At 41.9% G+C, this 128,127-nt stretch overlaps 1 protein-coding gene across 4 annotated transcripts; it reads left to right on the top strand.

Moving 5' to 3' along the window:
* The first annotated feature begins 52,693 nt into the window (after positions 1–52,693).
* Positions 52,694–124,421, top strand: Camsap2 (calmodulin regulated spectrin associated protein family member 2). 4 transcript variants are annotated; one of them, XM_052199827.1, is made up of 18 exons: positions 52,694–52,832; positions 68,531–68,790; positions 77,793–77,843; positions 88,043–88,204; positions 94,649–94,732; positions 98,813–98,954; positions 99,215–99,354; positions 104,439–104,532; positions 106,293–106,386; positions 108,410–108,444; positions 109,377–109,446; positions 109,764–111,990; positions 115,203–115,339; positions 115,785–116,005; positions 117,594–117,666; positions 118,567–118,682; positions 120,999–121,117; positions 121,532–124,421. In XM_052199827.1, the coding sequence occupies exons 1-18, from the start codon at positions 52,694–52,696 to the stop codon at positions 121,835–121,837; spliced, it is 4,470 nt and encodes a 1,489-aa protein (XP_052055787.1). In that variant the 3' UTR covers positions 121,838–124,421. The 4 variants fall into 4 exon arrangements, with proteins under 4 accessions (XP_052055787.1, XP_052055786.1, XP_052055789.1 ...); XM_052199826.1 differs by having other exon boundaries at positions 117,567–117,666; XM_052199829.1 differs by lacking the exon at positions 77,793–77,843.
* Positions 124,422–128,127: the final 3,706 nt, after the last annotated feature.

Below are 128,127 nucleotides of genomic sequence, written 5' to 3'. Positions count from 1 at the left end.
CATTAAACCACTTAAATTACTTACAAGGATTTAACCATCTAGCTATCCATCAACGCAATGATGGATATTTGTTTTTGAGTCAAGGTAGAGCTAAGCCATTTTCCTGCACCACTTTCAGATTCTCTTTAGACAGGAACATAAGATGGGGAGTTCCTGGCCTTCATTACTTTCTCTCCTAAGCAATCTTGTTCCTATGGCCAGTGTTAAATACTTTTACAAAGTTGATACCGCAAGTCTGATTAGCCTGTTTCTCTAGAAGGTTCTACATAGGTGTTCTATTCAGATTACTCCTAAAGCAGTATCCAAGGGACAGGGGAACAATAAGATGGTTTTGGATTTTGATTAGATTTTTACAAATCAAATGAGTATATTTCCCTAAGTCAAAATTTACCCTGAATATGGTTTATATGACATCACTTCATTTGCTTTCTTTAATAGGAGAATGTCAAATTTTCTGTCTATAAATTTCCCTAAGTTTATACCTTTTATGTTGCTACTAAAAACATTCTTTTTTTTTTTTTTTTTTTTTTTTTTTTTTTTTTTTTGGTTTTTGGATTTGGTTTTTTTGAGACAGGGTTTCTCTGTATAGCCCTGGCTGTCCTGGAACTCACTCTGTAGACCAGGCTGGCCTCGAACTCAGAAATCTGTCAGAGTGCTGGGATTACAGGCATGTGCCACCACCGCCCGGCTTACTAAAAACATTCAGTGCTTAGTTTACCTTTCTATTACTGTAAAAATTACCATGGTGGTTGGTAGTAATATATAGTCAAATAGCCTCTGGCCCATCAGCTACGGAATAATGATATAGAGACCTTTTATTAATTATGAAAGTTTGCCAGACTCACAAGTAGCTCATGTAAGCAAACCCTGCCATCTAGCTCTGTCCCTTTTCTTACTTCCCAGCACCTGTTCTTCCTCTGCGATGGCTGGTGAATCTCCTGCCTTCCAGTCTGTGTAGATAATCTCCTGCCTCAGACCATTCCCCAGAGTTCCTAACTCTGCCCGGAAGTCCCGCCTATTCTCTCCTGCCTTGTTATAGGCCATTCAGCTTTTCATTAAACCAATCCGAAAGTGATGGAGAAGATGTTTACAGAATACTGAGACAGGTGATGCTTCATACAAAGGCAACCTTTACACAGTGCGCAGGAGACTATCCCAACAACAGCAAGACAGGCTTCCTCTCTGTCTTTCTATGGAGAAATGGAATGAATGTCATCTGTTATAATGTCGCTTGATGAACAATGACTGGAAAATAGAAGATGGAGAAGGAAGAGGAAGGAGGAGGAAGAAAGAACAAATGTCTATGGTTAACTCAGAAAGATGCTAGAAAACTACCTTTAACAAGAAAAATCCAAGATGCAACTATCTCTCTCATACACGCTTGTACCCCAGGATAACCATTAGAGGATGACCCTTTTCTATTTTGTTCTAGCTAAAAAGTACATCAGGCATGATGGATTTAGAATACCACAGTGCTGCTTGCTCTAATGACATAATGCATGTGAGCGAAGACCATCAAAAGCATCAGGGGAAAAGCTGAGTGAGAACTTGGCAGCTTCCCACTCCACACAGCAGGGCTTGACTCGCCCAGCAGGGCTTGACTCCGCCCATCCATCACGCACAGTGCACAGAAAGAGCCAGGCCGGGTAGCCTATGGCTCCGGATGTAGGCAAAACAGGGAACTTTTGGTTTCTTTTTTCTTTTTTCACATGCTTTAACATGACTGAGAGTTCAGAGAAGCATTATCTCAAGCCAGGTCACGAATCTATTTTGTGTAAAATGTTTCATGGATTTATTATTATAGGTAATCGTGAGTGTGTGTGTGCATGTGTGCGTGAGTGCATCCATTTAACAAAACAACAGTGGTAGCTTCCCCGCTGGGGTCTATGACCTCTTCAGCCACGGACTTTTGACCTCATTTTATGGTACCTAATATGGATTCCCTCCTGCGGAGAAGGACTGGACTCTGATCTGGAAGTGGTCGTTTAAGCTCTCAGCAAAGCTGCCTCTATCACAGCCGCGTACTCTGCTTACCGGACTGAGCAGAGATGTAGCAGAGCCCACAGCTTAGTAAGACTTCTGATGACAGTTCTCCCCCAGCAGCCTGCAGAGCACGCGTTGCATCACAGTGAGGGCTACTGAGTCCCAGCTCGATTTCTTGGTGAGCTTGTGACCAAAGCATGTGATCTCTTCAACAATAATAGGGTCACAGTCCTGGTGGGCAACCAGATGAAATGAGAATTATATAACTAAGGAATTTTTGTACAGCATCTAATTTCTTCATGTACCTAAATGGATTTGATATTATCACATAGCAAGGTGTGATTGCTGCACTGCACTTCTTGATGTAGAAACACTAGTAAGATGACAGGTTTCAAAAGCTAGTTTAAGTATTCATCCTCAGACCCGTGAGATGCTCTGTAGGAAAGGTATGATGACCTGAGAGCACACAGAACCCATGTAGAAGTGGGTGGAGAGGCAGGCTCTACAGAGTTGACCTCTGACCTCCACACACATGCTGTGACAATATGTGCACACACATGTACATATGTATATGTACATATCTACATATATAGTCATGCATACATATATACATATATGTGTAGTATATAGCAGTGTTTGAGATGTGTATATGCATATGAGATATATCTAAATATTCATATATACATATGTGTGTAGAGATGCATGTACATACATGTATATATGTATATGTATATATGTACATATGTGTGTATATATTCCATATGCATGAGATATATCTAAATATTCATATATACATACATGTGTAGAGATGCATGTACATACATGTATATATGTATATATGTACATATGTGTGTGTATATATATATTCCATATGCCTGTATACATCTTATACACTACTACTATCACTACTACTACATTAAATTTGCAAAACAATTTTTATCCTATATATTGCTAAGTAACTATAATCTTAGATTCAAAAGTTAAAATTTCAGTAACTGTTATAGTTTCCTTTCTGCTGCTGTGATAAAATACTCTGACCAAGAGTGACCCAAGGGGCTTTCTTTGACATTCAGGTCGAAATCAGTCTTTGAGGGTCATCAGGGCAGGAGCCTTGAGGCTGGACCACGGAGGCACATTGCTTGCTGGCGTGGTCCCTGGCTCATCCCCAGCTAGCTTTCTACAGCCTAAGCCCACCTGGCCTAACAACTGTGCTATCCACAGCACGCTGGGCCTTCCCCACATCACACACCAGCCAAGGCAGTACTCCACAGACCTGCCCTCGGACCAAGATGATGGAGATGCTTTTTCAATTGAGGTTCTCTCTTGCCAGATGACTCTAGGTTGTATCAAGTTGACAAACATGAAATAAAATAAAATATCCCCAAACTAACCAGCACAGTGACATTAAAAATTCAGTTGAGGGGCTGGAGAGATGGCTCAGTGGTTAAGAGCACTTGCTGCTCTTGCAGAGGGCCTAGGTTCAGATCCCAGCATCTCTATGAGGGTTTATAATCATCTGTAACTCCGTTCCAGGGGATCCAATGCTCTACTCTGTGTCTGGGGCATCATGTTAGTACATGATACACAGACATACATGCAGGCAAACACTAATGCATATAAAATAAAAATAAACAAACCACTAAAACTTTTTAGATAAAGAATTCAATTAAGATGAAGCAGGTTGACAAATAAGTCTAAACAGACATTAGTCTATTTTTCTTTCTATAAACTTTTTAAAGCACAAACTCTCCTTCCACACAGAGCTTAGATTCTCTTCCTGCAGTTCTTCAAGAGCACGATAGCATTTTTTCTTACCACTTAGTGGAATTAAATAATTCAGAGTAACATAATCTCCATTACAACACAGACTGAACCAAACTCCCTCCAGGACCCTTTAGAAATAGCTTCAAAAATAAAACAACAACAATAAAGAAATAGCTTCAAAAGAATACACTCAGGGGCAACTTTGTTTCTTGCTTGCCTGGAGATAACTTCTCCCTCTGTAGGCCAGACTGAGCAGAGTTTCACTATGTAGCCCAGGTTAGCCTTGCAGACACAGTATTCTTCCTGCCCCACTTTCCAACTTCCAGGATTATCAAAATATCAAAATAATAATAATAAAAATATCTGTAGTCAATGCTTTCTCTTTGGAAGAGTTTCTTGGGGGGGGGGGAGGGAGGTAATGGCACAGTGGCCCTCATGTTCCACAATTCCCACAGCTCCACATTGTGTAAGAAGTGGAGTTCTCTGGCACCTGTTTCCTCAGGGGTGGTGGCACCAGAACGTCCTAGAAACAAGGACTTTCTCTTTGAAGACTGGCAGGAAAGAAAAAAGAATTCAATTTCCCTGTAGGAGTGAATTTTAGTAAAAACCAATCCCATACGAAATTATCAAATGTGTTTCCTTTCATCAGCCTTTGCCCTGAAACACCTCCGTGTTCAGTGGAAATGACAGTGGTCAGCGACGACATCTGTCTGACTGCCCCTCACCGGCTCTGTGGCCTGAGGTGTCCTTCCTCGCCTTTGAACACAGCCTGCAGTCACATTTTACTTGGTTCTTTGTTTCCACATTTTTTTTTTTCTGTTTCATTTGAAATAAAACCATACACGTCCTGCTGTGTATCCCAGGTTGCCCTCGTCCTGCTGCTATGGCCTCCAAAGGGCTGCAGTGACCTCACAGCGCCACACCTGGTTGATTGCCAGATTGTGCTGTTTCTTAAGTCTGAATGAATGTACATTTCCTTCCATCCATCGGCACACAAGGTTATGATTACTTTCAATTCAGCTCATCCTCCTCCTTTTCTTCCCCTGTCCATCGTGGAGGGCACAGCACTTTGTTTGTAGACAAATGCAAGAATAGTCATTGGACATGGATGATACAATGAGTTTATGTAGCGTGCTAAGGCTACTTGGAGCTATTAAAATTAAAATGTTAATAACTCATTTCTATTTTATCATGGTATATAAATAGTCTTGCAATAAAACAGTTTGGGCTGGCGAGCTGGCTCAGCAGGTAAAGGTACTTCCTGTCAAGCCTGATGACCTCAGCTTGATCCACATAACCTACAGAGAAGGAGAGGCCTGATTCCAGCAAGTTGTCCTCTGACCTCCACACATGTGCTATAACATATGCACACACATGCACAAACATGTACACATATGCACACACACACTATATATATATATATGTATATATATAATTTTCTTTATGATACATATTTTAATTCTTTTAACACAATAGCTATCGACTAGAGACAATTTTACTCCCAAGAGATCAAGTGCCATTTGGCAATATCTACAGTATTCTTTCATTCACTCATTCACTTATCTTGAGTAAGAGATTCAGTATGTGGCCCAGGATGGGTTGGTCTTGAACTCAACAGTCCCCCTGCCTCAACAATCTAAGAGCTGGGCTTATAGGCATGAGCTACCAGGCTTGGTTTTTAGTTATTTTGAGTTATTACAGCTAGGGAGGAACTAGTACCAGGTTTCCTTTCCAGACTATAATAAGCATTTGAATTTTCTTTCAACCACCTTCAAATTTACATTATCTCATTTAGATTTGCAGCTATGAATTGCATGGGCCTGACCATTCCTGAGCATTTGCTGTTCTTCCGGGCTGTATACTTACTAAGGAGTAATAAAAAATGGCGGTCCTACAGGAAGGTTAAAGCCATGGAACTCAGTGTGCAGTCGGATGCACGCATTCTGAGTGCTACACATATGTCACCATCAGCACGTCCAGGACTGAGAGCAAAGCACAGGAGCTGAGGCCTGGGGTGGGAAGGAAGATCTGTCTGAGTTGGAGCCACACAAAGTCACTGTGACTGGGAGGGGAGTTCCCAAGGCTCTGAGAATGCTCAAACCACCACCATGGCCCACCAAAGGAAAGATGCTGAGGAAGGCTTCTTAGGCCCAGTTTGTTACACTTTGGCCTCAGGACATATACTTAAGATGACTTTGATGCTTTCTTAAATTTCTTTTCAATGTTTGTTTACTTTTAATTCCCGTTTGTCAGTAATACAGAGAGGTGACAACTCTTAAAGGCAAAGGCTTGTGATGCAAAAATCAGCAGCAGACCCAATCACAGGAATCATTGTGGGTGGGCTGGCGGGGGGGTCTAAAGAAAAACTGGACGGGGCAGAGTCAGGAAGGGGAACAATCTAGAAAAATCCCCGAGATGTATGTACAAAGGGAAATTGGGGTTCAGAATGGGTTAATGCTTGGGCTGGAAAGTGCTGGGGGGGGGGGTCTCAGGGTCGATGGTGAGCGCTGTGCTACACAGAGCCCTAGTCATGGGAGAATTTAATGCATGGTTTCCTGATTTTTGATTAGCATTTTGCTTCTAACTACTGCTCTTAAATTCAAATTATAGCTTTTGGAGGATACAAAAAGAAAAAAAGAAAGAGAAGAAGAAATATGCTGACGTTCGCATGAGATCAAATAACCATTCCTTTCTAAACCCGTAGATCCTGCCATGGGTGGGTTTCTGTGCCAGGTCTGACATTTTCCATGCTTGGTATCTGCATATAAACAATCACATCGGAGCATTTGAGCAAACCCCTTCGGTTGGTTTGAGCTCTGTAAGGGATATGCAAAATGTTCCATGAAATTCTCTTTCCCAGCATGTCTTATATTCACATGGCTCATAAAGTCTTATTTTGCACATTACCCATTAGAACAAAAAAGGATCTGGATGGATGTAGAAATGATGGATATTAAAATAATATTAAATATTATTATATAATATACTATTTATATATTAAATAATATTAAAAATACAGATGCTTAGTTCAACTTTATGCAAGGGGAAGACGGCAATTTAATGACTCATATTTCATCAGTTTCCACCCCTACCCCCAACTCCATCTGCAGGGCCATTCAGTAGACCTGAAGGGTAAGAATGGCAGACATGAACTGATGGCTCATACCATGGACTGAAGCAAGGGCAGGAGAGTCCCAGTGTAAAGACAGAAGAGATGGTGGCTGCTGGTAGTTTGACTTCCTAAGGAACAATGATAGCTAACCTGCCCAAGGTCTATCTGAGACCTGTATGCGCGTGCATGTGCTCCCTGACCCCCAGCTCTTGGCAAAGAAGCAACTGAGGCCCCAGGACTCCCCTCTTTTTTCCCACTCTCTCCCCTCTTCCTGCTTCAGATCTATCTGCTGTCACAAAGACCAGACTTCACTGTCCTTTCCACTGGTCGAGACCACTGCTGACCTATGCTGCTCTGGTTTGAAAGTGTTCAAACCAGAGGGAGCATGATGGTCAAACAATACAAGCCCTTTAGGTTAGCATTGCTGGACGAGACAGGCAACACATTTATAGCAAGAGATACCCAGAAAGAATGCTTAAGAGCCCAGAGCAGTGGGCTCCGGAGAGAGACATTAGTAAGAACACTAAAAAGCCTGGAGCACTGCTTAAGAGACTCTAGAGAGACAATCAGTCGACACACTGTATCACTCTGCTGATTTGAAGCTGGATACTAAATACAACCCACACTTGGAAGACAAGAGTTAGATTCTACTTCTGAAGGAGATGTTTGTAAATAAAGTTTAAGATATTTGTAGATATATTTTAAGATCATCACCTAAAGTAAAAACTAATAGAAATGCAAGAGAACCCTAATACCATTTTGATTACGTTGATAAACTTCAGTATTGCTTTTCAGAGTTGGACAAATAAATGTAAAAGAAAGAATGGCTGGAAATACAACTCAGTGACATAATCTGTGCTTAGCATAAATGAATCCCTAAACTCGTTTACAATACTTACTACATAAATACAAAATCTTACAACTCCCCAAAGACATCCATTTTTAAAAAAAAATCTTTTATTGATTCTTTGTGAATTTCATATCATGCACCCCAATCCTACTCATCTCCCCATTCCCTTCATATCTGTCCTCTGCCCTTGCAACCCCCCATCCCCCTGCAAGAGAATAAAAAAATAAAACCAACAATAAACATCTCATTCTGGAAACTGCAGTGTGTCGCAGTGTGTCACACAGTATACGCCTTTGTCCACACATCTCTACTGCAAATGTTCGTTGCAATGAGTCATTGGTCTCGTTCGAGGCCTCTGGCTTCTGATACACCCTCAATACTGGATCCTTACCGGGACTCCTTTCAGATAGCCTGTTGTTGCCCTGTGTCATGGAGATCCTACAGCTTTGGATCTCTAAGACTGGTTCTTTCATGACTCCAACAGTTCATAGATAGGGTAAATATTGGGTTGGGTCAACTCAAAGCCTTGGATCTCAGCCTGGGTGGCAGCTGAGTTGGTTAGCCCGCCAGTTCTACTACAATCACACCACCAGTACTGCCCCTGCTAGTTCACCCAACGCCAATGGCATCCAGGGGAGGGCCAGCTCTCCCACTCTCATGCCCTTGGCAACTCACCCTTCCTCACACACCAGGGCCAGATCTATTGTGCTACCCAGGCAAGCGCCAGGTCCCGCTCTTCTGAGTGCTGTAGTCAGAGAGGGGATGGGGCCAGCTCTGCACAGCCCTTTGGACAGCCCAGGCAACAGCCCAGACCAGAACATACGCATGGCCTTTGAAAGTAATACGGGCCATGGGCCCCTGCTGCTGCGGGGCCGTGCACCCAGACATGGCCCTCAACACCAGCACTGGCTGAGACTTCACCATGGCCTCAGGTGGCATCCCAGGCTATTCACACCAGGATGTTCCTTTCCACCCGCACATCTCCAGTTAGGAGTGGTTCCTACTGGGGGGCCCACCCCCATCCCGATCTTGACATACATTCTTATATCATAACCCCCCAAAAATAATAAAAAAATAGATATCTAAAATAAAAATCTTCAGTGATGGGTTTGCCACCATTATGCATCTTTAGTTTATCTGGATATCGGGTGCTGTTCTGAGTACTTTATACATACCAGTTTGTTAACTTACTACCCAGACTCGTGGACTGGGAATACATAACTACTTGGAAATCCAAACATTCAGGTTGGAGAGATGATGGCTTGGTGATTAATAATACTTGTTGCTTTTGCAGAGGACTCAGGTTTGTTTCTCTGCACCTCATGGCGGGTCACAGTTATCCATAACTCCACTTCCAGGGCACCAGGCGTGCACATGGTGCACATACATGCATACATACATACATACATACATACATGCAGGCATGACTCAGGCGAAAGAATACATTCTTATTCTTTAAGACTGCAAACCAGGCAAGGTTGTCTCCTCTTAACTGGTAGAGTTCAGTATAATATTTGAAATCACAGTCAATGCAATAGGGTAGGAGGAACTTAAAAGCATAGAATGGAAAAGAGGAAATATAATCATTCCTATTTATAGATGATAAAAATTCCACATTAAAAAAAAAAAAAAAAAACCTCAGCAACAGCCAGGTGATGGTGGTGTATGCCTTAATTCCAGCACTTGGGAGGCAGAGAGGCAGGCAGTTTTCTGTGAGTTTGAGGTGAGCCTGGTCTACAGATTAGCCAAGGTGAAACCTTGTCTGGAAAAACAAAACACAAACAAACAAAATCCCAGCAACTCTACCCTTAAACAAACTTCCTAGAACTAATAAATGACTTTAAAGGTAATTTCATGTTGCAAAGTCAATACCCAAATTGACTGCACACATATATACGCACCAATAATGAACAAACAAGGGCTGGAGAGATGATTCAGCAGTTAAGAGCACTGGCTGCTCTTCCAGAGGATCCAGCATCTGCATGACAGCTCACAACTGTTTCAGGGGATATGACACCCTCACACAGACACACATACAGGCAAAACACCAATGCACATTAAATAAATAAATCTTTAAAAAAGTAATGAACAGCTGGGCAGTGGTGGCGCACGCCTGTAATCCCAGCACTCTGGGAGGCAGAGGCAGGCAAATTTCTGAGTTCGAGACCAGCCTGGTCTACAGAGTGAGTTCCAGGACAGCCAGGGCTATACAGAGAAACCCTGTCTCAAAAAAACCAAATCCAAAAAAACCAAAAAACCAAAAAAACAAAAACCAAAAGGTAATGAACAGACAAACCAACAAGTTAAAAACAAGGATTGTTCACAATCACTCCAAAAATGAAGCGAGGCAGTGCTTAACAAACTCATGCATCATCTTTGCACTAAGGCCAATCAGCGAGATAAAGGAAATGGGGAGACGGACTGTGTTCCTTGACTGGGAGACCAAACAATGTAAGAATGTCGTTTCTCCCGAACAATCTGCAGATTTAGTTCAATTCCTATCAGAATGGTAAAATATTTTTGAGGCATAGTTTAATAAAACATTGAAATGAATACATCATAGAACAATTTAAAAAATCTTCAGAAAGAAAAATACAACAGAGGGGATCACAGTGGGTGGCAGAGGGTCTCGTACTGTACTTTGTGACAAGGGTATGGTGTTTGCTGGAGGAGAGACAGAATGGAGAACCCACGAATGGAGCCATGCAAATCCACACCAGGCCAATGGGAAGGCAGTGCTGTGGAGGAAGCTAACCATTTGTGGTGGTGCAGGAGCAAGTGGACACGAGGAAAAGAGGCAAAAAATGGACTTAAATCTTACACTTTAGGCAAAAAATCATATCAATGGGTTGGAGATTTAACTGTAAAATATAAAACTTTTTGAAAAATGAGTGAGACGTCTTTAGGATATAGGATTAGACAGTTATTACATTTAATATTGAACAATTGGATCACAAAAAAATTTATGGGAAAGGAAAAAACCTAATTAATTGGATCTCATAAAAATTAAAATTTTATTCTGCCAAAGACCATATGAAGAACATAGAAAAGTCAAAGTCAGACTGGGAACAAAGATTTCCAAATTCCTAATCTGGCAAAGAATTAACATGTAGAATATAGAAAATTTTCCTTTACATCCAACAGTAAAAATCCAGGTAGAAAATAAGCAAAGACACATGTGTTCTTTCAGTTAAACAGACTGTGGACAGTAAATAAGTAGTGGAAAAGTCAGGGAGGCGGCTCACACCAGCACAGCTGGCACTCCAAGGCTGAGGCTTGAGGATTCCCGTGAGACTGAGGCCAGCCTGTGCTGCGCCTATGTAATAAGTTTCAGCCTGGGTTACAGACTGAGACCCTATGTAAAACAAATATAATTCAGTACACTGGCAATAGTGCAAAAAGAAAAAATAAGAAAAGGAAGGAAGGAAGGAAAGAAGGAAGGAAGGAAAGAAGGAAGGAAGGAAGGAAGGAAAAAGAAAGAATTTATTGCTGGTTTGAATGCAAAACAGTATAGCCACCCAGGAATGAATTTTCTTTCTTTCCCCCTTTATTTCCTTTCTTTTGCTTATAAAACTAAACTTGCAATTACCATACACCAGTCAATTATACTTTTGAACCTTTATTCTAGTGACTTGAAAAATGTACATGTTCACTCAGAAACCTGTAAGTGAATGTTTATGCCAGCTTTGTTCCTAATGAACAAAACAACCTGAGCCTGGGTGCAGCTAAGACAGCCTTCAACAGCTGACTAATGAAATAATTCATGCCATCACTATGACATACCCAGCTATAAAAATGAAGAACAAATGTTAACAACCACCTGCATCGATTATCAGGGAGTTCTGCAGAGGGAAAAAACCCAGTCCCCAAAGCTACATGTAACTCCATAATGACACATAAATGATACAATGTTAGAAGCAGAGAACAGATCACTGGGTGCTAGGGGCTAGGGCTGGGGTGTCCAGAAGGAGAGTCACCAGAGAAGAGCATCGTGGGGGAATCTCGGGAATCCCGTGGTGGCAGAAACTCTTGCCATCTTGATCATGGTAAACACATGGTCCCACAGATGCAGCATCCGAGAAGCCAGATGGATGGGCACAAATGAATGCAAGTAAACGCAGAGATACAAAGTCAACATTCTCATGCTGCTGTTGTATACAGTGTTACTACTGGGACAAACTGTGCAATGTTATTATTGGGACAAATGGGTCAAGCATGAGTGATCTCTCCAATTCTGTATCTTTTTAAGAAGGGATCTCATATAGCCTCCCTATTTGGCTGAGGATGGCCTTGAACTTCTGATCCTACTACCCCCACCTCCTAAATACTAGAATATAGGTATGTACTGCCACCACACTTAGCTTATGAAGTGCTGGGGATGGAAGCCAGGACTTTGTGAATAGTAGGTGCATAGGAGGCAAGCACTCGATCAACTGAGCTCCTCTCTCATCCTCTCTGTACTGTTTCGTGTGTGTGTGTGTGTGTGTGTGTGCGCGCGCGCGCGTGTATCTGCCTGCCTGCCTGCCTGTCTGTCTGTCTTGTCTTCACTCAAAGCCTGTAACTCTGTGTTCGTCTCTGTGTGTGGTATGTTGTGTGTGCATGTGTGTGCTCTTGAATTGAGTGTGTGTGTTAAGAGAGAGTCCAGGTAGGTGTATGCTACTGAGGATATATGGAGATCAGCTGAGAAGTTTGGGTGCTGGTCCCTTTGAGACAGGCTCTCTTGCTTACAGCTGTGTTGCCTACATGCTTCTGGACTCTTTTGTTTCTGCCTTCTATCCTTCCATAGAACCATGGAGATTACAGATGCACGAGACTGTGTTCAGCTTTGCATGGATTCTGGAGATTTGAACTCGGGTCTTCATGCTTGTACAGAGAGAGCTTTACCTACTGAACTGTAGGTCTCCCCAGCCTTCTGCCCTCTGTGCTTAACTTCAGAGAAATCAGTCATTAACTCAATTAAAATTTTAATAAAAAACAAGAGCCTCTCATTTTTTCAATATTTCAAGGACAACACCACCAAATACTATCTCTTATCTCTTAGGAAAGATGCTCATCACCCTCGCACCCCCAAATTTTTGTTGTCTGGCATGTCTAGCTTTCATCTGAAAAAATATATAAGGAGAACCTGTGGGAATCACAAAACAATAGCACCCGCCAAGACACAGGGTGGGGCATGTGCTGGAGAAACAGCTCAAATGGTTAGAGCACTTGTTGCTCTTTTCTGTTTGGTTGGTTTGGAGGGTAGGGGAATTGAAACAGGATCTCGTTGTGTAATCTTGGCTGGCCCTTTGCAGATCAGCCTGGCCTGGAACTCACAGAGCTATGCCTGGTTCTGCCTCCCAAGTGCTGACATGAAAGATGTGCACCACAATACCCAGCTACATTTGTTGCTCTTACAGAGGACTGGGGTTTAATTCCCAGAACCCACACAGTGGCTCACCAGCACCCAGAACTCTAGTTCCAGGGGCTCTGACCTGTTTGATTTCAACCAGGCACACCTGTTTTACACAGTAGTGCATGCAGGCAAAATACTGATACAAAAAGATGAATAAATCTAAAAAAAAAAAAAACTCTCTCAAAACATTAGAGTGCAAGATATGAACTCAAAGCAGAAGACTTCATCTGAGATAGAAAACCTAGACATTCACTTTTCTTTTTAAAGTCATATTTGACAATATAAAGATGTAAAACTTTAAAGTAGCAAAAAAAAAAAAATGCAAACAAATGCTTCCAAAAAATTCAGCAAAGAAAACAGCAGGAAATATTCTGAGTGATTACAACAGGAGAGCCTAGTGTCTGCACATGGAAACCCCAACTTCAAGGAAACTAAGAGCAGAGAGTCAGTGGAGCAAGCAGACACCCCCAACACTTACAGGAAGGACTAGCATCTACACACATAAAGAACGCCAGCCACGGGAAAGGAGCCCATACCAAATGGTCAAACAATGAATCAGGCAAATGTTTACAACGCGTGATAGCATAGGTATATTGTCTACCATACGCATAGATCTCTAATAGAAAAGGAGCCTGTGTACATCCTAAACTGTTCTGAGACCATTCCATCCACAGAAGAGTCATAAATGCCAAGGACCACAGGGAGATGTGGCCAGACTTGCTGGTATTAGGAAAATACACCTTAAAACAATGAACTGCACTATTTTGTCCCTTAGACTGTAAAGACAACAGTGGCCATGTTGTTATCTTTCTTGAGTTCTTTGAATAGGGATCCATTACTATCTATTTAAAGCCACATACATGGCTGCAATGAACATGGTAATCTTTCTGAAAATCTGTTGCCTAGAAAGAAAAGTTCCAGGAAATATGTGTAATGCTATTTGGGACACTTTAGGCCCCAAAGAGACTCAGTAAACAAGGTGGTTGGCTTCTGAGGAACAACAAGGAAGGTTGGCCTCTGACCTTCATGTGAACCCACAAACACACACACACACACACACACACACACACACACACGTGTGTACCCACAAACACAATGCAACACATAAACAAATATATCCTAACTTGTGCACACATGCACACACACATACACATGAATATCAGGTAAAATATAATCCAGTTTTTATAAATTAGCAATAATTTTTAATCTACATATTTGTTCATGGTTATGAATCTGGAGAAAACAAAGCTATATTACATTGTATATACAAATTCTCTGCACAAGAAAGGGGTGGGGTAAATGAGGGGAGCAGAAGAACAGGGAAGGAAAAGCAAATGATAGAGAAAGATAGATTGACGATAGAGATGATAGCAGATAGACAATAGATAAACAGACAAAGTGAGCCTGCTCTAGGATACACGGTGTTCACTCTTGTGAAATACTGTGTGTATATCTGTATGCGTGTGTGCCTATGTATGAGAGAAACAAAGAAATGGAGAAAACATAAAAAGTTATTAGAACCAGGCATGCTGGCTCATGTCTGACATTCCAACATTGGGGAGGTTGAGATAGAAGACTCGTAATGAGTTCAAAGCTTGCCTGGGCTATCAGTAAGACCCGCCCTTAAACAACAACCAAAACACACAAAGAGGAAGTTAAAAACATTGTAGATCCACATTTACTATTTTCAGAGGTATTTATGACGCTCTGGAAATAGTGGAAAACTAAGTTGGGCTGTACAGATTTGAACAGGGACACTTGTTAGAGCGTTGGAATTGGCACGGAGCACCCCAGCACCCCAGCACACAGCAGGCTGAGGCAGGAGCATTACAAGTTTCATGCTGGGCAACAAGAGAGACCCTGTCAAGAAAAGAAGGAAGGGGAAAGGTAGGGAGAGAGGAAAGGGAGAGTATTAAAAAGTATTAGAAAAAGAAGAAATATTGTGACATCGTATAGAATCTTCAGAAGCCTGAATTATATATGAAGTATAATTATATATGTCTATAATGACCAACAAACACATCTCCAATGCATCTGAATGTGTATTTGAATATTTCTTAGGAGCTAAAATGGAAAGACACTGAGGCAGTCTTGGCCTTGTCTCTTCCATATACTTGTGCCGTGTTATTGCAGTGGTTAATGGAAGCCTGGACTACTGCCATAGCGTCTTTAAAAGTCAAATGTGGAGCATTTGAGAGAAAGTCAGCCCACCCCTTTCCACACTGTGGTACAGATGTGCATCCTAGCTGCACGGAGAGCACACGCCACACACACATTCCGAGGACAGCACGTAGGCATGATGGCCTTAAAAGAATGGGCATTAGAAAAGAATGTAGCAGTATCCAAATTTGGGTGAACAAATGTACATCTAAACTTCTTGGCAAGATATCATATAGCAAGTGATAGAAAAGAAAGCATGCCAATGATCCCTAACGCAGAGTTCAGAGAAAGGCTGACTCAGTACGACTGGAAAGATGCTGTTCACAACAGAGGCAAAACCACAGCCCTTCAGGCCTGAGACCAAGACTCAACTCATTTTAGGCAGCTAAGAACCAGGCAGCAAGCCAAAGCTTCATTCAAGATGCTCTGCAAAGGACTATGGGAAAGTATCAGGGCCCCAGACCCACTGCAGAGATCGGCCAGCTCCCCGGACTCTCTTCCTTCTCTTCTACAGATGCCTGTAGCCTCGTCGCAGGAGTTGAATAGGAGTTATTTTTTTCCCTCAAAACCTGAGCTTAAGCCTTAGAGCTGTGGGCAGTAGGTAACAAATGCCCCTATGCTCAAAAGAAAGACCTAGAAATGGCCGTGGTGGCACCCTGAGAGCGATCTGCGCTATCACTGTTTCCAGCTTCCGGAAGAAGAGATTCCGCACTAAGATTCTTGGTAGCCAGAGAATTGTTGTGAGCAGGAAGCCTTATGTTTTCTATCACACCAAATCAAAGGCAGCCTCTTTTGGAAGGGGACCAAGTGACCCGAATTAGATGTTGGCTCTAACTCCAAGAAGGGAGGGCTGCTATCGTATTTTCCAGCTAGAAGCTGGATGCCCACTACCGCAATGGGCCACATAAGCATTTGGGGCGGAAAACGTTTTCAGGAAACTGGATCCTATGGGATGAGAGTAGAGGCTTAGAGCCTCCCTCCTTCAGAGCAGGGATATTAGCTAACCATGGAGGAAGAGGGTTCAGTGGTAGCAGCTAGCCTTGCCATCCAGGAGCAGAGTGGCCCGGATGAACCCCACAGACACGATGGTGAGCCACGACAGGCGACTGCCTTGAAATGCTGCACCCCAAGAACCGTTTGCATGGGTGAGGAGAGTCCCTCAGCCGTGGGTGATACATCTGAGGTCGTAGTGGGGAAGGCCAGGGCCAGTATTCTGTCGAACACAGAAGGTGTTAGCAAGTCTTTACTTACATGCGTGCGTGTGTGCGGTGTGAGGCAGAAGCACCAAATGCCTGCCAAGCACTGACTACCAAAGAGAACTACAGCCACGACCTTTGCCTCTGTCTCTGTCCACCACTGTTCCCAACCCTAAGGAGGCAATGACAAGTGGCATGGGTTGGGGGTGGGGGTGGAGCAGACCTCTTACCCAGTGCCGGTTCCAAGCCCATGGGTCTCGCCTTCGAGAGCAGTTTAAATTGGAAGAAGGATCCTCAGATTTAATTTGGAGCTAGGAGAACACCCTAACATTGTTCTGAGAACTATGGATCTCGTTCAAGACAGTAAATGAAGGAGCAGAGAAGAGTAATCTTATTTAGAGCATGCTTGCTAGGAAGCAAGCGGTCAATAATTGCTTCCTAACTCGGCAGGTGCCAGCCCCTCCAACAGCGGAGTTCGAGCTACAGTGTCTTTTGCCTTGGCTAGCAGGAACTGTCCTTGAGCACTGGGACCTGAGATACTCTTCAACTTTATTTACTGTCTTCCCTTCCATTCCAACCAAACATTATATGTGACTCCCAATATTGGTGACATTTCCTCCCTTTGGAAAGAAAGCACTTCTGGACGCCTTCCTGACCCTGCTCTGTCTAAGCCCTGCCTCCATCTCAAAGCTTGACTAGGATTCATAAAAACAAAACAAAACAAAACAAAACAGACCAAAAAAAAAAAAAAAAGAATTGCTTTCTTTGCATTTCATATTGCGGACTAACTACCCCATAACTACCTTTCAACCACAATCCAATATTCATTTGAAAACTGTATTCGCTGCGCCTCGCCTTTGTACGCTGGGTTGATATTCACCTTCGTGCCTTGGCCTGTAACTCACCGCCGGCTCCCTAAGGGCGTCAGGGTTGCCAGTTTCTCACCGCTCTCTCCTCATCCTGTTTCCAGTGGTGGATTCTGGGTAAATGCTTGTTGTGGGTGTTTATATAGCTGATGATTCTGGCTTTGCTCTCTTCTCCGTATCAATACCTCACTTCTTGGGGCCTCTCTCAGGACTGATTGCCCATCTGTTCCTCCTGGATAAACTGGGAGTGAACCGTGAGCTTGCCGCTGTGCCGCTGTTCTGTGGACAAGGTTTCTAAAAGGGGTCTGCGCCACTTTTCTCTATTTAAAAAACAAAACAAAACAAAACGGGAGCAACAGTATGTTTTCCTCTGCACAATCACTAATTATATTAGCAGAACCAAACGAGATGACATTAATTATATTTCTCTGTAAATCTGATTATGTATCATTAGCGCTCCGCAGGATCATTTCTGGGGAGATCCGGAAATAACTCATCTAAGAGGATACTGGCTTCTCAAAGGACTTTCACTTTTATCCTCTTTTCAATTTAGAAATGAAGATTTCAGTCCTGTAGGAATAGAATAGCTGGGCCACAAATTGATTGTAAGTCGTTTCGAGGATTTGGACAGTGTAAGGAAAACCTTACCTCATCATCACTCACTCTCCAAAGGTTAAAAAAAAATGATGACAACCTATTTTCCATTTCCTGACTCTCGGCTAGTCCCAAGGGCAAGTCCACTGGGCCCTCTGTCAGCCTTAGGTAGTTGAAGTAACAAGACTGACGTCTGTTCTCAAGGAAAGACAAGTGTCCGCTTTCATCCGGAGACGAATATGTGCAGAGAGACTGAGGGGAGATGAGATCATCTGCTGGGTTCTACTCACCACGCTAATTCTCTAAATAACCCAGCAAAGCCAACCCAGCACTTACTTCAGTTACCTAACTCACCTGCCCACATCTGACCGGGTTTGCTGATTCTGCAGACTCATCAACCAGGCCCCACTTTTCCTCGGTTGCTTAAAAGTAGAGCAAGGTAGCCAGAGTCTACCTGTTCCCCCACAAGTGGGGGAGGAGATACTATTTTAAGAGACTAAGGGCTGGGGGTGTAGCTCAGCGATCGGCTATGCTTGCCTGGCTGTGGGAAACGCTAGGTTTCAGAGACAAGGTTAAACAGGCAACAAGAGTGTGGGATTGTCAGAGAGACTGCAAACGTAGACAGTGTTTGCCTAGAATGTGCAAGGACGCAGATTTGGCCACCAGCACTGCAAACACAATGATAGCAGCAAGAAGAAACAAGAAACAAGACTGAGAGGGATGGTGGAAAAGAGGCTGATTAAACATTTGAACTATGGGACTGGTGAGAGGGCTCAGACGGCAAAAGAGTTTGATCCCTGGAACCCCCAGAAAAACAAAAAGAGAGACTACACCCCACAAAGTTGTCCTCTGATCCCCACATATGCATGAGTGTCCAGTCACACACATCACAAACCCACACACACACAATAATAATAAATTTCACTTTTTTTTAAACAGGGTTTTTCTGCATAGCCCTGGCTGTGCTAGAATTCACCCTGTAGACTACGCTAGCCTTAAACTCAGAAATCCATCTGCTCCTAAGATTAAAGGCATGTGCCACCCCACTAGGCAAACTTATTTATTTTTAAGTTGAATCATTTTTAATTATGTATGTGTGTGTGTGTGTGTGTGTCTGTGTGTATCTGTGTGCAGGTTTTTGAACCCTGCAGAAGTTAGAGATGTCTGATCCCCTGGTGCTGGAGTTACAGGTGGTTTTGAGCTGCCCTATGGAGGTGCTGAAAATCAAACTGGATCCTCTGCAAACACAGTACGTGTCCCTAACCACTGGGCTGTCTCTCTAGCTTCTAAATCAATAAAAAATTAAAAAATACCTTGTTGTATTATGGAAGGAAATTGATATTATTAGTACAAGTGGTGAGAAAATTTGAATCTGTTGTTTTTCCATGAGCAATGCATTTGGATTCTGTACTGGATAACGCTTCTTCTTTCTTGCTTTTAATATGATATTTATTGCATTCATTGGGGACAGATACACCCAAGTGTTCAGAGGACAGGCTTTGACATTATCATATCAGGAACCCAATGGGATAAGAGGTCCTGGATTTTCTTGCACAATGTCACTCCCGTACTCTTCTATTATGTTAACCTGTTAGGTTTATGACTAAATAGTATTTACTGTTTGTACCTTTGCAAATTCTTTTGCTTGGTAAATTAATTCTTGAATGAGGAGAAAAGTTTGCCTTAGCAAGTATTCTGATTTGGGATTTTTGAGAATATAGTCGGAATATTCAGTGAAAAGAAAAATGAGTGTATTTCATCTCTTTTGAACTTTCCTGCCTTGAGTTTGGTCCCCCCTTAAGATCCTGGTATGTTGTACGGAATATCAGAATGCACATGATGTAGTCAGGAGAGGCAGCAAGCTCTAACCAAGTGCATGGTTCTGAGCAGTCAGCAATATCTGCCAAGCTGGGCCTCGGTGGTTTGTTTACCCATGTGAGGACAACTGGTGGGGGTCTGCTATAGAGATCGGTAGAAATCTAAGTGGGAGGGTGTCTCAGTTAGGGTTTCATTGCTGGGAAGAGACACCATGACCAAAGCGACTCGTATAAAGGTAAACATTTCATTATGGCTGCTTTACAGCTTCAGAGGTTCGCCCATTGTCATCAGGGCAGAAAGCATGACAGCGTGAAGGCAGATGAGGTAATGGAAGAGCCGAGAGTTCTTCATCTTGATCCAAAGGCAGCCAGGAGGAATCTCGGCTCTGCACTGGGAGGAGCTTGAGCATAGGATCTCAAAGACCACCCCCACAGTGACGCACTTCCTCCAACAGGACCTCAAAACCCACCCCCACAGTGACGCACTTCCTCCAACAGGACCTCAAAGCCCACCCCCACAGTGATGCACCTTCAACAAGGCCTCATCACTCCAACAAGGCTGTACCTCATACTAGTCGGACTTCCCACAACCAAACCTATGCAAACCACCACAGAAGGCAATCTCCAGATGAATTAAACATATTTCTAAATATTTTTAATCTATACTTGATTACTTACTTTTATATAAAAAACCCCTCCTGCTCATTTTTTTTTACTATCATATTTGCTGACACCTAGGTGTATTTTTCATACAGGCATTGCATCCCCAAAGTATCCCAGATTTAAAGAACCCACATTAATGACAGAGGGACTGGGCCGGGAATAGAGTGGTTCGTGTATCTCATCCTAGTTTTATTCCTCCTTGGGTCTACTAGATCTGCTTTAGTAGCTAACTGCAGGACCCGAGACAGTGGAAACACCACACAGCAACTCGAAGGTGAGGGCTCCTTTAGTTCCTTCTCCATTGCTGTGGCAGAACACTTGAGAAAACAACTTAAGGAGGGAAGAGTCCATGGTTTCTGTGAGGTTGCCTAGCTCACTGCTGTGGCCCTGTAGCCAGGTAAAGGCAGATCGATGGGTGGAGCTGATGGGCAGAGAGAAGTAGAGCATGGAGTCTAGAGAAGACATAGTCCCTAAGAATGCATCTTCAGTAACCCACTTCCCCAAGTCAGGCCCCCTGCTGCAGCTCCATCCACACCCCTAACAGTACATTCTATTTATCACCCAATCTGTGGATTAGTCCATCGATTAAGTCATTGCCTCTTAATGATTAATTAACAAGTCCATACCTTTAACACATGAGGCTTTGGGGGATAGTTTCTACCCCAAACAGGACAAGACTTCCATGTTGAAAAGAGACCATTACAAAAGCAGCTGTAGACCTCTGCCATGGCATGAACCGAGCAGGGAGTCCTGTCAGTTCTGGAATGCCAGAGCCAGGATAAAGCTGAAGTGTCTCATCTAAAGCTTGCTGCTATAGAATTAGCATTGGCCCGGACGACTGTGCTTAGCGGGCACTGTCCCAGACAGCTAGGTGTGCTGAGTGAGTTCAAGCCCCAGGTGGTGGTGCTGGGTGGGGGGAGTGGGGGGTTGTGGGAGGGGGAATGTCCTTTTTGTTTGAAGATAGTGATGACTCAGTTTCTGATGCAGTGAACACTGGTGAAGATGTGGATGAATCCTATCGATATCATTGTGACAAGGAGCTGTCAGTCTGCAGAGCTGATGTCTTCCCTTTTTGTGAGCATGAGAATAAAATCTTTGTTGTTTTGTGGCTGATTCTCCTGTTTTTGTATACAGTGGTACATAAGAGTTTTTGTTTGTTTGTTTGTTTGTTTTTAAACTGACTCAATTTGTCCTTTTGTTATTAAAATCTAATGGTTGGGTTACCCGAAAGCGCCACCACAGCATAGAATCTTTCTAGATGCTTGGCTTCCGAATTCTATGTCACCGCCTTTTTTTTCTTTTCTATTTTTTTTTTTTTAAGCTGAGCTGTTGGTTTACATTTACCGGAGCCTGCAAAGCAGGGTTCATTGTTTTTAGGCCCCACAAACAGACCTGTGGCAGTCTCAGAAAAATGAACCCCGTGCACTTGCTTGGATTTCATTCGCATCCACAAGAAGACTTAGGGCCCAGCTGTGGAATTGGGTGGCTGCAGTGATTGGCTGGCAGTGCTGGGGAGGGCGTGTCTGGCCATGTGCTTCTGAAAGCAAAGGCTCTTGGTCCCGGGCCTCCGGGGTGGCTCAGCAAACGAAAACCCTGGCTGTCCAATGTTGCGCAAGCCTGACAACCCTGAACCTACTTAAAGGAGAAAGGGAAGACACAACTCCACAAAGCTCTCCTCGGACCCCCACCACGCATATAGCCTGCCCGCCCCTCCCTCTCCCATATCGCGTACACATACAATAATAATTCATTCATTCATTCAATTTAAAATAAAACTCTTTTAAAAGTAGAAAAGAAGTTGGTTTATTGTGAACGGGAGAAAAATATGAAGTCAACACGAGGCCATATATATGGTCCCTTTCCTTTCCTTTTTCCTGCCCTCTCCCTCCCCCTTTTCTTCTTCATTCTTTTCTGACAAGGTCTCATCTAGTCCAGGCTAGCTTCAAACTTACTGTGTTGTCCAGGATGGCCTTGAACATGTTCCTTCAGGAACATGCCACTATGTCTAGTTTTACGGGGGTGCTAAGGATGGAACCCAGGGCTTTGTACATGCTAACTACGCTCAGTAAACACCCTACCAACCCTATCAATTTAACTGAGATATATAGCCAGGCAGTGGTGGTGCAGGCCTGTAATCCCAGCACTCTGGGAGGCAGAGGCAGGCAGATTTCTGAGTTCGAGGCCAGCCTGGTCTACAGAGTGAGATCCAGGAGAGCCAGGGCTATACAGAGAAACCCTGTCTCGAAAAATAAAACAAACCAAAAACAAAAACAAACAAACAAACAAAAACAAAAACCAACTGAGATATATCCCCAACACACACACACACACACACACACACAAACACACACACACTCTGGGGCCTCACTAAGTAGTCCAGCCTGGCTCAGAACTTGTGTAGTCCAGGATAGCCTAAACTTGAAATCTCCCTGCATTAGCCTCAGGGGTGAAAATATCACAGACAAAACCCGGGATTACGAGTGTGTGCTACATTTTCCAATCAGGTGTCTACCTTAAGTTCCTATTTCCAGACCTTTATGCTGCTTTATTATCAGATGTTCTTTATAATAATTCTAATTACAATACTTACAATGAACCCTCTATAATACATTTTTTTTCAAGATAGATTGAGGAGGATCTTATTACTTAAACATTAAAACAGAGACCCGGGGAAATGGCTCAGTGCGTAAAGGCATTTGCCTGAGAGTTCCAACTCAGGGATCCACATGATGGGAAGAGAGGACCAACTCCTACAGGCTGTCCTCTGACTCTCATTAGCGTGCTTGGGCATGTGTACCTGCCTTACTGCCCATATTGAAAAATAAATAAATAAATGAATAAATAAGTGTAATAATTAAAAAATAGTAATCAACAGGCTGGAGAGAAGGCATTCTTTTTTTTTTTTTTTTTTTTTTTTTTTGGTTTTTCAAGACAGGGTTTCTCTGTGTAGCCTTGGCTGTCCTGGAACTCACTCTGTAGACCAGGCTGGCCTTGAACTCAGAAATCTGCCTGCCTCTGCCTCCCAAGTGCTGGGATTAAAGGAGTGCACCATCACTGCCCAGTAGAGAGAAGGCATTCTTAAGACGAATCTCCTTATCTCCCTTTCTTTGTGTTGTGGAAACTCAAAATGAGACCCTTCTCCTAGTTAGCACAGTAATTACTGACTTGTTAAATCGTCTTGCCAGGGCTGGGGTATACACAACTCAAGGACAGAGCTCTTGTTAGCACACATAGAGCCCAGGGTTCTAGTCCCAGAATAACAAACAAAACCCAAAAGCAGATTTCCAGGCTACAACTATTAGGAGAGATATTTCCTATCGTTTCTGATAAATGCTCTGAGTTTGATTATAAAAATACTCTTGCTTCACTTACTTAAATTTTCAATGTTTACGTTGAAGGGCTTTGTTTTTCTTCCCTGCCCTTTGTAGAAGAACTCACTCAGCATCAAATGAGTCTGACATAACATTTTGTGGAATCTTCGGGCCCCTTCCACAGCTTTTTACCGATCGCTGCCTGTCAGTGCTGTCTGCCCACGCGGCTGATGCCACCCTCCGAAGCTGCTGCTTCAAGATGCTGCCCACGTTTCGAACTGTTCTTTGCTCAAATAAACTCTGCTCAACTTAATTTCACTCAAGTTTTTTGACCAACACCCAAGACTGTGCATTCTTTGAACTGTCTCCATGCTTTGCTTCTTGAGAAGCTGTAAGGACATTGTAGGGAGTGCGGGCTGTGGAAACAATAATCGTACCCAGCTCAGTACAGGGTAGGATTAATGCATACAAAACACCTAAAATAGTATTGGCTGGTATTCAGTGGCTGTGTTTGCAGTTATCAGTCTATTAAATGTCTGGCTCCTTTCTAAACCTTAGCTTCAGACTTAGCTCTCTCTGCAGGCTCCTCTTGCCCCCAGTTCCTCGACCTTTAGTCTTAACAGTTCTCCTAATGACTTCTTACTTTCCATTCTCTCCCTGAGCAACTTTATCAACTTAGTCTCTGGATTGAATGACAGTTTCCCTGTTGATCGCTCCTTAAGTTCAGCCACCGTCCTGAGCTTTCCACACAAGCTTGAGAGTCACGGTTTTAGCTGATTAGTAAATGTCCACATTTAAAAGTGTCACAGGTATGAACAAGCTCAATACATAAAAAAAAGCAAAGTAATTTCTCTCTTGCCTCCATCTACCCAAAGCTTTCATGTGTCCATAGCCACTGAGGAACCATTAACATTTATAGGTAAAAACAGTGGTCCTTTGTAAACTGTCTTTAAGGCTTTTGGAACCAGATAGTAAGTTTTGAGAAAAGGATGATTTTGTGTGTGTGTGTGTGTGTGTGTGTGTGTGTGTGTGTGATATATGTATGTGTACATGTATGCATTCATCAGTCCAGAGAGTGGGCAATTTAACCCTTCTATCTTCCCAATCATGACAGCTAAAGCTCACTTTGCCTTCTGTAAACAACAAAATCCAGAGAAGGACTTGGACAGGAGTAGAGGAGGGCAAGACTATGCAGCTTACCGAACACAGGGAAGGACCTCTCTTCTCCTCCTCCTCCTCCTCCTCCTCCTCCTCCTCCTCCTGCTTCTCCTTGTCTTCCTCCTTCTGCTTCTCCTTCTTCCTCCTCCTCTTCCTCCTCCTCTTCCTCCTTCTCCTTCCTCCTCCTCCTTCCTCTTCTTTTTCTTTTTCTTTTCCTCCTCCTCTTCCCCCCCCCTCCTCCTCCTTTCTTCAAGAAGTGGAGAGTCTGAAAATTGGAGGAGGAAGGATCAGGAGGAGGAAGAATTGTATGACCCTATTTCTGTGGAGCTGTGAACAAGCATCTACTCACTCAAGACAGGAAACAGATGACAGACCAAAATAAGGATACCACCAAAGTCCAACTTGGGGACCAGTTAGTTTTATTGGAGTTTCTTACAGGAATACAGCTGAGGGGTTATGTACAGGACCCAGTGACAGTTGCATTACCAGAGCCCACCCATCATGGGTGACAGCTCATGAAAATTGGAAAATTCATGAGTCTTTCATGGCCTGAAGGCAGCCCAACAGGCTGGAGTGTGTCCTTTTTAGGTTGGTCTGAGTGTTCTTCCAGACAGCTCAACTGTTCTCTCTTCCAGGTCACTCTTTCTTCCAGACGACTTGATCTGAGTCTTTTCCAGGAAGATCAACTTGTCTCTGCGGTTCTTACACTTTACAAATGCTCAGGGAAGGAGGGGCTTAGTGAGTCTGTTTAGTTTCAGGGACTTCCTGAAGCTGATTTGCATTATTTATGTCTTGAGTTTAAGGAAATTCCTTGCAGGATAGAGGGTTCTACCTCCCTTTAGAAGATCCTTTTGTTTCACCTTCTTCTGAATATTCCATCTCAAAATGTTTCATCTCCCTGTAAACATTCTATGTTTTAAGGATTTTTTCCCTCCAAAAATGGAAGGTTTTAATCCAGGAGGAAACTGCTGCCTAACAGGAGGGGAGGTTAAAAGGGAGCAAATATGTGAAAAGAGAACAGATCTGCCTCAAGAAATGTGCTAATATACCTGGCAGACCCAAAGAGTGGCATCTCAAGCCCTGGCTGCCTATTAGAGGATAAGCCAACCTATGTAGTGACCACACCCACTTTCCTACTTTCCAACTCCATGTGGCCTATCTAGATTTATCACTGGAGGCTTCGTATGGAGACCCTGGTAAACATTCTTTAGACTTCAATTTTAATTCAGTTTTAATTTAAAACAGTCAGTTATTCAGACACACTCTGGATAGGTGAGGGAACCATCACCCTTCACTCCAAGTCACCAGCATCAGTGTGTGCTTGCCAACATGCCATTAAGGTGGCAGCAGGGTTGCCAACACAAAGGAGCTTTCCCGCAGCCTTTGGAGAAACAGCGCCTACACTGGCAAGTCTATATGAAGTTACTTTCCCCAAACTCTTCGCTCCTACAGACTTAATAGAAGTTTCAAGCTGTGTAAGAGTGAACTTTGGTATCCCCTCTCCTCGGCTGTTTTTGAAAACATTTCTTCCATGATTACAATTATGGTGAGGTAAAAATGTTTCTTATAGAGAAGCAATAATGTTAACCCCTTAAAAGATTCCTTCTTGAGAGGAGTGTTTGATACATACCTTCTTTGGAATCAAACCAAACCAAACCAAGGACAAATCTATCTCCTATAAGAGATACGGGTTAAAGTACTACCTATCTCTCTTAAGGATGATTTTTTTTGCCCCACCCCCATCTAATGGTCCATGAAGTCTTAGCATTCTCCCCTAGAAATGTGCTCCCTCTTCCTCCACAACAGTAAGAGCCAGTAAGAAGCTTCTATAAGATCCTCAGTTTCCCCCATTTCTCTATATTGGCCTAATAAGAACCTTCTTACTTTCAGAGGTAATACCTCACTATGCCATTTTCTCCCATGACCTCTGTTTCTAACACAGTCTTGTGAGAAGACATGTCCATGCTATGCTATCCCATTGCTTCAACATCCCAGTGCCTTCCATCACTCTCACAAAGCTGTTCCTTAACTCATACCAGGAGTTCCCAGGACAGGTGCACACAGAGGACAACAGCTGGTCCCTAGTATGGATTATTCCACTTCATTGTCAAATTAGTGTGTGTGACATTAAGTCCACGCTTCAAAACCATAACTTCACGGTATTGCCACCTACAATAAAACTAAGGCAGGCAGCAGGGCGGTAAGCTGCTTACACTGAAAGAGAAAAGGAATGTCTCACTGTTTCTCATACAGAAGCATTTGTGGCCACTCCTGAGAGACAGTCATGGCAGCTTATGGTAAGTACAAAATTCCATTGTTCAAACTGTCTATAACACTGAAAGGCAATAATGCCTGAGAACGACTATAACCTAATAATGAAAGTCGTTAATCCTTGAACTTGGGTGCAACTAGGAATCCTAAGAATGTTTTCTTTTTAAATCACCATTTAGGCACATGGTAGTAAAACTATGATTCTCATAGTCAAGAAAAGACATTCAGTGCAGAGGGGAGCTGGTGCATCAGCAGGCCATGCACAGAAGGCTGTTAACTCCAGGGGTAGAGGTGGGTGCCTACGAAAGTCTGAGACTGGAACTGCACACACAGCCCTAAGTGTGTGTGTGTGTGTGTGTGTGTGTGTGTGTGTGTGTGTGGTGTGCCTTGAAGAAGGGAGATGAGCAGGTCTCCTAAAGGAATTGACCAAAGGCAGAAAGAGATTATCCACACAGGTAACCATGCTTAAAAAAAAACAAAAACAAGAAACATCAAAGATGAAAAGACGCCAAGGGTCATAGATATCTGTCATCTTAACACTTGGAAAGTGGAGGCAGGAAAGGAAAAGGTTATGATATGAGTTCAGGGTCCATTATATATTACACTAAAAGCCGAGACTCAGTGTTGTGAGTAAAAGAAAACAGAGATGGGGAAGAAAGAGTACAAATATATATGTATATGCGTATGCGTGTGCGTATGTGTATGTGTTGTGTGTATGTAAAAATTAGCAACAGAGCATAGAGGGGAAATAAAACAAACAAACAAAAACAACGCCAGTAAGGGGAGAGTGGGAACACTCGGTGAAGTGCTTGCTATAAACACAGGAGGAACTGAGCTTGGACCATATAGCCAGGAGACTGTGACTCAACATTATGTCTGTAACACAGGAACTGGAGAGTGTGGCTGGCATAGGCAGATCATAGGTAGATCATTAAAATTCATTTGCCAGACAGGTTTAGTGACAGACCTTATTCTATGTATAAAAAAAAAAAAAGAAAAGAAAAGAAAAAAAAGGATGCAGAGATTGGAGAAAGACACCCAAATTGACCTCCAGTCACCACATGACGTTATGCTCTCACACCTGCACATACATGTGCACAAAACCACTAACAAGTGCACACACAACACCAATAGACACATAGATACACACAACATATAATAACAAATACATACACGCACACAATAAAAAGAAAAAATAAAAAGCAATAAAGCAAACAGTATAAAACTAAAAGAAATAGGAAAGGGAGTGAATACAAGAAAAGAAAATTGACAACAGTAACAAAAAGAAGGCAGAAATCAAAAAAGAGAGTTTAAAAAATATCAATAAGACACATACACTTCCAGCACCACCCATCAGTAAAGATGCTAAGAAGTAACAGTGGAGATGGGGAAATAAACATAAATACAGATAAAACAAGAATAAGGTTGGGCTGGAGAGATAGATCAGCAATCAAGAACACACACTGCTATTGCAGGTCAGGTGACTCAAGTTCATCACAACTGCCTGTCACGCCAGCACCAGGGCATTCAGGCAACTGTGGCCCTGTGAGCACCTGCATTTCTGTGTGAATACACCCCACAACCACACAACTAAAGCCAAGATAATTCTTTTTTTTTTAAAGATTTATTTATTTATTATATGTGATTACACTGTAGCTGTCTTCAGACACACCAGAGTGTCAGATCTCATTACGGATGGTTGTGAGCCACCATGTGGTTGCTGGGATTTGAACTCAGGACTTTCGCAAGGCAGCTAGTGCTCTTTAACCGCTGAGCCCAAGCCAAGATAATTCTTAAAAAATGACAAGGAAATAATAAGAACAGGCATATTTATCTAATTAAAATACAGATAAAAAGGACTTTTTTTCCTAGAAAACTGCAACCATTATAAACTGAGCCAAGAGAAATAAAAGGCCTGATTAGACTTTCAGCCGTTAATAAATTGATTTAAATGTCAAAATTCTTCTTACAAAACCACCAGGCCAGGATAGTTTCACAGGAAACTTCTGCCAAAACTTCAGCAAGAAGATAATCCTATTTCATCCAATTCGTTCCAGAGAGAAGAAGATAGAATGCCTTCCAACATAATTAGTGAAGCTAGTACAATATCCAGGCCATAGTGAGACAGAGGAGCACATACAGGAAGTTCACAGTTAACCTAGGTACAAACACACCGGAAAACACGTTAATGCATTAGCATTCCGCACCCAAGCTGATAACTCATAGTCAAAAGAAAACAAAAGGAACATTTTTAGAATAGAAAGAAACTCCTTTAATCTGGAGATGTCATCTTCCCAAGCCCTCCACAGGCAAGATACTAGTGATCAATTGTTAGTATTTCTTTCTGTCAAGAGAAACCCATGGAAACTCATTGTTTCGGCTTACAGTCATTCATTGGACAGAAAATTCAAGCCACACAGGGAAGATGAAGGAAAAAAGGGAAGGCAGGAATGTGGGAGGCAGGAACGAAAGGAAGACAGACAGGGCTAGATTTGGGCTAGAGAGATGGATCCATGGTTAAGAACACTGGATGCTCTTCCAGAGGACCTGGGTTCGATTCCTAGCACCCACAGGTGACTCACAAGCATTCATAACTCCAGCCCCAGGGGATCTGCAGGCCTCTCCTGGCCTCTGTCAGGACTTCTTACCAGTGGTACGAAGACCTACCTGTAGGCAAAACACCCACATACAGAAAATAAAATAGAATAAAATAAAATAAAATAAAATAAAATAAAATAAAATAAAATAAAATAAAATAAAATATATTTTAAAAGAAAAATAGGCTGGAAAGAAAGAAATTAAGCTATCAGCTCACAGATGACCATTTTCTCACAGAAAATCTATAAATCAATAAATTATTTAAAAACTGAGCTGTAGATCTGTATTAATCAGGAGTATCAAAATCCTTAAAACTTTTAGGAGTAGATCTTGCAGGAGAGGCCAAAGAACTTTTAGAAGAAAATATGGAAACACATGCACACTAAATATGTTTAATTAAAACTTAGAAAAAACTCCGTATGCGTGGTGACAAACATGTGCAATTCCACTCCTTAGGAGGAGAAGGGAAGAGGACCAACATGGGTAACAAGAACCTTGTCTCAAAAAAAAAAAAAATTCTGCAGAGTTGGCTCAGTGGCTAAAAGCATTCGTTCTTGCAAAAGACCCAAGTTCGAATTCCAGCACTCACATATAGATCTGCCACTTCCTCAGCACTGGGTAAACATGAGGTGGACAGCCATACATGCAGGCAAAACACTTGCACCCACAAAATAAAATAAATCACATATATATTTTTCTTTTTTTCTGTTTTTTTGGATTTGGTTTTTTCGAGACAGGGTTTCTCTGTATAGCCCTGGCTGTCCTGGAACTCACTCTGTAGACCAGGCTGGCCTCAAACTCAGAAATCTGCCTGCCTCTGCCTCCCAGAGTGCTGGGACTACAGGCGTGTGCCACCACCGCCCGGCTTTTTTTTTTTTTTTTCAAAAAAAAAAAAAAGAAGAGTAATGGGAAAAATAAAAGCCTAGAGAAATACAGCTTGCTAATTTGAAAAGCCAGTAATACCCTGAGATTCCACCTCACACCAATCAGAATGGCTAAGATCAAATACTCAGGGAACAGCAGGTGCAGGAGAGGATGTGGAGAAAGAACACTCCTCCATTGCTGGTGGGATTGCAAGCTGGTAAAACCACTCTAGAAATGAGTTTGGTGGTTCCTCAGAAAACTGGGCATGATACTACCGGAGGACCCTGTTATACCACTCCTGGGCATATACCCAGAAGAGGCTTCAACATGTAATAAGGACACATGCTGCACTATGTTCATAGCAGCCTTATTTATAATAGCCAGAAGCTGGAAAGAACCCAGATGTCTCTCAACAGAAGAATGGATACAGAAAATGTGGTACATTTATGAAATGGAGTACTACTCAGCTATGAAAAACAAGGAATTCAAGAAATCCTTAGGCAAATGGATGGAACTAGAAAATATCTTCCTGAGCGAGGTAACCCAGTCACAAAAGAACACGCACTGTATGCACTCGCTGATAAGTGGATATTAGCCCAAAAGCTTGGAATACCCAAAATACAACTCACAGACCACATGAAGCTAAAAACGAAGGAAGATCAAAATGTGAATACTTTGATCCTTCTTAGAAGGTGCATCAAAATACCCATGGTTCACAGCCAACCAATGGACTGAGCACAGGGTCCCCAATGGAGGAGCTAGAGAAAGGACCCAAGGAGCTGAAGAGGTTTGCAGCCCCATAGGAGAAACAATAATATGTACTAATCAGTACCCCCCAGAACTCCCAGGGACTAAACCACCAACCAAAGAGTACACATGGAGGGACCCATGGCTCCAGCTTCATATGTAGCAGAGGATGGCCTTTTCAGACACCAATGGGAGGAGAGGCCATTAGTCCATCTGTGGGCATTGGTCCTGTGAAGGCTTGATGCCCCAGTGTAGGGGAATGCCAGGTCAGGAAAGTGGGAGTGGGTTGGTAAGATGGGGGAGGGGGGATGGGATAGGAGGTTTTCAGAGGGGTAATGCAGAAAGGGGATACCATTTGAAATGTAAATAAAGCAAATATCTAATAAAAAAACAAAACAAAACAAAACAAAACAAAAAAGAAAAGTCGGTATTTTTAAGTTGTAATTATCTTCCAAATTAATCTCTAAATTTTGAATATGGCTAGTGAGTTCTAAAATTTGCATGAGAAGATGCTTTTGATGAAAATTAAATGGTAAAGGAGGCGTGATAGCCTGTCCCTGTAGCCCTGGAATTTGGGTAGGTGAGGCATTAGAACCGGGAGCTTGAGGCTGGTCTGGACTACACGCACAGGCCATATCTTAAAAATAATAAATCAAAGAAATTTTCTTGGTGGGAAAACTTACTAGGAAGTTTTAACAGTTACAACTAGCAATGACGTGGGGACAGAAAATCAGATCAATAGTACCACATAAAGTATTGTAAAATAGGACAGAGGGATCGGTACACCTGCCATTGAATTCAGCAGGAAAGGAGGAACATTTGGTGGCAGAAGCCTTTCTGGTAGAATGGAGCTGACCCAGAAGGCGAACAGCAAGAGGCATGGGCAGGAGACTCACCAGTATGACACTCAACACAAATACACCTGTGATGAGAGAACTGTCAGTCACACACAGTCACCCTGTGATGATGCCAAGTCCCAGGGTCGGGGTGGACCAAGAGAAACTCCTACGCTAACTGCTGGGACCTTGAATGAGACCAGTTAAGCTTGAGAGCAGTTTAGCAACATGCAATTAGCTTGAAAACATGAATGTTCTTACCAACTCTTACACGTCTGAATAGATAGGACATTACTTTTGACACTGTTTACAACAGGGAAAACTTGGAAACCATCTAAGTTTATACAACTAGTAAAGTATCCAAATGAGGGTGGCAAGGCCTGTTGGGCAGCTTTTCCCTCAGAACTGACACATTCTTTCCTTTGAATGGACACAGTCCCGCCCGGAAGGAGGTGGAGGCCCCTCAGACTCGGGAGTTTAAGAGGTATAGGCAGCTCAGAAAGTTGCCAAGTCACACAAGATTCCGCCCCAAGGTTAGGAAGGCAGTGAACTGCTCTCGGAGAGAGGCCACTTCAGAGAACTGCTTTCAATCTGGGGAGAGGGGCGTACCCCAGAAATTCAACTCTCCTAAGTTGTCAGTCAGCCCGGGATGGGCTTTTCATGATGCAACTGCCTTAGAGCCAAGCACATTCCTATAAACAGCCGCTCGCCATGCGCCTGTACGCATGGTGGTAAATTTATAGGCTCATCAGGGCAGTTTAAGTAGAGCGGTTCCTTTGCCCTGTCCGGAGTGACAGTGTGTGTCACACAACTTATGTAAAAGAATTCTACATAACACCAAGATGAATGCAGTTGAGCCAAATGTGTGAGCACAGGCAAATCACAACACAGATTGCAAGTGTTAGGGTATTATCAATGTGAAATTGGAAAACACAGGTCAGCAGGTTTTATTATAGTTGCGTGTCCTAAAACTATTAAGTGATGAAAAGAAAAAGACTCCTGATATAAAACGGTGTTAGGTGGAGGATGAACACAGTTAGTAGGAAGATATGAGTATTCGTAACTCCTGAGTAACTCCCACACTCGTGTCTACAGAAATAGGGTGGTGAGAGTGTACGCAGCTCTGTGGGAGAGCACGGACACTTAAGGCCCTCTTCTCACTCCTGAGGAGTGTGTGTGTGTGTGTGTGTGTGTGTTAAGGTTAGAGCCTAGGGCTCCCATCATGGAGGGTAAGAAGCCAGTGAAGGAGCTCAAACAGAAAGGCAGAGATAAGAAGTGAAGCGGAGTGTAGGGGAATGCTAGGGTGGGGGTGGGGAGGGGGGAGTGTGGGGGGAGCACCCTCATAGAAGCAGGGGTGAGAGGGGATGGGATAGGGGGTTTTCGTAGGGGAAACCATGAAGGGACATAACATTTGAAATGTAAATACATAAATAATTGATTAAAAAAAGAAGAAGAAGAACTGAAGCAGAGACCACAGAGGAATGCTGGATACTGGCTGGCTTCCCTAGCTGGCCCTGTTAGCTTTCCTAAGCAATCCACCTGCTCAGGGTGAGACAGCCCACAGTGGACTGGCCCCTTCTCCATCAATTAGCAATTTAGGAAAAGAGACTATTAAGGTCTCAGGGTTTCTATTGCTGGGACAAAACACCAGGACTAAACAGGAAGTTGAGGAGGAGAGGGTTTATTTGCTTACACTTCCACATTGTAGTCTATCACTGAAGGAAGCCAGGACAGGAACTCAAACACAGCAGGAAGCTGGAAGCAGGAGCTGATGCAGAGGCCATGGTGAGTGTTGCTTATTGGTTCCTTCAGACTGCTTTCTTATAGAACTCAGGACCACCAGGAAACTGGAACTCGCAGAAGCCACACAATGCTTACGTGACCATAGAAATAAAACTACAAGGCAGACTCCAGAGCAGGGTGTGACGTAACTCACTGAGGCCAGAGAAGTTTACAGCGTCCATTGTCTTCTACATTCTTACTTCAGAAGGAGGAAATTGAGTCTGAGTTACATACATTTACCCTTGGTGAAGTGTAGACAGAAAGTCAAATTCACATCCTCAGGGCACCTCAAGCAAGTCCTTCTTCTACTCCACAGCATCCGCTCTGATCTCCTGAATCTCCACATGCTAAGAGAGAATCATAAGACACCCAGCTAGGACAGAAAACTAAACTTTTCCTTTTCCTTTTTGTGGTTTGTGTTTGTGTATGAGATGTGTGCTTGTGTATGAGATGTGTGTGTGTGTGTGTGTATGTGTGTGTGTGTGTGTGTGTGTGTGCGCGCGCGCAGGCGCGCGCGCGCCTGTCTAAGTGTGCATGGTATAGGTATAGATCCCCACACATCACGCTATGTGTCTGAAGATCAAGAACAGCTTCAGAGATGGTTCTCATCTTCCATCTTCTTTGATCCAAGGTCTCTCTTGTTCACCTTCGCACAGTTCAAGTGAGCTTTCAGCAATTTCCCCACCGCTGCCTCTCATAGGGGCACGCTGGGACTTCAGCTGTCATGTGGGCTTGGGGATCTGAGCTCAGGTCCTTGTGCAGCAAGCTTTTTCCACCCTGAGCCACCTCCTCAGTCCTCTTCAAGGTTTTGAAGAAAAGGGGCTTGTGTGGCATGATTCTTTTAGAATCATGATTCTCTTAGAAGTCATTTAGTAGACTTGGTATTGGCAACTAACGTGGAGAGCTGGGAAGAAAAATGTGAGACTTGTATATTAATCTACTTTTCAAACTCAGTTTGCTGCTGGGCCTTATGAGCCCTAGGTTCAGTTTTCTAGTGAGCTCCGAATACAGCCAACCACGCATACTAATCCACTGTTGAGATGTTCTGATTTGTTTTTAACAGTCCTGTTAACCATCACGTGATTGCCTTTGTCTCCCTTTCAGCAGAGGGAATGCTAGCACATTCTAACAGTAATGGTTTTTAACGTTGGTTTCTCTACTTCAGAGATGGTATATGCCTGAAGGGGAAAAAAAACCCTACAAAGTTAAAGAAAACAAAACCCAAATTGGTTGTACGATACTGGGAGCTTGAAATTTTTTAGTTTTATTAGACTGTAAATACAAATGCTTCCTGATTAATTGTGCTGGCTAGACCAAAGTTTGATTCCTAGGCAGTCCGGGCATTGGGAGACACCAGGTATCATTGACTCTGAGTTCTGACAATGTTCACTCACAGCTCCCCGGCAGTTTCTTTGGTGACAGCCTGGAGCATGAAGTGGCCTAGTAGACCCATGAATGCGTCTTTGTTTGGGTAGAGTCCTGCCACAGCGAGGGCAGGGACCAGCCCAATACTTGCCATTTAAACCTCCTTCTGCAGAGCTCTGTAACTTGGCTGGAACGCTTGATTTACCACGCGGCTTAGCGGCGAAGGATTACCTTTTACACGCTGAAAACAGTCACACCGAGGAAGACAAATCAGACATTTGAGCTTCATTTTCTTTCTTGTTTGTTTTCCCATTGGGGGGGGGCACTTAAAAAGTGCTTTTAATGAGACATTTGATTCAAAACCATATCCTGGGCCAGGCTGCATTACATAACATAGTTCTGCTCCTATTTGGAATCTAGTAAGAGCTAACATTTGCTTGGAAAAAGTGAGGCAACTTGGTTTTCGACAAGTTTTTCAAGAAGTACCTGGGATCCTATTAACATGGTATACAAAACATCTTGTGGTTTAAAAAAAAATCACTTAATGTTCTAAGTATATATATATATATATATATATATATATATCATAGCACAGACCCCATAAAACCATAACTAACTACTGAAGTGCTGAAGGTCTCAAGCTGAACAGCCTTGGAGGTCACTTGGCTCACCCTGCCACTTGGCTCGCCCGTCCGTGGGCAGAACTGTCCCTGGCACTGTTGGCTTGAGCCTTTCTCCAGGCCCATCGAAAGTCTGGAGAACACGATTCAATGCTATGAATTATGGTTGTTTTTTGCAGCAATTTATCAGCTGGAGCAACACAGAGTTCAAATGATTTTTTTTCCTAAATTGAACGCTACTTTTAAGTTTCCTCAAGAGCTTTTTAAATGAAGACATGGTGGGTGCACGTGTGTGTGTATGTGGTACATGCATGTGAGTGTGTGGACACATGTACTCGTGCACAGAAATTTGAAGGCCAAAAGAAGACGTGAGTTGTCTTCTATTGCTCTCTGCCATATCGCCTTGAGACTGGATCCCTCGCTGAATGGAAGCGTCTTGTTATAGCGAGGCTAGCTGGCCAGGGAGATGCCAGGACCCTCCTGCCTGCCTCTCCACAGCACTGGGGATATAACCACACACAGCATACATAGCTTTTTATGTGGATGCTGGGAATTTAAAACCAGGCCATGGCGTTTGCACAGCAAGTACTCTTCCTCTCTGAGTCGTCTCCCCAGCCTCGGCACTCTTCTTTATACCTGGGTGTTATGTGTATGTGTGTGTGTGTGTGTGTGTGTGTGTACAGGGGACAGAATCCAGGGTCTTGAGCTTGAACAAGGGCACTATAGCTGAACTGAATCTTTATCCCCTTGACACTCCTTTAAAAAAAATGGAATGTGTAATTCATGTCAGTACTCCAATTAAAGACTAAGCATTGGGTTACAGTTAGTTCTTTTTTAATTTTAGTACTGGGGATTGAACCCAGAATTTCACACCTACTAGATCTGTGGTTCTTAACCTTTCTAACGTTATACCCTTTAATATAGTTCTTCATGTTGTGGTGACCCTCCCCAACCATAAAATTATTTTCATTACTACTTTATAACTGTAATTTTGCTACTGTTATGAATCACGGTGTAAATATTTTTAGAGATAGAGGTTTGCCAGAGGGGTTCATGACCCACAGATTAAGAACCGCTGCGCTAGACAAATGTTTTACCACTGAGCTATATCTTCAGCCTAGGATTAGTTTTTGTGTTTTAGAAGAGATAGCCATATGGAGAGTCAATAAAGTCCAACTAAAACGCACTCTACCTGGAGAGTTTATGGCTTTATCCTGTGTAATTATGCCATAAAATGATATGCAAGCCATTAGAAATAAATTGGAAGTGTCAAGTGAGAAATAATTTATTGACTGAAATGAATTGCCCTGAGATAGGACACAAACTGTAGCTGGTGAACCTTCGTGGATGATTGCAGAGATATGTACCCCACCCCCAAAAGAGTAAAAAGTGATTAAAACCCTTTATATGTGGAGCCACATAAATGTTAGGTCAAAGATAATACGTATACTACCAAGATCCTTTTCTTTTGTAGATACCTGACTGGCAGGTAGAATGGACAATTCTGTAAGAAACTTTGCTGTGCTGATGTAAATGCTTGGAAAAGCAATACAAATACTCTCTATTTGAGTCTTTTTAGCAGTGGTCTCATCTCTGTCAGCAAGTTTTCTTCTTGGCAAAAGACAATGAGGCCTTGACTATCCATTCTTATTGTTTGGTTCATTAATAAAAACAACAACCTATAATTGGACTCCTCATAGTTGTTTCATTTTGTAGTTGATTTTAAGTGTTCCCTAAACCTCAACTCTGCAACTGATATTTGCAGAATATTAATAATATGTTAATATTTTAATAATTATTATATTGATAAGCAATAAAATTGTATTAACCAGTAATATTTGATTAATATATTTCCAGTGTGATGTCCATCCACAGTGGGCACAAAAAGGAGTGAACTAGTCATCTGGGCACTGGACGTCCTCCAGGTCTGTGTGTTCAAGGCTTAGTCTTGAGATTTTGCTGTTGGGAAGAGGTAAAGCTTTTAGAAGGGGCCTCCTCATGGGAGGTTGCTGAGAGACGCCCTTGTGGGATGGTGGCAACGGGCACCTCTCTTCTGCTTTCTTGCTTACGGTGATTTTGCTCCACCATATGCTCCTCTATATTTCCTGTCTTGCCACTGGGCTCAGAATCAATAAGGTCATCGAATCATGGAGAAAAGCATCTAGGGCTATGGGACAACCTCTTTTCCCTTTAAAAGTGTATTGAACACGAGAAGATTGGGAGTGGGTGGAGAACATCTGTCATATAAACGCATCCTAGAATTGTGCTCAGAAGAGCATGATTAATAATATAATCATGAAAACTGTTTCCTTTGGACCAAATAATCCAGAATATTTTCTACAGTCTTTTCTTTTTCCTGAAGTGAGGGTGTGAAGGTTATGTGTGTAGGGGGCAAGGGTGTGTGGAAATGCTAAGCAAATGCTCTACCCCCGAGTTACACTCTCAAGCCTTTCCCATTCAACTCTACATTGATACTAGATTAAGCAAGGGAAGCAAAAGGTTGGAGGTAGAGAGAGTGACACAGACGCAGAGAGACAGGGTAAGGGCGGGGAAGGAGAGGAAGGAAATCAGAAAGAGGTGCTGAGTAAGCAGAATAGTAATGAAAAGGGGGCACTCATGTTTTCATTGATGGGAGAGCTCCCATCTCCAGAAAGTCTTTTCTAACCCTGTCTTCTGGCTGACCGCTGTAGCCTCTTTCTTAGTCATCTATTGCTGCATAACAGATTAACCTCATTGATCACTCACAGTTTTTGTGGGTCCAGGAGCAGATTAGCTAAATCACAAGTTAGCTAAACTGCTGCCCTTTGAAGACCTAACAAAGACAGATTTGCTCGTCAGGTGACTGTTAGCGGGCAGCCATAGTTCTTCACCAAGTGTGCCCAATAGACTGCTGTGTATCCTTCCAATACAACAGCAGGGATCCCCTAAGTGAGACTGATTGAAGAGACCCAGGAGGAAGGTGAGACGCCGTTTACAGTCTGTCTCCAGTGGCTAGGCCATGAGCACCGTCCTTAGGCGTCCTTCCGGTTCTTTGAGACCACATCTTTTGGTCCAGCCTACACTCAAGGAAGAGACTCAGCTTCTACCCTTTTAAGGGAGTATCAGAGTCCTTGTGGTCTTAATTTGACCTGTCACATCACGAACTCACCCTGGGCTTGCCAAAATACTCAACTTTCTGCTCTCTTGTGCGATAAAGTAGCAAATTAAAGTTATTGCACCAGCTTTTATCCTAGCTATCTTCTATACAATTCATAATGAAAACTGCTGGGAAATTTTTCTTTTTTGCATAAAAGCAAAGAAGTAAGCATGGCTTAAGCAGCACACAGCGAACACTGTAAAAGATGAGTCATTTTGTTCTAGAGAATCACTCTTAAAAAAATAGGAAGAGCTATAAAAATGTAACTCAAGAAAACTGAACTTATTTAAAAAAAAAATAAGGGCCACAAAGAAAAATGTATAATAACAGAAGCTTTTGTGAAGATTTGATGCAAACAACACCACTGTGTAATAGAAATCAAGGTCCGAAGTAGCTAAAAGGGGCTGCAAGCCCAGGAAGAACAATATCGGCCAGCCAGACCCAGCAGAGCTCCCAGGGACTAAACCACCGACCAAAGAGCACACATGGAGGGAGGGACCCATGGCTCCAGCTGCATATGTAGCAGAGGATGGCCTTATCAGTGGGAGGGGAGACCCTTGGTCCTGTGGAGCTTGATGTCCCAGCATAAGGGGATGCTAGAGTGACGAGTGAGTGGGTGAGTGGGCGGAGGAGCACCCTCATAGAGGCAAATGGGAGGAGGGAAGGGATGGGTGTTTGTTGAGGGGAAACTGGGAAGGGGGATATCATTTGAAATGTAAATGAATAAAATGATTTTTTAAAAAAAGAAATGAAGAAGAAGGAGGAGGAGGCGGAGGAAGAGAAGAAGAAGAAGAAGAAGAAGAAGAAGAAGAAGAAGAAGAAGAAGAAGAAGAAGAAGAAGAAGAAGAAGAAGAAGAAGAAACAACCAAGGTCAGAGGGCTGGGTCACTGCTTGAGAGCACTTCCTGCTCTTGCACAGGACCCAGCTTCAGTTCCCAGCACCCACATCTATCAGCTCACAACTTCCTGTAATCCCAGTTCAGGGGGATCTGACATGGCCACTTGTGAGCAAACACCCTCATCCAGACAAAAGCATAATTAAAAATAACAACCATTTAAAAAAATTAAATCTCTCCTGTAAAATTACCTGGAAAAGAATCAATGCATATATATATATATATATATATATATATATATACAGAGAAGGGTGAGAGAGAGACTTAGTAAATCAGCAAAAGAAATAGCAAAAATAACGGGGCAGTGGTGGCACACGCCTGTAATCCCAGCACCTGGGAGGCAGAGGCAGGCGGATTTCTGAGTTCAAGGCCAGCCTGGTCTACAGAGTGAGTTCCAGAACAGCCAGGGCTACACAGAGAAACCCTGACTCAAAAAACAAAACAAAACAAAACAATAGCAAAAATAGGAGTTTAATTGCAGAATATAAAAAAAATCTATCAGTTTAACAATACCTTGAAAACATCATCTCTACAATCAACTCTCTTAGGACAGTTTTGATTAAAATCTTGTATCAGTGACCTGGAGCAAAACTGCTTAAGATTAGAACCCAGGTATCTAAGTGCCGGTGGAAACAAAACATTTGCAAAAGTACTCTTGTTCATTCACCATGCATATATTAATAACCTTTAGGGTAGAAGGGTTCTGGGGCAATGTTTTCTAAGGATGATATTAGAGCAGAAGCTGTTGAGGAGCAGATTGACATGGAGGCCAGGCATGTGGCTCAGGGGCCAAAGCTTGCCTCCCACACTTGGGCCCCCAAGTTATGCCCCCCAGCATCAACAAAAAGATAAACTGGGTTTTCACTTGACTATTAAAGGTTAAGTACAATCCAAAACGATATAACCAGTGTATTTAAAATAGGAATGAAACTGGATGTGGTCATGCATATATGTAAACCCTGCACTTAGCAGGAGAGTTGCCAATAGTATGAAGTCAGCCTGGGCTATTGTGAGTCCAGGGTAGCCTGGGCTGTAGTGTGAGCTCTTTTCTCAGGGAGAAAAAGCAAAAGCAAAAACAGAACAGACCAAACAAACAAACAAAGGCTGGAGAGATGGCTCAAAGTTAGGAGTGCTTACTACTCTTCTTGCAGGACTGGTTTCTAGCGGCTTGCAACACCTGTCACTATAGTTCCGGGGAATCAGATGCTCTCCTCTGGTTCTGTGGCCTCTGTGGGCTCCGTATGATGCACATCAACTCATGCAGACTCACACATACACATTAAAAAAAAAAACTCCTTAAAAACCAAGACAGAAAGAAAGAAAAAAGAAAAGGAAGGAAAATGATATATGGAAAAAAACTTTGGGAAGTAATATTTGGTTGACAGAGAGCCGATACTTATGTGTAATATATAAACAAGCATACAATGAAATAAATAATTACATAAATTAAGTTGATAATTGTAATTTCCTTCGCAAATCAATATGAAAAGATGAAGATCCTAACTGAAAAATTAATGAATATTCTAATTGAAAAATAAGAAACTGACTTCATATGAGGAAAAAGCAAATAAAATAATGAAAAAAATCTTTAATACACACTAGGTAGCAGTTCAAAAATGAAACTATGGACTCTTGCCAATTATTGTAGTATATAAAACTGGTGTGACCAATGTTTTTCTTTTGTTTTTGTTTTTGAGACAGGGTTTCTTTGGTACCCTGGTTGTCCTTATAGTTGTTCTATAGACCAGGCTGTCCGGCCTCAGACTCGAGGAGTCAACTGCCTCCGCCCCCAGTGCTGGAATGAGGGGCGTGCACCATCATGCCCAGCTCTTTCTATAAAGCTGAAGACAGGGATGAGTCAGTGATTTCTATTCACAAATTTATCCACATCTGAGACTAATAAGCAAAGTAGGCACACATGTAACAGATGAATGTGTAAGGGTGTTCCTCATAGCACACACTCACAAAAACGAAACTAGAGAAATATTGAAATATATGTTAACTACAACTTGGTTATAGTAAAAAAAAATGATACATTTACAACATCAAATCCTATTATGTATTAAACTGATGTTTCAGACAGATGTTTTCTCGTACCAAAGGATATCGCTGTCCCTTCTTATGTGAAATGGAGTGTTGGTACGATAGCATCTCAATGCAAAAGGAAATGGAACAACAAACAAAGAATACCCCTGGGCGATGAAGCCACAGGCCTTTGGTCCATCCACTTTCCTGTAGCTTCTGTACCAAGTAATTCAGTATGGATTGTTTTCATCATGAGAATACAAGTTAAATCGTAAATATAAACCTTCTCCACTGCAAACAGAAGGCCTTTTCTTTTTGGGGCCTTCATACAGAAGTCTTTTAAGTTGTTTACATGGTTTTCCCTCTTCCTGATTGAAAAATAAAATAAGTACTTGCTGGGCAATATTTGAATACAGGTCGTAGTGCTTGTTTATCCACATCTCTGCTCCCATTCTGGTTCCTCTCTCCTCCTACAAAGTTAACTGAAACATCTGTGTGGCTCATATAAAGTAAACAGTTATGCAACACATACCCCATATGTGACAATAAGATATTCACACATAGGCCCTAACTGTGACACTCACACACAGGCCCTGTATGTGACACTGAGGTATTCGCGCACTGGCTTATTGGACAAGCGTGGTGATGCTGCCTTTTGCAGACATCCAGGCTATTCTTAGACTTTTAACTTTTATTTATGAATGAATAAAATGTCACCACTTTTATTTACAAGTGGCATTTATTATCCTGAATGTACTCATTTAATTTAATCTTGCAAATGTTCCACAGTGCCAGAAGAAATCTGCTTAAGCTGATTTAAAATGGATTAACAAAAGCACTCAGGGATTTTTCTCCTATTTTAAAGGAACCTCATTAGTTGGAGAATGGAAAGGGCTACCTCTGCGCACCTTTAACCCCCTAGGCATTTTGTTGCTTCTCTTTTCTTGCTAATTCCAGCTTGTATTTTGAATAACATAAAAGCAAAGTATTTCTCAAAGTTATCTAATTTCTCTGAGTGGTCTAAATTCTGTAAAGGGTATCATTTCAGATGCCAGGAGCTTTTGTCTTGTTAAATTTCCTCTTCTGGTTTTCCCCAAGGCCTCTAAATGGACAACAGAAGACATTAAACAGGAAGTTACATTCCTCTGATCTAGAAAATTAGGTGGAAGAGAACCGATGGCAAACGGAAGTTAGGAGACAGAAGGCTAATGTTTTTGTTTCTGTTAGTTCAGAATCCTGGCAGCCTAGTTTAAAGGTCAAACACCACAAGGAAGTGTAGTGGGTTGGAAGGGACGAAATGAGCATTTCCTATGATCCACTGATGCTTCAGATTCTATTTTAAAAGAGGTCCACACATATTTATGCATAACCCTTCAGTCTTGCTTTTAAAAAAGATTTGTATTTTGAGACACCAAAAACAGAAAAACCTTGGCTCCTGTGTTATGTTATGTGTTGGCCCAGTAGCAACATGTTGGGAATCATAACAACAGCAATTTCCATAGCAAATACGAAGCACACATAATTGATTTTTGCTTTGCATTTCTGGAGGCATCAGGGATATTTTTGTTTACAATTAATAAGAAGTAAGCCATCTGGTTCATTTGCCAGAGTAATGGCCTCTGGATTCTGAGACCTCACAAAGCAATCAAGTTTGGGAAAGAACGAACCAACTGGAGAGGAAGGATGCTTGTCAATCCTTTTGTTTTATGAAATGAGGACACACTACAGTTCAACCATTACCTACAGTTACTATTATTGCCTAGGTAAGGGATATTTTAATGAGAATCACTCATTTTTAATTCCCAATAAGACAGCTATGTTATAACTGTATTGAAATGTAAACATCTGGAGGTCCTCATGAATTTTGTAACTTCCAAGACCTCCCTGAGTCTTATAAATTTTATTTACTGGTTTGCTGACTTATTTATTGGAAGTTTCCTAAGTCTTAGGAACCAACCTCCTCCCCCCCATTTATTGATGGACTATCTCAATTAAGAAGAGCTACATGACACATATGTTCTACATCATTGCCCTAGAACCTGTGTAAACATATATTTTGTTGTGGTCTTTGACCTTTTATTTCATTGATGCCTTTATTTACTCAATAAATAGTTCCTATGACTTGTTATATATTAGGCATCGCTGAAGATTATCAAATAGAATAAGATCATCTCTATCTTTGGAAAGAGGTGTGTGTGTATGTGTTTGTGTATGTATGTGTGTATTTGTATGTATGTATATATGTGGTATGTGTGTGTGCTTGTATGTATGTGTATATGTGGTATGTGTGTATGTGTGTGCCTGTATGTATGTGTATCTGTGGTGTGTGTATGTATGTGTTTGTGTGTGTATGTTTGTGTGTGTGCACACGTGTGTATCTGTGTTTCTGTATACATATGTGTGTGTGCTTGCACACACATGCACATGGAGTACACACCATAAGAGAATACTGGTGACAAAAGCCAATGGCAGGATCAAGAATGCATCATGGAAGAGGTGTCACTGAAGTTGACTGTTGGAAGATGGAAAGATTTTGATAACTCACACTCTCCCAGTCATCAATGAGATTGGGAAAATCAGTCCTTGGAATGATGGTCTATATCATATACTTACTCAGGACTTGGGGATAGTCTCCCTTTATATGTACAGGCAAGTTTTGAAGAAGGCAAAGACACTGCCATTTTGTAGAGGAACCTCAAAGTCAAGACACATGTTTAGAACGTTGTCTGGTAAGCAGGGGGTAGGACAATTCTAAAATGAGATCCCAGGGGCAAAGGTTTGAGCACAGGTGCTGCTGTCCTCATACAACCTTGAGGAATTCCTAAGTCTCTACAAGCCGGCATCACCCATCTGTCTATATGAGGAGACTAACAGCTACACTGTGTGACAGTTTATGACAGGGCTGGGTGAGAATCGGAATGTGAAAGGCCTACATGCATATCTAAACTCATGGAAGTTTGCTGACACTTCAGGCTGAGGAAGATTAGGGGGCTAGCCTGTGACTTCAAGATGGACTGTACTGAGAGTGAAAGCAGAAGAGAAGATTTCAGGAATGGAAGAGGGTAGGTAGAAGTGAGAGATTGTTCTTCTAAGATTTATTCTGTCTGTCTGTCTGTCTGTCTGCCTGCCTGCCTGCCTCCCCCCTTCTCTCTCTTCTCTCTCTCTCTCTCTCTCTCTCTCTCTCTCTCTCTCTCTCTCTCTCTCTCTCTCACTGTGTGTGTGTGTGTGTGTGCACACGCGCGCGCGCGTGTGTACGGGTACTCGTGGAGACCATGCTGGGAACTGAACTCTTGCTCTCTGCAAGATCAACAAGAGTTTTTAATCTTAATGAGCCATCTCTCCAGCCCTGAAGCAGAAGACATTTGAATTGCTTCCACGTTGTGAGAAGAGAGAGGAGGCAGCTGGAGGAAAGAGAACACATTTTAAATGTGTTCACAAGGTATCATTAGCGGCCTTTAAAGGCCAAAGGAGGGGCCTATTTTATTTTATTTTTTATTTTTTTAAACCTTGTTGGATTTGAAGTCGCAGGGCTATTGTAGCTAAACACGTGCAGCATCCTAAAGAAGTAAAAATAGGGATCAGGAGCTGAGATGCACATCAGCAAATTGTGTAGGAAGAATGGACCATGAAGATGTCATTTGGAAACGCTCTGCGGTGGCATACACCTATAACCCTGGCAATGAAAGGAGGAACAGGACTGAGAGTTCAGGGATAACCGGACTACATAGAGAGACCTTGTTTCAAAATTTGCCTATCCTAATAGAGGTCACTGTGATACCAAGGGAGTGAGAAAAAGGAGGAGGAGAAAGAAGAGGAGGAGGGGGAAGAGAAGGAGGAAGGGGGAGAGGAGGAGGGGGAAGAGGAGGAGGGGGCAGAGGAGGAGGAGGAGGAGGAGGAGGAGGAGGAGGAGGAGGAGGAGGAGGAGGAGGAGGCAAACAAGGATTGAGTCTTGAGAAATTCCTCAGCAGAGCCTAGGAGCAAACGGAGGGGGCCAAAGGGGCAGCGGGGAGGGGGACTGAGACCCGAGAGAGCCAGGTACTGACTGGAGGGCCACAGAACCTGGAGACAGGCTTCAGAACAAAGGGACATTCTTCAGTCCTGCATGCCACAGAAGTCAAGGGAACAAGAGCAGAGAGTCAGGCAGCTATGGTGGCTTGTGGGGGCAGTCTCTGCAGTGTGACAAGAGCGGGAGACACATTTCCAAGAAGCAGGGAAGTGTTAGCTCAAAGAAATGATCAGTTATTTTGGATAAAGATGCATACGAATTAAAACAAAGTAAAAGCAATCAGAAAGTCGTCCCCTCTTCTTCTTCAGCACCTTGTGTACTGGTAAACTATGCAGGCTGTTCCCTACATTGCTTGCTCTGCAGGGTGGGGAGGTCAAACGTTAAGCCTCTTACAGGCTAGAAGCATGTACTACCACTGAACTACATCCTCAGCTTAAAAATAGGTATATGTGTGTGTGTGTATGTATATAGAATGTGCTGTCATCCTAAGGTGTGTGTGTGTGTGTATGTTTAGAATGTGCTATCATCTTAAGGTTGTTCCCTATCCTTCTCCTGTTCTCCTTTTACTCAACCATCTGGTGTTTTAGCGATCTCTTGGTATGCCACAGTGGATCCTTCTGTGTATCATTTCTTACTGATCAGTTCTCTATCAGTGAACAATTGGCTTGTTCCCATTAAGTTGATTAAAAAAAAAGAAAACTCTTCCCAGTTACGTAGAAGCCACTCTAGAGCTCTGACCCTTGTTGCCTGCCACAGACTTTGTGGATGTGTTGACTAAACTCCAGGAGCTTCTGTATTTATCCAATAGCAGTTGCATCCATGTACCTCTCTTCAGAATTTTTCCCTTTTGCATTTGCATGTCTATCTTAGCTGGAGGATCCCAGTTCCTGCTCTGTAATCTCCCTTTAACTTTCTGCACAATAAAACTTGATAGGAAGTAACTACAGCTCTAAAGACTTAAAGCGTGAATGCCAGGCACAACTGATTTCACCTTCATTTGTAATCTGGGAAGATATATAGATGCTGTCCCTGTGGTAACTGTTGACACATGAGTTCCTTAGATGCTGCCTGGGCCCACCTATTTTTATAGCAGTGGAAATCTGAAAGCAGAGGAATGGTTTTGTCAATCACACAGCACAAATACAAAACAGTGATGGCTTGGGGTCTTTATTTGTAGCCCAGTAATGCTCCAGTTACCTCCAAACACTCTTACCTACCTTCAATGCTGTTTAAAGATGATAGCCGCTTTGCTTACTACCATTAACTCAGGAAAGCTGGTTTGCATAAGGAATAAATAAAGGAACAATTTGTTATAGGATCTGTGGAAATCCAGTGCTGAACCTGGGAACCTGGAGGTAGGTTTCTCCCTTCGATACAGACACTGATTCATGGTGTGGCTCTGGGAAGTTCTGTGGCCTCTGTGTGCTTCTGTCATTCCAGGCACACACTAGAACTGTTGTCAAGACTGATGAGGTAATTCTTGTAAAAGTTTGTTAGGTCTTCAGATGAGAGCCACAGCCGCATCTAGGAATGATGCCTGGCAGAGATGCCTCTGTCTCACACTGGCTTCTCGGGGGCAGCAAAACATCCAACTAAATCCATTAATGTCATCGATTAGCTAAAAATTCCCTCACATCCCTTTACCAGGTGTGTGTGTGTGTGTGTGTGTGTGTGTGGTAGAACCTAGGACCCTGTGCACATGATCTACCACTGAGCTGTATGTATCTCTAATCCCTATTCTTAACCTAGATGATTCGGTTTACTCATAGTCTAGCTCCTAAGTTTCAACAACCTAAGGTCTTCTAGTTACTTAAGCCTCTTCCCAGTGGTTTCATCTACCTAAGGAGGATAATAGGGCTGTGGTGAGATTAGATAAGTTAATGTATGTAGAATCCAGCCTGGTGCATACAGGTGCCCAGTGAGTGTAGCTGCTATCACTATCACTGTAACTGTGAATGGATATGATCTCTCTCTCTCTCTCTCTCTCTCTCTCTCTCTCTCTCTCTCTCTCACACACACACACACACACACACACACACACAATTTAAAATATCAGTTCCTCTCCTCTCTCTCTCTCTCTCTCTCTCTCTCTCTCTCTCTCTCTCTCTCCTTCCTTCCTGCCCTCTCCCACCCTCTCCTTTCCTTTTGAAGAGAAGGGTCTTCTGTGAGCCTGGCTGGTCTTAACCTCACTACCTAGCCCAGGATAGTTTTGAACACCCGATCTTCCTATCCACACTTCGCAAGGGCTGGGATTCCTGCTGTGCTCCCCCAGATCCAAAGCTGAAAGTCAAATCCAGAGCTTCTCATGTGCTAGGCAAGTTAACTGAGCTAGACTACAATGAGGTTTTCTGTGGAGGAAATAACAAGGCTTTTATCCTCTGGTGACACAGACCTGGCAGTGAGCTTTTAGATCCTACAGGCTCTGTGTTTCCATTAAGAATTTGATGTCAGCTAGGTGGTGGCGGCGCATGCCTTTAGACCAAGCATTCAAGAGGCAGAGGTAGGCATATCTCTTGTGAATTCAAGGCTAGCCTGGTCTACAAAGTGAGTTCCAGGGCAGCCAGGGCCACACAGAGAAACACTGTTTTGAAAAACCAAACTGAACAAAAAAAGATTTTGGTGTCGTTGCCTCCTTCTTGTTGTCTTTTCCTTTTTGATTTTCTTGTTTCTGAGATGGGTCTCATGTAGCTCAGACTGGCCTTGAACTTGTTCTATAGCCTAGGATGGTATTGAACTCCTGATCTTTCTGTCTCCCGCCTGGTCTGATCTCCTGCCTCCCCAGCATTTGGGAGGCAGAGGCAGGCAGATTTCTGAGTTCAAGGTCAGCCTTGGTCTACAGAGTGTGTTCCAGGACAGCCAGGGCTATACAGAGAAACCCTGTCTCAAAAAAAAAAAAAAATTGTCTTAATCTCCCAAGTGCAGTGCTGGAATTGCGAGCCTGTGTCAGCATGTCCAGCTTAGGAAGCCGCTTCTTCAGCTGTCTGGTTCAACACTGACTCTTCAGCACTTGGGAGTTCCATCAGTAGGGGCTGAGGAATGAATGAATACTCGTCTATATCCAAAGACAGAGCTCGAGGATGACCACAAGGAAAGAAGTCTGCTTGGCGTTTCAGGATTTCCAGAAAACTGGGAAGGGAGCAAGGTGGAGAAGGGAGCGGTGCATGCATGGAGTCAGAGCTTAGGTGGACTGACACCCCAGACCTGGAGATAAAAAGCAGAAGCCATCTGTGCCGCTGGAAGAGCAGGCCCAAAGTATCGCCTGGCTTTTTTTTTTTTTTTTTCTTCAAACAAAGTCAGTTGTCTTCAGAAGGCAGAGGAGAGCATTTCTTCTTGACAGCGATAGTCCACAGAGACTTCCAGCCTTAGAAAGGATCATTCTGAAGGTGTCACAAAGAACACCCTATTAGAGTGTCTGCCGCCCTGAAAATGAATCCTCCCTCTTTGTACTTGGGGTGTTTCCCTGTTAATAACAGGCTCCAACTATGACCCCAAGTTGTTTCACAGCCTCCCTCAAAGTAAAAGCTACTCATTGTTTCAGAGCTTCCCTCCCACCTCATTGCTAAACACGCTCCTTCCCAATTGGGGTCATCGTAATACTACCCTTACTAAGACTTCACCGTTGTGCTGTATCGTTGTATCGAGGGACAATCCAGAGCAACTGCCTTTGTCTCTTCTCTTCCTCCTGTAGTCTATTGAGGTTGAAACGCTTTTCAGTGAGATTTGACACGGATTCGTTGAGAGCGCTGTCTGAGTGCAGTGCTGGACTGGAGCACAGCTATCACAAGGCCTGATGATGGCTGGCCTCGAGAATCTTCCGTTTGCTTGCGATTCACATGACAGACATAATATTCCAGTATCACTTTCTTTCTTTCTTTCTTTCTTTCTTTCTTTCTTTCTTTCTTTCTTTCTTTCTTTTTTTTTTTTTTTTTTTGGATTTGGTCTTTTCGAGACAGGGTTTCTCTGTATAGCCCTGGCTATCCTGGAACTCACTCTGTAGACCAGGCTGGCCTCGAACTCAGAAATCCGCCTGCCTCTGCCTCCCAGAGTGCTGGGATTACAGGCGTGCGCCACCACTGCCCGGCTCAGTATCACTTTCTAATTTTTCTAGCCCATAGATTTCTCTTAACTTGGTATGTATGTGCTAAAATACCGTTAAGTTGAATTTGAGAACAGTGTGTTGAACAGCAGTCTCTAAGACACCTTCTAAGTATCCCTACCCATACATTTTTGCTGTGTTTTTTTGTCTCTTACAGCATGTGCCATATTTATGATATGGTTCTTTATTTGTATATGTGCCAGCCCCTATCCAGAGAGGGAACAGGAACCCAGAAAAGTTCCTGAGAAGTGGAGACAGAAGACCTGGGTTTGAGTTTGAAGCCAGACTCCAATACAGATGGAAGGAGACATCTTGGTCACTGCTTTTGGTCTCTATGATCCTCAGTCCTGCATCCAGAACGGGAAGACAATTAGTGCTTAGTTCATCAGATAGATGTGGAAACTAGTTACCATTTGAATGTGCTTTGACAACCAGTATTCATATGGTAATACGTTAATTTTTTCAAAGGGCCTTGCCCATGAGAAAAACCCTATTAATATTAATTGAATTATTGAAAAAAATATGCCAGTCACCCAATGGCATTATTAGTGACTTTTTTCCTGCTTGGCATTGTTAGTGGGGCTTATCTGTAATGCCTTATTGGGTTCAGGGAGGAGTGTTTCTAGGGATTAAGCAGAAATCAAAAGGGAGGGGCTTGTTACTGGAGCTGCCCTTTTCGATAGTAGGGACCGCAACTCCTCCCCTCATGTTTCATATGTCTTCCATCTTAACGGCTGATGGTAATAGGGAGGCCCTAGTTGTACGAAGTAAGATAATTTGGGTTCAGACTGTGAGTGTGCCTTTACTATGTCTATGACTTAAAGAGGCTTTTGTGAATCTTAGCTCTCTCATCTACAAAATGAAAAGCCAGGATTACATAATTAAAATCAGACCTGTTAGAACAAGAAGTGAGGAATTAGGAAGTTAACCAAACTTGGTGATAGCCGGTAACACTTTTCCTTTGACTCTAGACATTGACAGAGTGACTTCTGTGAGGTTTAGCTTCATACAGGTGTCAGAGATAGAGCAAGTCAGCTTGAAAGTTAAAGACAGTTGGTAGTTGGAATACAGTGTGACAAGTTATGACATAAAGGACATACATTGCTCTGGAATCAGTCTGGGAGGTGCCTATATGACAGTTCTGCATGGGAAGTTGGCAGTATCAGGGAAGGCTTTCTGGAAGGAGTGACTTCTGTGGAGGAGGCCTAAAGTTGGAAGGACAGAGAGAGACCACACTGGCAGGCAGCACACAGGTCTGACAAAGCATACCCATATGGCAGAACGGAGAGGGTTCAGACAAAATGAACTCATAGAAATCTGCAACAAATCGTAAATGTGGATGTTCATTGTGGAAGGATTTATGTTTCTTTCTAGGAGGAAACCAAAAAAAACCGATCCCTCACTTAGAAAACTTCAGTGGAGAGTATCAAGTTTAAATGTGTTGATGTGAAATTTATACAGGTTTGGAGAGTTTAAACCTGACCTTCAACCTTGGCTAAACCCATGAGGTGGCTTGACTTACTGGATTCCCTCCATCCATTTCGTGGGCAGCCAGCTGTAACACCTCTTTCAGGGTTACTGCAAGAACTGAATGGGTGTGCAGGGCAAGTTCTTAGCAATACGTGGGTGACATAAGCAGCATTTGAAATAAATATCAATTCTCTTGGCTGAACCACGTGTAGCGGGAGGGAAAAGTCTCTCCCCTTCCTTTCTCTCCTTCCTTAGTCCAGCAGTGTCAGCGGTAGCAGCCTAAAGCTGCGGATGTACAGGGCATCCACTCCAGCGGGCACTCTGCTGATTAATGGATAGGGGCGCGGAGCCGGTCGCCGGCAGCAGCGAGGCTGGGCATGCTCAGTGCTCACGGCGGCGCAAGACAGCGGCGGGGGCGGGGCCGGGCGCGCCAGGCGCATGCTCAGTGTTCCCATCTGCTCTTTCCATCCAGTGCCGCAGCCGGAAAACCGCAGCGGCGGCGGCGGCTGAAGAGGAGCGACGCGTCCGGCGACGGGAGGGGTAGCGGAAAGTACGAGGACAAACCCGATAAGGCAGGAGCCGAGAGCCCGTGATTTGCGGCCTCCTCCAGGCCGCTGCCTTGGCCGTGAGCTGCGCCGAGGAGGCGGGCGGCGGCGCCGGGAGCGCCGGGGAAGCGCCGGGCCGCGGGCGGCTCGCGCGCTGCAGCGATTCTGACGTTTTCCGCGGCGGGTCCCGCGGCCCGAGGGGCGGCCGTGAGTGAGGCGGGGCGTGCGCGCTCCGCCATGGCGGGGACACTGTCCGCGACGTGATCGTCCAGGCTGCCCCCGCCCGAGCATTCCGGGCCCTCGCAGCCGCCACCCTCCTGCGAGCCCGTGTGACTAAACGGAGACAAAGGGGAGGCGGCGGGGCAGACCCGGGCCGGAGCGAGCGCGGCCGGGTCCTGCCTCACGTCTATGCCCGGGGCCGCGGCGGCGGGCTCGCGACCAGCACAGCTGAGCTTTTCCGTGCCCGGCACCCGGAGGGGCCGCGACCGGCGCGGACGATCTGAACTCCTCTCTCCGCCACACCATGTGAAGGCCATCGTCCCTCCATCCCAACCAGCCGCCGTGAAAGATGGGGGATGCTGCAGACCCGCGGGAGATGAGAAGGACGTTCATTGTTCCAGCCATCAAACCTTTTGACCACTATGACTTCTCCAGGGCCAAAATCGCCTGCAATCTGGCCTGGCTGGTGGCCAAAGCCTTTGGGACAGGTAAATGGTGTCGTCCCTTCCTCTTCCTCCCGATGCTGTCCACATCCCGGTTTTTGTTCCTGATTCCAGCCCCCTCCCCCATGTGTATCTTCCGGTACAGGTTAAGGGAGATGACGGGAGAGGAGCACTGGGAGAAAAGAAAGAAGGGAGGTTTGGTCTTAAATGAGGTGCCCTTGACTGACGCGGGGAGGGGTTGATCGGATTCCTTTTATTGGATAGCGTGTGTGTCTAAATACAGCGAGCAAATTATTGTGTTTTCCCAAAATGGCTTTAATGTGTGGTGTTTTCCTTATTATCTTGCATACGTTTCCCTCTCGGTCATAATTGTGATTACCATACCAAGAAATTTGAATTTGTTACTGGAAGAAGGTGGGGGTACTGTATGGATTTTGACATTTGTAATGGTGGCTGCTGGTCAGGCTCTATAGGATGAAAGGCGGTCACTGTTAAAGTGCAGTATCTTTTGTAGTCAGTCCTTATTCCTCTCACAGCCTTTCCTACACATTCCAAATTCTTATATACCCACCCATTAAAACCAATTTTAGTTGTCAGACTGTATGGTGCTTTTTCACTAAATGTCACTGAGGCATATTTCCTTTTCCAAATGTATTTTGACGGCATAAAAATCAGATAAACAACACCTCCTTACTTTGAGTTTTTCTTTTTGAAGTAGAAGTGGTTTTTATGGGGGAATGGGGGGGGGGGAGAACATGTTGTTGACATAGAAATCCTGTAGTACAGTGGTAATTAAACACTCCCTCTATAACCCAGCCTTTTCAGAATAACAGGAAAAGGACCTCCTACTGTAATTCCTTAGCTCTTGCTTTAGGAACCCATGTTGTGGAATGCTTCTTAAAAAATTAAGAGAAGTTCCTCGGTGCTCGCAAAATGTTCTCTGGATTGTTTGTGGAGGATGACTGATTTCCAGTTTTAGGACTGTGAAAATATGTGGCTAAGTGGTTTAATCCAGCTTTATTGTTTAACTTTATACACAGGCAAGTGTTTACCGAGCTTGTACATCTAGGTTAAATTGCCCCACTGATTGTAAAAGTATTTGAATTAGTTTAGAAGGAGTTTTTATGTTTATGACTGTCTTAATTTTATTTTGAATTCCTATACTTTGAGAGACAGCTGACATCAGGAATGAATGGGTTTTTTTTAAACTAATTTAAATTTTAAATGAATAACAATAGGAAGCACAGATAATACTTTTAAAAAATTTGATATAAAGAATGGGAAGCAGTATACTAAATATGCATTTGGAGAACAAATGGGACGCTTTAAGTGTATATTCCTGTGTGGAAGCTGGAAGACAGAAGAGACTAAGGGCATTCTCTTGCCATCTGAGACGGAGCGGGCACTTAAAGTGCAGAGGTGAATGTTTTGCTGTTCATTTTCACAGAGGCTTCTGAGCAGAAATTACTTTCCGGATGTGTGTCGGGCTGGTCACTGGATTCTGGGGTTGGTGACCACGCTGGAGAAGAAAGGAAGTAGAGGAGTATACTGCCAGTGGGGTCTGACTTCTTCCAGGCCCCTGTGGCCCTTGCATTGTTTTACATTAGGATGCACAGCTCCGATGGCAGTGTGCTCTGCGTTAAAGCAGAAGGGAACCAGGGCTGAGGTTGGCCTGGAGGAAAGGATCCCAGGAAGTCCTTAAGAGAGTGACTTACCAATTGAAACATTCTTTCAAGTGGCTGTGTGTGTGTGTGTGTGTGTGTGTGTGTGTGTTTTCTGAGAGGGTCTCATGGTGTATGTTCAGCCGACCTGGCACTTGATATGGAGCCCAAAGTGGCCTCAAACTCATAGCAGTCCTTTGTCGTAGTGCTGGGGTTAGAGGTGCATGCCACGGTGTCCCACATTTGCGTTGCTTTATTGATAGTCTTTTTTTAAAAAAAATGATTTGCTTATTTTTATTTTATGTGCATTGGTGTTTTGCCTGTATGTGTGTCTGAGAGGGTATGGAATCTCCTGGACCTGAAGTTACAGTTCTGAGCTGCCCTGTGGGTGTTGTGAATTGAGCTCCGGTCCTCTGTAAGAGTGGTCAGCATTCTTAACCACTGAGCGTTCTCTCCAGCACCCACTGGCAATCTTTAAAACATGCAACATAAACTTATATGAGTAAATAGAAAAAAAGGTTAAGGTTTTTTTTGATGCATTTTTATTTGGCACACACACACACGTATAAAGTAAATAAACAAGTGTTTCAAATTGTTTTTTCTTATTCAAAATATTAACCCAACTTTTCAGGATATGTATGGATTTTTTTGTTGTTAGAAATATTTAAAGTTCTACAAATAATTTGTTGTATTATGTATTACTTATATACTGTGTGTGTGCACACGTGTGTGTGCGTGCTCCTGTTTCCTCACCCATGAGAGGACAACTTGCTGGAGTTGGCTCTCTTTCCCATGTGGGCTCCAGAGCTAAAACTCACCTTGTCAGTCTTGGTGGCAAGGGCTTACACAGTGAGCAATCTTACTGGTCCCTTTCTAACTCGATATAAAAAAAAATTACCAGTTTTAGAACTCTATGTTGGAAAAGCAATTTATAATGATTAACACAGAATCAATTGTAGGCAAAGAATAAATTAATTGAATTGTAAAAACCAACAAGACACTAATATAGTGATACCTAGAAAGCAGATATGAGGTATTTGTGTGAGTAATATTCTTGTCCTGAAAAATATTCCAAAGGCCTCATTTTTGGGGGAGGACGTGTTTTCATTTGTTTTTAGTTTTTGAAAGACAGTGTCTCATGGAATCTAGACTGGCCTTGAATTTACCACATAACCAAGAATTACACTGAACTCTCATCCTCCTGCCTCAGTTTCTAGAGTGTGTGCTGGAGATTATGGGCTCCAGTCTTAACAGTTTATTTTCTCAAAGGATGCCTCTGTGGTTTTATGTAAATGAAGAATAAGTTTGTATAGATGAATTTACAGCAGCAGTAGGTATTCTGGTTGTAAAAGAGGAGGCTAAATTACCTGATAACCTTTATTGTGTTTGAAGACTTAACACATTCAAGCAGCCATATAATTAAATTGCCTTAAATGTTTTATTTCTTTAAATCTTCCAGCTGATAGGTATAGAATCTCTTGGAATGGATTTTTCTCTGCCCCCACCCACCACTCTGCATGTGTGCATGAGCTTGAGCGTGAGTGTGTGTGTGTGTGTGTGTGTATGTACAGATTCTTGCTGTGTAGTTCTGGATAGCTTAGAATTCATGTGAGTCCTATTCGGCCTCGTGACTGCTGAGACTGCACAGGTGAGCCTTGATGCCTACCTTAAGGCTCATTTTGTAGTGTCAATTTATCATGTTAACTTCAGTAGCTAAAATTTCATTGTGTGTATGTGTTTACATATGTGCATGTGCCTGCAGAGGCTATTGGTAGAATCACTCTGCTTTTTGAGCCAAGGTGTCTCACTGAACCTGCAGCTTACCAATCTATCTTACAAGCCCCAGGGATCTTACCCCCCCCCCCTTGGTGCTGGGATTGTAGGTCCATGCTCCCACCAACCCCAGCTTTTTAAAAATTTCTTTTTGAGCTCTAAACTCAGATCTTCATGCTTGTACAACAAGCACATCTTCCCAGCCTCTTTCCCTTATTCCTCCTAGTTAGTGGTATAAAGTCATTTGCTGTTGTAAGTATACGTTGTTACATTTCTGTCATGTACCAGCAGATATTGTTAAAATCCTATAGAAGTCCTGACTCTTAGATATTTGCAGGGATTGTTAGATCATTGGGTAGCTGTGAGGTGAAAAAAAGACTTGGAGCAGAGGCCATTTGGGACATTATTACAAGAGTTTGGGCAAGAGGTGATGAGGGCTCAAGGTGGGGTGGCTATAATAATAAATCTGTATTTATTGAGCAGTTACTGTGTGTCATACACATCACACATAGTATCTTATTTTAATTCTCATGATGGCCTTAAGAGGCAGAAACTGTTAATCCCCCTAGTTTTACTGATGAGGAAAATGAGGCCTCGTGGGTTTAGGAGCTCATCTAAAGACATCAAAGTAATGGAACTGGGATCGGAACCAGGGAAGTCTGACTTGTGTGTGTGTGTGTGCGTGTGCGTGCTCTTAATAGTTAAGAATTATTTTACATGGAAAAGAAGGAAGTGACACAGAAGTGTAGCAGAAATTCAATCCTTAGTATTTCTAGAAGACTGAATTTGGGATAAGTGGCCGACTGCTTTGAAGAATGGGATTAGGCCTCCTGAGGATTCAGAGAAAGTGAGACTTGGAGACTTCTTGACCAGGAAAGTAAATTGTGATATCAGTTAACGAAGAGGCAGATGTTTTTATTTTATTTTATTTAAGTTTTATTTATTTATTATATGTACAGTGTTCTGCCTGCCTGTATGCCTGAAGTTCAGAAGAGGGCACCAGTTCTCTTTATAGATTGTCATGAGCCACCATGTGGTTGCCAGGAATTGAACTTGGGACCTCTGGAAGTTTAACCTTTGAGCCATCTCTCCAGCCCTCATGTTTTTATGTTCTTGAGCTAAGTATAAGTTCAAGTATGTTTTCTGGGAAATCCAGTAGATAGTCACGAGTAAAGATGAGACTGAAGTGTAGCCAGAAGCTGGGTCTGGAAATAACAATTGGCTATTCTGTGGCTAGTAACACGTAAGTAAGGTTATAAGGAGATGTGATTGCAGATGGCAAGAAAAAAGCTGAGGACAGTTTAGAAGAGTGAGTGTTTAAAAGGAGGCAGTGAGTTAAGGAGCACATTGTGAGGTATATAGGCCAGTGAGACGGCTCAGCAGGTAGAGGCTCTTTATTTAAGTCCTAACAACTTGAGTTTGATCCCTAAGAACTGCACGGAAGGAGGAGATAACTGACTGGCAGGTTCTGCTGGGACCTTCACATGAACAACACAACATAAGCCTCCCTGCCCCAAATAAATAAGTAAAGAAATAAATAAATGACCGAATAAATGTTTAAATGTTTTAGAAGAAAAGATAGTAACCCTGAAGCCCTGGGAGGAAAGGTGGAGTGACAAAGAGGCTTTAGACTGAGGTGAGAATCTAGCTGCAGTAGTCGAGGTAAGGGCCGTTCAGTGGGAAGTGACTCAGAGCATCATATGGAAAATCTTTGTTTAGTTCTGAGAACATCTCTATTGAGCAGATAGATTATTTCTTCACCTAAGTGTCTGTCAGGGTTTCCCAACCCTGTTGGGAACACAGTGTTGGAACACACTGTCAGCTTTACATTAAGGTGTAAACAATATCCACATTGAAAGCAAGAGGTTAGGAAGTATAGTTCCCCCCTTATTTTGGTAATACAAGAAGGAACAGGCCTGGAGAGGTTCATTACATTATCTTTAGCCATCCAGATAAATCTAGTGAAAAATTTCCTTCCCACCTGGACCCTGAGCTACTCAGCTTTTTTCTGTGCAAGGTCATAGCATCAGAAATCATTTCCAGAAGCCCTCATGCTGTGCACTTTTAAAAGGCTGAAAGGTATACTTCATGTTGCTTGCGTATTACCATAAAGAAAAAAATGAAATATTGGAAATAACATAGAAAATGGGTTTGAGTAGGACTAAAAGTTAGGACGGGGGAATCAATGGATGTTAGAGCTGGTGAGTTCAGACAAATGGGGGATCCGTGGCTGTTAGGGCTGTTAGAGCTGGTCCTTACAGACAGCTGAGACTGGGTCAGAAGTGGATAGAAGGTCGTTTCATTTGTGGTTAATGGAGAACCCAGTTCAAACTGGCTGACAATACAGAGGTTTTGTTGGTTTATAAAACTACAAGGATTCTAAAGTAGGAGGGATTTGGGTTTGAGTTGAGTGGGTGCTTACTTTGTTTTAATTATTTTTCTTTGATTCTTTTAGCTCTACCTTTCTTTCATCAGGGGCAGATCTCATTCTCGGGGTGTTGTGGTACAAAATAGCTGTAGGTGGTCTAGGCCTCAGCCAGAAACCACAGGTAGAGCCCTTTCCTGATTTCTCTGGGAAAGTTCTGCAGCCTTTTCTTGACTTTTTCTTAAAACCATATGATGGTATCTCATTCATGTATAGAAACAGTAAACTTTTGTATACTACCTCCGAAGTCATGAACTTGTGGCCAGTCTTGATCCCCCTGGAAACACTTGAACCCTCACCAACCGTTTGAAGCAAGTCTCAGATACTGCTTTATCTGTCACCACCTCACTGTTGCCATAGGCCCCACCCCATAGCCGAGCACTAGCGTTTCTTATTGTTTCATACTTTTTTTTTTTGGTTTTTTTTTTGGATTTGGTTTTTTTGAGACAGGGTTTCTCTGTGTAGCCCTGGCTGTCCTAGAGCTCACTCTGTAGATCAGGCTGGCCTCGAACTCAGAAATCCACCTGCCTCTGCCTCCCAGAGTGCTGGGATTACACGTGTGCGCCACCACCGCCCGGCTATACATTCTTTTTCTTGATCAGTTGTTCTTGTTGGGATCTGCAAAAGGTCTGCGTGATTTAAGTTTTTTTGTTTTTGTTTTTTAAATAGATAGATTCTCCTCTGTCCTATTTTGTCTTTCTTGTAATTTGCTTGTTGGAAAAAGCAGATTGTTTGTTCAATGAAGTTTCTTGGATTTAAGCTGTACTTCTGAAAATGAACCCAAAGGCCTCATTATCCTCCACAGAGTCTCTTGTACATCCATGTTTATTACTCATGAGAGTAGGGAATGGACACACACTAAATGCTCATCGACAGATGGGTGCTGATAACAGTGTGGTGCACACACACAGCGAGAGGTTACTCAGCTTTAGCAGAAAGGAATCGTGAAGTTGGTAAAGAAAAATGGGCGAGTCTGGAAAGACTAATATTAAGTGCAGTCACTTAGACTTGGAAAACAAACAACTCCTATTCCTCTACATGTCCAAATCCTAGCCTAAAATAAATATATGTAAGAACAAAGCCACATATAGATAGCTAGTAATGTGGGAGAAGACTAAAAATCTAGAAAGGAGTCCAAGAAAGCGTGATAATATTAGATGAGACGGAGGGATGGAGGTGTGCAGGACACACGGGAGATGAAAGGTGAAAAGCGTTTTGTAGGAAGCTACAGTCGGGAACAGGCTAGCACGGAGGCTGGGGAGGACGGACGAAGGGTGGAGGACTTCAAGAGCGCACCGTTCTAAAGTGTAGTGGTGTTTAACACGTTACGTGCTGGTCAGAAGTCTTGGATTTTGTTGTTTGAGACAATCTTATGCAGCCCGGTCTGGTCCTCCGCTTCCTCCCAGGTAGGAGCCTTGTAGGCATGTGCCACTCCACCTGGCATCGTGAGTGACATTTTTTATTCTTCAAAATCTCCAAAATTATTCAACAAGTTTCTTTTTGTCTTCTGTGTTTCTAAGTTGATAATTAGATTTAAAGAATTGATTACATTTAGATTTTTTTTTATTGTATACTGTGTTTGTGGATTTCATTTTAACAGGTGACACTTCATCTCTGGCTATGATTCTGTCATGACATCTTCTTTTGTTCATTGGGATGCTACTTTAAAAATAAACTGCTGTGTGGGAAACTACCTTCATACATTAATAACCTGTAAGCACACACTGGACAGCCTACCCCAGAGGGCTTGGAACAGAAAGCAGACAAAATAACTTGAAATGCTCACCTCTTGTGACTTGTTAAATCAATTTCCAGGAAGAAGCAAAAGGAAAAAGATGAGCTAGCTAATGTACTTAGGGCAGGGTGGAAGCAGGAAGAACCACATCCCAAATTCTGTTTCAGACAATAGTTTTACGTCCATCTTTTCTACCACTTTAGCTTTTCCTGCTGTTGGTATGGGATCAGGACAAGAAGTGAAGTTCCAAGGAGCCCCTTAGGGAAACAAAGGCCACTGACATATACTGCCTCTATCAGAGATATCAGAGGAATGAGCATGTCTGCCACAGTTGCAGCTTACCAGTAAGCTTGATTAGTAGTCATGGATTTTGTGTTTATTGGATGCAAACATATAAGGCCAGAATGGGGATCATTGCTGGTGACTGGATTAAGGACTCTTGGATATTAATTTTTATAGACCTTTTCTCTCTCTGCATATTTTCTGTATTATAAATATTAAGTACCAATATATGCATATATCTGTAGCATGACTTTGCAGTATCTATGTGCTTCATGAACATGAGGGTATCTTTATTTTCCCATTCCCTCTGTTATACATATACTCCTAACAACTCCAGTACATCCTATTAAGTCTCTGCTTGCTAACCCTTTTCTTCCTTGAAGTGTTATAACACATTTCACCTCTGTTTCACTAACTGCTAACTCACTTGTTTTATAATAGAATTGAACAGTCTTAACAGTGAAGGCACATTGAGATGTAGGGAAGGCAGGATAAATGGTACGTTCTTCCCTTTTTTTTTAAAAAAAAAGAGAGGGGGGGGAAATTGGACCAAGTTGAATGAATCACTGGCCCCTGGGAATCTAAAAGAGTATGAAGAATAGGAAGAAAGAACATTGCAGCATGGGTGACCAGAATGTGCAAAGACTCTGTAGTAGACAGAACTGGTTCCTAGGAGCTGAGTGTGGCTGGCAGAGATATGATCATTTTTTTCTTGTAGGCAAGAGGAAGAATTTTAATTCTTACAGAAGGAAAAATCATTGAAAATCCTTGGGATGCATGGGGTCTGTGCCATGATTGAATTTGCTTATGTGAAATACGTAGTTTGACTAGAGAGAATGACATGATTTAAAATTTTAATTAATTAAAAATGTGTGTGTGCATGTGCTTATATGTATGTGTGCTTATGTGCAGGTGCGTTCACAGAGGTCAGCATCAAGTGTCTTGCTCTATTGCTCCTCACCTTCTTTTTAAAGGCAGGCTCTCTGAACCTGGAGCTCGCTGCTTTGGCTATGCTGGATTGACACCAAAGCTGCAGGACCCATCTGTCTCCTCCCTACTCCTCTTCCCTCCTCTGTCCCCAAGCACTGGGTTAGAGGTGTGTGCGGTCATGCTCTGCTCTTTACATAGGTGCTGGGGATCTGAACGCGGGCTCCTTTGCTTGCATGGCAGGCAAACACTTTACTCACTGAGCTATTACTGTCTCAGCCCCAAGTAGGTATGGAGGGAGGGAGGGAGGGAGGGGAGGACAGGGGAGGGCTTTGGAGTGAAGATGGGAAGATAAACTAGCGGTAAATGTAGAATTGAGATGAACAGTGCTGATCACATGGACCAGAGAAGCGTTAGCTGACATGGTACAGAGGACTGTGACTGGCTGCTGAGGGCTGAGAGGGAAATAATGATGACAACTCCTAGGTTTCTGGTTTGTACAGTTAGGAAGGCTCCCTTCCCTCCCTCCACACAAGTACATGTATACATTATATCTGTATATGTGTTGGATCCATATAGATAAATACAGATACAAATATATGTGACATTTTGTATTTGACTATGTACTTGGGGCATTGTACCCCAATTTGCCCCTAAATATTTCACTGTATTTGTTATTTGTTTATTTATTTATTTATTGTTTTTTTTGTTTTTTGTTTTCCTTTTTTTCGAGACAGGGTTTCTCTGTGTAGCTCTGGCTGTCCTGGAACTTACTTTGTAGACCAGCCTGGCCTCAAACTCAGAAATCCGCCTGCCTCTGCCTCCCAAGTGCTAGGATTAAAGGCATGTGCCACCACCACCTGGCTTCACTGTATTTTTTTAAGGTAAGTTAATTCTGTTAGGTAATCTCCATTAAGAGATCAGGAAATTAATTATATTTTCTAGTGCACAGCCCATGTTCAGTTTTGTTCCAGTATTAATTATTTCTATTTTGTTCTCATTGCAGGATCAAATTCAGGATCATGCATTGTATTTAGTTTAATCTTTAATAGTTCTGTAGTTTATGACATTAACAGCTTGAAGCCACAAGCCCTGACCTACATGCTGAGCTGAGCTCTTTCCTTAGGCATCATCTTAGTCCTTTCCAAACTACTTACGATGTGTGCCTGGTAAAAGCAGCCAGTTTTTTTATGGGAGTTGACTGGCTCGCTTCTTCCTGTGTGTGGCTCCTCAGAGCTCTGGAATGCTGGCCTTCCTTCAGCAGATGTCTCCCTCCACCTTGGCTCTGAGTGACCAGAATGGTGATGAGGGCCTGGCATGGGCTCTGGCTGTTGCCCAGTACAGGAGTGCCTGGACTGAAGAAACAGGGCACAGAGCTAGCTCTCCCTCAGCTAAGCTGACAGAACGCAGGAGTGAGGGATCACAGCCCTTCTGGTTCGTCTAGCCTGTTGGACTTTCTTTCTCACCTTCTTTTCTCTTCATGCATTCCTCTTATGATTCCCACTGCCACCAGAGACACTTGTCTCTCTGCCGGCAGATGTGCCCTGTTCCTCTGTGTCCCACGGGGTCCTTGGCAAGGGTCAGCCCCTGAAGACAAGCCAAATAGCCCGTAAGGAACCAAGTTCACATAGAAGAATTTTTCCTTACTCCCTACCTTCCTCTCAAGGTCACAGCTACTTGACAGCTCTGATGTGTGGCGATGTCAGGAAGGTTTGTGGGTGGGGGTAGAGAAGCGGTAGCCCTTTTTCATTACCCCCCAGTGTGGGAACCTTCAGTGGTGATTTTTTTTTTCATTAAAATGCACTTTTATCTTAGAAAAAAATGGGTCAGTTAATTACAGAATGTCTCCGAACTTGGATTTATCTAATGTCGTAGTGATTGAAGTTAATACAAATCTGGCAAAACTACCACAAAGACATATGTATTCCAGTAAGTCAGATCACGTGGTACATGGTGTTTGTTTCACCGTCAGAGATGTTTATTATGATCATCTGCCAGCTTACTCCATTAGAAAATGGATTCTTTTTTTAAAAAAAGATTTAGTTTTCTTTTATATGTATGATATTTTGCTTGCATGTATGTGCCGGTTACCAGAAGAGGTTAAAAGAGGGTGTTGGGTCCCCTAGAAGTGGAACTGCAGATGATTGTGAGTTTCCATGTGAGTGTTCAAATTCATCAACCCAGGTCTTCTGCAAAAGCAGCCTGTGCTTTTAACCACTAAGCCATCTTTCCAGCCTCCCTCCCTCTCCCCTTTTTAGTCAATAATTTATAGGGATTTGACTCCGTAAACTTGCACCTACTATTTTAGCATCAAGTAATGATTTTGTCTGAATCTATTATATAACGATTGATTATTGATCATTTCTTCTCATTAATTGCTACTCTGTTACAAGGAATATAATGAATTACAGTACTGTATTGTTAGGCATTTTATTGCCCTAGGTTTAGCCAGTAGGATTCCTTTCCGTCTGAATCCTATGTCCCTTGACATAGCTGCATCACCATAGCATCTCCTTCCCCTCTGGCATTCATGCTCACACAGACTGATTACCTGTTGTGCACGAAGATGTCCTAAGCTAGCCTGCACTTCATCTGTACCAGGCTTTGGTGGGATATACTACTAAGATATAGATTCTAGGTTTATTGCTTGTGTAATATTAATTTAGCAGAAAGCTCATACACAGAACATATAGCTACATGTTTCTTTCTTCATGTATAATCCTTTACCATTTCATACAACACCAAAATTCCTCCTAGTCTTCATCATATTGTAACCCCTGGGTCATGGAGAAACCTGCCTCGTGCGGTGAGTTTGAGGTTTCTCTGGCATTGAAGTGAATTAAGTGTGTTGGTGTGGATATAATGATCTGGTATGTAAAAGAACTCAGGTCTCAGGGTAATGGAAGCGGGAAGGGCAACGTAAGCTTGAGAATGCAGTGTACAGCTCGTGCACTGCGCTCAGCACATTGCTTGGTAGTGAAGTCCAGAGAAGGAAGAACTTTTTAATTGACAGCCATCTGTGTTTAGGGGCTGTGCTTTATTTTAGTAACTTGTCAAGTAAGTGCCTGCTCTTTGTCATAGCTCTGTGCACTAGTGACACAGGATATTAGAGTGGAAGTGGACAGAAAGTGTGATGTAAAATGCTGGGGGTAATTAGAATTGCTAAATTCTGACTTTGAGGAGTTGGTTCTTAACTTTGACCCTGATGGGGCAGGTACTCTTGATCCTGCAGCTTTCCTCAGGCCAGCTGGCTGGGAACCTCTGGCCCTTGTCCGGGCTCTGCCTCCTGTCTTGTCTTCGGTCCTGTGATTACAGATGGACTCAGGCTGTCAGACTTAGCAGCCAACCACTTACTGGCTGACCTGTCTTTCCAGCCTTTTAAATATTCTTTAGTTGTAGTTTTCTTAGGTTCCTGGCACTGTGAGTTTCTCCCTGTTAGTGGTTGTCTTTTTATGATTTTCAGGTCAGGGTTTGTCTTACCTTTAATTAAAAGTTTTAAAATTTTGTATATTCAGTGTTAGCAATTATTTTAGAAACTTGTTTTAAGATTTGAAAACTAAGGCCTTCTCTTCCCCCTTTGCCTCCTACTGCTGTGAGAAATTGTGCTCCACTTGCAGTGTGAGGGGAGATCAGCAGCTGACCTGGCTCCCTGGCAGCTACCTGAGCAATTGTCCCATTGGTGGCCACTGTGCTCAAGCATGGCCAGTGCCCCGAATCGCAAGACCCCCTAGTAAGGGCAGTACTATCATGATTGACACGGTGTGCTGAAGACCAGGCGCCCACGAAAACCTTGTCGCAAGTCCTTCTCAGCTATCTCTCATGGTGCTATCTCACTCAACCGTCCTAAAGTACAATTGTTTTTGCTTTTATTCTTGAGTTCAGAAAAGAATGAAACATTCTACCTGTTTGAGTCTATTCTTAAGAATGTCTTTGAGGGTTTGTTTTAGGTCTTTGTGTTAAGTGTGGCGGTGCTCACACTTGTCATCCTGGAACTTAGGACACTCTGATTACTGTCTCCTCCCACTCTCTTTGAAACCCCTGTCCTCCTGACCTACCCACAATCCTCTGACCGCCAGCCCACCCCTCTTCCTTTTTGCTCCCATGCATTTTGTTTGGTGACTTCATGAGTTTACCCAGGGCCATCTGTGTGACCAGGGTTTCGAGCTACTTACTGGAACCTCATGGGCTGACTCAGTAGCATATACAGCTGGAGACAATGTCTGTTCTCCCAGAATCCATGAGTAGCCAGGGAGGGCAGGGCCCTGTGAGATAACTGGCTTACTATTACAGGCCCGGCCTTGTGCAGGCTCACTGCAGGCAGCTGCAGCTGCAGTGAGAACATGATTGCATTGCTGTGCTGTGCCCAGAAGGCGGCTTTCCCAGCCCTGTGTCTTGCCTTCCAGCTAGCTTTTCCGCCTTTCCATCCCTTCTTTGATGTTTCCCAAACCTAAGCAGTGGTTCTCAACCTGAGGGTTGAGACTGTGGGGAGGGGTTCAACAACCCTTTCACAGGGGTTGCCTGAGACCATTGGAAAACAGAGATACTTAGAATTCACAACAGTAGCAAACTATAGTTAGGAAATAGCAATGAAAGTAATTTTTTGGTTGAGGGTCACCACAACTTGAGGAACTGTATTAAAGGGTCACATCAGAAGGTTGAGAGGCACTGCCTTAGAGGGTATGAATATCTTTAGGGCTGAACCAATTCGACCGACCATCATCACCTTGAGCAGCCACTGTCTCTGTACTGACTGCTGTTCATCGTAAAGAGCTTTCTGATGAAGGCTGAAGGCAGCCTATAGCTGTAAACCAGTATTGAGAAAGCAGCACGGTACCTGACAGCTTGCTTATTCTTTACAGGATTGAAAAATATTTTTCAATTATATTTGAGACAATCTTTGTTTTGTTTTGTTTTGAGATACCTCACTGTTTTGTTTTTTGTTTTTCATTGACCAGTGTTTAGATGCCAAGATTATATTAATCATTTTTACTGCTATTATAGGAAATAAAATATCCATTCATACATTCATAACAATTTTTTGGTATAGTTTTAAAACTTTTTTGCTATGTTAATTGCTTATGTTTAGGTGCTCTGATACTAAAATATAGTACCAGCACTGAAGTCTGAAATTTACAACACTGAGCCCTATGTTAAATTTAAATTTGCCTCACTACTGGGGGGATAATGCAGCTAAGAAGGAAGGAGGTGTTTTCAATTATTAAACGTGAATGGTATTTTTAGATGTCTCCAAAATCCCAAATTTATAGATTCGCTCTGACCTCTTTCTGAGTCCTATATTTTCTGCTGTTCACTGGGTATTACTATTTGGATAATTTTGCTATTGTTTCAAGCTTAACAGTTTATGTCTAAAACTGAGCTTATCTTCTTTCTTACAGAATTAGTGCAGCTTCTGATTTTCATTTTTATATAATACTACCATGCCTTTTGTATTGGTTACTGTCTTAGTTTGGGCTTTATTGCTATGAAGAGACAACATGACCATGGCAACTCTTAAAAAGGCAAATATTTAATTGGGTCTGGCATACAGTTTCAGAGGTTCAGTCCATTATCATCATGGCAGGAAGTGTGGCAGTACAGGCAGGCAGGCATGGCGTTGGAGACCTGAGGTTTATGTCTTGATCTATAGGCAGCAGCAGGAGACTGTATTACACACTGAGTGTTGCCTGAGCGTAGAGACCTCACTCACCTCCACAGTGATACACTTTCTTCAACAAGGCAACTTGTACTTCAACTAGGACACTTCCTAATAGTGTCACTCCCTATGGCCAAGCATTCAAACAAATAGGGCCCATTCCTATTCCAACCACCAGCTACTTTTCTGTTGCTGCAACAAAAGATGGTACGTTTCTAGATGGGTAAGAGTTTATCAAGGCAAGGAGGCATGGCAACAGTGTCAGGCCTGACAGTAGGTACAGGAACCTGAAAACTCAAGTCTTGACTCCCCAGCACAAAGCTGAGAACAAACTGGATGGAGGGGAGGCTTTTTTCTCTTAAAGTCTGTCCCAGTGACATACTTCCTTCAACAAGGCTGTGCCTTCTAAACTTGCCACCTACTGGGACCAAGGGTTCAAAGAGTCTGTGGAGGACATTCTCAATCACACCACTATCCTTTACGTATAACCTCGATCTCAGCATCTTTGATTTTTACCTTGATCTCTGCTGTATGCCTGGCTACTTTCTGATGGTTTTTAGCAATATCATGTCTTCTCTGTACTTGTTACTGGCTTCAAATTTATTTCTTTATCTATGTAAAGTAATGTTTCATCAATCTATGATTTTTATAGTCATCAGTATTGATTGAAAGATATTTAGCAGAAGATTTTATCTAAATAATAGTTGTAACTTCCCCTTAGTAACTTCAGTAGTCCAAGCAAAAAGGGGCAAGACTGGTGCCGGGCTCAAGGAAGAAGGGCTGAATTACTAAGGCAGCCTCAGTTCTTCCGTGCAGTGGCTGTAACACTTTGGGCTAAGGATTTCTCCTGTCAGATGATACCGGCTGCGAGCGGTCTTCAGAGAGCATTTCCTGACTGGCTGGCTGGCTGACTGACTGACTGACTGACTGACTGACTGACTGACTGTAGCTAGTCACTGGCAGGTTTAAGATCCTACTTGAGACACTGAATGGGGAGGCATGCCTTCATCAGTCACCACATACTGAAGACTTTTCTCCTTGTTTGATTTTCCTGTTGTATACCTCAGAGCCGTATCTTCTATAAAGGAAATTTGTATCTTTCCTTTTATATCTTAAACCTAGGTAGAAAAAACAAACAAAAAAACAGAAATCATCTTGCCTGCTAAAGGAATATTGAGATCTTTAGAAAGAATATCAAGGTCTGTAGTAATTTTTTTAAATGATATAGGGTTTTTTAGATAGAAATTTTACAAAAATATGAAAAAATTTTTTTCTTAACCTTTTTAGAAAATGTGCCAGAGGACCTTCGAGAACCATTTTACACAGATCAGTATGACCAGGAGCACATCAAACCACCAGTCGTTAACCTGCTTCTGTCAGCCGAGCTGTACTGTCGTGCCGGGAGTCTCATCCTCAAGAGCGACGCTGCCAAGCCCCTCCTGGGCCATGACGCTGTAATCCAGGCCTTAGCCCAGAAAGGCCTGTACGTCACTGACCAGGAAAAACTGGTAACTGAAAGAGATCTCCACAAGAAACCCATACAGATGGTAAGTCTTTGCATACCTAAGAGGATTTCAGTTTGAAATGCATACTTTAGTGAATTGTAGTATTAAATAGAAGAAAATAATGTTTGAAATACTTTATGGCATCTACACCTAGAGTTTAAAAGTCATCTTTTATTTCTAAGTGAAGGAGGATTTTGACAAACTATTTTGGAATATTTGTTTCCATCTAATACCTGGAAGAAACAATTCAAACTATTATGAAATAATTTCTTCTTTATTTAGAAATTTTCTTGTATCGCTTCTCAACCTTTTGGCTAAGATTAAGTGTAGAAATTTTCTTGTTTTAGGAGATGAGTTATAAGAAATGGAAAATGTATTCTTGACTGTTTTTTTAAGGCAAGAATTTGGATTTGTGTGCTTTTCTGTAGTGGGGAGGGCAATAGCTCAGTATTAGACTCTTTGCCTGGCGCCTAAGGCCTTGCCTGGGCTTCATTCCCAGAGCAACTTAAAACTACTAGGCAGCACGTCTGAGTACTTGCTCTGAGCGAGCATGAGAACAGAGTGCGGATCCCCGCAGCCATGTTAAAGGCCAGGCATAGCGCTCTGCAGGCCTGTGACTGTCACTGAGGGGACGGAGGCAGAGGCAGGAGGGTTGCTGGTGCTAGCTGAGCCAAAACAATTAGAGCTCAGTGAGACACCCTGCCTCAAAGACCCCTGAAACCCTGCTTTGGCTTCCATGAGTGTATGCATACGTATGCACACACAAAAATAATATTTAAAAATGCAACGGGGAGGGGCTGGAGAGATGGCGCAGTGGTTAAGAACACCGGCTGGAGCCAGAACCCAGAGGATCTTGGTCTGTTCCTGTCACCCACAATGCAGTTCACAACTTTCTGTGGCTCTAGTTCCAGGGGATCTCACACCCTCACACAGACATGCATGTAGTCAAAGCACCAGTGCACATTAAAAGAAATGTAATGGGAAAATGGGAACAAATGACAAATATAGGTATTCATATACGTGCTTCAGTATGGTAAATTCTTGTACATTAGTTATTTTAGCTTATTTAACAGCCATTAACTCATTTTTTGTACAACATACATATAAGAAGGTTTCTAACTGGGTCTAGAATAAGTATGCAGGGAGTCATAGATAATCTGAAGACATCTAAATATTTTTAAGTTCATTGTGTGCTTTGGGTAAATTTTCCAAAATACATGTACCATCAAGAATATTACTAAAAAGCAGGTCTTGTGAATTGGCTTGATGGGTAAGAGGACCTGAGTTCAAAACCCAGCTCCAACATAAAACAAGGCAGATGTGATCATGTAACCCTGTAGCCTCAACATCCTGGGGTAAAGGTCCCGCACACCTCTGCGTTCACTGGCAACAGCCTTGCTCTCGCCTCAGTGTGAGGTTGTGTGGAAGGAAGAGGGAGGCTGACAGAGCGGAGCTCCCAACACATCCTGTGGCCTCGGTGTGCACACAGTGGACATCCCACACATACTACACAATGATAAAAGGAAGAAAGCGGTGCCGTGTACATTCTTCTCATGAGAGTAGTGGTCTTGGGATGAAGGGCACATGTGTAGAAGGGGCGTGTCATCAGACTCAGTCACCAAGGCTGGTACTGTCTGGAAACGACTTTGCACTCTTTCTGTTATTATTTCTCTTTAAAAACCCCACTTTAATATTTTAAGGAATTAAGAACAACTTCTCAAGGGTAACTACATTAAAGTGTATAATAAGTAATTAAGGAAGGCTGAGGATATTGATCTTTTTTTCATGTAAGAGGTTTTCAGTTCTCATTAATGGCACCAGATTCACATGGTTACTCTGACATGTGGACGTGCATGCATGTGTTGTGTAAGGCATTCACTGGCTCTAGGAATAATTGAATTCTACTTGGGAATATACCACATTTAGCTCTTCAAGATTCACTGTCTTAGTTGGATTTAAATGGCAGTGACGGCCACTTCTAGTTGGGAGTTTGAAGGCTGAGTAGATAGTTAGGTGCACACAGGTAGGTGTGCTGGGGGACCAGGTGCTCCTAGCACCGCTCACTGTCTCAGTCCTCCTCAATGAGGAGGCAGACTCGCCAGCTTTGTACAGTTTTTCTAGTGTGGTTGGCCTGTGTGAAGATACACTATGAAGGAACTTGGAGACGAAGTTACAAATGAAGAGTTTGCTGGACAGCTAATTGTATTACTTAGGTTTCTTTCACCCTGTAAAGCCTGCTGACAGCTTTGAATGTTTAATATTTAAAGATTGATTTAAATAACAAATAGTTTCCCTGTTTTTCTGGCTCTGATTTGTTGTCTGTTAAAACTTGAGATTAGACTACATCACCTTAACCCTTTGCAGCGTCATATTTACTGATCAGTATTTTAATTGTATCCTTTAAATTTTTGTCAGACTTCATGATTTTTTCAATTGTAAGTTTTTATTTTTGCTATTGTAATATACTACTCTTTTAAAAGCCTATATGAGAGCATTTTACTAGTAGAATTTTGTTTAAAAACTTTTAAGATGTGAAATAGGAATTATTTAAGTTACCAGTTGCTTCTTTGCCTTGCTTTTTGTGAGCTATCATCTAAGTAGTGTTTTGACTCACATTGCATGGATTGGTACCATATTCTACCATTTTGCAATTCTGAATAAGCTAAGTGGGCTTGGTATCTTTTATTTCTGTGTGCTGCCTCATAGCTTTAGGGGTCAGGGGAAAAATAGAAGTATTATCTTGACCTTTTAAGATACAATGTTTTTTCTGATTCTTTTTTTTTTTTTAAAGACTTTATATTTTGTATACGAGTATTTTGCCCATATGTATGATATGTGTGCATCATGTTCATGCCTGGTGCCTATAGAGGCCAGAAGTGGTCCCTGGGTCTCCTGAGACTGGAGTTGCCAGGCATCCTGGGTCTCCTGAGACTGGAGATGCCTAGGCTAAGGGAGGCCAGCCATGCCAGCCATGCCAGTGCCGGGGCCATGTCGGTGCCGGGCCATGGTGGGGCCATGCAGGTGCCGGGCCATGGTGCTCTGCAGGGTAGCAAGTGCTCCTCACAGACGAGCCTCCTCTTCAGCCCCTTAATCCTTTTTTTATTAAAGTCTAAGACTGTATAATATTTAAAGAACTAATTTAAATGATATGTCTTCCCTGATTTTGGCTCTGCCTTCTAATTGTTGGTTGTTAGGACCTCACACTAGACTGCATCAACCTCCCCTACAATTGTATATAATGTGAGAGTGGTTTTGTTTTTTTGTTTTTTTTGACAAAATATTCATCAAACTGTTAACCTTTAGTTTCTTCTGGGAAATGGAATTAAAATGGAGTAAGGGGATGAATGGAACCTTCCTTTTTATTTGATATATTTCTGTGCTGGTAACATTTGTATATAATTACATACACTATCTAAGAAACAGGAAATGAGAACAAATACTGAAGGATTTTCTAAATGCTTGAATCCAAGGATCCTGTAAATAACTCTCTAAAGCTTCCTGCTGCTGCTGCCTCCGAGTGCTGCCGTTACGGGAGAGCACTGCGGATCATGTGTTTCTTAAAATGCGGTTTTCGTGGGTGATTTATATGATCAAGAATGTATGGAAAAGGCTTATCTAACCCATAGTTTTATGTCCTGTATATAATACCAGATAGGGCCCATCAGTGCTAAGTGTCTTGCCTACGTGTGCCCTGCTCTGTGGTAAAGCCAGTTAGAATCTGGGCAGAGCTGGGACTTTCTAAAGCACATTTGCCCACTTGTAGATTTTTATTTTTGTTTTTGTTTGTTTGAGACAGGGTCTCTACATAGTCCTGGCTGTCCTAGAATTCACTGTGTAGACCAAGCTGGTCTTGAACTCATATAAATCCACCTGTCTCTGCCTCTGAATGCTAGAATTAAAGGCTTGTGCCACCACACCTGGCTAGTTTTTAGAACTGCATGTACCCAGGTATCATCTAGACTAAAGACTGTGAGAGTCAGACTCTTGGTTGTGAATTAATTTCTTAATTTCCAGCCATATTTGTGCGTGTATGTAGGGGGAAAAATTGACAGGTCTGAAGAGATGGCTCAGCGGTTAACCAAGCACTGACTGGTCCTGAGTTCAATTCCTATCAACCACATGGTGACTCAGAACCATCTGTAATGGAATCCGATATCTTCTTCTGGTGTGTATGAAGACAGTACTCAGATACATAGAACAAATAGATCTTTATAAAAAAAATGTCTTCTGAAATGCTAAGACTCTTATAAGGAGAGCTTTATTTATTTACTTTTTAATATTTATTTAGAATGTTTTTAGTGGGAGGGTGGGCAGAGTCTTGCTATATAGCCTAAGCTGGCCAAAAATTATCTTAAATGATCTTTAATGATCTCAGAGGAATCCTTCTGCCTCAAACCTTTTGGATTTTGGAATTATAGGTGTAAACTACTATCTAGCATTCTTGCACACTATTTTATTATATTATGTCCCCAAGGCAGGGTCCCTGAAGTTGTAGTTAGAACACAGAAAGACAGTGGAAATATTTTACCCTTCAAAAAGGTTATTTCCATACATAAAGAATTAGGGCTTTTTAAAAATCATGTTTTATGCTCAGCGCTCACCACTAAGAGATCATCTTCATTTGACTGATGAACTTACAAACTTAGCAAGGAAAGGACTGGGGCAAACCACCCAGTCAGATGGCAGGAAATGTGTGCTTGGAACTCTTTGTCTAAGCAGTAGACCCTGGGAACCACAAGGTATATAGAATCATCTCTGCTGGTTCCTGGAAAAGCAGCATAAGATAGGTTAAGTAAGAAGATGGGTGAACATGGTGACTGAATTGATGGAAGTGTGTTGTGTATGACAACTTAACATGTAAAGTTACTACTTACCGGCATAAATACAGTGCATGGTTAGATTGAAGAGATGGGGGCTGAAAGGAAGCGACAAGATCATGGGATAAATTCTCACAGTTGTTTTTATACCACCCCGCCCATATATGTGTGTTTGTGTGTGTGTGTGTGTGTGTGTGTGTGTGTGTGTTTATTTCTTAGGTCTTTCTGATTTTCCTGTATCTGCTTCTCTGTTTTCTTTCCAGGCTCCTTGGCAGCTCTTTCTGTATGTTGTTTACTATTTACCATGCAGTGTGCTTACACTTAACACACCTATGCTCATGTAACTTAACTCTTAACCATTGTGTTCTCCCGAGAAAGAGACAGGCTTGAGAATGTCGATAACAGATCACAAGCAAGGACAGGACTGTGGTGACAAGATGAAGGTCTCCTCACTGCACCTACTAGTATGACAGTAGTAGGTGAATTGAGGAGGAGACTTGTTTCTTACCAAGGTTTTATCAGAATGTATTTCAAATGTATGAACAGGACTTGTCCTTGTAATTTTATTTTTAAATTTTTTGTTTGTTTATGATTTTTACTTTTCTGTGTATGGGTGTATGTTTGTGTGTGTATGCACTTTGTGGTTGCAGTAGCTCATAGGGGCCAGCAGAGGGCATCAGCTTCTCTGAAAGCAGAATTATGGATGGCTGTGAGCCACTGTGTAAGTGCTGGGACCCAAACTTAGAGCGTCTGCAAGAGCAAAGTTGGTGCACGTAACACAGAGCTACCTCTCTAGCCCCTGGCAGCTGTTTTTAAACAGAGCCCTTTCCCTTTACGCTAGATCTCACTCCTCTGGTTTCTGCTTATTGTATACCTAATTTAAATTCTCTTTTTTTCTGGGTAGCATATTATATATGTGGGCCTGGAGAGATACTACAATAGAAAATGTGCTCACAGTGTGTTTTAAGGATATAGAGACACTAAACCCAGTCCTCCCCTTGGGCCAAGTTGTCAATGTTTTTTGTTATTCGTGTATGTGAGTGTATGTGTGACTGTATGCTACTGTGTGTGGGGAGTATATGTGTGTGTGAGTACTCGCATGCGTGCTTGCATGTGTGTATGACGGAGATGGGGAGAAAAGGACTATGAGAGTGACTAGTTGTGGAGGTCAAGAAACAATGTTGTGGCACTGTTTTTCTCCTTCTACCTTTATGTAGCTTCTGGAAATCAAACTAGGTATACAGGTCTGCATGACAAGCCCTTCACCCTAAACCATCTTGCCAGCCCCCAGCCAATTTTTGAAATGTTTGAAGGAATTTACTAGATAAGGAAACAAAGGGTATGATGTTGGTAATTAATGTATGTGGGAATATAAGGCAGTGTTGTAGCTTTACCATAATGTCCATAATGGGAGATGACAGGAAGTGATACCTCAGGATAGATAGACACAAGGCCTGAATAGCCCTTCTTGCTGTGACAAATGTGGTGTTCTAGAAGTGAGGAAGAATCACACAGAATAGAGATTATAATCAGATTTGTGTTTCAGAAAGTCACTTTGGTGGTACTGTGGAAGAAATGTCACTCGGGAGTTTGACCTTTCTGAGGCCTGAACTACAGAGGACAGCAAGGAGCTGGGGAGCTGCTTTGGGGACGGGGAGGCTGGACCCTGCAGTACTGAGGATTGTGCTTAGGGGCTAAGCTAGGGGGAGATTTACTACACTCTGAGCCTACAAGAGGCCTTTCTTCAGGTCCGTGGGATGGAGGTGAAGTTTTTACTTCTCAGAGTTGAGAAATAAAGAAGAGAAGTTACAAACAGGGACGGGACTAGGGAAAAAAAACAGCCAGTATGTCACCTTTAACTAGTTAATTGGTAGTTAAAAATTAGAAGTTAGGGGGCAAAGAGCCCCTTAGTTTTACTATTCTGGACCCCTCAAGGATGAGATATTCTTTATTCTTAACCCCCTTCCCCCATGGGACTCTGTCTATCTGTGTCTGTTTGTGTCTCTGACTTCTTTGGCCTCACGGGGAATCCAGAAGTCAGTATCACGATGTCCTTTCTCTTTGGGGATGGAGGCATTCACAGAAACTATTGACCGGCAAGCAGGTTCTCTGGACTTGACCTTTCTCTGTTCCTCTTGAGCTGGGATTACAGATCCCCATTTCTGTGCCCGGTTATTTTGTTATTTTATGTGTGTGGGTGTTTTTCCTGCATGTGTGTCTGTGCAGCATGTGCATATGTGTTTCCCACAGGCCAGGAGAGGGTACTGTACGCCCTCTTTTTTTAACTTAAAGCAGTGTTAGAAAAGGTAAGATCCCTAGTAGATTTCATCTTATTCCTGTAGAATGAAGCTGGAGCGAAGAAGAAACAGTATTCTGCAATTGTTCTTCCCAATCCCTGCTTTAGAAACAGGGTCTTTGGGGCATGATTATCACCATATTCTCAGTGCCTAGTCATGGACATGCAAAATCAACAAACATTTGATATATTAATGAATTTTTAATAATTAAATACATTTGGCAAGATCATATCACTTTTCAAACAAACAAGGATGCAGTCTTGCTGTGCTCTGTAAGGCTTGGGCTCAGAGCTCAAAGGTTCCTGTTTTGCTGAGGTAGAGGATTATAGCCCCTGAATTTGTTAGGGTTTCTGTTCTTGTGAAGAAATGCTATGACCACAGCAACTCTTATAAAAGCAAACATTTAATTGGGGTTGGCTTACAAGTTCAGAGTTTAGACAGTTAAAGAATGGTAGTGTGTCGACATGGTGCTGGACAAGGAGCTGGGAGTCCGACATCTGCATCAGCAGGCAGCACTAAGAGAAAGATGCTAGAGCCGCGGTGGTGGCACACGCCTTTAATCCCAGCACTCTGGGAGGCAGAGGCAGGCGGATTTCTGAGTTCAAGGCCAGCCTGGTCCACAGAGTGAGTTCCAGGATAGCCAGGGCTATACAGAGAAATCCTGTCTGGGAAAAACCAAATCCAAAAAGACAAAAAACAAAAAAACAAAAAAAAAAAAAAAAGAGAGAGAGATGCTGGGCATGGCTTGGGCCTTTGAAACCTCAAAGCCCACCCCTAGTGACACACTTCCTCTAAGAAGGCCACACCTATTCCAACCAGACCACAGTTTTTAATCCTTTCAAATAATACACTCCCTGTGTACCTGGGCGCTGTGTTTTCATTCAAAACACCACAGCTCGCTAGTGCTCACTGCCTCTGTAACTTCTGAAATCAGCTAGAGCGACCTTTCAGTCCTCCTTTTCACACTAAGCTCTTGGGAGACGAGCCTCTCTACCCACTAGGCTCTTAGGGGACAGCCGGGGTGAAGTCACAGTGCCATCTCATCTTGTCTTCTGATAAAGCTAAAGCCACACAGCCACCTGAAAAAAATTAGTGGGCAAGCTTCCTCTAGAGTTTTCTGCAGGTTCATTGAAGCTTTTGCTGGTGCTTATTTTAATACAATAAAATATATTTCAGTGTACCTTTGTAACTTGTTTTAGATTTTGAAATTTGAGGCACAATTTTGGCTGAGAAGCAAGTATTCTTGGAAAACTTACAAATTTGGAAAACTATAAAAGACCAACATTTGGAAATACAACATATGTAACTGGTTAAAATGCAGTAAGCATGCATGCATGCTTCCTTGTTCAGGGAGAGAACATTTTACATCGTGACCTAGGTAGCAACAGTTAGCTGAGCAGTGCTGGACATGCCGAGCTCCTGTGTAAGCTGTCAGAAACAGAAACTGCTCAGCTCACTTGAGTATACTTTTAAAAACACACTCTTCACTTAAGCTGTGATGTGTTAAATGTAATCTACTCTCAGGAGCTTTTAATAGAGCCCCTGGTTCATGGTGATGGTTAATTTTTCCTGTTAACATGTTAACATTTCTGATTGGTTCATTGAAAATTTCATTAATTCCTTAAAGTATTAATTGATTAAATGATTAAAAGTAAGTCTAAAGAGAATTTTTAGTTTTTATTTCTTACTTAGATTGTATTCCTATGTAATAAACTTCTGTTGAAGTTGCAAACATACAAACTGACTATAAACCTATAAAAATGTTCCTTGACTTTTAGATTCCTTTGAGTTATATATTTTATTTGAAATTTTGTGATGAGAAATTAAATATTCACATTTGAAAAATTGTTCTGAATTGACATATAGTACCTGGACATATTTGTGGGACAAGCATGTCATTTCGATATATAAATGCAATATATAATTACAGGTTCAGGATAATTGCATACCTGCTGTTCCAGACATTCGTCATTCCTTTATGGTAGGAAAATTAACATCCCTTTGCTCACTCCCCCCGCCCCATACACACACTCTTTTTTAGTATGTGTGTGTAATGTGTGTGTTCTTATCTGTGTATGTGTGGGCACCTGTGTGGGTGGATGAGTCCCAGAGGATGTATTTGCATGTGACGGCCTCAGGTGGGTGTTGGGGACCGTCCCTCTTCCGCTGTCTTCAGTAAGGCAGATCTTTCGGTTAAACCCAGAGAGCCCTGATATGGCTTGTAGATTCCTTGCTCTGGGGATTTTTTTGTTCCCACTTTCTAAGGCTGGAATTATAGACATGCCTCCACATGCATCTGCCATTTTCCTGGGTTCTTGTGATCCTAACTGGATTAGGAATTTAACAATCCCCTCCACTAGCTGTCTAGAAATACTCAGTAGTCAATCTGTTATTTCATTGTGCTATTATAGAACATGAGAAGTTTTTCATTTTTTCCACGTGAACCTCTGTACCTATTTTCCCTCCTGACAGTCTTCCTAGACTCTGTGTGCTACACTTTTTTTTTTTTTTAACTTTTTGGAGAGACAGGTCTCTAGCCTAGGCTGATATTATCCTGTATCAGTTTGTCTGGAGAGCCTTGCAGTCTGTAATGCACACTGCTCACCTTTGTTATTCTGTCGGGATTGATATTCCAGTTTTTTACATTTCCATACACACTCAGAATCAGCTTTACACACAGGCACATAGCTAGTCCCCACTTGTACACTGCAGAAAGCTAACAAAGAATAATGCTATCTGCAGGACTTTTGAATACAGCCTTTCTTTTTGTAGTTTGCTAAGAAGTTTGTGTATAGGAGTCATAAGTCAATGTTATTTTTCCAAGTGTTTTTCCTTTTGTTGAGATAATCACATGGTTTTCTTTATTTATCTTGTTAATATGTGAACTGTTTTTCATATATTAAGAATCTTAAACATTACCTCGTCTGGTCCTAATATGTTAGCCTCCCTTCCATACATGCATTCACACACACACACACACACACACACACACACACATACTCGTGAATGATTCCATTTCATTCATTCATTCATTTGTTCATTCATTCAGTGTGTGTGTGAGAGAGAGGGAGGGAAAGAAAAAGGGAGAGAGAGAGAGAGAGAGAGAGGAGAGAGATTGCAGTGTCCCTTTGTGGGTCTTCAGTGGCAGTTGTAGTGAGGTGTGTGTGTGTGTGTGTATGAGAGAGAGAGAGAGAGAGAGAGAGAGAGAGAGAGAGCTCTCAACCTTATCCCTTCCTTTCTTCCTCCATTTCCTCCCATTTGTTTTGTTTATTAGGGCTTGACAGAAATGGCACCATTATGACTGACAACTTTCACTTTTCCTTCTTTTGGTGAAGATTGTCTCTGAAAGAACTACTGATCAATAATTTTGATTGAACCTTGGTACTGAGATGTTCTAGTATATGGCCCACATTCAGGGGAAGAGATTTTTGAGTAGACACCAGTAGCAAAACTCCCTTTAATCATGTTCAGGAAGCAAGAGGGTTCAGAAGTATAGTTTACACTCTGCCTGGAGTTCACAGTTAAGTCCAGTGGTTTTCCTTTCCCACAGACATTCACTATCACCTCCCAGGGCAGGCCAGCATGGTTGTTAGTAGTTTTATTTCTGCAGAGTTTTGACAGGGAAGGGGTGGGGTGCAAACTTTTAATAGGAACTAATGTTAACAAAAAGAAAACTAGTAAGAGCATAAGAAAGCAACTTTCATGGTGGCTTTGGGTCGTGAGTCTGGGTGTGTATGGGCAACTAGGTGAGCCCACTTCCTTACTGAAATTTATTCAGATGCAGTATGTAGTATTGGGACACAGATATTTTCTCTTTAACCACTATGTAGTCTGGACCAACTTGTCTTCTAGTACCCATGCCTATATGGAATCCAGAGTGTTTAAAATAGAGAGTGAGAGGCCATCTATACAGAGTGAACAAACTCTTCCATTAAGATTTTTGCTAAAGCTACGTAGTGGACTAGAGGATTCCTTGAGCTGCGCTGTAGAGTTGCTCACTCCAGCTATTGGTTGTGAAACAAGTGTTCACGAGTATTTTGTATTGTTCTTCCTGCATTCGATTGTAAAAATATATTCAGCAGGGAAAACAATGAATAAAAAAAGGAGTGGTTTGAATAAATTCTGATAAAAGCCTAGTAATTGACAAGAATAGTCAGATATGTTCGTAGAGTACAACCACTTGTGATTGACAGCCTCATGCCATGAAACTTGAGGAATTGTCATGTAATCTCTCACATATCAACATCAAGGTCTGCAGTACCTTTCAAGCCTTGAGAGCTTGTTACCTCATATGTCTTTATAGATAAGATGGGTGGTCACTTGTAAACACCTAAGTTCTAGGTCAGAAAGGCCTAATAACACATTGGAATTATGTTATTAAATTAAAAAGGAAAATTTTTTAAGAGGACACAAAGGGATTGTGGGAGGTGAGGCTGCATCAGGGAGGAGGTGGGGGTAAATAGGATCAAAATGCATTGTATGAGGTTCTGAAAGTTAATAAAAATGTGTGTTTAAAGAAGACACTTCAGAACTCTAACCCTGAGGAAGTTAGTTAAAATTGTCTAGCAGTTTTAAAGCACTTATCAAAGCAGCTTTATAGATCTTTTGGGAAAACAGTTGTGAGTGGTTTGGGCATTAAATGGCCCCAAGAGGTCCGTGTGTTAAAAGTGATCCCTGATGTGACACTGTTCAGAGGGGCTTTCAGCTCATTGGGAACATGTCCTTTCTAGGGACAGTAAAACTCCAGGGACCTCCTGGATTCTCCTGTCATAAGCGTGAGGGTGTTCTGCCACAGCTCCTGCCATGACTTGCTGCCAGTGCCAGTAGGTGGACCAAAGCCTTCAAAACTGTGAGGCAAGTGCTCACCACAGTGCTGACAAACTGTCCGCCATGTAACCAGAGGGACAATAAAGACTTCGGTGGTGGCCTGAGCCTGTAATCTTGCCATTCAGGATGGCCAGCCTGGGATACTTAACAAGACCTGTCTCACAAAGCAGAACACAAATAGACGTGTAAAACAAATAAATTCAAGAAAAAATTTTAAGTTTTTCAAGATTGAAAGTTAAAGCCTAGTGAAAAGATATCACAAACCGTAAGAACTTGCCTCAGTAAATAATAAACGCTTGTTTTCCTAGCCTCGTTGCCAAAGGTAAAGACAATCCTTTTCAGAATGAGAGCTCCTTTATGGGCAGCCATGTAGCCATGTAGCCAACCTGGGTCTCCTACCGGATAGAAAGGCACTTGGGTTTAATTAAACAGCAGGCCGTATGTCCAAGGAAATGAACACACAACATACTGTAGAAGTGTAGTATTTTATTTGTAGCCCCAAGCTTGTCTTTTCTGCAGAGTGTAAGAAGCCAGGCACACTTGGCAAATGTACCCCTTAGTATACTTTTCCAGTGAGGATTCAGGGTTTAGCTTATTTAGAAATGGTTCAAATGTCTTATGAGTCACCTACATAACATACCATGAAAACAGCTTAATGTTTAAAGGATAAGTTTATTTGAGAGTGACTGCTCTTGTAATTAAGGCATGAGGCATGAGATCCTCTCTCCTCACACGGTCTGCTGGCATCCGTCTGTCTATCCATCCTGTCAGAGGAAACAATGGTGTGTCATCTCAGATAAGGGGCAAGTGTTTATCCTAAGCTAGGTCTGAGTGACTAAGGCCTGAGAACATAGACTTGGGTTGCCATAAATAACATGTTCTATTATGGAAACAGTTTCATGAAATTTATTGCTATAAAACAAAAAGAAGTCATAAATCACGGCATTTACCATGTATAGTAGGTAGACAGGTAATAGCAAGATGGGGGGAAAGTTTTAGATATTGTCCAAACACATCGTTAGCTTGTGAGTTAGTTTCATGAATAACTTACAAGGTTGTTTTCTCCAGCAAAGAGAAAGGAAACAGAATGGTCAGAAAAGGAGCTAATGACAGTTCAAAATCATTTGGCTCCAGATCTGTAACATTCTAACTTCTCACAATTACAAGTTTGTCAGTCATCCTTGTAGAATTTTGAACAGGAGTGTGGCTTTTCCCCCTGAGAATATGCAGTTCATTTTTATTCAGACCCCTTTTGTAACCTCTAACACTTTTCTTTTAAAATTATCATAGATTAATTGTACAGAGTAGTGGTTTTGCATTATGACATTCTCTGTTCTTACATACATATCAAGTACTTAGATCAGCTTCCCCAAGCCATCCCCTCACCCCACCCTACCCTGTCCATCTACATCCTAATGGTTCCCCCCCCCCTTTTTTTTGTTTTTTGTTTTTTGGATTTGGTTTTTTGAGACAGGGTTTCTCTGTATAGCCCTGGCTGTCCTGGAACTCACTCTGTAGACCAGGCTGGCCTCGAACTCAGAAATCCGCCTGCCTCTGCCTCCCAGAGTGCTGGGATTACAGGCATGCACCACCGCCGCCTGGCTGGTTCCCCCTTTTAATTTAATGTTTTCAGTTTTCTTGCAAATGGCAATTTCATTCTTTATACCTGAATAAAAAGTGTGTGTGTGTGTGTGTGTGTACACATTTTTCTTGACCCATTGGTTCTGCCCAGGCCAGTTCTGTAATGTGACTGATATGAGTAGGCCACAATAATCTTAGGTATGACTGCACCTCCATAGGAAGGTGACTCTGACTCTTTTTGGTATGCCCCAAAGTTTGTTGAGGAACCTTCTGTGGCGGTTTGAATGACAATGGTGCCCATGGGCTTATGTTTGAGTGGTGCTTGGTCCACATTTAGTGGGACTCTAGGAAAACTTGGAGGTGTGACCTTGTTGGAGGAAGTGTGTTACTTAGGGTGGGCTCTGATGTTTCCAAAGCCAGCCAGGCCCAGCTGGTCCCACTCTCTCTCCCCACCTCCTGCCTGTGGATCAGGATGTGAGCTCTCAGCTCCAGCTCTAGTGCCATGCTTGCCTGCCTGCTACCACACTCTTCTCCGTGATGGACTCTCCCTCTGAAATTATAAGTAAGCCCCCAAGAAAATGCTCTTTGCTCTGAGTCGCCTTGGTAATGGTGTCTCTTCACAGCAGTAGAATAGTAACTGAGATACCTCCAAACTAAGTTTTTATAGTAGCTAGAACTAGTTTACATTCCTACCTACGAGGTATACGAGTTCCCTCCCTTCCACACCCCCTCCATGGCCTTGCTCATACTGGGTTTTTGATGATAGTTATTCTGCCTGGGGTGAGCTGGACTATTGCTGTACCATTGGTTTTCATTTTCCTAATGGCTAAAGATGTTGGACACATTTTTATCTATGTATGTGCTATTCATACTTACTAATTTTAAAAGTGTCTGGTTCATTAGCCCATTTGTTGAGAGAATTTTCTGCTCCTTTGACGTTTACCTTTTTTGAGATGCTTGTCATATTCTGGCTGTTAATGGTCTGTGTGATGGGTGTCTAGCAAAGACCTCCACGCTGTGCTCTCCCCGCTTCACTCCGGCAACTGCTTGTTTTGCTGTTCAGAAGTACAGAAGCTTTTTAACTTGATGCACTCCTGTCTTTGAATTCCCGCTTTGATTTCCAGAACTTTTGCAGTCCTATTCTGAAGCCATCTCTCAGGTTTAGATGTTGAAGTGTCTCCTCTAGTTTCAGGTAAGCACGAGGGTCTTTGTCTTTTCAGCTCATGTAGTTTTCGTCTTCTACAGGTGCACATCTACTTTACTAGTAGCACTGTGTGCAAGGCTGCCTTGTCCCTCACCTTTCCGCATCATTACCAGGAATGAGGTGGCTGCAGGGGTGTGGGCCTGCTTCTGGGCTTTCTGTGCTGTTCTGCCAGCCCAGATGCCTGGTTTTGTGTTACTACCAAGGCTCTGTAGTGCCACCTGAAGTCAGGTTCTGTAATACCTGGAACATCTCTCTCTGTTGCTCACGATTGCTTTGATTATTCTGGGTCTTTTGTATTTTGCTGTGAGTTTAGAATTTTTCTCTTCTTGTGAAGAGTGCTGTGAAGGTTTTGAAGAGGATTGCATTGCATATGACGATTGCTTTTGCTGATAAGCTAGTCACAGTGTTAATTCTGCCAGCCTCTGAGCACATGGTCTTCTAGTTTCTTCCACACTCTCTTCATAGTGTTTGGTTTTGTTGTAGAGGTATTTAATATCTTTGTTTGTGGATGTTGTTTTGTGACGTTGTTTCCCTCACTTTTGTTTCACTGACTTCGTTATTGGTAGAGAGGAAAGCTACAGGCGCTTGAATGTTGCTGATGTGCTGATGGAGTTTATTCAGAGCTGAGAACCTTCAGGTGGACTCTGAAGTCTTAGCTATAGGATCCTGCACCATTCATACAGGAACACTTGATTTCTTCCTTTCCTAATTCCATCTCGCTCTCTCTCTCTCTTTTTTTTTTCTTGACACACTGCTTTAGCTAAGCTTTCAATAACTACTGCAGAAGAATTCTGAGTGGATGCTCTTTGCTTATTCCTTATTTTAGGGAATAAGCTTTTAGGTTTCCTCATTGATTCTGATGTTGCTGTCAGTCTGCCATCCACAGCCTTTATCCTGTGGAAGTGAGGCCTTCTATCTCAGCTTCATTGTCAGAAAGGGGTGTGGAATTTTGTCAAAGACTTTTTTTTTTTGCATCCATTGAAATGATTATGCGATTTCTGCTCCTGAGTCTATTTGTGTGCTGTTTATTGGTTGCATCTATTGAACCATTGTATTGCTCATTTTTTAAAAAAATGAGCTGATCATGGCATATGTCTTTTTTAAAATATGATCACCACAAGCACTATTGATACGCATTATATTACTTGTTTTTCAGTCCTGGAGATTGAATCCGGGCCTCCGTACTAAGCAAGTGTGCGCTGACCCAATCGCTGGGCTTTTGGGGCAGGGACTGAGTAGCTCAGCCCAGCTTTGAACGTGCACTGCTTGCTCTTCACCTGTGCGCAAGATGTGCAGTCCGTCCCACCTTGCTTAGCAAGGCATTTAATTTTTGGTGTATAAAAAATAAAGTGTACAAAAAAATAAGTGTAACTGTGTTATAGTGCTACAGTGCTACTACCACCTGCTTTGTCAGCTTAGGGCAGTGAAGCACAATAAATAGCATTAAGGATTTGTCAGAGCTCATGAAATTAATCTAAGGGTTTTATTTATTTATTTATTTATTTATTTATTTATTTATTTATTTATTTATTTATTTTGGTTTTTTGAGACAGGGTTTCTCTGTATAGCCCTGGCTGTCCTGGAACTCACTCTGTAGACCAGGCTGACCTTGAACTCAGAAATCCTCCTGCCTCTGCCTCCTAAGTGCTGGGATTAAAGGCGCGTGCCACCACCGCCCAGCTAATCTAAGGTTTAAGACCAGAAATTCTATGATCTTTTGATGATGTTGGCCATTATTTAGAAATGATGCTTTTTAAACTTACTTCCTTTTAAACTATATGGTGTATTAATTTGACTGCTGATACACAATTTCTTTGTGCCTATCCAGAATCGCCACGTTAAACATTTTCATTTACCATTTGAGGTTAAATATGATCCAAATGGCAAACCTCTAAGATATGTGAAGTATTAATTACAAATTGGGACTAACTCTTTAAAAGAATGTCTGTATGTGCCATTTCAGCAGAATGACTTCCTGTTTATAATCTAAATCTTAATTTCCTCCTCTGCCCCTTAGAGGGCTTGGGCTTAGTAGGTTTAGTCCCTGTATGGGACTGAGACCAGTGATGTTGGGAATTTCTCTCTTAGTTACGAGTTTCTTTCTTTGTGAGGCTAACACACATCTTACAACACTTAGAAATGCTTCATTTCTGTCTTTACAAGGGTTGTGTTATGTATGTGCATGGCACAGGTAAGTATGTGGGTGTTTGTACTCATGAGTGCAAGTCTGGAAACCAGAGGACACACTCTAACTTATTCCCTAGAGACAGGGTCTTTTACTAAACTGGAAACTACTAGCTAGCAATGTGTTCCAGACAAAACCTACCTGTCTCCACTCTCCCAATGCTGGGTTTTGGGTGTGCAATTACCTGAGTGATATGGATTCAAATTCAGGTCCCTGTGCATACACACCAACAGCTCTTACTCACTGGACTGTCTCTCCAGCCCCAAAGCTCTTCATTTCTCACACATAATGCGTAACTTATTTTTGCCTAGACTCTTACTAGTTGAAGATAATAAAAATACACTCCTTGTAATACAGATATAGAGCCCATTGTTGGCCTTGGGGGATACTTCAGCTTTCACCAAAATCAAAGTCCTTGGAGCCCAACATCCTTTTCCCTTTTGGTAAGGGATGCACGTGGAGCTCTCCTGGGTTCGGTTTTTGTTTTGCTCTTGCTCCTAAATACTCTGCCACCTAGTGGCCTCAGAAGGGACTGTTGCGTCTACTGCAGTTCTGGAAGTCCACTGGGAGTATAGGTTGGCATTAAGTCTGCAAGAATGGTGTGTGGTTGTGTTCTGCCTGCTTTTCCTGCCTGCTGTGTAACTGCAAATCCATTACATAGGGTTTTCCCCTGTAAAATGCATATAGTAGTGCTTAACTCAAAGGTTGTTGTAGTAAATGAGTTTACTGTAAATCCTGAAAGCAGTAAACATTAAGAAGCTGAACAGAGCACCTGGTGTGGAACCACACTAACTGTTGGTATCAATCTGATGTTTAGATAGCAAATGAAGTGTCTTTTACTTGAGATCATAAAAGCTCTACCTTTGGCCCCGAGGGTCTTTTTTTCTTAAATGTTGATCTTTTGTTAGTCTTTATATATATATATATATAGTGTTACATTATTCATAACTTACCCCTATCTCATAAAGTGAAAGTATGAAGAATACTGAAATCCAAGTTTCAGTTCTTAGTTTCTTCTTTCAGGGAATTGGGCTGTTTTAAAACTGCTTAAGTAATTATACTTAGTGTTTAGTATCCCACTCTTGACATAAACTGTCAAGATTTAATATGCATCTTTGCATGCTGTGTAAGACACTTTTATTCATTGTTTTTCATTTCCCATTTCATATATATGACATTAATATAAAGAATATTATTGCATGTTTTATTTTTTACTAGTTTTATTATATACATTTCACATACTGTAAAGTAGCCAAATCTAACCTAAATTACTCATTGAGGGACATTTATAGTTCCCTTTTGATATAAAATACTAAAGTGATTTCTTTTTGGAGTTAGCAACATACCCAATATATAATGAACTCTTTACAAATGAATGAGAAAGATAATGTCCCAAAGGAAGAACCATGAAAAAGACACAATGGATGTTTTTGAAGAAGAATTGAAGATAGTTGCTAATCATATAAAAGCATGCCTAGCAATAATCAGGTAATTATAGAGTCAAGCAAGTGTGAGATTTTCTTAACCTTTCATGTAGATGGAGAAAGTAGATATTAAAAATGTAGAAATTGACATGCTGATAACATTCTTAGTGGGATGTAAAACTGGTGTAACTTACCTTTCAGAACTTAAACTGTAGCTGCTTTAGACCCAGTAGCCCCACAGGAGTAATTGTCCCATCAAGGACAGTGTTACAGCACTGTTTGTAAAGCCAAAGATAACAGACAATGTGAACACTATACTTAGCTAGTGTATGTTACCTTTTTTCTGTAAGAATACAAACCAAACCGAAGGCACCACTAGGAAGTAGAAGAGACCTCATTTATATACTTTCGTAATATTTTGTAGTTTTTTTAAAGTATCATATAACAGATTCATATATTTAAAAAAAAAAAAAAGCAAAAAAGGGCCTACAGAATCACTGGGAATCCTGTGCCATAGGGAGTTAGATGAGAAAGAATTTGGAAGCAAGAAAATTAGTTACACATTTTCTGTTGTTGCTTATTCAGAAGTGAAGCATTTATAGTTTGAATTGTTCGAACTTTAAAGTTATACTACATGACTTTGAAAATGAGGGTTATCAAAGATGATGCTGATGTTTGTAAACTTCACTGCAGATGATACTCAGTGATTATAATGTTAAAGAGAGAAAAGAGGGGAAGAGGCTTGACTAGATGATGAGCATCCTAACAGGTCCTCAGTGAGTGTTGAGTAATCAAGTGGGTCTGCTCCTGCCGGCCCATCTCCCATCGCAGCGTGCTTTGTGCTGTCTTAACACCTGTCTGCTCTGGCTTTACCACTGTTTTTAAGAAAATGCTAATATTTTACAATGAAGCCATTTTTAAGTGTAATCTTGAAATTGTTTGTGTTTTTCTCTTTTCAGAGTGCACATTTGGCCATGATTGATACTCTAATGATGGCTTACACTGTAGAGATGGTCAGCATAGAAAAAGTAATTGCATGTGCTCAGCAGTATTCAGCCTTTTTCCAAGCCACAGATCTGCCCTATGATATTGAGGATGCTGTCATGTACTGGATAAATAAGGTAGGTGTGTAGTTGATTGGATATGGATCTAATATAAGAAAACTAAAGTCCTTAGTTGCACATTGCTCTTGTATGGATCTTTGTCTTAAATCAAAGTATAAGCTAAAGTTGTACAGTATACTTGAAATATTTTATTTTTAAAAAATATAAAAGCTAACCACAGTGGCTGAGATCTGTAATCTCAGCACCTGTGAGGCTCACGTGGGAGAATCATTGAGTTCAAGGCCAGGCTGGGCCATCTGAGACCTGGTCTTAAATGGAAGTGTTGCAGTGATAAAGCAGCTCTATATATCTAACAGCATTTGTAATTTTACTTGTTCTTAATAATGACTACTCAGGGCTAATCCAATTTGTACCAAATTATTACAAAACTCAGGGCATTCATAGTAGGCAGCAGGGAATATTCTTGGATGGTTTAATTCTCACACATTTTGGATTGGGAGAGTCTTAGGTTTGTTTAACTAAATTATACAAAATCATATTGATCATGAATTTGTTTTCTTGGAGATTTTTATGGTCTGTGCTTTGACCTGGTTATGTTCTTAATTTATTGTTCTCCTGTCTGTTGAGTACTTAATTCTTCTTGATCCACATCTATGCATTCGGTTTTGAGATAAGGTCTCACTGTGTGCACCTAACCGACCTGAAGCTATAGAGACCCTCCTGCCCCGTCTCCCAGGTGCTGGGGTTGCAGGCTTGTGCCACCAGATCCAGGTGGCTCTGCTTTCATTTACAGTTGTCATTGCAGAGAAAATTAAACTACATTTGTGGACAGGCACTGAAGCAATGTGAAATTACATCTTGAGGTGTCCTTCCTTTGCTTTCATGAGCTTAGCATCAGCTACACTGGGCTGGAGAGACAGCTTAGCAAGCACAACACTCGCTGCATAGGCACCAAGTCCATAGTTCAGGTCTCCAGAGCCTACAGAAAACTGGCAGCCACCTGTGGTCTCAGTGCTTGGAAAGCAGTGACGGGGATCCTGTGAGGTCATGAGGACCATGGCCCTGTCACGTCCAGACGACAGCAGTTCACAGCACTCCTCCTCTCCTCCAGCTCTTTTTTCTACCCTGTTTTCCATGATGTTCCTGGAGCCTTTGGGGCAGAGGATTATAGAGATGTCCCATTTAGGGATAAACACACAACAGTCACTTATTATAAGTCTCTGCTTCAGAGCTGCCCACTGCAGAAAGGAGCATCTCTGACTAAGGCTGGAAACAGCACGGATCTATGAGAATAAACGTAGGAATTTAAAAGGCTGTTTGACACGTGACCTGCCAGGCAGGTGTGCCCATGGATAGTGCCATAGCAGTCATGTGGCTAACAAGACCTCTTAGGTTTTGAGCCTACTCACGGGAGGGGATTCATGCCTGATCATGTAAACTTTAGTGAGAAGCCTGAAACTGGGTGGCTGCATGCCTAAGTGGGAAGCTCCTACTCTTTCAGTAAATGCTCATATAGGAGCAGAAAATTAACTCCAGCAAGTCATCTGCTGATCACCACATGGAGGTCATGGCATGTACATGGCTAATGATATTAACACCTTTAAAAATGTTTATAACCATTTGTAGCTTTTCTTTTGAGAACCCTGTATAGTTCCATCTTTCTCAAGTCCCCTTGGTATGACTGTTAATGTGGACAGCTGTTGGATTTCCTCAAAAGCTTTTCTTGTACCTATGGAAATGACCATGCAATCTGTCCTTGAGTCCATTTATGTAATTTTTTTTTTTTTTTTTTTTTTTTTTGCTTTTGTGATATGGTTATCTATGCCATCGTAATAGACAGACATTTCTTTTTTTTATACTTCTTTGAATGTTAACTTTTTTGGTTCCTTGTTCTTTTTTTTTTTTTTTTTTTTTTTTTTTTTTTTTTTTCTTTTTCTTTTTTCTTTTTGGTTTTTTTTTTTTTTTCGAGACAGGGTTTCTCTGTATAGCCCTGGCTGTCCTGGAACTCACTTTGTAGACCAGGCTGACCTTGAACTCAGAAATCCACCTACCTCTGCCTCCCAAGTACTGGGATTAAAGGCGTGCGCCACCACTACCTGACATCCATTTATGTAATTTATAACATTTATTAATTTACCTGTATTGATCCATCTGTGTATCTCTGAAATAAAGCCATCTTGATAATTGTCTTAGTCAGGATTTCTATTCCTGCACAAACATCATGACCAAGAAGCAAGTTGGGAAGGAAAGGATTTATTCAGTTTACACTTCCATGCTGCTGTTGATCACTAAAGGAAATCAGGACTGGAACTCAAGCAGGTCAGGAAGGAGCTGATGCAGAGGCCATGGAGAGATGTTCATTACTGGTTTGCTTCCCCTGGCTTGCTCAGCCTGTTTTCTTACAGAACCCAAGAATACCAGCCCAGGGATGATACCACCTACAAGGGGCCCTTCCGCTTCATCACTAATTGAGAAAATGCCCCACAGCTGGATCTCATGGAGGCACTTCCCCAACTGAAGCTCCTTTCTCTGTGATAACTCCAGCCTGTGTCAAGTTGACACACAAAACCAGCCAGTACAATTATAATTAATGATCATTTTTAATGTTCTTGAGCTGAGTTTGCAGATATTTTTTTGAGAATTTTGCAACTGTATTCAGCAGGGGTTTGGTTTGTAGTTTTCTTTTCTGCCATTGCATCTGTTATCTGTTTGGAGTGTCAGAGTAATATTAGCTCTGTAAAAAGAGTCTAACCATGGTTCTTCCTTTCCTGTTTCATGGAATAGTTTGAGAAGTATTGAGTTTACTTCTTTGAGAGTCCAATAAATATTAATAGTGAATCTGTCTTGGCCTGGACTACGCTGTTCTTTTACTCTGAGATATTTTTAATTACTCTTTCAACCTTACCACTGTTAGATCTTTTATAATTGTTTATTTCATTCTGATTTAATTTTGGTAGGTTATATGCACATAGAAATTCATCCATTTACTTTAGATTTTGGTTTAATGAGAATATTTTTTTTAGATGAGACCTAAAGATTTTCTGGATTCTGTTGACATCTGTTACAATGCCTCCCTTCTCTTCTCTAGTTTTATTAATTTGTGTCTTTTCTTCCTCTTGGTTAGTTTGGCTGAGTTTGTCTTGTTTATCTTTTCAAAGAACCAACTCTGCGCTTCATTGGTCTTTGTTCTTTTTGTTTGGTGTTTTCGTTTCTTTCCTTGTGCCCTGATCTTACTGATGATATATGCCCATCTACTGAGTTAGGATGTGGCTTGTCTTTCTTTTTCCAGAGATTTAGGGAATATCATTAAGTCATTTATTTGCGATCTCTCTGACTTCCTGACTTGGAGACATAAAACATTCCCTGTCCCCCACCCCCACCCCCACCCCCAAGGACTGCTGTCATTGCTTTCTGTAGATTTGGTATCTCCCCCCCCCCCCCCCCCCCCGATTTCTTTTAGGTCTCCTTCCTTGCTCAGTTGGTTCTGCTTGGCTTCATCTCTCCGAGAGTTCTAGGGGCTCAGAGCCTTAGTCCATTGTGGTAAAGTATAATACAAGAAATTATTTCAGTTTTCAGATATTTATTGACTTGTTCTGTGTCCTGATGTATGATACATTTTAAAATAAAGTCCCATGGGCTTCTAGAAGAAGAAAATACTTTGCCGTGTATACATGGACTATTCTGAATATACTCTTAAATCCATTTGACCTGTGGAATACCATTCAGATTTGTTGTTGTTGTTGATGATTCTTTGTGCCAAGATAATCCTGTCTGTTGGTGAAAGTAGGTACTAAAGTCAACCACTGCTGTGCTGGGTTAATTTGGGACTTTGCATTCATCTAGTAATATTTGTTTTATGAAATTGCATGCACCTATGTAACTTCTTGGTGGATTGATCCTTTAACAAGTTTGAAGTGACCCTCTTCCCCACCCTCTGTGCCCCCACCAGTTCTGGTTTGATTTCTGTTTTGTCAGAAACAGCAGCACCTGCTTGCTTCCTAGGCCTTTGGCTTGGAATGCCTTTCCCATCCTATTGCTCCTGAGGCAGTGACTCCCACCCTGTGGGTTGAGACCCCTTTGGTGGGCACATATCTAATAGACATTTACATTACAGTTCATAGCAGCAGCAAAATTACAATTATAAAGTAGCAACAAAATAATTTTATAGTTGGGGGGGTCACCACAACATGAGGAACTGTATTAAAGTGTTTCATCATTAGAAAGGTTGAGAACTGATGCTCTTAAGTAATGCCTACTTTTTATCATGAGTAGCGGTTTTGGGTTGGGTTGGGTTGGGTTGGGTTTTGTTTTTTGAGACAGGGCTTCTCTGTGTCTCCCTGGCTGCCCTAGAACTCCCTCTATAAATCAGGCTGTTTTTGAACACAGAGATCCTCTGCCTTGGACTCCTGAGTGCTGAGATTAAAGGCACATGCCACCACTGCCCTGTGAGGTATGTTTCTTGGAGGTAACAAATACATGGTTTCTAGTGTGATGCACTGTGTAAGTGTAAGTCTTTGTCTTTAGATTGTGGACTTGAGACTTACTAATCAGAGTTATTATTGAAGCTTGTATACTATCCCTGCCATTAGTGTTTTTATCATGGAAAGTTTTATCTTCTCTTCAGTTGTTACAGGTAGCTTTGCTGGCACAGTGCTCTGGAGTGCCAGTAGTTCTCCCCTTCAGAACTTGAAATACACCACTCCAAGCCCGGCTGAGCTTCCTGTAGGCATTGCTTTCCTAATTGGTTAACCGTCTCTTGTCACTCTCTCCTCTCCATTCATACCCTGAAATTGTTCCTTTTGGTCACTTAAAATCTCCATGCTGACAAATCCAGCGCATACTTTTTTCTTCCCTCAAATTAAATTCAGTCCTCTCTAGAAGCACACACTATCATTCTAAAGTTTCCAAGGAAACCCGAGGTATTTATACCAAACACTCCTCTATTTGGTGGAATTTGAACACCGACTTGCCTGTCGTGGGGTGGCAGCTTCTTTGACCTTGCAGAAAGTGTTCTCTCCCTCGGTCTGTGAGTTCTGTTTTAAATATGCATAGTTCAATGTGCAGCCAAAAATTTGAGGCTGAATTATCTGTAGACGGGTGGTTCTCAAGCTATGGGCTTCATCCCCTTTACATCATGTATCAGATATCCTGCATACCAGATGTTTATATTACAGTTCATAACTAGCAAAATTACAGTTAGGAAGTAGCAACAAAATAATTTTATGGTTTTGAGGTCACTATAACCTGAGGAACTTTGTTAAAGGGTCAGAGCATTAGGAAGGTTGAGAACCACCAATGAAGACTTGGTCTTTCTTAACTGTGACCTGTTCTTCCCAGGATGCTCTCACACACATTTACTGCTCTAATAGTGTCAGAGTGCTCTTCAAGCCGGGGAGCTTACTTCTCTGCTTAAGTTCTAGTCACTCTTTCCTGTATCAATTGTAAGGAGGCCACATGTCCTGCTTCATTTCTGTTGTGCTGATAAAAGTCTCTATTCTTACATGTCCCCACCCCTACCCCCACCCCACCCATACACACACACCACACACACACCACACACACATACACACACACACACACACACACAGCACTTTCCCACCATCCCACGTCTCTCCTGCCAGTGGTGCATCTGCACGTGGGCTGTATCTTCCCACACCAGTTAAGACAATGTCCCATTGTAGATGGTCACTCACTGAGATTCTTCTCAGATGACTAGAGACTGTGTCAAGTTGTCAGTTAAAACGAGTACCATATAAACATAAATGCAGCCCATCATGTTCATTTCTTCCTAAGACTGAGGCCTTTCCTCCTCCTGCTTGTTTTTGTTTACCTTTACAGGGTTTTTACATGTATACACACCTGCATGCATAAATTACATATGTGGTGCTACGGATGGAGCACAGGGTCTCATACATGATGCCTCATGCTCTACCATTGAGCCCTGCCTGTACTTCAGCCTTGCTTCTTTTTTATTTTTGGTGTTTTTCTTGGATTTGGTTTTTTCAAGACCGGGTTTCTCTGTGTAGCCCTGGCTGTCCTGGAACTCACTCTATAGACCAGACTGGCCTCGAACTCAGAAATCCACCTGCCTCTGCCTCCCAAGTGCTAGGATTACAGGTATGTGCCACCACCGCCTGGCTCAGCCTTGCTTCTTAAGTTTTGTACAGAATTTATAATTGTTATCGCTGTTGGGCTTTGTGTGTTGAATGCCTACTAGTGCAGTACATGTTAAAAGTGTAAAGTCTTACTAGAACTTATACTGTATATTAGGAACTGTATAAAAAAACCAGAACGGTTTCTTATATACAGTAGGTGCTCAATATGTATTGTTTAATTTATGGAATGATTTTAGAGTTTTAAATAAAGTTCCTTGTAGGGTACCATTTTCTAGTTGTAGAAATGATTTATTTGAGTGTTACCTGTACTTGATATTGAAGATCTAGCCATGTAATTTTATTGCTATATTTTGATGAAATTCAAGGTGATTTTTTCCAATTTAAGGTAAATGAACACTTGAAAGACATAATGGAACAAGAGCAAAAATCTAAAGAGCACCACCCCGCCGAAGCCCCAGGAGGTCAGAAGGTACGCACTGCAATGTGACACATATTCATGATATGTGCATGTATGTTAGAGATGCCAGAAATTATCCTTAGAAATACAAAGGAAATAATCACTAATATTTAAAGTGTACTGAGATTAGAAACTTAAGAATTTAGTTTTTAAGAATAAAAAATAATATTCTATAGGACACCCTGAGATAGCAGAATTATTAGCATTTAGATTCCCAGTCATTTCAGCTGCATTGCTATTTGCTTTATGTTTTTGTTAGTGGAGTGAATGTTTTTCCCTTCAAAAAGACTATTCCCTTCTTAGTGTTGGTCCACTAATATCTAAGAATCTAACCGTAGAATCTTTTTAGTTTACTAATATGGGTTTATTTTTAAGTGATTCTGAATGACCTTTCCTTTACCTCCTGCCTCCCTGACCTCCTCCATGCTTCTTCTGAAGTCTCCTTCCAAATGGTTCTGGAAACTGGTTCCAGTAAGTTTTCCTCACTACTTTGATTTTCTCTCCAGACTGTAATGGTATTGGTGGTATTATTCATAGCTTGCTGCTATTGTCATTTCATACAGATCTGTTTGCCATTAAGTAGAGGGATCGGGTTTTAAGATATGTTCATAATATAAAATAAAAAATAATGGGTCTAGCCAGTTTTAAGGACACTTTAAAGAATAAGCAGATTTGTTCATCACAACATTCACAGACATTATGACTAATACAACTATGGATATAAAATCTTGCTGGTAGTAAAGACTTTTCATCAAAGTGAACTTGAATAATCTTGTAAGTTGCCTGAATGTTTAAATTATTTTTGGCAAAATAATTTTCTTATTGTCCTATCTAAAGATAATACTTTATTCTTTGTTAAAAATTAAAAGCTTATCTGTGTCCTCACCAATATTGCACTTATACTGTCTGAAACTCTAAGATGACCTGATGAATATTTCAGGGTTATGTGTGGCAGTTAAAACATTCTACGGCCTCTTAGGGACCGTACTGATAAAAATACATAGCTTAGTGGGCTAAAGAGAGAGCTCAGCAGTTAAGAGTACTGGCTACTCTTTACAGGGACCTGGGTTCAATTCCCAGCACTTACGAAGCAGCTAACAATTAATCCATAGCTCTAGTCCCAAGGGATCCGCCAGCCTCTACTGACATCTGTAGGCACCAGGCATGCATAAGGTTCACCACTTGCTGCATATATATAACATACACATATATGTATACACACATGACATATATGTATATTATGTTATATTTAATTATGTTATATATAATTAAAATTGTATATACATATATAATGTTCAAATAACCATTTTAACCATTGATTTAAAATATGGATTAAAATCCTTTTGAAGGCCAGATTTTTAAGTTTGTAAAAAGACTGAAATATTTTTGTGCAGTGAATTTATAAAATATGGGCTTCCTGGATTTGGTTGCAATACGTAATGGTGCATAACTCAGGTGTGGTGGTAATATATCTGTAGTCTCAGCACTTGGGAACCAGAAGCAGGAAAATCTGTGAACAAAAAATGATGTTCACCTTCATCCTTGACCATGTTCAAGGTCAGCCTGGAATACAAAACACAAGGCAGAGTCAGCATTTAAAGGTTCCATGCAAATCATGGACTACAGATAAATTTACCTTGGAATTGTACAAACCTCACATTAAAGTGTGTTTGCTCACTCTGGATTTTTATTGGGTATAATCCTTAGGAAATGCTTTTGGCCTGCCACCTATAATTGCCACTCTAAACCTAGAGATTTATTGTCAGCGTGTGTATGTGTGTGTGTGTGTGTGTGTGTGTGTGTGCGCGCTCTCTCTCTCTCTCTCTCTCTCTCTCTCTCCTCATCCAGACATGCTAATTGGCAGAGGGAATGGAATGCACTAAACCAGTTTTGCTTGTGGTGCTAAGTTGGTTCAGTATGGCCCTGGTGCTAGATGACTAGAGAGAAGAAGGCAGGTCTGCAGCAGCGCCCACTGTCTGGCAGAGAGCTCACCACTGGTTGATTTCTTTCTTCCTTTTCTTCTCTCCACTTTCTCTCTTAAATTATCTCACAGCAAAAATGAAGGGCTTTTAGGGATGATATAAAAGTCAGTAATCAAAGAGTCCAGGTTAGGCTATGCACGATGTCTCCCGGCTGTAACATCAGCATTCAGAAGCCGAGGCCAGAAGGTTAGCTTGAAGGGCAGTTTAGGCTGACAGACGTACCACTACCTCCCCCAGAAAGAGAACGAGAAGGAGGACGGAAAAATAGAGTCTGTGTGATAGGTTTGTACATGTAAATAATGTGTTCTGAGAACAGGTGACGCATGCGTTGGGATAATGTCTGCTGTGCATGCCTCACACGTCTTCCAGGGGGAAACATGCATCATGGTTCTTGCCAGTTAGGAGCCAGGGAGAGAGACGCAGGAACCATGTCTTGTCTTCTTTGGAATGTGTTTTCTGGAGTATGCCATTTAAAGGAATCGAGTTGTACCTTCATATGTTAAGTGTTTTGTTCAATATATTTGAAATGTTCTGTTTTTGTTCTCACAAGCATTTTTTTTCACAATTGCATTTTAATTATAAATTGCAGAGGTGACAGTTTAGATATAATTGAAGAAAAAAACAGGTACAGCTGGAGGGTGGCTCAGCAGTTCAGAGCACTTGGTACGCTTGCAGAGGAGCCACGTTCGGTCCCTAAACCCACATGCGGCTTAGAGGCCCCACGACTCAGGTTCAGGGGATCTGACCCTCTCTAGTTATCATGGATACAAGTCACACATATGGCATATATATTTGCATACTGATATACATAAAATAAATCTTTTTTAAATGACTACTGAATATCAGTAGCCCATGTAATCATACTTTTTGCTAATATAAGGTTTTCTGTACCTTTAATAATCATAAGCATTATATATATATATATGTATATATATATATATATATATATATTTGGTGTTCAGAAAGCTTCTAGTTAATAACAGCCAGCCTGTACTGATTGCTTCTGTGTGCCCAGTATTGTATATAGCACTGTGTGTCTGTACTATGAAGTAGGTTTTACTGTCCCCATTTTACAGATAAGGAAAATGAGAAGTGAGAGTCTAGGTAACATGTCCAAGGTCAAGGTCACAGCTGGTAGGTGGCAGAACCAGGATGTAAGTGCAGGTCGATTGGCTCAAGAGTTTTTCTCTTACCTTTTTATAGCATTTCTCATTTATAGAGAGCTGTGTTAACATTTTTATTATTTTGTTTTTTTATATACAAGGTTTCCCTGTGTACCCCTGGCTGTCCTGGAACTCATTCTGTAGACCAGGCTGGCCTCGAACTTATAGAGATCTGCCTGCCTCTGCCTTAACATTTTTATTGAGCTATATAAAATTATTTTTAGAAAGTAAAGATTTCTTTTTCTGAGGGAGCCTGACCCTTGCTCTTGGCTGTTACTGCTTCTGAAGTCTGGGGCCGTGTACCCTGACTTTCAGATGGGAGTCAGAGCAGACTGCCTTGGGGCTCCTTTGTAAATAGTACTTTTTTGCCACTCACAATTTTGATAGCTCTTAGAATTATTATTTTTTCTCAAATGATACCTTTGCTCTTCAGAAACTTCAAAAGCTAATAAGTCTTTGTGTGAGAACTTTCAGACTTCCCTCTAATATTAAGTAAATGAAAATGTAATCAGTAAATGAACAGAACTGATTTAAATGTAAAGTGTTGAGATGTGCTTTGTGAGAGTGTAACTATTGTAAAGTGTTACTTTAAGTTTATGGATTTGAAATTACCAGCCTTTAATCCCAGAACTCAAGAGGCAGGGGTAGGTGGTTCTCTGAGTTTAAAGCCAGCCTGGTATACAGAGTGAGTTCCAGGACAGCCAGGACTAGGGAAACCCTGTCTCAGAAATCAAAAGCAAGAAAGAAATTATTATTGTTGTAAATTTAACCTTGGTAATATATAGCATTGTTGCCCCCCTCCCCCCAACAAAAGCTGTGTAGTTTGGAATTCTTTCTCCTGCTTATATTTTCTAATGTGACTTAAGAAGTAGAGTCTATAGTTCTGGTTTTGTTTGCTTGTTTTCCTTGTATTGCGTAGTATTTATTTAGAACTGTTTCTGTTGTAGGCTCGTTACCGGAAGGAGCAAACACTGCTTAAGCAACTGCCTTGCATTCCATTGGTGGAGAACTTGTTGAAGGACGGGACGGACGGCTGTGCGCTGGCGGCCCTCATTCACTTCTACTGCCCCGCTGTGGTCCGGCTGGAGGGTAGGTGTGCAGGGGTAGAGCCTCCAGTGTGGCCAGAGCGCAAAAAGTATTGAGCCAGAACATTTAATAACTAATAACTTTATTTTTTAAAAGAAACATTTAAGCATAATTCAGAGAAAAAGTTGAGAACTTTCTGTTTAGTGGCTATTACTTATAAGTACATGTGTGTTAAACAGATTTTACATGCTTGCGTATTTGTACTGTCAGTAGTTATGAAGCATTCATGGCTAACCCAAAGCTATCCCCTTTTCTATTTGAAGATATTTGTTTGAAAGAAACTATGTCTTTGGCCGACAGTCTGTATAATCTCCAGCTGATTCAGGAATTTTGCCAAGAATACTTAAACCATTGCTGCCATTTCAGCCTGGAAGATATGCTTTATGCTGCTTCATCCATCAAGGTAAACTAAGTCACTCTCTTTTGCCTTTTGTTAAAGTTTAAAAGCCCTTGCAACAAACTGGGATCTCAGTGGTACGGCAGGAGCCAGGTTCAGTCTCCTGAAGAACTAGCAATAGAGGGGGAAGGGAAGGGGGCAGGAGGAGCTGGGGTTCAGGGCCAGCCTGAGCGTGTGATGAGTCCGAGGCCAGCCAGGGATCCAGAACACTCTAGCTCCAAAAACAAATGAATATAAAACAAAGCTTACAAATTAAATGAAAAACTTGGAGGGAGTGATTCTTTTTCTTCTTTAAATATCCATTGCTAGCTACAAGTCTTTTACACTGTAAAGGCAAACAAAAAGCTGTCTATAAAACTGGTTTGTTGTTTTAGTGTGGGCAGAGTAGAGTGTGGACTGTTGAATGGGTTTTGATCATAGGTAAATGTAACAAATGATGAGGGTCTCCTTTAAAAACAAGCTGTGTGTGGGTGTGTGCCAATAATTCCAGTGTTTTGAAAAAGGATGGTGAGGCTGAGTTAGATTCATGCCTGAGGTTGTATGGAACACCCTTCAAACAAAGATCTGTAATGAAGCTTTCTTCTCATGAAGAATTTTTAATTAGAGAATCAAATGAAAAGCTTTGGGTGTGTGTGTGTGTGTGTGTGTGTGTGTGTGTGTGTGTGTGTGTGTGTAGGATAACAAATAGGACCACCACTCTCTTTTATGGAGATGCTGGGGTCCAGGCTTGGGTTCACTCTACCCCAGCCGAGTCATCTCTATCCTCTTTAGTATGTTTTTTAAATTAGATATCAAATGTGCTTTTTAGCTCAGGGTTGCTTTGGCTCTTCAGGGTTTGGCTCTTCAGGCTTCCACATGAATTTCAGGATTGTGTTTTCTAGTTCTGTAACTTTGATGGGAATTACATTGAATCTGTGGATCACATCAGCAATTTGGTAATTGTAATAATATTAATTTTGTCAATCCATGTGCTACTTCTGTTTCAAAGCTTTAGGAATAATGGTCTTATACTATGTTTGGTTTGTCTTAGAGGTAAGTTTTCTGCTGAGCCTAGTCAGAGTTGCAGTGCTAGGCCTCCTTGGGAGTGTCAGGAGCTCCTGATGCATGGTGATGCTCCTGCCTTACTTTACACTTGGATTCTAGTCTCCAGTGTTTCCTCTTTTCCTTCGCCCATTTCAGGATCTCCAAAGGGCAGAGGAGAAATGATAAAAGCATTTCCAAACGGGACAGTGGTCCCAGTGACTGGTCACTCTACTCTGACACATCAAGTGAACCTTGATTACTCAGTTCTGAAGGTTTAACTACACCATTACTAGCTATATCTTACTAATGACTTTTCTAGCGTATGTTATCAAATATAAGTGCTACTTCTATAATATGAAAAGTGGGTCAGACACTAAGATGTATTTGTTTTATACACTAGTTTCGTATAGACTGTTTGATAGTGTTCCTTCCTGTCTGTTTTGGAGAATAGAACAGAATATAGACTTTGAATAAACCGTTAATCCTGATATTTAGAACATTGTAAGAATGATCCAAATACAAAAACCTTTCCTTAAGTCAGGCTTATTTAAGATGAATAGTTGTCAACAAAGAAGTCTTTGTTCACATTCTGCATTTTTGCTCATCATAAGCACAAGTTTGAATCTAGAGCACCATCTAAACTCGAGAGAGGTTGCTTGGTCCATGCATGTTACTGAACACTTCATTTTCACTTTAACTTTTTTGTTTGTTTGTTTATTTGTTTCGAGACAGAGTTTCTCTGTGTAGCCCTGGCTGTCCTGGAACTCACTCTGTAGACCAGGCTGGCCTCGAACTCAGAAATCTGCCTGCCTCTGCTTCCCAAGCGCTGGGATTACAGGCGTGCACCAGCATGGCTGGGCCACTTTTAAGTTTTAATAGTGAAAAATGAGCACTGCCCTTTCCTTTTGTAGAAATACAGGTTGGGATTTGACTGCTTTAAAAGGCTGTTGGACATTGCCTAAGCAAGTTCCTGTACTGTATCCTACGTACCACCTAAAAATAGTGCCCTAGAGTTTAGCTCCCTTGCAGTATACTTGGCAAACTATTATTTAGAGGTCAGGAGTGGCCATCAAAAGGCATGTAAAGGATTGCTTATGATGGTGAAAAGTTAGAAATTACCCATTGTAGTACGGGCATACAACTAAGTGTTTTGTAATAAATATAAGTGACCTATAGAAAGGAAGGTAGGAGAGTTTGTTGTATTTACTGAAACAGAAAGTTCCTAAGGGGTGTGTGTGTGTGTGTGTGTGTGTGTTTTAAACCTGAGAAAACATTTCTGAGGGTTTGTTTGGGGGCGGCTCTTTACCCATATTCCCAGCCATTCCCTAAACAGTTCATTGTAATAATTATTTACATATTGTATTAATTATTTGTAAGTAATGTAGAGGTGATTTTAACTGTCCTGTGGGCACTCAGCCAGTAATGGCTCATACTATTATACCCAACACCCTCACTTTTATCCCAGGACTCACATTGTTGGGGCAGAGCGCCAACACCCCATGGAAGGGTATGCATACGTTTTATGCATATACTACATAGTCTTGCATAGGGACTTAAACATCCATAAATCTTTGGTGTCTCTTTGGGAGAACCAACTGCGCATAGATGCTGAGGCCCACATTTATAGATTCAGAAAAAGGATCATTAGGGTAACTATAAAACAAAAGTATCCAAAACATTCTTCTGGATGTGGTATTAGATATGGGAGAAGGTGTGAAGATTTGGTAGACTTCTCCATTCTTTTTGTTAACACTGTTTAACTATGTAGATGTGTTTCTCAACTAAAGGAAATAGAAGTTGGAGAGATGGGTCAGAAGGTAAAAGCATGCGTTCTTCTTCCAGAGAACCTGAGTTGAGTCTCTCGTGCCCGTGTTGGCTCACAGCTTCCTGTGACTTATCTGACACGCTCCTCTGGCTTCCATTGGCATCTGCACTCACACGCACAAACCCACGTGCAGGCAGGCACATGCTACATACATGTAAAAAGTAGACCAGGGTTGGGGGCGCACACCTTTAACCCCAGTACTCAGGAAGTAAAGACAGAATGATCTCAGTGAGTTGCTGGCCAGTCTGGTCTACACTGTCAGGTATAGATCAGCCAGGGCTACATAGGGAGAATCTGACTAAAAAATATAGGAAAGATGATTTTAAGTTACTGTACCATTTCTGGAATATGACCAGTTTATTATCATTTAATTATAATTGTATAATGAAATAACCTCCAGTTTCGTTACTAGAAAAATATTTCTAAAGTTCTGCCATCTTGTGGCCAGTTATTGCCATTATGGTATTAGGACAATTCTTACCAAGGTCCTTAAAATAAATACTCCCTTCCTATCAACAGATAATTATTACTGCACATTTAAGGGATGTTTTTTCAAAAGATAAAGTTAGCTTCTAGTTAACAGTACTAGTAGAGTAGAACCTAGCACCAGTACTTACAAAGTTTGCCCTTTGGCTTTAAAGGGTGGACCGTAAAGATCGTAAAGCAGAGAATACAGGTCGCCATGGTCTTAATGTGCCAGGTGGCCCGCTGCTGGGTAACAGGCATCTGAGTAAAGGACTTGGGAGGATTTATTTCTGCTTAGTTTTGGAAGTTTTGATCCACGCACAGCTAGCTCTGTTTTCTTCTCAGCCTTTGGTTGAGGTGGGGCCTCTATGGTGGAGAGTACATGGTGGACCAAAGCTGTTCCTTATGATGAGCAGAGAGCAGAGCATGCCTGAGCTAGTCGACCCTGTCTTGTGCTGTGTCCCTCCACAGTGCCCCACCGCACACTTACCACATCCACTGAGATGTTGGGAGGTGTCAGGGACCTCTGTCACCTGTTCCCCTCTCTATTCAGTGGCAGTCCTGCAGTTGCTCAGATCAGAGACTTGGAGACTCCTTGGTTCTCTTGCTCCCTGGAGCCATAAGGTGAATATGAATGTCACCAGCTTAAATCTGAAGAACTCCAGGCGATCAAACCTAAGGAAGCATGTTCCTGTTAGTGCCTGAGGCTTGTTCAGAATTAGCAAATATGTGGAAGGCAAGACGTCAGAAGACACCCATATTTCCAGTGATAGAGCCATAAGGAGGAAAACGGGTTTTGTATAGTGCTAGTTTTAGGAATATATTAAATACCTAAAATTGAAATTATTCTTTATATATATATATATTTTTTTAAAGATTTATTTATTTATTATATGTAAGTACACTGTAGCTGTCTTTAGACGCCCCAGAAGAGGGCATCAGATCTCATTATGGATGGTTGTGAGCCACCATGTGGTTGCTGGGATTTGAACTCAGGACCTTCAGAGGAGTAGTCAGTGCTCTTAACCGCTGAGCCATCTCTCCAGCCCTTTATATATATTTTTAACATATAAGCCTAATTCTAGTACGGAAAGACACATTTTTAACACCACTGCTCAGGTTTCAAGACTGTCTCAAAACAAAACCCAAAAATCCCCAAATCATATATATGTATCTACATAGTTATGTATTATATGTATAATCCTATAGAAGCATATGTTTGAGAACTCCTTTAAGCCATTTAAAAAATTATTTGTGTTTTTCAGGTATAAATAATAAAACATTGTTATCCTTAATGTTTTCAAATTAGAAGCATTAAATGATAAAAACAATGTTTTATATATTTCAAGATTATTTTAATCACAATAATGTATAGACTTTGTTATTACTTAGCATGAGGATAACTGTTGAATTTAGCATTACCAAATATGTGGATACAATATTTAAATTATTTTTCCAGAAAAATATTCCTTTTTTTAATGGTAATGCTCTTTGTGCTACCTGTGTATGTTTATCCTGTAGGAAAGGACGTTTGTCATCTCAGAGTTGTACACAGCTAGATACCCGGGTGCCTGGAGGCTTTGTACCCGAGGTCTGCACATGCAGTTATAAGTGCTAAACTTTTACTCCAACTTTAACACAGCATAGTGAACATTTTATAAGAACAAGTGCATAGAATGCAAACGTATATTTGAGAGGATAGAGCATAACTTTCTATTATATGATTGGTTTTACCTAATGTAGGGCTTCTTTTAATTTTCCCAACTCTCTTATATAGAGTAATTATTTGGTGTTCATGGCAGAACTCTTCTGGTGGTTCGAAGTCGTGAAGCCTTCGTTTGTGCAGCCTCGTGTTGTCCGTCCACAAGGAGGTAATCTGTCTTGTCTTTTAATATAGAAAAATGGAAGGTTTGGCTGGAGAGATGGCTCAGCAGTTAAGAGCACTGACTGCTCTTCCAGAGGTCCTGAGTTCAAGTCCCACAACTACATGATGGCTTACAACCATCTGTAATAGATCTGATGCCCTCTTCTGGTGTGTCTGAGTGCAGTAACAGTGTGCTCATTTAAATAAAGTAAATCTTCAAAAAAGAAAAGAAAAATGGAAGGTTTATACATTTCATCTGGTTTTGAGTTTTTGTTGTTTGTTTGTTTTAAGAAAGGTTTCTCTGTGTAACACTGGTTGTACTGGAAGAAGTTCTGTAGACCAGGCTGGTCTCAAACTCATGGCTATCCACCTGCCTCTGCCTCCTGAGTGCTGGGATTAAAGTCATAAGCCACCATCACCCAGCTTATCTGGTTGTTGTTATTATTATTATTATTATTATTATTATTATTATTATTATTATTATATAGAAGCTTGTTATTTTAGATTCCAGTCATTATCCTTTATAAAAAAAAATAATGTTTTAGTGGTTAAGGCACCAAATTATTTGCTGGAAACAGAAGAAAACATAGCTCCTATACTTGATATCTTATGGCATGAGGCTTCAGGGTCAGCTGGGCCACATCTTGCCATCTACCCCTTTAAACCTTTTATTCTGATCTGCAGTTTTTATTTCTTACTGGATTCGTTTTAAATGTCATGTTACCCAAACTCCACTCACATTAAGATTTGATTTTTCTTTTAAATAATGAAATACTTTTTGGTTATATTTTTAAACTAGTAGCCTTTGTTATTACAATATAATTATGATAAAAGTAATAAGAAATAAGAAGGCTTCTGCAAAAGTCCCTAGGAGTAAAGACTGAATTGCTGACAAAGGCTGGGAGCACAGCTCAGTGGTAGAGTACTTGTCTAGCTTGCATACAGTCCTAGGTTCAAACTTCATTACTGCCAGAGAGCAAAAAATAAAATAAAAGGTATTCCTTCGGGTTTTTTTTTTTTAACAGAGCAAATGCTGTGCATAGCACAGTAAAACTGGCTTTCATTTTAAAAATTGGACATATATTCCTACAGATGAAAATGATTCTACATTTAGTGTTTCTTCTAAACTTAGAACTTTCTTCCACCAGAAATTATGGGGTTAGTTCTTTCTGCTACAGTGGCTACTATACCAAGCACAAAATATGACCATTCTACTTTCCAGCTACTTAGCAACTTTCCTTGCCTCCAGTTTCTTTGTTCTAACCACTGTAGTTAACACCTGCCTTCCCAGAGATATAAAGGAAGAAAAAAATTAGGAAGGAAGAGGAGGGGTTTGTAAAATAGCAAAAGAAACACATATCACTTGGTGGGTATAATTTTAGTTTATAAAATATGCTGCCTTGGGCAACATGCTGGAAAATATGAAATAATATTTATTTGGTTTAGCTTTAAGTGGATTTTGAAGAGTCAGATTATATCAAGAAATTCTTTTGGCCTTTGGGAAATTATTTAAGGGTACATTTATATTAGAGTTAAGAAAACTGGGGCAGTTCTGGGGTTCTAGGCTTGAGCCCCAGCCCAGAGAGAACAAGGTAGGCGGGGAGAGGAAGAAAAAAGAAGAAGGGAAGAAGACGTGAGAAAACGTTACTCATAACTAATAAGGGAAATAGAGAGGAAAGTTAAATGATTGCTTATGGCTCAGAATGTCTGCAGTAGTGTTAGAAATAAATTGACTATACGGTTTTGACATTTGATCTTTTATTCTAGCTGAGCCTGCAAAAGATGTGCCATCAGTTCCTGTATTAAATGCTGCCAAAAGAAATGTCCTGGATAGTTCATCGAGTTCTGACTTCACCTCTAGGTATTCCTCAGTGACGTCACTATTTCCATGTTATTTACTAATGAAATCAAATAATATTTTGACATTAAAAAAAGTTTTGAAATTTTATAGTTAGATTTGCAAATTAACATACAAGTAGCTTATGCTATGAAGGCCTATTTTAATTTAAATAGTGAAATTTCTACTGAAATGAGTGTTTCATAAATAGTGTTTTTAATGAACCAACACTGAAAAGTGGGAGATAATAATCTAAGTTCCAAATAAGGAGCCTAAAGTTAAACTTTGCTGCTGCATTACTCCTGTATTTGAGAATTATTTAATATTCAATTATTAATATTGAAAAAATATCTAATATATAACTCTTAGGCCTCAGGGAGCTTTTAAAATTCTATGTGGATTGTTACATTTTTAAGCACATTTATTGATGTATGTGGCACACGTGGAGGTCAGATGACAGCTTGTAGGAGTCAGTTCTCTCCTATGATGTAGTCCAGGAGTAAATTCAGGCTGTCAGGCTTGACAAGTCCCTTTACCTCTGAGCTAGCTTGCTGGCCCTGGATTTGTAAATTTCCTATTATTAAAAATCTTTCAAACAGGTTTTCCCCACTTCTGTTTGTTGCTATGATAAAACACTATTCCTGTATTGTCCACCTTCTATCAGAAGTGACCAAGGAAACTTGAAGAATGGCTCATTCAGTCATGATTGGGATAAGGATCCTGAATGAACAACAGTCTCCCCATCTCTGGCCATGGAGAAATATAGCTTAGGTCCTATGGAGACTCATCCCTTTCACTTAGGTACCCTAGTGGCTATTTTCTCTTTCTTTTCTAGGAGAACCCCCCCCCCCCCCATAACCAGATAGATTCCAAATCCTCTCCCTTGAGGAGTTCCTGTCTACTGTCATCCTAGGCTCCTAGGCCCTCTAATAAGTCTCTACAGAGTAAGTCTCCACATGATCCTTTGTAGAACTTTGAGGAAGGATTTGATTAATTTTTCCTCTCCCTGGGAATACTTTGGTCACATCTACAGATATTACTATTCCTAAAATAAAGGTCTTAGGAATAAAAAGGAGGCAGTCACAGCAGGAGACAGGCCCAGCAGCTCTCCTGTCTGTTTGGCTCCTACTTGATTCTAGAGTATCACAACATCAAAATCCTCTGCAAGTTTGAAAATGAGTCGTTAACCAGCTTTTATGTCATGGTAGCCATTTGGGGAAGAAGAAAAGAATGAACACAATTTACTAACCAACTTACTGTTATTCAGGATTACCCTGTCTGGTCATAGAGCTAAGAAAGAATATAAGCTATGGAATGTCTCTCAGAAGGCGGGCCATCACAGCCATACTTGGGAACTGTGTGCTCAGTGATAGGCCTGACAATGAGTGCAGATAAACTGAGAAGAGCTGCACACAGTTGGGAGAAAGAATCAGAGACCCCAGGTTTGGAGACAGACAGTTCTTCAGTATGGCTGCATTCTAGAGAAAGCTCATTGATAGAGTTTTCCATAAGTGGTAAAGGCACAGCATTGAGAGTGCCCTCCGAGTCTGCAGGCGTCTGTTCAGTCTCCATTTGTATGAGTGGAAAAGCAGTGTGAGTACGTGAGCTGCTGAAGCTACTGCCTCTTTTCCCTGGTTTCCATCAGTGGGGATGAGGATATATACACCACTTGATATCAGTGGAACATGGTGGCTTAAGACTTAGAGGAGGACTAAACGTGCATCTTGATCTGGCCAGCTATCACTATTACTTGAGAGACAAACTTGTCAGTTTCCTTGGACTGAGTACAGTAGGGCAGAGTTAGGTCAGAACAGGAAAGGTACACACACAACACAGCGCGCGCTGTGCTGAAAGGTTTGTCAGGTTTTGGAGATTCAAATTTCCCCCCAAATACTGCAAATTAATGTTTTTATTTTTTAAAAATTTCCATTGTTTATAAAAAGGTATGTGTCGGGGAGGTGTAAAAGAGAGAAAGAGAATTTATTCTATATATTATGTGGTACATTGAGAAGGAGCTATATTTACAGTCTCATCATTTCCGTTTTAGATATACACGTCCCCAGACTCATTCTTCAGTCTCAGGTAATGTACTTGACAAAACCTATTGAGGCTAACTTGGAAATCAGTGAGAATAAATATAAATATCTAGTCTTTTTTCTGAAAAGTATCTGTTATATACGTGATAGGTGATCTGTAGCTCCCTGCCTGCCTTTTTTCCTTTTTTGCAGTATTGTGGGCTAAACCAAAAACTTTGTGTATCAAACGCTAGGCATCTGCAGTGCCAGTGAGCTGTGTTCCTGGTCACTGTGCTTGCTTTTGTTTTGTTTTAGAGACAAGGTCTCACATAGCCCAGACTGACCTCAAAGTCCTTATGTAGCCAGAGTTGACTGAACTTCTTGCTTTGTAAGTGCCAGGAGTGCAGGCATGTGCCACCAGGTCCAGCTAACAGAGGTGTACTTCCATGCCCTGTTTGTGTTTTTCTTGAGGTCTCTTTATGGTACCCAAGCTAGTCTTAAACTACTAACCCTCCTGCCCCAATTTCCCAATAACTAGTATTACTGCTATGTGCCACTACACTTAGTGTGTGTGCTTGCTTGTTAATAAATAAAAGTCTTGGGGCTCAGAGGTTAGGAGCACTGTCTGCTCTTCGAGAGGCCCTAAGTTCATTACCACATGGTGGACCACCACCATCTGTAATGAGATCTGGTGCCCTCTTCTGGCCTGAAGACATTCATACAAGTAGAATACTGCATACATAATAAATAAAAATTAAAATTCTTCATATGTATATATTTATTTTGGCAGGAAGGTAATTTACTGGGGATTAAATGCAGAGCCTCTCTTGCTAGTCAAGTGTTAGCTATAAATTACGTATTTCTCCCTTAAACTAAAAAAACAACAAAAAAAAGGGAATTGTTTGTTTGTGTTGTTGCTACTGTAGTGCCACCTTTCAGCGCCATGAATGAACTCTCAAATATGTCAAATATATGAGTTTTCCTTTTTTGCATTTGAAGGAGGAATTAGAAGGTCTTCATCGATGTCTTATGTTGATGGCTTCATAGGAACATGGCCTAAAGAGAAAAGGTAAAAACAAAGTTATTCTTAGAATAGTCACGTTACCAAAAATGCAGGTTTATCTCGCTCTGCTCTGTTGTTGTAGTTAGTCAGCTTGTCAAAGCAAGGTTTCCGCTAGGACCTAACTTAGAAAAGGACAGATGGGGATCATAGAGGTGAGGGGGTTGAACGGAACAGAGGCGAAGCAGCCCAGGCTCACCGTGGGGTCAGCTCAGCAAGGCGTGAAGAGTGAAGGGGGGCGCGGGCGTCCCAGCTGCTCGATGCTGTGTTTAAAGTCGTCTCTTTCCTATAGTTTCTTAAATGTTTTGTCTTCACGTCTTTTTTAGAACATCAGTACATGGCGTTTCATTTGACATTTCTTTTGATAAAGAAGACAATGCACAGAGCTCCACTCCAAACCGGGGAATCATCCGCTCTGTTAGTAATGAAGGGCTCTCTCTCACCAACAGCCGTGCCTCCAAACACATTAGGAAAAGCTTGTCCTTCAAGCCGGTGAACGGAGAAGAGGAGGAGAGCATCGAAGAAGAGCTTCATGCCGACCCGCACGGGGACCTCCGGTCTCACGTGCCTCTCAGCACCAGTGCACTGAACACTAACGAGAATACTCACTACAAGCTTCCAAATGGGGCTCTACAAAATAGAGTGCTTCTGGATGACTTTGGGAATCAGATAGAAACACCAAGCATTGAGGAAGCATTGCAGATAATCCATGATACTGAAAAACCGCCTCATACACCGCGGCCAGATCAGATCGCTAATGGCTTCTTTCTTCATGGTCAAGATCTGAGTATCCTGAATTCAAATATCAAGCTAAACCAGTCCAGTCCTGAAAACATGACTGACACGAAAGGGGCCTTGAGTCCCATAACGGACACGACAGAAGTCGACACCGGGATTCACGTTCCTTCAGAAGACATTCCAGAAACCATGGACGAAGACTCTTCCTTGAGAGATTATACTGTTAGCTTAGACTCCGACATGGATGATGCATCTAAATTTCTTCAGGACTATGATATAAGAGCCAGCAACCCCAGAGAAGCCCTGAGTCCTTGCCCAAGTACCATCAGCACCAAGTCCCAGCCCGGGAGCAGTGCCTCCTCCAGCTCTGGGGTGAAGATGACCAGCTTTGCTGAGCAGAAGTTCAGGAAGCTGAATCACACGGATGGGAAGAGTAGTGGGAGCAGTTCGCAGAAGACGACACCCGAAGGCTCAGAACTGAATATTCCTCACGTCGTTTCTTGGGCTCAAATTCCTGAAGAAGCAGGTGTGGCCCAAAGTCGGGACACTACACAGCTGTTGGCTTCTGAAATGGTGCACCTTAGGATGAGACTAGAGGAAAAGAGACGTGCTATAGAGGCCCAGAAAAAGAAGATGGAAGCTGCTTTTACCAAGCAGAGGCAGAAAATGGGAAGGACAGCGTTCCTAACTGTTGTGAAGAAGAAAGGGGATGGGATTTCCCCTCTCCGAGAGGAAGCAGCAGGTGCAGAAGACGAGAAAGTGTATACCGACCGAGCAAAAGAAAAGGAGTCACAGAAAATAGATGGACAGAGGAGCAAGTCTCTAGCAGACATCAAAGAAAGCATGGAGCATCCTTCCGGCAGATGGCTGAAGTCTCCAACCACCCCCGTTGATCCCGAGAAGCAGTGGAACCTGACAAGCCCTTCAGAGGAGACTTTAAATGAAGGAGAAATTCTGGAGTATACAAAATCCATCGAAAAGCTAAATTCATCCCTGCACTTTCTACAGCAAGAAATGCAGCGCTTATCCCTTCAGCAGGAGATGTTAATGCAGATGCGGGAGCAGCAGTCTTGGGTGATTTCACCTCCACAACCCTCTCCACAGAAGCAGATCCGCGATTTTAAACCTAGACAGGCAGGCCTGTCGTCAGCTGCTGCACCATTCTCTTCTGACTCCCCACGCCCCACGCATCCATCTCCTCAGTCTTCTACCCGGAAGAGCGCATCTTTTTCTGTTAAAAATCAAAGGACTCCAAGGCCAAATGAATTAAAAATCACTCCTTTGAATCGCACCTTGACACCTCCTCGGTCTGTGGATAGTCTTCCTCGGCTAAGGAGGTTTTCCCCGAGTCAGGTTCCCATCCAGACGCGGTCATTTGTGTGTTTCGGTGATGATGGAGAGCCCCAGAAAGAGCCCAAACCAAAAGAGGGGGTTCAAAAGGACCCCTCAGAGTGCAAAGAGGGGGTTCAAAAGGAGCCCTCAGAGTGCAAAGCAACTTTGGGATCTTGCGACCACAATCCTGGGGAGAAGGAGATTAAACCTGTCGAATCAACAGTGTCTGAGGTGTTGTCCCAGCCCATCACAGAGACTGTGTGTGTGACACCAAATGAGGACCAACTGAGTCAGCCCATAGAGCCACCTCCTAAACCCGCTTTCCCACCTACTGCTCCTAAAAGTGTCAATCTGATTGAAGTTTCTCTATCCGATTTAAAACCCCCTGAAAAGGCTGATGTGTCTGTTGAGAAGTTGGATGGAGAGAGTGATAAGGAGCAGTTTGACGATGACCAGAAAGTGTGCTGTGGCTTCTTCTTTAAGGTAATACTAATGACACTGTTTAGAGCATCCTCCTGGGATGGGCCCCGTATGTTTTCTAAGTTGATACATTTACTTCTTCAGTGACAAAACAGCCGTTATACCTGAAATGTCTGGGCAAACCAGGCCTTGGGCTGTAGAAATACTAAGGCACACTGGCTCCTGCATGCATATTTCAGTGTGGACACAGAGCTGCACTCATCTACCACAGTCACTGCGCGTGCATTTAAATCATATTGTATGGTTCTCCACCACCCGTTCTCACTTTGTTGATACTGTTTTAGGAATTCATCTAGTTCCAATTGGTTTAAAAAAAAAAACACTCAAATTGCATTGTATTTAAATGTATGTTAAGGTTTTAACATTTTTTATCAACTTAAGTTGTACAGACTTTTTATCTCCTTGAGTTTTACAGACTTATCAGATCTTATAAAGTAAAATGTTTTTTAAAGGGTGTAGTAGTTTTGATCTTATCATTGAGATACAGTTTCTCTTTTTGTGTAGTTCTGGGAACCAAAGCCAATGCTTTGCATACTGAACAGAGCTCTGCCAATAGCTATACTGTCCACTCCTGAAAAAGCTCTAAAAACAGTTTTTAAAAAGATGTATACACGGCCTCTGGGCTGTGGTGTTACCTGCTTACGCTCTGCATCGTGGACCGCAGTTTGCTTTTCTATAACTAGAAATAGATGTTTGAGATTTGTTGTTGGTAAGGCACTAAAACCAACCATAGGTGATCGCTAATTCTATTTCGGAACAGATTAGGAATATCCATTTTAATCTTACTATCACTGTTAGATTACAGTAGTTAAACAGTACTTCTGCCAAACAAATGGCAGAGCCTTGACAGTATTCCTTCTTGATGAAGATCTTAGGCTTTATACTGAAACTCTATTTATACAGAAATAGAGTAAAGCTTTTCTTCTCCATTATCCAGTCACCACATAGAAGAGTATGTTTTTCACAATCAGAGCAGAGCTTGTGCTGTTCGCACTTGTTCCCTTTGATTCAGCGGCTGTTGCCTCTGGCCTGGAAAAGATGCTCAGGGTAGATTCACTTGGAAAAGTGCACCGAGCAGCCAGTCTGAGACCATACGATAGGTGACAAGTGCAGCAGCAGTGGGGGACAGGCACACTGACTGTTGAGACAGTGTGGTTTGCTTGTTCTGTTGTGACTTATTTTAAATTTTATCTCAGGATGCTTTTGTCCCTTAGGCCTTGCTCAGCATTTAGTCATGTAAGTCATGGTTTGTCTGTTCATCATGTAGAAGTACTGTTTTTTAGTAGATGACTACTAACACATAGCAAAGTTTTAAGTACAGGTTTAGAGACCTTTGCTGCCATTTTTCCTTGCCCAGAAAGGAAATGGGGTGGGGGTGGGGGGATGGGGTGGGTGGGCAGAGCATCCTCAGTGTAAGCTGTAAGATGTAAGCATCCATCCATGTCTGCATTCTTTTCCATCCTGTTGATGCCATCTCCTGGACATGGGCATAATTTCTTACATGGGTCCCCAGCCAGCCTCTACCTATACCATCCTTTTCTTTTTTCTTTTTTTCTTTTTTTTCTAAGACAGAGTTTCTCTGTGTAGCCCTAGCTGTCCTGGAACTCACTCTGTAGACCAGGCTGGCCTCGAACTCAGAAATCTGCCTGCTTCTGCCTCCCAAGTGCTGGGATTACAGGCGTGCGCCACCACCGCCCGGCATCCTTTTCTTTATGCTTTCTTTATGTCTCCATGAGCCTGGCTCTGCTGGAGATGCCTTGTTTATATTAAATATGGTTGGTTCTGAATAGTGAACCTATATCCTCCAGCATTCTGGGCAAGTGTTTATAAAGTTCAAACCTTAGCACAACTCAGGGACTTAAGCAGAATAACCCAGACCTGCTTGTTTAAACTCTTCTTGTAGCTTCTAGACCTTTCATGCTTCCTTGATTACTTAGCTGTCTCCACCGTGTGTCTCTGCGGAGTCCTGTGTATACTGACATTACACGTAGAAGCCGGTTTTAGTTACCCTGCTCATCTTTTCTTCTTCACTTGGACTGTGAACACGCAGGGGCACTGGTTCTTTCTACCCAAAGCATAGAGCAGCATGTATGGGTGGTTAGCTACATGCAGAAGTGCATGTTTACACTGATGGGTTTGATGTATCTTCAGACTTTCTCTGTTCACCATAAAATCTTTTTCTGGGCTCCCAGGCAGAAAAGAGACAAAAGTCCCTCTTCCTTGTGTGTGATTTGAAACCTGTAATGTCCAGCACATAATGCAAATGCGTTAGTCACTGAAACATAAGCATCCTCAAGAAATCATTAAGACAGCGAATCAGTTCTACAACTTGATACTTACACTTTGCTTGAATTGTAAGCACTACACTCTAGAGGCCTTCTGGGAACTGACTGCCCTTAGTCAGTCCAGGAGGTTTACAAATCATGACCAACTCTGAGAATGACAGAATTTCAGAAAAGGAAATTATGCCAAACTCTTCTTCCAAGTGACCTATTAGTCAAACTGTCAGTGCTTCAGCTGAAAAAAACAAAAACTAAACTGGAGACAAGCCCATGTGACATTTATGTGAAATGACATTTGGTGGCAAGTTTTGGAATGCTTCTTATCTGATTTTTCATTATAATCCAAATGTGATTTTGTAAATGGGAGCCAAACTCTGCTACTCTAGGTTGTTTGCTGGGGTGAAAACAAGTTATTTGGGGACCAGTGCGATGATTCAATGGGGAAGACACTTGCTGTCAAGTCTGACAGTCTGAGTTTGATCCCCAGAACCAACATTGTAGAGGAAGAGCATTGGCCTTTGCCAAGTTGTCTTCAGACTTCTGTGTGGGTGCCAAGGTGTGAATGCATGTCACAAGTGCACAACTGTAAGTTGTGTAAACAGTTGTTTTCAGGCCATGAGGTGGCCCTCCAGGTAAAGGCTGTGAACACCAAGCCTGACACCTGAGTTCAGTCTCTGAGAGCCACATGGGGAAGGAGAGAACAGACTCCTGCCCTTCCGCCAACTCCACACAAGCACAAACTAAAAAGGAAGAAGAAACACTTGTTTCTTTTTTCTTTTGATGGCCATTAAGTTTAAGGATTTCTTACATTTTGTGAATCATGTCCACATTTGGTAGGGTTGCATTTAGTTCAGGTTTTCAGATAAACTAGTAACTAAGATGTGGCTATGAAACATGAAAATATTAGAATCTAACTGTTCTTTTTGTTCTTAGGATGATCAGAAGGCAGAAAACGATATGGCAATGAAACGGGCAGCTTTGCTGGAGAAACGGCTGAGAAGGGAGAAGGAGACGCAGCTTCGGAAGCAGCGGCTGGAAGCGGAAATGGAGCACAAGAAAGAAGAGACGAGGTGAGGAGGCCGCGCTGCTCTGCGGCAGGACCAGGCTGGCTCTCAGAGCCGCAGGCTGCCTACAGGGCAGCGGCCAGTCGGCCGGCACCACTGAGTAACAGTGGTCTTCAGGAATGTTGGGGGATGAAAAGCAGCGAGATCGTTGTTGACTGTGGGTGGTTTTAGACATTCAAACTATTCATTTTGCTTGTCAGAGTAAAGGAGTATTAACTTTAAAAATTAACACTAATGTTTAACAACCATTACTTTAAGTAACTTCACCGAGAAACACACATACACACACAGAAAAATGACTAAAAATTTAAATATTCTCAAGGACATTTTAAGCCAATTATGTTTCCCCCAAGGTTCTGAAATACTTTCTTTCCATCAAACATGGTAACTCTTTCCAGTGTCATTTGTATTTGGTATATAAAATGACTGAGTCAGCCATTTGGTTTCTTAGACGGAAAACTGAAGAAGAGCGTCAGAAGAAAGAGGACGAGCGGGCGCGGCGAGAGTTCATCAGGCAGGAGTACATGAGGCGGAAGCAGCTGAAGCTGATGGAGGACATGGACACAGTCATCAAGCCTCGACCGCAGGGGGTGAAACAGAAGAAACCGCGGCCAAAATCTATTCACAGAGATCACATCGAATCTCCCAAAACACCAGTCAGAGGCCCTCCAGGTAACACCAGTTACTCATGAGGAGGTCTGTTCATAAACACCAGCTTGGTTTGTTACACTAACTTGACAGTGCTTTGGGAATACTAAATTGGATCCACGGTTTGAGGTGATGCATGATCTTATTTTGAAAACCAAAAATAAGCAAAGGAAATTTGTATTTAACCCAGGTGCATTGTGTGTGCATGCATATATCCAGTAGGTCAAATGTGAATGCTAAATGACTCTGCAGATGTAATGAGCTTCCCCCTAAGACAAGGCCTCATACAGCTTAGGCTAACGTCAAACTCACTGTATAGCCAAGGATAACCCTGATCTTCCTACCTCTGCCCCATAAGTGCTGGAATTACAGGCATGTGCTGCCGCCCCCTTTCTAATGCAGCATTGGGGATTGAATCCAGGACTTTGTGCTTGATGGGCAAGTAGTATTCACGAAACTACACTGTTCCCAAGGCATTAACTACTGTTGAAAACATAACTTGAGGATAAATGTCATGTGCATGCAAGATATAGGAAACATACCTGTACTTTGGTTATCACTGTTGTAGAGAACCTAATCCAGGACCTTACATGTGAGGTCTAAGAGCTCTACCACTGACTGTTTCCTTAAACATTGTTATCTGGACACTAAAGAAAATCAGGTCAAGATTTCAAAAGTTCCCCTTTAAAAATAGTCAAAATTATAATTTCTTAGACTTGAAATTTTCAGTATACATAATTTTTAGCCATTTTATTTAATGTACAACCATGGAAAATTTCTGAGAATTTCTACAGTTAGAGCTGAAGATAAAAATGTAGAGGTCCTTGAGGCTCTAGATTTTATCCCTATCACCGTAAAACTAAACAAGAACTTGTAAAGTTACTCTGGATTGGGGCGGAGGGTAACCTAAAGTTGACCAGGCAGTGAGCGTGTGCTTCCTCTTCAGCCCCAGCTGGCAACTCTGCCTCGGACTCTGAATTCTGAGGCTGTAGCAGTGAGCCTGGGTTGGTGATTCTTCAATTTATAATACTAGCTCGTGTGCTGAGGAGGTGGCTGGGACTGGCGGCATAACTCAGCGCTAGGAGCATTTGCTGCTCTCGCAGAGGACTGGGATTCAGTTCCCAGCACCCACGTAATAGTTCACAACCAGTGTTCATAATTCCAGGGGATCCAACACCATCTTCTAGCCTCCGTGGACACCGGGTATACAGGCACTACATATACATATATGCAGGCAAAAATTCATGTAAATAAAAATCAAAACTAAAAATCATTGGAAGAAGTTTTTAATTTTGCACAGAGGAATTAGATATTGCAAAATAAATGTTTCTTTCTTGAAAAAAAGCTGGTCAGGGTGTCAGGTCTCCTGACCACTTTACTTTTGAAACAGCACATTAGCTTTATTGTTGCCTAAAACTTGATTCTTAGTTAAAGTTGTGGATATATGCATGCAACATACTGTGTGCTTAGATTCAAAGTAAAGAAAAAGAAATGACAAAAGTTCAGTTGTCATTGCTGGTGTTATCTAATGAACAGACTCTTTTCTAGTTTCTTCTTTTACATTTCCAATTTTGTTTTTGTTCAGGATCACGAATTTACCGTGTTTTTTCAGTCTCTAGCCTCTCTTTGGCATCGCTGAACACAGGTGATAACGAGAGTGTTCATTCAGGCAAGCGGACGCCGAGGTAAGCCCAGAGCTTTTGAATGTTTTTCACAGGAAAGAATGTGGTACCTGCAATTACATAAAATATGTAAATAAAAATTATTTAGTTATTTTATGCTTTATAATAAGTGAAGCATCACAAATTTTTAGCTTTGCTAATTTAAGAGTTTCTGTTAAAATGATATGAGGTGGGGCCACTAAGATGGCTCAGGAGGTAATGGCATCTGCTGCCATGCCTGCTGACCTGAGTTTAGTCCCGGGGACCCACATGGTGAAAGAGAAATGACTTCAGCAAGTCGCCCTCAAACCTTCTGCACACACACATACACACTCCAGTTATTATATATAATACATATAATATAGTTATTGATTATATAGTTTATATAATTATATATAGATATATGATATAGTTATAATAAATGGTCTACTTAATTTTCAGTGCTCTTTTAGAATTTGAATGATTAAATAATAGAGAAAAATAAAATGTGTCTTCCTATTGAAGACAATGACATTAGAATAAGCCCAGAGTTGCTTGCTTATTTGAATGTAACATTTTGGAGCATTTGTATCTAACTCATAGATATAAGGACCCATGTACTCTTTCTCTAGCATATAGGCTTGAAAGATTAGTTTTACCTTGAATTAGAAGACCCACATCAAAATAGAGTGCTTCTGGGGCCCAGGAGTTCACACTGGACACTGTCTCACCACTCCATTGTGCTAGTCGCCAGTTCTCATATGGAAACAGTTCATTCCAACAGATACTTACAGTGTGCCTACTATGGCCATAAAGAAGATGCAGTATTAGCACTACCTCATTCTTAAAGCTCTAGGTTGGTTTGGTTGACACTATCACATGCATCCTCAGGAATTCAAAGATGCTTTTTCCTGAAACATAAAATGTAAGATATTCGTTGTTTAGGTCAGAGTCTGTAGAAGGCTTCTTATCGCCAAGTCGTTGTGGCAGTCGGAATGGCGAGAAAGACTGGGAAAATGCATCCACAACTTCTTCAGTGGCTTCTGGAACAGAATACACAGGTTAGTGTGAACATTTCAGGGGACCATTCTAATTACCTCATTAACAAGAACAGGCATAGGGTGCGGTACAGGTGTTACAGGTTCACCTTGCATCACAAACACAAGCGTGTGGTACAGTAAGGAGAGGGTCACTCCGAGGTGCAAGCCTCTCATGATGCAGCTGCACGGAAGGAGGCGGTGACTCACCCCTGGTGAGTGAGTGAGGTAGGTTCTAAATAAAACTAAATATGTAACTTACATGCCTTCAGCCCATACCACTGGCCATTTCTGTCTGGTAATTTGAGCTCAAGGAAACCTTAGAGAAGTTTCATCAACAAAATGTTGTTCCTCATAACTGTGTGAAGGAGATTCTATTCCATAAGGACTTCATAACTCTCCCTAACATCAAGACTTTAGTTATAATCAGCCTAGGTAACTTACTGAGACTTTGTCTCAAAATAAAAAAAGTAAAGTTTACTGGTGAAATGTTTGCCTAATTTGCATGAGGGGCTGAGCTTAATGATACTAATAATATCAAGGGAACCTAAAGGGAGGATCTCGAAGGTGTCATCCTTACTGTCCCTGTTCCCTTCAGCTCCTCTCCCAGCCTCTGTGGGTGGGCAGCACTGACCAAAGCCAGACTAGAGTACAGACTAGACTAGAAAGTGAGAGTACAGCTAAAGACACGGAGCAGGGGTGGAGGTGAGGAGAATGGGGCACCTGTGCACAGCAGAGGACCAGGAAAGAAGGGGGTGGGACGGCAGGAGAGGGATGGTCCTGTGCACCTATGGTTTTGCAGAGTCGGACGCCTTTCCACACCCTCAGTGGGCAAGAACAAGTTAGAAACTGTGTTTACTTTCCGCCTTCCCCTCCCCCTCTTTATTCTTTAGCTGGTTGGTACAACTTCCTATGGTCAATCTGACAGTCTTTCTTTCTTTCTTTCTTTCTTTCTTTCTTTCTTTCTTTCTTTCTTTCTTTCTTTCTTTCTTTCTTTCTTTTCTTTTTTTCTTTTTTTCTTAGTTTCCTCTGTCTGTCTGTCTGTCTATCTATCTATCTATCTATCTATCTATCTATCTATCTATCTATCTATCTATCTCATGTGTATGAGTGTTTTGCCCATGTGCATGTCTGCTCTCCACTTGCATACCTGATGTCTTCATCAGGAAGATATCAGATCCTCTGGGGTTACATAGAGTTAGAGCTGGTTGTGAGCCACTGTGTGGGTGCTAGGAATCAAACCCAGGTACTGTGGAAGAGCAAGCAGCCAGTGCCACCTCTCCAGCCCCAGTCTGACAGTGTTTAGTGTGAGATTGGACAATATTTCCATGTTGCTCCCTCTGCCTTTGTAAAGCTGAGCAGTCTGAACAACCTGGAAAAAAATGTTTTTTCTTTATTTTTGTGTGCACATGCCGAACTGGAAGACAACCTATATGTGTGGTAGTGCTGCCTTTGGATTTTTAAACAGGGCCTTGCTCTGGGCCCCTGGCTAGACTTGAACTACTTGTTTTCTGGATATTGGTATTAAAGGTATATGCCACCACAGCCAGCTGTGAGGTTTTGAAACAGGGTTTCACTTGCCTGTCTCCACCTCACCAGTACTTTTTCTTTTAATATAGTGTGGGTTCCGGGGTGTTGAACTGACATCCCTGTGCTTGCAAGAAAAATGCTGACTGACTGAGCTATCTCCCAAGAGTACCTTCTGACCTTTTTTACAAACTAAAGCCAAGTATGGTGGCTTCTAACTGTAACCCAAAGAGAGCGGCGATGAGTTTGAGGCCAGCCTGGACTGCATGGTTATTTCCAGGCTAGACTTAAAGTAATGTGAGTCAGTCTCAAGAAAACTAAAGTAAACTAAGAATTACTCTTGGGCCCTTTATACTTTAAGCTTACCAGTAAGTAATCTAGGCAGATTGCTAGAGAAGATTAAGAAGACAGTGTAACAGTTTCAAGCAATATCTTATTTCTAACACTGCCTTCATGAGACAGCATCAAAAAACAAAACAAAACAAGAGCATCCTCCAAATGCATCCTGTCTGAATACAACCATGTCATGGCTGGAGTGTAGCCACACACACCATAAGAGCTGGACATGGTGGTACGTGCCTTTAATCCCAGCACTTGGGAGGCAGGAGCAGGGGGATCTGTGTGAGTTTGAGGCCAGCCTGGTCAAGCTGGGGAGTTTCAAGACAGCCAAGGCTGTTGGCTGAGAAGCAGCTTCCAGTCAGAGCTCAGTTCTCTCTTGGAGAGTCGGCAGTGTGGCAGTTCTGTCATGGAAATCTGATAGTGTTTCTGTATTGGAAATGTTATTTCTATAACTGTTGTAAATGTTTCCTGCAGGACCAAAGCTTTACAAGGAACCTAGTGCAAAATCCAATAAACACATAATACAGAATGCTTTAGCTCATTGCTGTTTGGCTGGAAAAGTAAATGAAGGTCAGAAGAAAAAAATATTAGAGGTAAGCATGTTCTCATGAAAATTAAATTTAGGAGCATTTCCAAACTTCAGGAGTCTTCTGTATGGATGGGTGAAGGGGAAATACTGTGACAGACTGCTAGAGTTCGGGCAGCACGAGAAGGGTCTACAGTGATATGTATTAGTGTTAGATGGAGTTACTCTACTCTCAGAGCTCTGGAAGACTTACAGGTTTAATTAAAAGCCATGGAGAGACTTGGAAATGTGTTGGTAATGTCCGGTGGCTGAGCTCCTACTTAGCATGTGTAGGCAGTCCCTGGTACTGCCACAATACTAATAGAACGTTTGGTTTTAGACTAAATTATAAGTTTTAACCAAGAAATATTAACAAGTGTGTAATCGTTCAGTAACATGTTGCAGCTTCATTGTTATCTTGCTTTTGTTTTCTGTCCTAAAGGAAATGGAGAAGTCGGACGCCAACAACTTCCTAATCTTGTTCCGGGACTCAGGCTGCCAGTTCAGGTCTTTGTATACGTACTGCCCAGAAACTGAAGAAATCAATAAACTGACTGGGATAGGTCCTAAATCTATCACTAAAAAGATGATTGAGGGACTTTACAAGTACAATTCTGACAGAAAACAGTTTAGCCACATACCTGCTAAAACGTTATCTGCTAGTGTGGATGCGATTACCATTCATAGCCACTTATGGCAGACCAAAAGACCAGTAACACCCAAAAAACTCTTACCTACTAAAGCATAGGCAGCAGGAGATGCTTGCTTCAGAACCTTTGTGGTAAATTTGTACTTCGTCTTTCCTGCCTCTAGAAAATCTTTCTAATTGCCAACAAGATTTTTATCAATTAAAACTGGACCTTAACTCTGTTGTTGTGAACAACTGGAATGTAATCGCAGTATTTGGAATGCAGAAGATTCTTACTAGGTGATAAGTCCACGTGATGAAGGAAATGTTTTGATTCACAAGCAGAGGTTTGTGTGTTGCCAGGTTCACCTGCCTGTGCTAGAGAACTTGAAGCACTGAGTCGCATGGACATGGTGGGACATGGGCTTGAGGTGCGGCTAGATGACAATTATGTGTTGTATTTGTTTTAACCCTGAACTGTGTGCACATCTTTAAATGGATTTGTTGTTGTTGTTCCTGCTCTCTCTCCTGGGGGTTATTCTAAGCTGCCTTTGTGTTTGTTTTATATGGAGATCATGAAAGTAGAAAGTTCCCATTGAGAAGCAATTCGCACCTTTCATATGATGTAAAGAGAAACACTAGTGTTTGTTTTTTAGTAGCCCTCATGTTCTGATGGTGTTACAGCGTTTGCAAGAATCCTTCTAAGTATTTACATTCTGTATTTATTATCCACACAAGTATTAACGTTTCTCTATTAGTTAGGAGGTGTTGTAAAAGCTGCTGCTGGGTTCCCTGCAGACCATACAAGCTAGCCCAGAAATCCTGTAAGAAGCTGCTGATGAAATCAGTGCCGTTCTATACCACTTCTGGCCAACTCAGAATAAATTAGATTGTACTTCTAACAACAACAACAACAACAAAATACCACTTTCTATTTCTGTATAAGTACGTCACTTTATAAGCTGGCAGAAGTGGGTGACACCTGAGTGTTACCTTTCAGTATGAAAATGCAGGCTTCCTGGGCAGCTCAGGAGGCCTTTATATTTATAACCGATAGAGAAATTATATTTAGAATTTTTAAACATGCACAAAGGGCTACATTTTGATTTGAAAGTAGCTTCATGTTATTTTACTTATACTGAGTTTTCTTTCTTTTTATTCCTTTTCCAGTGGAACAGCTTAGATTAAGGACACACTTGAAATCTCCTCTATACGATCTTTCTTCTTTAGCAAGCATACCAGATGGTTAGTTGGGGAAAAACTTTATTCTCAGGAAAAGACTTGAATGATTGATTGTGTGGCCCTTTTATGTTTCAGTGTTGTGACAACCGTGTACACTAGTGGGGAAGACAGTGTTTATGAGTGAGAGAGTAGTTTGTTTTCTTTCATGGGATATAGAGATGAAATATGTACATTTCTCTAATTAAGTTCTTTGGAGAGGGAACTCATGTCTCACGTGATGTATTTACTTATTTAAAAAGAAGAATGGAATGGGAAGTCCCTGAGCTGTACTTTTCTATTATAAAGCCTTTAGGAATCAGTGCATCTGGGTTTTCAACATTTTCTCAAATGCTGTCAATATTTTACTGTAATTTATGTTCTTATATTTATGTATATTTGTTAAAACTGTAAAAAAATTTTCACAGATTTTTTTCCAATACCTGTGCAAAATGTATGTGTAGCTCAAAACTATTTGTGATCTACTGCTTGCATGTGAGAGACCAGGATATGTAACTCTTATATTTTAAATGTATACATACTGTGTATATATAAATATTAAAAATGGGGAATTTCACATTTTACCTTTCAGACACCAATTTTTATCACAATTAGAAAGAAATGGGCAAACAAAGACATCCTTAGGATAAGACTAGTTTAAAAGTTAGAAACAAACTTAATCAAAACAAGTGAATTATAGACAAAGGAATTTAATAAGCATTTTTTATTACTAACCAAGGTCTTTTCCCTACCAAAGCGGTCTCCTTGCTGTCACCTGAGTATTGAATAAAGAAAAGTCAGATGCAGGACCCTGACAGGACTCTGAACACTGGCCTGCCTATCTCCGTTCTTACATCTGTATATCCAGCAGCCGAGCGAATGTCTGGTGTCCACAGGTGTGATGTGAATATTGCCACAAAGTCCACTGCTCTCAGTATAAGATTTTACTTTATTAATGCAAGAGGAATACAGATATATTTCTTTAGTCTGCAGATTTTTTTATTATGGTGCAGCTTTTTAAATTATGTTTTAAAATTATACAAATGAAAATATGCCATTCCATAAAGTTTGGAGATTTCCATCAACCTTACTGAAACACAAGCGTTGTCATCGTTGGAGGTCAAATTACCATGGTAACTACTCTGTTAAATTTGCCAAATCCTTATCATGGTAACCAGCGTAGCCTGTCAACTTCTGCTACTTACCACAGCTTCTCAAGCTTTCCTCTCAGTTTCTCAGTTTGTTTTAGAAGGACTATTGTTTTTATTTGGCTGCTTAAAGCCATCGTCCCCTTCTTGGATGTGACTCATGGGCACTGTTGGGCAGTGTGCAGTGTGTGGCGTGCTTCCTGTCCACTCCAGAGCGCTGCAGACGGGCCGTGCTGTCAGGCTTGCTTGTTCCTGGTGCGGTGTAGTTCCCTTTTATTTGAATAAAAGCATGGCACCAACTGACGCCGATTCTTCAATAAAGTGTGTGTTGTCTTGTCTTGTGTTTGATAACATTATTTGGACTCAGGAGAATACATCATGAAGTTTTCCTGTCAGCCTATGTTTAAATTTAGTAATTGAGTATTTACTTAAGTAATTTTTAGTATTAAATTATGATTGAATGCCTCTTGAGGTGACATTAGAATGTTTTAAAGATTCTGTGCTTTGCTAAGATAGTATCTGTCTCTATGACTCATATATGTTTATGTTCCTCATACACAATCACATCTCTAGTGAGTTGAGAATTGTGAGACGCCAATCTTATTGTGAGTACCACCAATCTTAGTATGGCTCTGAGCCTCTGCCCACAGTGGCTAGTTGTGTACCATTCTCTAGCCTTCACTTGTGCTGTTTATTCGGATGAAGGCATGAGCAAAACCCTGATAATCAAAACACTCCCTGAGCATAATTATGTGCTCAGGCACTACATGAGCTCCACTTTTTTATAGGATGCTCAGTCTTCAAACAAGTGCTTGTAGCACACATCTTTAATCCCAGCACTCCAGTGGCAGAAAGCAGGCAGATTTCTTGAGTTCAAAGCCAGTCTGGCCTACAAATCGAGTTCTAGGACAGCCAGGTCTGCACAGAGAAACCCTGTCTTGAAAACCCAAAGGATAAACAAACAGAAAAAACAGTTCTCAGAGTACCACTACACTCCACAACAGTCTCCAATATTTTAATTTTCCAAAATAAAAACATTTGATCCTAAAAACTAAGTATCTCAGCAGAGAACTATCCATAAGCCGTGGTGCTTTCTTTCCCTTCCCCGGCTATCAAACGGTGGGCTTGCTGGGGTCGAGGAGAGTGCCCCACAGCCAACAGAAACGTCGTTATTACACACCTCTGTTCAGAGAGAATGAAGAATAAAATCTGATGAATCAAAGAGCTGTAATCCTATGACTTCGGAACCAGGAATTAGAAAAAAAGAATCTGAAATGAATGAACTCCCATCATCTCATAGGAATAGTGCTACTTAAAACCAGAGCTGTGCCTTCAGAACAGAGTTTCTTTTAAAAAAGGGATCAGGTTTGTGGGGTTTGTATAGCTTGATGGAGTTTGAATCTTCTCATGTTTGCACTTTGGGCATGTAGGCTTCTCAAAAGCACCTCAGCATTGCAGTCGTGCTTAGACACCAAAACTTAGCGTCACTGTTGCACATAAGCATCTACCAGTGCTTTCTGTTTGTGTTGTGAAAGTATAGGAAGGACTGGAGAGATGGCTCAGTGGTCTGTATGTGACCCTGGTTACAGGGAGCTGATGTAGTCTGCCCTCTAGACACCAGAAGTACCTGCCAGTTGGTAAATGAGCCAATCAACCAAAGAGATGGTTCTCAAGAGTGGCCAGTACGCGGTGCTGAGGGATTTACAATCCTTACCCAAGGAACTGCAAATGAAAACTAAGATTTCATCCCATGCCATCACAATGGCTGCCACTGAAAAAAGCACATTACAGATGCTAGGCTTGAACCTCCAGAGTCTCTTATTTCTTCCTTTCCTACTAAAAGAAGAGCCTTGATCCCAGGGAGTAACCAGAACCTCTACCTAGCATGTTCCTTGCCCTCACTGCTGCTGGCTCGTGCCAGCCAGGCATAGGTCTGTAGAGTGTTCACTCTCCCCCCACTACTTACCTAAGCACCAGTTTCATCCTGTCCTCCCATTGGTCTAAACCTTGATAGACTTAGTAAACATCACTAATGAGCATTAGAAGGTCTCACAGGCTCCCTGAGCTCACTGCTTAGCAAGGCTGAAACAGATTGTAGACACGCCAACATAGAAAACTTAAGACATTGCAAGCTATCAAAACTGGCTGGGATTCGGGGGTCAAACTATAAGGACTTCTCTGTTTATTTTCCTAATCAGCATTGTGATTTGAAGTACGTGGAGAATTGGAGAGCAGAGGTGACCATCTATCTCACTGCTTGGAATCACAGAATTTTCATTTGTTCACACACATCTTCAGAAACCCTTAAATTTGCTTTGACCTTGACACGACCGGGTGTCACAATCTGCATTTTATCAGGGTTACCAGTACAGGATGACTTATCTCTAATACAAGTACCCTGCTTGAGAGGAAGCCCCCAAGTCCCATTCTCTGTGTTAAGTTCCCTTGCCCAGAAGCAGGAAGAGGCTGTTGACAAAGTCAGTGAACTGAAAGTGCCTTTGAATTGGTTTCATTGAATGGCAGAATCATAGCACTGGGGAGGGAGGGAGCCCTCTCCCACCCTTGCTAATGAGCCTCCTGTGAATAGCTAGAAATCTGCACTACAATGTGAAATCTGTGAGAAGTGATGGCAGGCAGGTAGGTGGGAGGCAGAATATATACCTTTAAATGTTATTTTCTTTCCAAACAAATTTGGGGGGGGCAGTTTTACATTGAGGGACTTACCTGTTGCTTGTCTTTAGATTTTCTGGTGACTTTGTTTAAACCTTTTTTTAAAAAGTCTTTACATTGCCAAAACCACTTTGTTTGAAAGCTTCATTCCTCCCCAGCTCTCCAGTTCTGCTCCTGCTCTCCTCCCACAGGCCGGCCAAGGGCCACGCTAGATCCAGCCCTGGGACAAGTATACAGCTTCAGGCCACAAGGCTTTCACATCGACTCATCCCCTATGCCAGAGCCCAGTGCTTCTGTATGACGCAACATGGTGTCCATTCCCAGCTACCCCACACTTAGTACCTGAAAGCATCTAAAATAATTGAATATCTAAGATGTTTAGTATGAGGGTAGTGCACACACACACACACACACACACACCATCTCTCAGTACAGGACCAGAGTAGCTTCTATCGATCCCCTGTGCCCCTCTGTACATGTGCACACCTACAAAAGGAGCAACCCCAACAGAGGTAGAGGATACATTCATCCCCAGTTTGAGCTGCATCAGTGGTACAGAAACACAAGATAGGGTTTTGCTTGCTTTAACCGGACATTAAGATTCAAATTCTAACTTCCCCATCAACTGCCTAACTTGGTAGAGTGCGAGCTATGGTTTCAATCATTCTGTCAGTTTCTCTTTATCATCTAACATTTGGCCCTGAAGGATTTGCTATCAGACTGACACCAGGTCCTAGGAATTGTGGTGGTCAAGTCTTGATTTCTGAATGAGGGTCCTCTGTAGATCCCATACATAACTCAGCTGCTGTGTGCAAGGAAAATCCTCCTGGAAGGGAGAAGTGGCACTCATGGAACTGGAGAAAGGGCACCTGGAGAAAGCATCACCAAGCCTCAAAGCAGGCCCATGACCACCTGCAGCTCTAGTTCCAAGGGATCCAACACCTGGCCTCCATGAACACCAGGCACACATGTATGTAAAGGCATTCTTAAACCCATAAGTCTTTAAAAACAATGGCCATAGAACTCAATGTTCACTCATGTGTGAGTGAGCATTGTGTGAACAACAGTTATTGTTGCTGTGACAAAGTATCTGATGGCAACTTAAAGGAGAAAGGATTTATTTTGGGCTCACAGCTTGAGAGGGTTCAGTCCAGCACAGCCCAAGAGAGTGTGATGGAATTCACAGGGGTTGGCCTATATACCTCAAGGTCTTGCCATACTGTGGCTCTATATCTACCAACTAAATCCTATGTCCAGAAGATTACACAGCATTTCAAGACGAGGTCACTAGCTGGAGTCCCAAGTATGTACACGTGCCTGTGAAGACACTTTACATTCAAGCCATAGCGCATAATCAAAGTAACATTTTAAACT

This window comes from Apodemus sylvaticus, chromosome 12 (assembly GCF_947179515.1).
Source record: "Apodemus sylvaticus chromosome 12, mApoSyl1.1, whole genome shotgun sequence".
Taxonomy (NCBI): Eukaryota; Metazoa; Chordata; class Mammalia; order Rodentia; family Muridae; genus Apodemus; species Apodemus sylvaticus.
The sequence above is the reverse complement of the archived record's forward strand: the minus strand, read 5'-3'. Positions and strand labels throughout refer to the sequence as shown.

What these genes read in the sequence shown, in the direction of transcription:
- Camsap2 (XM_052199826.1), top strand. Translation starts at nt 52,694, where the DNA reads ATGGGGGATGCTGCAGACCCGCGGGAGATGAGAAGGACGTTCATTGTT. An exon ending in ACAAGAAACCCATACAGATG is followed by an intron (nt 68,791 to 77,792) that starts GTAAGTCTTTGC and finishes ATATAATTACAG; the next exon opens with GTTCAGGATAATTGCATACC. An exon ending in TCAGGCAAGCGGACGCCGAG is followed by an intron (nt 117,667 to 118,566) that starts GTAAGCCCAGAG and finishes TTCGTTGTTTAG; the next exon opens with GTCAGAGTCTGTAGAAGGCT.